The sequence below is a fragment of the Aricia agestis genome, chromosome 19 (assembly GCF_905147365.1).
Source record: "Aricia agestis chromosome 19, ilAriAges1.1, whole genome shotgun sequence".
Lineage (NCBI taxonomy): Eukaryota > Metazoa > Arthropoda > Insecta > Lepidoptera > Lycaenidae > Aricia > Aricia agestis.
In genome coordinates, this window is record NC_056424.1 from 2913951 (window position 1) to 3020306 (window position 106356).

The following is a 106356-nucleotide window of genomic DNA, read 5'->3' on the forward strand; positions in this document are numbered from 1 at the left end:
AAAGTTAAGGTTAAAGTTAGCCTTAACTATAACTTTAACCACGCCTCTGGTGCAACCCACCCTTAGACTGGGTTGCACCAGAGGCGAGGAGTTAAATATGGCGTCCAAACACCCCATATTCTCATACGACATCTGTCAATTTTTCCGGTTATAGTTAAGGTTAAAGTTAAAGTTAGTTGGTGCAACCCAGTCTTAATATTTAAATATTTGCCTTGCTATTTTACAACTATTAAACAACTAATATTTATGATAATACTGACATTTAGAACACCTCAAGCAAAATGTTATAATTTGATAACTATGCTAATTTGATTTTATTAGCATCAGAAGGTGATCTTTTATTGGAATGATTTTTTCTTCTTTAAAATAAGCAAAAATGATTCAAAGTCAAAAGATATCTATATATATAAAAATGGATTTTCAAATGTGTTAGTCGCGCTAAAACTCGAAAACGCCTGGACGGATTGGGCTGATTTTAGTCTTAAAATATTCGTAGAAGTCCAGGGAAGGTTTTAAAGTGACACGAAGTTCACCGGGACAGCTAGTAGCTTTATAAAAGTTAGTTGTAGTTATTTTGAATTAGTTACGTAAATCTTCAGTAACGATAATAAAAAATAAGGAGATCAACTCCAATGCTTATTATCTTCAAAATGTTGAATGCTCTTAAAATATATTACAATTATATTATGAGAAAGTCTCCTGAAATGTAAATATCACACTACTTTGAACACTTATTTGTACTACAAGTTGGACAGTTTTTGATTTGGTCATCTAACTGAGCAATCTGTTTCTGTAAATGCATTATCGTTGCATCCTTCTGCTTGAGTTGGACCTTCAGGGATGTTATCGAGTCCTCTAGGGCTCCATATACCGCCTGCACCTCAGGCTGGTAGCTAAACACCTGTGGGGGCTCGTCCAAACAAAAGAAATCCCGGACGACTGGGTGATTTGGTAACTTATTTAATACGGCATTAATAAAAATCTGTAGACCTCTCACTCTCTCCTCTAGGAACGCCGGCTCAAAATTATCCCTGAACCACCTCTTACCTGGCAGCGGGAGCATCATGTTCGGGAGCTCGTGTTTAATCCGGTTGTACAACCTGACAAAGTCTGTGTATCGTCTAAAAACTAGCCACGACTGGTCCCTCTTATCGTCTTCGACTTTGAGCTTATAAATTGTAAATCTGGCTCTCTCCTCCATAACTTCGTACCCTACGATAGGAATTTGTAATGACTCAAACTTTTTTATATCCGTGGCATGTAAATTTATGTCTATATTGCTGATGCTGTTGTGTGATGTGATCTCTCTGTAATTCTCGTTGAGATTTCCCATTGACTTATGGTGCCCTCTCGACTGGAGCGGTCTCCTCGATATTTCGGTTTCATTGTCCGACAAGTTGGCCGTGTATCTGGCCTTGTAGTATTTGTTGAATTTGGACAAAGTCTCGTTTATTCCGTTTGAATCGTCGCTCGAAGACGACACTTCGTTGTTCATGGCATCTCTTTCTCTTCTGTTTGCCTGCAACTTGACTGTATGTTTGGAATCTACGTTTTCTACTGTTGCCATTGTACTGCAATCTAAAAAAAAATAATTTATATTTAAGTACTGCGAGTTGTAACGTTTTACAAACAAAGCGTAATGCTTCGATAACGATGACGGCCAGTGAGTAGTGACTACAGACTAGTGACCATATTATGACGTCGTATGCAATGTGGTAAAGAATAGCAGACTACATGACTGTATAGCCGTACCTGAGAATAGCCTTGCGGTGGGATAATTAAATTATCCTTTTCATTCACATTCAATGCTGTGTTGTGAATAAATATTAGATTCATCTATTGTCACTTCGACCACATAAGTTACAACCTTGCAGTTTTTTTGCACTTTGTTCATTTTATACAATTGTTTAGTAGATATGTTCACATTTATAACTGACTATTATCATTTCTAAAGCTAAATTATAGTTAAATACAAAAATATTGCTACAATTATTTTCCAATACAAAAAACAAATTTTCATAGACAAATGACAATATTTGACAACTGACAAGGGACAAATCAGAAAAAATTTAATTAGTGGCTGCTTCCCCTTCTTCTTGTTAATTTCTACTTTAGCTATATAATTTGTTATTTGTATGACCTAGGAAAATTTCACGGAATAAATATTTTGGAAGAAGACAAAGAAGAATGTAAATAAAACCGCTTACTTGTTTTTATTTCTGAATATAGTTTCAGGAAAGTGTAATTTAACATTTTTTTTATAATTAAATTGACTAGATTTTATAATTAAATTTAATAATGTCGTTGTACAGTGATATAACAAAGAACACTAAAAACGAAAATGTCTGATGCGAATGAGATATCCACGATCGCGGCTATAAAATGCAAACAGCAAGCAGTTCGAGCAGTACGTTTTAATGTGGATGGGTCCTACTGCCTAACTTGCGGAGCAGACAAAAAAATTAAGCTTTGGAATCCTTACAATCAACTATTGTTAAAAACGTACGGTGGACATGCCAACGAAGTGTTGGATGCAGCCGGATCTTGCGACAACAGCCAAATTGTATCATGCAGCTCGGATAAGTCGGTGATTCTCTGGGACGTTACCACCGGTCAGCCCATCAGACGGTACAGGGGCCATGCCAGTACAGTCTCGTGCATAAAGTTCAATGAGGAATCAACAATGGCAGTTTCGGGCTCAGTGGACAATACTGTCGCTTTTTGGGATGTAGTCAGCAGGAGACAGGAGCCAGTGCAAGTTTTAAAAGACGCGAAAGATTCAATAACATCAATACAAGTTACAGATCACGAGGTTTTAACGTCGTCAGTAGATTGTCATATGCGCTTGTACGACTTGCGAGTGGGCAAAATGATTTCTGACTACATTGGGCACATTGTGACATTTGGTAGCCTGACACACGATGGTCAATGCTACGTCTTAAGCTGCGCAGACAATACCATAAGACTGTTCGACAAGGAATCTGGGGAGATACTCAATTCTTTTACAGGACATGAAAGCAAAGACTACTTATTAGAGAATGCAATCAATGAGACAGACAGTCATATTATTTCGGGTTCAGCTTCAGGGGAAGTTTTTTATTGGGACCTTGTGTCCAGTACATGTACTAGGAAATTAGTCCATACAAGACTCAAACCTGTCATATCCCTCAGTCATCATCCCACTGAAAATAAATTGTTAACGGCTTGTGAAGATGAAATAAAATTGTGGGGCATCTCTGAAAATACAGAATAAAATATATTACTTATAAAAATTTTAGTTATTTTTATTTTTAAGATCTTAACTGAATTACTTAACATAAAATGAAAGATTCTAGAGAACTAGTTTTGTCTGTTCATCAGTTTATTATTGAGCTGTATTGAGCTGTAAGCGTGAATCGGTCTTTCGAAAATCGGTTCACAAACAGCCACATAAAAAAAATATCCACAGTCGAACGTATAATCTCCTCCTTTTTGGAAGTCGGTTAAAAAAACTTAATATCGAACTTGTTTAAATTTATCTACGAACGAATAATTTACATCGGAAACCCAGATCTATTTAATATACTCATTTTTTAAACTGTGAAACCTACAAAAGTTTTGAAACACCTGAATAAAAAAAATCGCTTATCTGCCATTTTCAGGTTAAAACTTGCAACTCGAAATCAACTCAAAACGACGTAAAAACATAGAAAAACAATAAACCTTTTTGAACGTGGCGGGTGACACGGTAGCCGTGTCATCTACTTCTATGGCGTATGACACGGCTCACGGCTCACGCGTCACGAGAAAATTTTATGCCGCCACGACTGAAAGTCTTCAAAAAGGTGTGCCGCAAAGCCGCATTAAATCGGTTAAACTTGAAAATAGAGATACAAGTATTTATTTATCTGCTTTTACTAAAACGAGTAACGACGTTATAATTTCTTTCAATTATGCAACACATGCTCAATATACATATTTATATCATCTTAAAAAGCTATTGTATTTATATATAACTAGTATTGCGCACACACTTGGGCACTATGAAATTACTCCTGCTTAACTGGCCTGGTTTCATAGAAACCAGAGTGTTCTTGTAAATTGCGCACACACTTGGGCACTATAAAATTACTCTTGTGTAACTGGCCTTGTTTTATTGAAACCGGCCACCATTTTTATCTAAATGCATTCTAATCAAGTTACTAGTGCACAATTACTTCATCAATCTGATTAATTTGTAATCTGATTAACAACAGCTACAAAGTATTTTGTAATTCCGTAATCGCTAATCTAATAACTAATTACTTTTTGCCCAACTCTGAACTTTCTCGGGAAAGAACACTGGATACTTTTTATCCTGGAAAAGCCGCTTAACCGATTTAGATGGTTACATGGATACTTATTTGTGACGTTATCAGCGTAAAGGGCCGTGCCGGTGAAGCCAGTGAAGCGTGAATGTACCTTATTATTGGTATTGAGTTATTAGTATCCCCATAATCTACATCCTTAGATAAATGATTGGTCTCGCGCGCGCGCGCGTCGTAGCGCGAGCGCGAGACCAATCATTCATCAAAGTCTACATCATGGGCGTACCGAGGGGGGGGGGCAGCTGCCCCCCCCTGGATCGTGTTGACGTCCCTACTAAGTATATTATCTAGTACTTTCATCTATAAAAATTAAAAAATAATAAAACTAATTTTTGCCATTTGTTTACAATACAATATTTTTACAACTAAAAATTATTAATTTTTTATTCTTTATAAACACCTAGCTTATAAAAAATCTGATTGGCCCCCCCCTGGCCCAGAAACTGGGTAATTTGAACCCCCTGGCCCTGAACCTGGGTACGCCCATGGTCTACATCCTACCAGGTAAAAAACATGCGTGTAGGTCTGGTAAATATTTTAAAAAAAATGTTTAAACTCGAAAGTCGTAATTTTTTAAAAGGTGATACGGTATTGAGAAAATCGCATTCAAACTTCGACACCCAAAAAAAGTATGTTATTGTAGGAAGTTACATCTATAGATATCATGTTTTTTAACCGACTTCCAAAAAACGAGGAGGTTATATATTCGGCTGTGGATATTTTTATTTTTTTTATTTTTGTATGTTCGACTACTACTCCGCCGTTTGTGAACCGATTTTCAAAATTTTTGTTTTGTTATATTAGGTTTCACTCCAATTTGGTCCCATTTTCACAATAGTGGTGATCTGATGATGGGACCCATAAGTAATCGAGGGAACTCCTCAAAATTTATATGGAAACATGGTGATTTTGGTTTTATGAGAAACATCCTAAGCATATGCTACGCAAGATTTTGCACCAAGGTATACTATGGTTCCGAAGATACTAAGAGAACACCGGATTCCTTATAGATACAAGTTTGGGGGTTTAGGCGTTGTTTTAAGAACTGAAAGCATATGTTACTATGCAAATTACATTCATCATCATCATCATCACTACCATGTCAGGGTCACCAATGTCACAACTCACATGGTTGTATATGAATACAATATACACGCAACACCATAAAATATCATCAGTCATCACGTTATGTCCTTATTTATTTGATACATTTCAAAGTGATTTTAATACAAACAAAAAAAATATACTTAATGTTGTTTCAAAATACATAATATTTCAAGTACCACAAAATTGAACATAAGTAACAAATTCAACCTTTACTCCAGAGCGTAAGGCACACATTTGGGTTGGACTGAAGGAAACGGAGCACTATGGAAAAAAGCAAAAAAGCTCAGATAAACTTTTCTCAAAATCAACCCCTGTCGAAAGACAGGCCGAAATGTGACCGTATTGGATCCAATCTCTCAGCAAATGTCAAAAATCTATGATCAAGGAAGAAATGAATCATATATTACATTATCCAATATCATTGACTCAATGATCTCGGGTCCAATATATATGATAATCTAATATCCCCCTTAGTAAGGGGGATATTAGATTATCTATCCCCCTTAGTGAGAGATTGGATCCAATACGGTCATAGAAATAGGTGTTGCCAGTTATTTAATATAAAAAAGAGTTTTTAATTTATTGTTCGTTAATATGTTTCAAATAATGTAATGTAATTATTTTTCTAATTATATACTTGGATAATCTTGCTGAAATAACAAAAAACAAGCCATATTAAAAATGACGATGTCTTTTGACAAATCGAATTCTCTGAGATCTAGTAACCCTGACGTCAATACCTGTCAGCGTTAGCGCTCTCCATTGGCTATTGAAACCATATATGACGTAAATTGGATCAATGAAATATGATAATGTAATATACAGTTAAGATCAAATGATCATATATAAATGATAATGTAATACCCCCCTAATAAAGTTAAAAGAAGATACAAAATAATTAATTTCGTAGTTGTAACATTATTATTTTTTTATTATTTAATTATTTAAGTTAAGCCGTTAAGCCGTAAGTACCTTTTTTTTTATTGAGGGGAAATACGTTACGTATCCCCCACCCCCTCGGGGGAAGGGGCGGGGGTATGTGGGACTCCCTCTCGAGGTTTACCCACTAAAACCCCCCCATTCCTTTCATCACCATTCCAGTGGGACACGGGAACTCTACAAACTCCGCTTCCTCACTGCGCTAGCCTCGTCCGGCACATCTCCGTTTCGGCGGCTGATGTTCTGCCGCCGCCTTCCGTCACCGAGAGCTCCCCAGGCATCTAGGGAGCTTTCATCTCAGGGCCCTTGGTGCGAGCGGTGATCCCCCGATCAACCGCCCGCGGGCCTATTGGTCCACCTCCATGGCGGGCCGGGGCTGACTAACCCCGGAATACCGGTTCCAGGCTTCTGTGGCCGAGCCTTGTCGGAGGGAGCTCCTCTCCTGCTGCGCGTCGTAGCGGGGGGCGGCTTGGCTGTTAAACAGCCACCGCTCCCTAGGCCGTGCCCGCTCTCCTTGCCGAGTGCCTCGCAGAAGAAGCAGTTGGGTTGCTTCTCCTGGCACTCGGCGGCCTTGTGCCCTGGTTTCTCACAGTGGAAACAGTTCCGGCTGTGGTCCACCGCGCACTGGTCACCACACGACATGTCGTCGCCAGGTGGCCGGTGTCAAGGCATCGGTAACACCGCATAGGCCTCGCGGCCAGCAGTGGCACTTTCGCTGAGACCCAGCCCACTCGCAGCCGCCCTAAGCTGACTAGCTTTTTGGCGGCCGCGACGGGGACGCTAAGCCATACCGACCCGTCGCCCCACCTTCCAATCTTTATGGGGCCCTCCTGATGGAGTTGGACGGGCAACCTCCTTCCCTTGAGACCGCCTCGATGACGTCGGTGGTCGTCGCTGAGTCGACCATCCCAGCGATGCGCATCTCGACGCATTTCGCCGGGCGGCCGACTTTAACCTCCTCAGGGTCGAAAACTTCCCTCAACTTCTCAGCTAGGGCATCTGCCTTCTCTTGGGCACCCTCACCAGGGATGGTGAGGACGCGTGCGCCAGTCTGAGCCAGGCGAAAGCGGAGGTTGAGCTTATGTATGTTCAGCTCTGCCAGTCTGCTCGCCGTCACCGCGTTCTTCGCCTTTAGAAGGACGTCTTTGTATGAGACGCCCTTCTCCGCAGCGTTCGCTGCCAACGAAAGGGTGATGGCCGCAGTGGCGGGGGCGCGGAGCTTCGCCTTCTTCTTTCTTTTAGGGGCGGCTTTAGGTGAAGCAGTCGCCCTTTCTTCTTCCTCTTGCCCTTTGGGCCCACTGTGGTCCATTAGGGCTCCGTACGGGGGGAACTGGTGTTCGCTCCCCCTTGTGCCGCTTCCTGAGCGGCTATTGAGGGCCGCTTCTTCTTCTTATGGGCCTTTTTGGCCTTTGGCACCTTGGGCGCAGCAGGGGCCTGTTACGGGGCCGCTGCGGTGACTGGCTGCCGCGTTTTCTTCAGGGCCGGCTCCCCCTTGGCTTTTGGCCTCGGGGGTCCCCGCGGCGTCTCATCCGGTGGTGCCTCAACGCTCTCAGCGGCGGCCCGAGTAACACTCCGGGCTCTGTCAGCCGCGAGCGGAGGTCGAAGTCGTGGCTCCGGTAAGAGCCGACTCTCCAATCCGGCCAGCCGAGCGTTCAGCATGTTGCTGAAAGTCTCCACGTTAGAACAAGAGACCTCAGACAACAGCTGGCGCATATATGCACTCTTGTGGTCTCTCTCTTCTCTTGTCAAGATATATCTTGCTTGACCGGCTTTGACATCTGTCGACGTAGGCCCTCGACTTCTCTGCGCAAGGACTCTACTTCCTGTTGGAGCCGTGCATTTTGAGATTCGAGGGCTCTTATTTCGTCCATCGCTACGCGGTTCTTCATTTTGGCGACGGTTGCACGTATGTCGCCGACCGCCTCCCTGAGAAGACCCTGGAACGTCCCCTTCAGATTGCTGGACTTCGTTGCGACCATGGTGATCGTTGCCAACGAAGTCTCGACGCACTGAGCCAGAGCGTTGGAGGTCTGCTCCGGCTTGTCACTCTCCATGGGCGCAGGGCTTGCGTGGAGCGAAGAGCGCGTCTCTCGAGCAGTGCTGGCCGCCTCGACCACTCCCTTCTCCGCCTGGAGTCGAAGGGACTCCTCCTTCTGCCGATTATAATCGGCCTGCGCCTTCGCCAGACCGACGTACTGTCCAGTAAATGGCGGGCAGCCGCGTCCTCTCTTGGATTTCGGCATCGCTCCCTTACTAAGGGGCGGTGCCATGTCTTCGTCTGAGCGCCTCTTTCGGCGTGTCCTGTCCAAGAATGCGGGCAGGCCCTCGGAGTCCAGCGACATGCCGGACATGTCACTGGAGTCCGAGAGCCAGTCCTCGCTGTTTCGTCCGATGGAGTCGCGTCCGTGTTGGGAGACTCGACTTTGAAGGGAGTCTCGACCAATTGGGAAGTCTCGTCCGGTGCTTGGGGGCGGCATGATCATATCGCGAGTCAATAGGGCCCGTGGACGATTTTTGTCGCCCCTATCCTTCATTGTAGTTTGTTTTAGGACTACAGTTCAGTACTTTATTAGTTTCTCGAGTAGTAACTCGAGAACGGCTGAACTGCTTTGGCTTATTTTGGTCTTGAAACATTCGTAGGAGCCCAGGGAGGGTTTAATAATAATAATAATAAATTCTTTATTTGCACACACAAAAGAAAAGACAAAAATACATAAAAGAAAAAAAAAAAGAAAAGAAATAACAACAACAAAAAAGGTATAAAAAAAATTACAAAATTGTGCTATAAGCAGTTTCTTCCAGACAACCGAATGTAAATGGGTTTATGTAGGGAGATAGGTGATAAGAGGTTCATCGGGTCATTAGTTTGAAATAAAGTATTTTTGCATACTTTATTATTTTCGTAAAGTACAAACTACAAATTAAGTATAATACAATATAAATAAAGTACGGGTGGCAACCCTAATTGTAATTTGTATAAATGGCTGTTGCTAGTTGCTACTGCTAGTCGTCCAGGACATATACTAGTAATCTGTGGTCCAGGAGAAAAGACGAAGGAATTAAAAAATATCTGTCAAAATGCGTCATCGTCCCGCAGCCCGCGCTATGGGATAGATAATTTGCATTTATTTGATTTCGAATGCAAATTAAATATGAAGAAAATCGTATCAAAAACTGCGACTAAACCTAAAGGAAAAGCAATCGTTTACAAGTGTGAGTATTGCGTTAGAAAATTTTGCAGTTTAAATGCAATCGAATCACATCATCGCAATCAACACAATCTTCAGCCTTTTAGAGGAACTAAGCCATATAAAAAACCTAAAAAGGAAGTAAAAGGCAACGTCAATAAATTAGAAGTCAAGAAGACCATATTTAAAGCATCCGTGATACAATCTACGATGTCAACAAGGCGTGCCAGCTATGTACCAAACAGCGTTAATACAGTTACGCCTGCGAAGCAAACAGCGCCCACTAAAGCCCATAATACGCCTGCAAAGCACACAGCGTCCACCAAAGTGGAGTATGAATGCCCGAGGTGTTTCTTGTCTTTCAATTCACACTTGATTGCCGTACAGCACATTCAAAAGTTCCATTATGGTGACAAAAAAGTGTAAGTATATACATTTTTTGCTTAGCTAGAGTTAAAGAGTTAAACATTTTGTTGATCTGAAAGAAATTCTTACCCCCTGTTATAACCCCTAATTTCAATCTTTCGCATTTATAATGTTACTATGCGTGTACAAAATAGCTGTTTTATATTGAGAATTTTGTTACATTACAGTCCAAATAATGTTCAGCCAGAACGTAAGGAGTGGTGTTGGAAATGCAAAAAGAAAGTTGGGTCCTTACCTATACACGTTTGTGGCACAGATAAAGTAGAGGATCCAAATGTTATATACTGCTGTCTCGGATGCAACAAAAGATTGAGCAACTTAAGGTTGTTTTACTCACATGTAGTGTCCAGTCATGCCGTCAGCTTGGAGACCCTGTTCTTTCCTACAAATAAGGGTATGTATTTTTACATCATTTATTGAATAGTCATTTAAACAAATACTATTAACATAAAGAAAATATATCCGTGTATATTGTGTCATGTTAACTGAACTATTATATTACAGAGCTCTCCAGGTGGGTACAAGATGTGGAGTATAAAACTAATGCGAGGTATTCAGATTTTGTCAAAATTGATAATAAATGTTATGCACACTGTATGCAGGCGACCAAGAAAAACATGGCAATAATCAACATCTGCCCGTCTATAATTATGATACAAGAGTTCCCAAAAGGGTTACAAGTACATCACTACGGACATCATAAACAGCATACTTTCAAATATTACAAGCTTACAGACAAATTTAAGAAATACTCGATAACATCCTTCTTGAAAGTGTCCGACTCTTATTTTCAATTGAAAGATTTGAAAAGTGATGACAACGATCTCTATTTACAATTCAAACAACTCATGGAGAGTGTAGTTGTAGACGCCGCTAAGCTAAAATCAGAAGCTCTGACAGTATTGTTCGGAAAGGCTTTGGAAATGACGTCGTTGTTGACACAATATGATAATGATGATGATATGAGTGATGACAGCACAAAGCCAGAGAACCAGAGTATGACAGCTTCTGACATAGAGAAGGCTCTACAAGAACCGTCAATTCTTGATAACATGAGTATTGAACCACATATCAAAAAGATGAAAACAAATTCAGAAGCACCAGCACCAATGATACTCAACTCCTTCTCACTGGCTGACACAGCAGAGGATGCAACTAAAGAAAACAGCGCTACTGATAATATGGTAAAGTCAAATATTAAAGTTAAGGATTTATATTCACTACAGGAACCTAAATTATTAAACAAGAACAAAGAGACTCCAAAGGCCAAAATATTGGACTCGACACCTTCTTCTTTTAGTGAATCATTTGAGGTGTTTGTTGAGAAAAATTTCTCAGGAGGAGAGAAAGGAGGCGATCAACCGATAAGAAGATCTGTGCGTTCGACTAGACCAGCAAGAAATAGAATTGAAGAACACAAACCAACTTTACTTCAAAATGTTAATCCTGATACTCCTCAAAACAATAACAGCAAAAGCTTATTAAGACAATATGTTCGGCGGAATAACACACAGAACTCTCTTAAGCCAGATGTGCCTGTAAAACATGCCCCAACACCGATGGTAAAAATCCACAGTTTGCCTACGGTGGAAATTAAACAGAAGACAAATTCAGACACAGTAGACGTCTTGGAAAAGGTGAAAAGTTCAAGTAATGTATCAATAGGTGTTAACAAAACGCCAAAAACAAAAACAGATAATAAAAGTATACCAGATGATTCTAGACAACCTGTACTTGACAGGCCTAAACCTGTACTTGACAGGCCTAAACCTGTACTTGACAGGCCTAAACCTGTACTTGACAGGCCTAAAACTGTAGCAACATTAAAAAGAAGAAGAGAGATCAAACCAAAAAAAGACATTAAATATGAAGTGAAGGAACGGGAAGATGACTGCAACATTTTAATATTAAAGATTTAAGTTACTGTAATTTTTTTAAATGTTACTACATGAAATTTTAAATAAAGAACCATATTTATTTAAAGGCCTACTTGCGGAAGGTATTTGTTTATCAAAATATTATGATTTCTTTTTCATATTGTGAAGAATGAAAGAAAATGATATTTAACGTAACCCAGACTGATCTGTAGGCCACAAAAGCAAAACACTGGAGCCTTACTTGTTGTGTAAAAAAAATTGTTATAATCTGAAAATTTGATTTACTAAGATTGAAAAATGTAGTCAACAGTTTTTTCTAAGTTATTATACATATTTTAAAGGTAGGTTTCTGTTTTATCTGTTAATGATTAATAAACCCCAGGGGTTCCATACATGGTGTTGAAAATAATAATCTGTAAACAATAGTTTTAAGTTTGTGTGTTTGGTTTTGTATCAAAATTTTTCAATATTATTTTAGAAATATGCCTCATTTTATTGTTAGAGGCTTGATTTTTTAGCTATATAGATAATCATTCAATAGATAAGTTTTTGTTGTATGCACTAGTTATAAATTTTCTTGGCATGTTATTTTTAGGAAAGGCGAAGATACAATGATCCATTGTAGTAGGCAAAAAAAATGGCACGTTGCTTCGACTCTGCCCCAGCCCCCAGGGCCCAGTGTGAGTTGAGCCTAAATGCGAGACTGCAGACCGCACTTAGTGACACTACACTACGCTGCAGCGGACCGGCACATCGCAACAGTTCACATTCAATAGACTGACTTTAGTGTCGCGTGAATTAAATACTCAGTCGAGGTTTTGACTTAAAAAAATAATTTTATTTCAGACCAACAGAGTTCTTACTACTAATTTAACAATCGAAAGAATCCCTTAAACTAACTTAAGTCTACGTTTTTATATAACTAAAGTGCTGGTGATGTGTTTGTCAGCTGTTCCACTTAGGAAGAGCTGACAAAGCTGATCTGGGCAGGGCTGCCACTCTTAACTCGTGCGCTTAGCTCATACGAATTCATACCAAAAATATTTGGCCATGCAGTGTCGCGTCGCTCAGTTGCAGCGTAATGTCGCCTAATGCGGTCTCCCCTTTATTGTATAATCAGGATATAAACGGTGGGCTACTAAGACATTTTCTTCTTTTGTCACTGCATAGATAGTGCAGAACAGCCGCATCTGCAAGTTACATCAAGTATTGAATATTGTGTATTAATTTGTTTCCAATTCGAAAATCATGTTTAAGCCGAATGTAAAAATATATTGATATGAAGTTAGTTTATAAGATTGTAAAATAAATGATTTTTTAAGCCGCGTGAGTTATGATATTGTTTTTACAACAGCAATTAGACTGACAAGTGACTGCCGCACTCACCGCATGTTAGGGTGAACACCGTTATCCTTAAAACCATCAAATGAACCCGTCAATATGATCAAGTTTTTCTATGAAAACAATGCTGGGAACTCAAAAAAATCCGTCGTCATACCCATACAAACTGCCCGGATCGGCAATTCATTTATTTATTTATTTATTTAAATTGATACACCAACAACTTATTGCTACAAGATTACATTATTTCTTTACAGGTATACTTATTCTAAAACAAAAGTTAATTACAGGTGTACACAGCATTCACAATAATTAATATATTCTCCGTGCAGTTAACAGAAATACCTAATAAATATAATAGCAAGACACAATTTTAATGATTCACATTTACATTAAATACAAAATTACAATAATATCATTTACAATTACTTAATTAATTATAGTTTATTAAAAGTATTATTTTTACATGTCAACATAACAAAATTTAGTAAATGTCAATAGAATTTAGTTGCATAAAGTTATTAAATAATAAATATACATTAAAATTAAATATAATCACATCAATATGTCAATTACTCATAATATCATTATCTTTAATTAACAAATATAATTTTTTTTGAACCTATCTAGATTGTCATGGAAAATATCTATATCGTATGAAGCAAATTTATTGTAGGAGCCTGTTATTCGGTTTAGGGGGGAGTATTTTCCTAGGTTGGTTTTAGCAGGACTGGTTGAAAAAGTTTTTACGGGATTTCTGGGAAAGCATCTAGGTACGTATAGGTTGATCATATTTAATAGACTCGTTGAGTCAGTTATTGTTAACTATTTTGTGCAAGGTGCATAGGTCAGACACGAACCTGCGACACTCAAGGGAGTAGATATTAAAATGGGTAAGACGATTTTCGTAGCTTGCTCTTTAAGGGCACGTCTTATCTTTGAATGAAAGATAACGTGTAAACGAACGTTGCACCCTCTCGATTCTTTGAATGTGTGTTTTGTAATGGGGGTTCCAGACTACAGAAGCATATTCTAATGTACTGCGGGTTAGGGCATTGAATATAGTTATAATGCTGTTAGCCTTTCTGAAGTCTCTAGTGTTACGTTTAATGAAGCCAAGTAACGACCACGCTTTACTTATTATATGATCAAGATGCTCAATGAAAGATAATTTGCTATCTAGCATGACTCCCAGATCCCTGACGACTTTAACCTCTTGTAATTGCTGTCGTTGAATAAAGTAGCAGGTGTTTATGGGTTTTCTTTTGCGGCTAAATTTTATGTGAGCACATTTTAAGGCATTAAGGGACATTTTATTGTTGCTACACCATGCCTCGATAGAGTCGAGATCTCTCTGGAGCAAATCGCGGTCTTGAGGTGATTTAATAACCCTATATATTTTTAGATCGTCCGCAAACAGAGAGCATTTACTAAAGATGATTCTGGCGGTTATATCATTTATGAATAACGAAAACAGGATTGGGCCAAGATGCGAACCCTGAGGGACACCAGAAGAGGCGACAAACGGTTCTGAGCGATGGCCGTTGACTATTACAACCTGAACTCTATCCATGAGGTACGACCGGAACCACGAAAGCAGGGGATCTTGAATTCCATAAGCATATAGCTTGGAAATAAGTATTTTGTGATCAACTTTATCGAATGCACTGCTAAAGTCTGTGTATACTGCGTCTACTTGGTTTTGATTGTCCAGAAGCTTAGATTCGTCATAGATATAATTCAGAAGGTTTGTAACCGTGGAGCGACCGCGACAGAAACCATGCTGATCCTTGGATATATGAATTTGGCGTGGTGGGTTAGTACTGGACAGATCAGGCTTTCGAATAGCTTAGATCCCTGACACACCTGAGACAAACCTTGCAGGTTTATGGTACACTCTCAATTAGACATAAGTTATAATTTGTATTACTTAAATAAATAAATAAATAAATAAATAGAGAATGTGCTCAATATTGATATGGGTCGGTAATTGCTGACATTATTTTTTGAACCCTTTTTATATATGGGAAGTATATTTGCAGACTTCCAAGCGTCTGGAAAATACGATGTTTGTAATGACTTGTTAAATATAATTTTTAATGGTAGAGTTAAATTTTTATATGATTTTTTTATAAAAATAGGTGGTATCCCATCAGGTCCAGCGCCCTTACTATGATCAAGTGATTTAAGCGCCTTGGAAATATCAGTTTCAGATATTTGTATTGTAGAAAGGGAGCTCTGCGCCGATGTTTGCGCGTCAGTCGGTTGTGAGACAGTATTAGACGAAATCGGGGAATACAAAGTGGAAAATTGCTTGGCAAAGAGGTTACATACATCACTTCCAGATTTAGCCACAGAATTGTTCAGTACCATTTCTGAGGGTAAAGAAGATATGGAAGCACGTTTTTCTTTTATATATGACCAGAATTTCTTAGGGTCGCGGGTTATGGCATTTTCAGTTTCTGTTACATATTTTGAGTAACATAATTTTAGCAACGAGTCCACTCTATATTTTGCTAGCTTTAGTTCAAGTCTATCTCTTGGATTTTTATGGATTTTCAGCCGTTTCCTAATTTTTTCTTTTTCTGAGATTAGCCTATTTTGTGAACCATACCGGATATTTTTTATTTTTTGGTCGAGTCTTTGGCATACAAGTATCAATTATTTTGTTGATGATTGTATAAAATGTATTCACCATTTCGTTGACGTGTGTGCAATTCTCTAGTTCGCGACTCCAGTCTATTAAATGCAGCTTGTGATTGACTTCGTAATAGTCACCCTTCCTAAAGTTGTGTGAGGCGAATAATTTCTTATTTAATAACTGATATTCAGGTTCAACAGGGAGTTCGATATCTAATGAAGGATGGTGAGGATCTAGCCTACTAAGTAACTCAGTAGAGTTACTTACCTTGATATGAGGGAAATTTGTCAAAACAAGATCTAGTGTGCGACCATTATGGTTAGGTATACAATTAAACTGTGTAAGATTGTTTAGAGACATGAAGTCAACCAGTGAAAAGCCAAGGCTGTTGTTATAATTAATCGGAGATAAATGGTTTGTGTCATTACCGTCAGGTATCCATTTAATAAAACCCAAGTTAAAATCGCCTAGCACCATGACGTTCCCATTGTAGGATTGTAAATTACAACTAATGTTATCTAATAAAGTGTTCAGAGCATTAGGAGATATAGGAGGAGGTACGTAGAGTATACAAATCAATAAATACTTTTTACCTAACTTAACATTAATCCACAAGTCTTCGAAACCACTTTCGTAGTGTTCAACACGATAAGATTCAAGATCTTTGGATACAGCGAGCAAGACACCTCCCCCAGCCTTCGATGACGAGTCCGTCGTGTGGCGATCTCTTCTATATATATTATATTTATTAGAAAAAAGTTCGCTGTCGAGAATTGTCTGGTCAAGCCAAGTTTCAGTTGCAGCTATTAGTTCGTAATTGCATTGTAGAGTCGCTAGTCTAATATCTTATATCACTGAGTTTTGTCTTCATTCCTCGAAAATTTTGGTAAGTAATAAATGTTGACCATGATGATTTCAGATAAATAACATGTATGTCCGAGATAGGTGGCTTATTGAGAAATTAAATCTAGGGAATTTAAATATTGTTCAAGGAGTCGTAACACTTTATGTTTAGCAGGGGATTGATCGTCCCTTCTCACGTATATTCGACCGTTCCTTATCCAGACGTATTTGATGCCCTTTTCTTTCGCTATTTGTCGAGTCCGAGCATGGAGAGCCTTGTAATATGGAGCAAGATGTTCTGAGACATATACGTATGATTTAGTAGTGCCGTAGCCTAAGTGACTCGTGCTCAGTCTTTCATTAGCCTTGTTTTTGTTAAATTTTTGAACTGATGCTATTATTGAGTCTCTAACTTTGGTATTTCTTAATTTTACTATGATGGTGCGCGGTCTCTTTGTAGAGTCGTCAAGTTTCCTAACACGAGTGCAGGACAAGATGTCAGTTTCCATGATGGGTTGAGAGATAACACTACCGAGTTGATTTACGACGGTGTAGAGATTCTCTGATTTGGATTCTGGGACTCCGTGGATCTCTATGTTGCTTTCACGAGAGTGCTGCTCTATAGGTTAATCCTAGACGATAACGACTCAACAGTCTTCGAGAGGGTTGAATTTTCTTTTTTTAATTGTTTAATCTGTTGGTCTGACTCTTTTAGATTAGATTGAAGGCGGTCATATTCGGCATTGAGGTACTCTACTGATTCTTTGAGATTTTAATTTCTTAAGCTCGGATTTAATTACTTCGTATGGGTATGGCGACGGAGGGCAGGTCAAGACATGATTATTGGCTCTGTGTAAACTATACTTAAAAGTCCGACTTTCCCGTCGGTGAATGAAGAGAAATACGGGCATCCACTACTTACTTCCATCTTCCCATGGGCGTACCCCCCCCCCCCTGCATCATGTTGACGTCCCTATTTATTCTTTATAAACACCTAGCTTATGAAAAATCTGATTTGCCCCCCCCTGGCCCAGAACCTGGGTAATTTGCCCCCCCTGGCACCAAGACCTGGGTAATTTGCCCCCCCCCCCCCCCTGGCCCAGAACCTGGGTACGCCCATGATAACACCTACCGAGAACACTGTCTCGCCACTCAACTCAGTAGGTGTAATTAGGCCTTAAGGCCTTAAATTGGTATCAGCCATAAAGTTAATATACCTAGCGGAATAGAGCAACAATCTCGAGCTGTCAAACGAAACGGAAATTGGTTTTCATCTGTGTGCAAAATATGTGTACGTATAGGTACACTTACACAAGAATGATTGAACATGAATTCTATGAGATTAAATTGTCAACGTACGGCACGTGCCGATTGGACGTCAAAAAAAAAGAGTGCTGCTGTCATGTATCACACGTCTCTTTTTACCACGCAGTGTTACTGATAGTGACATCTCTCTTGCTCAGGCCTTTATTTCTCTATTCCGCTAGGTATATTAACCGATTCAATGCGGCACACCTTTTTGAAGACTTTCAGTCGTGGCGGCATACAATTTTCCCGTGACACGTGAGCCGTGTCATACGCCATAGGAGTAGATGACACGGCTACCGTGTCATCCGCCACGTTCAAAAAGCTTTATGGTTTTTTTTTTGGTTTTTACGCTTGTATAAACTTAATTTATTTAATTGAACCCAAACTATTGTTGTTGACAGAAGGCTACGTTGTTTTAAGTTGATTTCGAGTAGTTTTACTAAGTGTAAACCTGAAAATGGCAGGTAAGCGATTTTTTTATTCAGATGTTGCAAACCTTTTGTAGCTTTCAAAGTTAGAAAAATTAGTACCTACCTATATTAAATAGATCTGGGTTTCCAAAGTAAATTATACGTTCGTAGATAAATTTAAAGAAGTTCGTAGTTAATATTTTTTATCCGACTTCCAAAAAGAGGAGGTTATACGTTTGGCTGTGGATATTTTTTTGTGTGTCCAACGATTACTCCGCTGTTTGTGAACGGATTTTCAAAATTTTTCTTTGGTTGTATAGGGTATTTGTTCCGATTGATCCGGTTCCGAGTTGGTACCATGTTCACAAAAGTGGTGATCTGATGATGGGAACCATGAAGACTCCCAATATTACTTCTTTATTTTCTTAAAAGTTTATTATTAAAAAGCCCGGCTGCACATTATCCGAATTTATTATCAGAAAAGTCGGACGCTCATACATTTTGAATTTTTGACACGTCAGAATTCTGATAGTATGCGGGGTCCACAACAAAATGTATGAACAGAGTACGTTCCGGCGGGCGTCCGAATTTTAGTGATCAGAAATTTTGGATAATGTACGGTGGGCTAAAAAAGGAGACAGCACCTACTTTTTTCAATTCACAGAATATTCAGAGAGGAAGTCTATAAGCTTGTTTTACGTAGAAAATTTAGATGGTTTTGTTCGGAGCAGAACCTTCTAAAGTGTAATTTGAGGAAGATACAATCAATACATCTTCCCATGGGCGTACCCCCCCCCCCCCCCCCTGCATCATGTTGACGTCCCTACTAAGTATATTATCTAGTACTTTTATCTATAAAAAGAGTGAAATTATTATTTTTAACAAAAAATTGAAACCGACTTCCAAGGTAAAAACAATAATAATATGAACTAAAAAGTATTAAATAACTATTACTCTATAATAGTGCCTTTTTCAGAATTCGTCTTTTGGGACTGGTACCGACTTCAAAGTAATGAAGACTGTAGTATGTACAGAAATAGTTGAGATTTAGACGAATTCTGAAAAAGGCACTATTATAGAGTAATAGTTATTTAATACTTTTTAGTTCATATTATTATTGTTTTTACCTTGGAAGTCGGTTTAAATTTTTTGTTAAAAATAATAATTTCACTCTTTTTAGCTATCTACAAGATAAGGCTTTATGCGTAAATAACCACTACGAATGTTAACTATTCACATTATGTTACTGTAAGCGAAATTGTGGTAAATGCTTGCAGTTATCTAAGCGATACTGCAATTTAAAAACTTTTATCTTTAAAGGTTCAGGAGTTCTGTTCAGTGCCTTTGGACCAAGAGACACCTTCGAATGAACTTTCTCTTATTCGTAACATATGTTTAAGTTACTAGAAACAACATTTTAACCACTATGAGTCTTGATAAATTTCAAGGATTTCCCTGGATTGCTCATAGATCTCATCATCAGCTCACCACTTTCGTAATTATTATACAAAATCAAGATTATACCCTATACAACAACACAAGAATTTTGAAAATCGGTCCACAAACAGCGAAATAATCATCAATAACATTTGCTTTGATGCAAAATATCACGAAAAGCATCAATGATTGGGTCATAATGTGATGACCCATGGCATAATTATGATTTTGATGATGATGATTAAATAAATTGATGTGTTGGCTTATGCTTTCAGTTGTTTAAACAACGCCGAAATCCCTGAACCTGTATCTATAAGGATTCAAAAGTTCTGTTGGTTACCTTCGGATCCAGGGTATAACTTGATGCGAAGTCTTACTTTTTGATAGCATTTACCTCGAATGCTTCAGAAAAAATTGAAATCACTATATGTTTCCATACAAATTTCAAGGAGTCCCCTCGAAACTTTTTTGAACATGGTACCAAATTCGAGTTAAACCCTATACAACACAAAAAGAATTTTGAAAATCGGATCTCAAACGGCTGAGTTATCGTTAAACATACAAAAAAAAAACATACAGCCGAACGTATAACCTCCTCCTTTTTGGAAGTCGGTAAAAATTAAGAAAACGAATTTTTGCTATTTGTTTGCAATACAATATTTTACAACTAAAAATTATTAATTTTTTATTCTTTATAAACACCTAGCTTATGAAAAATCTGATTTTGAGAACTGAGAACCTGGGTAATTTGCCCCCCCTGGCACCAAGACCTGGGTAATTTGCCCCCCCCCCCCCCCCTGGCCCAGAACCTGGGTACGCCCATGATAACACCTACCGAGAACACTGTCTCGCCACTCAACTCAGTAGGTGTAATTAGGCCTTAAGGCCTTAAATTGGTATCAGCCATAAAGTTAATATACCTAGCGGAATAGAGCAACAATCTCGACCTGTCAAACGAAACGAAAATTATCTATCCGAATTTATTATCAAAAAAAGTCGGACGCTCATACATTTTGAATTTTGACACGTCAGAATTCTGATAGTATGCGGGGTCCACAACAAAATGTATGAACAGAGTACGTTCCGGCGGGCGTCCGAATTTTAGTGATCAGAAATTTTGGATAATGTACGGTGGGCTAAAAAAGGAGACAGCACCTACTTTTTTCAATTCACAGAATATTCAGAGAGGAAGCCTATAAGCTTGTTTTACGTAGAAAATTTAGATGGTTTTGTTCGGAGTGCACCTTTTAAAAAAGGTTGACGGCCCCTACGTTTTTTCAATTCACAGAATATTCAGAGGCGAAGCCTTGGCTTGTTCTACGTGGAAAATTAAGATGATTTTGTTCAGAGTAGAACCTTCTAAAGTGTAATTTGAGGGAGATACAATCGTTTTTCAAATGACACGGCTCCCGTGTCATACGCCACACGTTAAAAACGCGTATGACACGGCTCCCGTGTCATCCGCACTGAATCGGTCTTTATGGTATCAGCACGTATTATTATAGCGTATACACGTACACGTAATAATAATCGGCCAAGTGCGAGTCGGATTCGCGTACGAATGGTTCCGTAGAGCAAAATTAGGCCATAAATTGTTATTGTAGGAATAATAATTTTATTTTGTTTTTAGTACTTGTTATAGCGGCAACAAATATAATCTGTTAGAGTGCGAAAATTTCAAATCTCTAGCTAGTACCGTTCCACAGTGTGATAAAAACCTCGATTTTGTTTCACCGCGTTTTTCTTTCAAAATAGTATAGTTGATAGCTATATAAACATTAGAGTAAAACTCCGAGATCGATATTCTTTGTAGTTATTTTTTTAAAGAGTGTCAAAGTTGGCGTTTTTCCGGGTCAAAAATTTGCATAAAAATTAATTAAAAAAAAACTAATCAAGTAACATTAATTTTGTATATACCAATTGAACAAGCACTTAATACTTTACTTTTTCTCCGAATTTGGTTAACCTACTGTGATCAAGTAGGGAGATATTTATTTATTTAGTAATTTTAGTTTTTTATTTGTTATTTCGCGATTAGATCGAATTAGAAAAAGTTTTAAGCATGAAATGATAGTGTGAGTAATCCTTTATCAATGTTATCAAAAATCACACTCTAATAACCTCTGTGTCAGAAGTTATATCGTATTTAAATTTTTTTTAATAAAAATTCGGATTTTTTGTACCTAAGGTTGTCACTAAAGGTCTCTTGTTTGATTTATCCGGTTGATACGCAAATTCGCAATCGATATCCTATACAAAAAATATCAGGATCACGTTTAGGTAGGTCTAATAATAAAAAATCTAAAAGGTGAAAAAATATGACGTAAATTAATGATTTTATATGCTCAAACAGTATCTAATCAGTAATCACCTTCTGATGTAGTCGGGGAAAATAAAATATCAACTTTAGTGACAACCCTAGGTATAAAAAAATCCGAATTTTTATAAAAAAAAATTGAATTGGATATTACTTCTGACACAGAGGTTATTAGAGTGTGATTTTTGATAACATTGATAAAGGATTACTCACACTATCATTTCATGCTTAAAACTTTTTCTAATTCGATCTAATCGCGAAATAACAAATAAAAAACTAAAATTACTAAATAAATAAATATCTGCCTACTTGATCACAGTAGTTTAACCAAATTCGGAGAAAAAGTCAAGTATTAAGTGCTTGTTTAATTGGTATAAACAAAATTAATGTTACTTGATTAGTTTTTTTTCTATTAATTTTTATGCAAATTTTTTACCCGGAAAAACGCCAACTTTGACACTCTTTAAAAAAATAACTACAAAGAATATCGATCTCGGAGTTTTACTCTGTTTATATAGCTATCAACTATAGTATTTTGAAAGAAAAACGTTGTGAAACAAAATCGAGGTTTTTATCACACTGTGCGTTCTTGAGTTACAGCCTGGAGACAGACAGACGGGCAGACAACAAAGTCTTAGTAATAGGGTCCCGTTTTTACCCTTTGGGTACGGAACCCTAAAAACTACAATATTATAATTTATCGTGCGCATGAGGGAGAGAGACATGTTAGAAAGGCTTATTGCTGCAGGGATAGGTGTGCAAATTAAAAATGTATTTTTTAAATGTAATGTTTTTTTAATTTGAATAATTCACTATATAAACATGCACAAAAATTGCGGTAAAACGCCGCGGTGGCTTGTGAAAGCTCCCTTACTGACATTTGGACAGCTTGAAGGGAGGGATATGCGCAGCATCCTTACTTCTGCGCTAAGTAATTGTTTTTACATTATGCATGCCCCCAAAGGATTTCTATAGAAAATAAACAATGTTACAGATATAGAAAAGAAATCTGTCATTTTGTCCTTGAAATCTGGCAGTCTCTTCATTCTTTTGCTTTTCATTTATATTTCCATTATTTATATACAGACGACCCAATGTCGAAAATTGCTTATCACAAATCATGAAGAATCATCATCAAAGTCCACTTGCAGTTTGTTTGATTTGGCTTGATGGAAGACTCGGAACCAATCTGACATGGGGTGTATGGCTCTCTTCACGGCCCAGGTATGAAGAGTTTTAGCAATGTCATCACTCTTTAACTGTATCGTTATTTTCATCTTCTTATTCAATCTGAAAATAATAATGTTAAAGATTAAAAAATATGTCAATGCAAAAAACTATTTGATCGTGGTTTATACGTTTAGAAAATTAACTGCCGCAATCAGTCGAACATTAATAATTACTTCTTCTTCTTTTTTTAAAAATGGCCGACTTACTTAAATGTAATTAATTCAAAATTTTGACATAAGCCCCATACATTATCTGTCAAACTCTTCATTAAATTGAAGGTTAATCGTAATTAATTGTCTCTGAGTACGGCGGTAAGTTCAGGGGCGTGACGTGTCGCGTCGCTCCGTTGCAGCGTCGTGTCGCTTACGAGGGCTGCTATTTATGTATCCGGAATTAAAAAAAGAAACAAACATATATCATTTAATATGGTTTTATTGCTTTTCAAAATATTCGCCGCGATGATCGACACACTTTTGCATACGCTGGAACCAATTTTCATAGCACTTTTTCCATTCTGATTGAGGTATCTCCAAAACGTGCATTTTGAACGCATCAACAGCCTCTTCGCGGCTCGAAAAACGTTGACCACGTAATTTGTTCTTCGCGTATGGAAATAAAAAGAAATCGTTAGGTGCCAAATCAGGGCTGTACGGCGGATGATCAGTCAATTCGATCTTTTGACCCTCCAAAAACTGAGTTGTTTCAGCTGAGGTGTGACAGCTAGCATTGTCGTGATGTAATATGATTCTGCGTTGTCGGTTGTCCTTTCTTATTTCTTCAAAGACTTCTGGTAAACAAATGGTCGTATACCATTCAGAATTAACCGTTTTACGATTCTCTAATGGCACTGTAGCCACATGTCCATTAATTCCAAAAAAACAGGCGACCATTTGCTTCAAAGTACTTTTTGCACGAGTAACTTGTTGGTTTCGGCTCATCTTGGAACACCCACACCGTTGACTGTTGTTTAGTTTCGGGGTCATATGCATAGATCCAAGATTCATCACCTGTGTAGATATTATAAACGGCTTTTGACGTACCACGGTTGTATTTTTTTATCATTTTTTTGCACCAATCGACACGAGCCCGTTTTTGATCGATTGTCAAGTTGTGCGGAATCCAACGCGAACATATTTTTTTTACAGCCAAATGTTCGTGTAATATCTTATGTATGCTCGTCATACTTATGCCTAAGGACGCCTCTATCTCGCGATATGTAACATGACGATCACGCATTATTAGTTCCCGCACAGCATCTATATTTTGTGGGACAACAGCTGTTTTTGGGCGACCTTCTTTATTTTCATCCGTGAGCATAGACCGCCCACGATTAAACTCACTGTACCAGTGATAAACAGTGGTTTTTGATGGTGCTTCATCTCCAAAAGTTGCGGTGAGTTGAATAAAGCACTGTTGTTGATTTAGCCCACGCCGAAAATCGTAGTAAATCATTGCACGAAAATGTTCACGCGTTAAATCCATGGCAAATGAAGACACACAATTTTCAAAATGACGCCACAATGGAAAAATAATTGACAGCCACATGAAATAAAATGTATTCTTCAACCAAAGAGTTCTATTTTCAAATGTTGTAATTACTTTTTAAATATTGTTCTTGTAAGTGGCCAGTTCCGGATACATAAATAGCAGCCCTCGTAGTGCGATCTCTCCCACAGGGTTTGAATACACTAAGCGAGTACACGGGCGAGACAGTGATTTTGGCCAATTCGATTGACCGAGAGCACTGTCTCTGTGTAACAAGCGAATACCAATGCTGCGAGTGTCCATGGGCGACGGTTGTTGATTTCCATCATTTTTCCATCAGTTGAACCCGTTTGCTTGTTTGTCCCCTTAATTTATATTTAAAAAAAAAAACAAGGCATAAATCACTACCCACATGTCGGGATTGAAGAACTTTTTGTTGGCAGTGACGGCGAGTTTGGTGAGTTGCGGCGGGTCGGGGCCGAGCGCGGCCGCCGCGTACCGGTCCGCGGCAGCGCGACCAGTAAAGTCTATACCTGTAACAGATTAGGTTGGTTTTAGTACAGCTTGTAGATGTTATCAACTGGGTGCTATAGGTAAACGCTGAGAGGAGTTAAGGTGGTTTTTCGATCCCCGCGGCAAGTGACCGCAAGCGCCTAAATTAGGGAACATGCAAATATAATATTTATGAAAATTTTGCTATTAAAATGTTAAAAAAATATAAAAGAAGGGCCACTGCAAGGTTAATATTTTATAATTGTTTTTTTTTTCACAAAAATTACGAATTAAAAGTAACTTGACGGACGGAACAGATTTCACAACACCAATCAGCGTTCAGTGACGTCACATCTGCTATCCCCGCGATCCATTCAGCGGCAAAAACGATCAAAACGCTCAAAATGCCTCCTATTTTGAGCGTTTTGATCATTTTTAACGCTAAATAGAACGCGGGGCAGGACAGTAGTGACGGCCTACAGACTAGATCCGTTTTGGCGCCAAAATTTAAATTGTAAATTTTAAACCGCATTTTTTGCAGTAAATTTTAGTGTTTTAATTTTTTTATATACATACTTGTGGTCTATTGTACATGGAGTTCTTTAAAATAAACACAAAAATAAGAATATGGCATCTTCCCTATTCAAATAATATGCCATTTCATGAACACAATTAAATCCTTCTCCTAAGTCCTAGTTGATATTATATCAATCTTTTTAATCTTTATTGTTTTTAACTATTTCCCACGACCTCTGGCGAGAAGGATAAACTGAAGCTTATCAACCCTGCACTTTAGAAAATAATGTTACAATAAATAAATAAAACTACCTCCTTTAACAGTGCAAGGTCCATCATCAAATTCTGGAAGTTCGGCAAGATGGTCAGGCAATTCTGTGTTCCCACCGTTGATGATTCTTAGCAACGAGTACACATCTCTCCCGTTCAGACCAGCATCCTCAAATTTCTTATAGCCCAAACCTGAAATTTAAGCTATGACTTAAATGATGATAGCATGAACTATTAAGCAGCAAGCAATAGCTTGAACACCAAAACTTAATTTTTATTATTATTTCAGTAACAAAACACAAAACAAACAAGCTGCTAACAAAAATGATGCATCATACAATTTTCAGTTTGTCCAGTATTATTTTTAGCAAATTTACTGTGAATTCTATTATTACTGTCTCAGGTAGCTTATTCCATGTTTAAATAAAAAGTATATTAGGTACATCATTTTTTTAATAAATTCTAGATGATGCTATGGGCAAACCCAGGTAGGGGCAGGGGGGGCAGCTGGCCCTCTGCAGAAGATGAAATAGACGTCAATTTTCCTGGCTAGTGGAAATAAATGTGTTACCCACTCTGCAAAATGAAGTGTTGGAAACAAAATATCTTTTCAGTCAATTTTCATGATTTTTTGTTTCAATATACCAGATCTTCTCAAAACAGGTATGGCTACAATCCTGGATACGCCCATGAATGATGCGCACAGGTTTCATTGTACCAAAATTTGGCTATCACGGTACGGTAAAAACGGTACAGTAATCAATATCAAAAAATGTCCTATGTCTAGGGTATGTTATTCGAATATTCGAATACTCGTTTTATTCGAATATTCGACGATTTTATTACTCGAATATTCGCCAAATTATTTTTCGAATAATTCGAATATTAAAAATATTTTTTATTTTTGTTTAAAATGCTATCAAACATAAAATTAACATGGAATAAGAACATAATTAAGTTTATTTCAGAAAAATAATATTATTTATGAATATTCTACATCTTTAATAATATATATAAATCTGTTTTAGTCTAACTAATGAGTATACGACCATTCATCGTCGCCGTTGACCATGTTTTTAGTTCATTGTTGTTCATGTTCATTATGCCAGAAGGGTGTATATAAAACAAACTCGTTTTTTAAGAAGGTAATAAATGTAAGTGCAATATTGAGATTTTTAAAATATGTAGTTAAAATACAAAAGATATTTTTTTTTATACGCCTTTCTGGCTTGAAGTTTGCGATGTGATCTATTCGACAAGTTGATAAAAATTTGTTATTCAATAGCTTTACCACGGCAGTCCTCGACTGATAATTGAAACAGTTAGTACAGTATCAAAAAATGTCGATGGCTCCTTAATATCATGTTATTGGTGTTATCAAACTTCAAGTTACTAAATTCACCAGCTCTAGGATTGTTTCACCCTCCCCCAGGGCTTCGTTGCAATGTTTTTTCTTTGTTGTGGGGTTGGTTTTATACTAGTGGCCCTTTTTTATAATTTCGAGCCACATTGACACAGGTGAAACCAACTAGGAGAACTAGGTAAATGTGGATCGAAAATATCAAAAAGACGGGTAAGCTGGCTTAGTATTTATGAACAGATATCATAACGTCGAATATCATATTATTATTATTTAATCTCAACTGCTGCCTAGCAAGACTTAAGCATAATCACATGAGAAAAGTAAAAGGTGCAGAGATCGAAAACGGTTTACACTTTACAGCCTTTCTTTTATTGCCTAGCTGTAACCTTAAAATATACATTTTTAAAGTGTTTCACAATAAAAATTAACTATGTCATTTATGAAGATTTATGTTGATAAAAGTAAAAATAAGAATTGCTTACTTTATAGTATTAACAAAATAGGTTATACATGGCTGTACGAAGCTTTTTGTCACTTTTATTCAGAGTTTACAGCATTTTTCAATATTTTTTAATTATTCGAATAACATTCGAATTATTCGAAAAGTTTTGTAAAATATTCGAATTATTCGAATAGTAAATTTGTCGAATAATAACATTCCCTACCTATGTCCTTTCTCTTTCTTCAAATAATAATAATAATCTTTATTTGCAAAAATATGGTCATATAAGATGGTACAATTTTACAGTGTCTCACATATTTTGGTCGATTTTCTCGACATGCAAACATTAAAATATGAACATTGGTCAAGAGTTAGTAACATTAGTTCCATAATAATCATTACATGCATTGTCATAATCATTACACAATTATTAATTGAATTTATAAGTTAAGTCATATATCGTACAGTTAAACATGTCAATTCAAAGTATTTCCATACCAAATTTCATCTAAATTGGTTCAGCCACTTAAGCATACAGAGGTAACAAACAGTCAGACCACACTTTTACATTTAAAATATAAGGAAGTAAGGATTTGAAGGCAGAATTTTGCAAGCGAGACTGAATTACCTAGCAGACAAGGTTTCAGGGAGCTGGAATGTAGCGAGCTGACCAGCGCCACTGCCTCCCCGGGTGGATAGGCCACATACAGCACTGCCCCATCCTTGATCTCCGACACCATCTGTATGCTGATGTATATCAAGTCACCCATCTTGATGGATTGGACCTGTAAATTGTGTAGGAAAAATTAAGAAACCCAAATCTTTAATTTACTGGGCGGGTGATTGCAAGGGGTCATCCAGAAGATCACATGTAAAGGGGGAGGAGTAGTTTGGCGATGTTGTGTGACAAGGGGGTTTAGTTTTGTGAAATCACATCTCAAATGACGTACTTTATAGATGACGTAATGGGGACCCATTGAGAATTTAATTGAATAAAAAGTTATTTTATATAGGGTGGCATAATATTATATATTGGCTGTATGACATCTTTCACTCCAGCACTTTGCAAGAAACAATAATAAAATGGTTGTTCCCTGATCCCTCTCTTAACCCATCAAGCCCCAAGCGACCACATGCGGTTGCGAAACAATTTAATATCTATTATGTCTTGTTTCCCATGATCGAGGGATTAACATACCTCTGGACGCATATTCCGACTAGTTTTGGATGTTCTCAATGCATTTTCAACACGAGCCGGTAGCACCCGCACCAAAGTGTTGACCGGCTCATCTGATATTTGTTCTGATAGCTTAATAACATGCCACGTCCTGCGCTGCGTTACCACCACTGTAAAATGAAGTATATCATATTTGTTTGTGTAGAAATGAAGCTTAAAATAAATATAATAAATGTATTGTAACATTGTAATAATATATATTACAATGTTTTAATTGTTCACAATTTTTAAGCAAACGCCTGCACAAGGTACTAAGTCTTTACTTACAATGTTTGTATATTAATTACTTAGTTTGCAAATAAAATCTTTGAATCTATAAATATAATATGTGCTCAGAGATTCTCAAAATCTGTCTAATGTGTAATGATCATCTTTTGTCTTAAGACATAATCCTAAAGTAGTTAGGACTGGCATCAAAACTTTTACCTAATTAACACAAAGTATACTAACTTTTTAATCTCAATTTTGATACAATTTCAATGATTTCCTCATTGGGTAGATTTTTGGCATGCCTCGATAGGACCCTGGCGACACTTGCTGGGGTCATAGGCAACCGGGAGTTCCTGACAGCCCGGCTCACATCCCGCCACTGTACTCCGAACTCCGACAACACGAGCCTACAGCATACGCTCAGAGGTATCTTACTGATCAGAGTTTGAAGGTCGCTTATTCCTGAAAAATATCGTACTCGTCTTATTTAAACACGTTTTATGGGTAGAGAACTATAAATGCACAGAAAGTTTAGTTTAAAAGTGCAATGTTGTACTTACTATTTTTAGCCACGAATCGCGACATTTTAGCGTGATAGATTACCAAAATTCAGTATTTTATATAACTTAAATCGTGAATTAGAAATACTTCTGGCTAAAAACTGTATTTTCATAAAATTTAACACATTTCTTATAATAAAATAAAAGCACTGAAAACAACACCAACAACACGAAATTCGATTATTTTTCAAATTGACATTTGACCGTTACAAAATACACAGCTATATAGATTTTTTTAACTTGAACTCAAATGTGACATAGATCTTTATATACCAAAGTCCAAACACAAAAAAAGTCGCTGCAACTTTTTGTTTAGCTCATAGGATATGCGCGCACGGGCAACTTAGTTGCTCGGCGATTTATTTGTCTCTTGATGAAGTCTAGGAGCTAGTATGAAAGTGCGCGCACGTAGCGACGCAACTCTGGGCAACTTTTTCGTTGCCCAGAGCCCGCGACGCAACTGTCTCCTTCCCTATTGGTTTCTATGCAAGTGCGCGCACGGGCAACAAAAAAGTTGCCGATCGGCCAGTTGCCACTCGACTGCCGCTGCGTGAGTTTGTGTGTACTTGCAGCAATGAGTTTCTAAAATACTAGAGTAAATACTAGAGTACTTTCGACACTCATTCTAAAGTAACAAAAAATTTTTTTTGGGTATGCTCCCAATTTCATAAAACTAGTATAAAATTTTCCGAGAGTCAGCTGATCGCTCCATAGTGGATGCACCCAATATTCTATTTTTCGACGCTTTCTTCGGTTATTTATAGCGAGTGCAACGACCACAGCCGTCTCGACCAAATCCATGTTAATTATGTTTAAAGTGCGTTCACACTTAGACGCAACATACTCATTATGAGCATTACCATTGAGTTTTGAATCTAAAATTACCCCCTTGCCTCCTTGTTGACTGGAATTTGCATTCCATTATATTTTACCACCACAGGCGGAGGTAAGCGCATACGGGTAATTAGAACAGCTGTACTTTTATTAACTGAAAGATCTAATCCGTTTGCATCTAACCATATTTTTAGTCTTGCTAGACAGCGCGATAACCGAATAGAGGCTCTTTCAATGGATTGGTCTATGACATAAATTGCTAAGTCATCGGCGTATTGCAAAAGATATAATTCATCATCTACATACTCTATATCTGTTAACGTAAATGATTCCAAATCTGAAGTCTCGCCAATAACTGCTTTTAAGCCACTCTGACATTGGCAACTCACCGAGGCGGCCATTTTTAAAAGAAGAAGAAGAACTGCTTCCTCTAAATCTGATGTATAAATATTGTACAATCAGAAAGCGCGGGAACTCGCAAAGGGCGGACGCGGTATTTTTTCGGAAAATTTTAAAATTATTTTTATATCTATAATTAGTTAATTAAATAGTGTAGTTTTAGTTTTAATTTTCTTAGTTTTTGTATATATTAATTTTATTTGGTAAGTTTTTATTTATATATTTAGTTCATAAGAATATTATGGAGGAGCCCGACCCGGGGGGACCTGGTCCCCCCGTTGGTCATTATGTTACGATATCGAACGATTCGAGCATGGACACCGACACCTCATGCTCTGTTAATACCAGAAAACGTCCAGCGATTCCTAGGAAGCGTTGCAAAAAGTGCCAGAAAAAAATAAAAAAAGACCCGAAAAAGGCCAAGCCTGATATCAATTGCATGTGTCTTAGCGATACCGAAAACCACAATATTCCTAAACAAGACATTATCCTTGAAACTCAACCAAATGTGAATACAACTCAAAAATCCCAGGGCTTAGATTCACGGGTCGGTAGGATGCTGTATAAAGATACAGACTCCTCTCCGTATATTGTCCATATACAAAAGGTACCAAAGTCACCTAATGAAAACATAAACTTTCACCCTATAGTGTTTGGCCATTACTTGAAAACAAATAACATTAAAAATATTGTAGATGGTAGTATTAAGAAAATAGCCAGAAACCGATTATCTGTAGCCTTTTCTTCATATAGTGAAGCCAATAGTTTTATAAGTAACCCTCAATTCAATTCAGAACAATTTAAATCTTTTATTCCATCATTTCAGGTTAGTAGGATAGGATTAGTTAGAGGCATACCTGCTGATTGGTCCGATGATGATGTTATAAATAATATTACTTTACCAATTGGGTGTGGTGAAATACTAAAAATTAGGAGGTTAAAGAAAAAAACAATAGTGAATGGAACTGCTCAATTTATTAACACCGAATCTGTGGTAATAACATTTGACGGACAGACGCTACCAAAGAGAGTCTTCATGTGCTATAATGCACTTCCTGTAGACTTATATATATTCCCTACAATACAGTGCTTCAATTGCTGTAGATACGGACATGTGAAAAACCAATGTCGGTCAACACCTAGATGTTTTAGGTGTGGCCAAGGGCATGCTGGTGATAGTTGCTCAGTTGAAGAGGAGTCTATTTACTGTTGTATTTGCCACGGTTCGCACATTGCAACTGATAAAAAATGCCCAGAATTCCAACGCCAAAAATCAATTAAGGAGTCAATGGCTCACAATTGTCTATCCTACTCAGAAGCTTCTAAGTTACATCCTCCCATTTCAAAATTATATTCTGACGTGTTAATATCATCTACTTCTTCATCATCATCACCTGTAAATACACAAAAATCATTTTTCAACAACAATAATAATAAACAGAATTTGAATTTAATGCAACGGTCATATAAAAAAACTGTTTTCAAACAACCAAAATTGCCACAGAAACAACAAAATGGGTATGACAGACAAACACATAATAGCTTAATAAAAGATTATAATCCTCCATTAGGAGATAATGGATCTGCATATCCAGCTCCCGGTATCAACATGGATTCAATACAAGAAACAATTTTAGCATTAAACAAACTGATTACATCATTATCATCTTTATCACCGTCCAACGCTGCCATATTCACCACTGAATCACAAATTAATACCACTTCCAACAATGGACAACGTAGTCCAGTGGAATTGCCGCAGTGTGGTTAGTAAAAAACACGAAATTATTTTTTTAATTAATAAATACAAACCTATTGTTCTTTCCTTACAAGAGACATGGCTCAAGCCGGAATCACTTTTCAGGATTTCTGGCTACACTTGTCTCAGGGAAGACAGATCAGATGGGTATGGTGGTACAGCCATGCTCATCAAACACCATCAATCATTTCATCACATTCCTCTTCCATCACATCACTCTGATTTTTCAATCATTGCTGCATCTGTAAATAACATAAGTTTTGTTTCACTGTATATACCTCATCCTTCATATTACATCTTCTCTGAAATAAAAAGTATTATTAGCCAATTACCACAACCAGTAGTAATTCTAGGAGACTTCAATGCACAGCATCAGTCATGGGGGAGTCACAAAGACAATCAATGGGGTTACGAAGTTTTAGATTTAATAGATTATAATAAACTGTGTATTCTCAATTCCGGCCAACCTACTCGGCGCACTGCTCCTCATGAAGGTTGTAGTGCACCAGATTTGTCAATATGTTCACCAAATCTATCATCTGTTTTTCATTGGAATGTGTTACAGTCAAGTCATGGAAGTGATCACTTTCCTATAATTCTATCATTTCCAGGTAAAGATAAAAGTAAATCGAATCAGTCTGAATCAATAAAGTATCATATTAACAATAATTCTAACTGGGATAAATTTCAAACTTCACTCAGGAATCAGTTATCTTTTCTTCCTGAAATATCATCAGAAAATGAGTCACTATGTGCTGAGGCTTTGACTGCAGCATTTATAAAAGCTGCTGATGAATCATTTCCAAAAAAAAATACTTCACGTCATCATACACCATCTCCACCTTGGTGGGATCAAGAATGCACAGTTGCCATTAAGAATAGGAAAGAGATTGAAAAACAATATAATACAAATCCAAACATAGCCAACTATCAGCTATATCTTGATTGCGTTAAGGATACTAAGAAATTATTCAGGAAAAAGAAGTTACTTAGTTGGAGAAATTTTTGCTTATCATTAAATCCAGGTATTCATCCTACTATAGTATGGAAAAACATAAGACGGTATAGATCTGCATTCACTACCCCATCTCATCCTATATCTGACTCTTTAGCTTCTGAGTTTCTAGATAATTTAGCTCCTCCCACTATTTCTATTGAACCTCCTCCTCCTTTACAAAATGTAAATTTTGAAGACCTAAATTCGCTTTTTACAAAAGAAGAGTTAAAAGGGGTAGTACAAAACTTAAAAGATTCTTCTCCCGGATTAGATGGCATTCCATATTCTTTCTTTCAACATGCTGATGAGGAAATTTTACAATACTACCTCAAGTTAATAAACCAAATTTTAATAACTGGTAATTTACCCACTTCATGGAGAAAACAAAAAGTTATTCCAGTACCAAAACCCAACAAACCCCCATCTTTGGCTACATCATATCGCCCCATTGTTCTATCCTCTGTTTTATTAAAGATTGCGGAACATTTAGCGAAAAACAGACTAGAATGGTTTGTAGAAAAACATAACCTCCTTTCCAATACACAGTTTGGATTCCGCAAAGGTAGAGGTACCATAGATAATATTGCCATATTAACCACAGATATACGCACAGCATTCACAGAAAATAAATCTGTTGTTGCATCTTTTTTGGATATAAATTCTGCATATGATAATATTATTATAAGTATCCTAAAGGAAAAGTTAATTCAATTTGGTTTGCCTTTAATTTTAGTAAATTTCATTATTAATATTTTAATAGAAAGAATAATAATTTTAAATAACTCTTTGGAAACTAGAACTGTTCGAAAAGGCATTCCTCAGGGGTCAGTCTTAAGTCCACTACTTTACGATATATACACATCCGACTTAGAAAATTGTCTAGATTTAAGTATCATAAAATTACTTCAATATGCAGATGACAAGGCTATTTATGTAATCAATAGTTCGATAAATATTGCATGTAGAGATCTTATTAGCGCTCTGAAACAGTTAAAATCTTGGATGGACAAGCATGGCTTAGACTTGTCCATCAATAAAAGTTCCGTCGTCTTATTTACCCGTATGCGTATGCCTCCTCCTATTACTATTATTTATGATGGAGTGCCAATTCCCGTTAAAGACAAAGTCAAATTTTTAGGGCTATATTTAGATGGAAAATTAAATGGCAACGCACACATCGATTACATCTGTTCCAAATGTGAGCGGCTTCTAAATATGTTAAGGTGTTTATCTGGTGTCTGGTGGGGATCACATCCATTTACTATGAAATTAATTTATAATGCAATAATTAGGAGTGTCCTAGATTATGGCACTTTTCTTTTGGAGCCGTGTAGCGTAACTGGTTTACAAAAAATGGACAAAATACAAGCGAAAGCCTTGCGTATAATCTGCGGAGCTATGAGATCATCTCCAATAAACGCACTTCAGTTGGAATGTTGCGAACCTCCTCTTCAACTCCGTCGACAATATCTGGCGGATAAATATTTTGTTCGTTGTTATCAATTTAAAAATCATCCCTTAATTCCAAAACTTAGAACTTTATTTCAACTGTGTCATAGTAATAATAAATACTGGCATCATAAATCTCATCCCTTACTTCTTACTAGTTATCGTAAATTCTTAGTAATTGACGCCCCCACTTTTCGTTCTCAAACTTTTCCATTATTTGATTCAGTATATGAAGCTCTAACGCTTGTGCCAGATATTAGACTTGACATTGGCATTCAAAAAACAGATACATATTTTGCTAACAATATATTTAAGTACATCACGAATAACAATTGGCAGGGTTACCACCACATGTATACAGATGCATCTAAGGATACTACAGATAGTTGTGTTGGAGTTGGTGTCTACCATTTACAATATAATATTATACAAAAAGTAAAGTTTCCGCCTGAAACATCTGTTTTTACAGGAGAGTGTTACGGCCTTTTTAAGGCTGTTGAGTATATTTTACTTGGCAGGCTTAAAGAGACTCTAATATTCACAGATTCTTTAAGCTCTCTACAATCCCTGATTAAATTTCCTTTTAAATCAAAAAATTGTTATCCAATTATTGTCCAAGTTAGAAACCTTCTATATCAATGTAAACTTCAAGGCTTTTCAATAACATTTATATGGATACCGAGCCATTGCGGTATTGTTGGCAATGAAATTGCCGACAAATTGGCAAAAGAGGCTGTTTTCAGTGGTGATTTGTTCCCTTTTAATAATTATGCGCATGATTTGGCTGCTCTGGCACGGAGTTCCCTATTGAAATCTTGGAATAAGTCGTGGGCCTTGAGTAGTCAAACAAAAGCTATACAGTATCGTAAAATTCAACCAGAGATCCCTACTAAGCCCTGGTTTTCTAAAATATTCCTCTCTAAAAATATAACAACATCAATTATTCGGATGAGACTGGGTCATATGTGCATTCCAACGCATCTTAGGAAAATTGGCGTTAAAGATGATGATTTATGTGACTGTGGAGAAGTAGGTGACTTAAACCACATTATCCTATCGTGTTCCCTCCATGATCATTCCCAACTGTATAATAAACTGTCTTTAATCCCTATTCCATTTCCTACTTCTGTAAATATACTACTTGCTTCCAATGATAAATATGTATATAATTGTATATCTAATTACTTATCATTAAATAATATTAATATTTAGAATAAGTTATATGTCATTTAGTTTATTGTAGAATTTAATTATTTACCACACTGTTTTAATTAACTTTCTTCCAAATTCCGTTTCCTTTTATTCCTTCCGCCGTTCCTTACCTTTTTACCCTGTCTGTGGCACAATACGCATCCTTTGTGTCAAGTTGCCAAAATAGAAGAAAAAAAAAAAAAAAATATTGTACAAAGGTGGACTTATTACTGAGCCTTGGGGAAGCCCTTTATCTACAACCCGCAATTCCGTTAACGTTTCATTTTGCAAAGGCAGAGCAATAAATCTTTCGAGTAATATATTTATGATAAAATTACTTAATGTTATGGGAACACCTAATCAATGTAGCTTTTGTCGGAGTATATCTATTCTTACGTTATCATAATATGCTGCATTTACATCTAAAAAAGCCGCTAAAACAGATTTGTTTTCTGTAAAAGCGATACGAACATCTGTGGTAAGAAGTGCGATATTGCCTATAGTCCCTTTTCCTTTGCGGAATCCATATTGACTTTTTGATAGGAGGTTATTTTTTTCGATATACCATTCTAAACGATTCATAATAAGATGCTCTGAAATTTTTAGTAACACTGTTGATAGAACTATGGGACGATAGGAGGAAGCAGAAGAGGGAGATTTACCGGGTTTTAAAATGGGAATAACCTTCTGGGTTTTCCATGAATCTGGGATATTGCCTGTCAACACCATACAATTAACTAAATCCAAATCCAAATAACATACGATTTAAATATTTTATTGTAACTAACAAAACTAACACTACCACTAACACTACTAACTTAGTCTAAGAAAAATTGTTACTAACTTAATAACTAATACTTAAGGATGTGTTGTCCGAAATAAATGATTATTATTATTATTATTATTAAATAATAAATTGCAAATACCGAAAGGGCATAAAAACGATTGACGACTTTTGACGACCTGTCAAATAAAAGTTGTTGCAATTTTCATTAGACTGCCTCTCTCTTTTCATCTTGTTATAATTCCATAAAGGATTTTCTTCTCTCTCGCACTCTTTGTTGGTCTTTAGCATTATAGGTTTATGCGAAAACCGGGTTGGGTGGGAGTTCCTACTAATATCTTTTACAGGGAGTCGTTTTCTATCCTAATTCGGCTCCGGTGGAATGAAGTACTTTGTGAAATTAATAAAAAGCAATGTATATAAAGTAAATCATATATTGGTTTTCTTTAGACAAACAACAGAACACTAAAAAACTGACAAGGTGTCAAATATCAAAAACATAGGAAATAAACATCTTCTAAAATCTGAACGGCCAACACCATCTTACACTAAAGAGGTTTACCTCAACACCTTCTCTAGATGTGCTGGCCAAGACAGTTCGCCAGATGTTTAAACCGAGTCCTAGCAAGAGGCTTTGTAAAAATATCTGCCAGCTGCAGCTCAGTGCTGATCCTCTTCACAGTTATAGTTCCATTCGCCACTAGCTCTCGTACAAAAAAGTGCCGAATGCGTATGTGCTTTGTCCTTCTGTGAAACTCAGGGTTCTCAGCAAGACGTACAGCTGCCTCGTTGTCTACATACAGTACAGGTAGGCCTTCCGTCTTTACCAAACTACCAATAAGACGAGTTAGCCAAATGCTTTCTCTTGCTGCTTCACTGGCAGCGACTATCTCGGCTTCTGTGGTAGATATTGCAACGCTTTGTTGCCTCTGGCTGAGCCACGATACTGCTCCACCAGCATATAGGCATAGAACTCCAGAAGTGGATCTTCCTGTCGCAATATCTCCGCCGTGGTCGGCGTCACTATAACATTCTATGTTACCTCTTTTAAAATTCCTTTTATAAAGTATTCCCAAATCGGGTGCATACTGCAGATAGCGTAGAATGCGCTTCAACTTTACGCAGTCTGTTGGAGTGGGATTTACAAGTTTTCTGGAGACCACACTCACAGCGTATGCGATATCGGGTCTAGTGCCAACCATCAGATATGCGAGTGCACCAACCACTTGCCTGTAGTTCCTGATAAAAAAGTCGTCGTCCTTCTCTGGTTTCTGAACTACTTCTTCTTTAACAATCGGAGTGGATACCGGCCTGCATTCTTGCATTCCAAACCGTTTCAAAATTTTCTTAACATAAGCTGTCTGGTGGATTCTTATATCACCACCTTCTCTGGTTTCTATCTCTATTCCCAGGAAATACGAGATTGCCTTCGTTGTAATTTTGAACCTCTCTTTTAGTTTTTCAAGGAACTTCTCAATTACACATTCACTTGTACCAGCGACCAGCCCGTCATCGACATAGAGAGCCACTATCAGCTTTTCGTATCCAATGTCTCTTTTGAAGAGGCATGGATCTGCCTTTGTGGCTTTGAAGTCAGTGGACTTCAAAGCCACTTTCCTTGAAGAAATCCAGAATAGTCCTGTTCCAACAACGAGGAGCTTGCTTCAGACCGTATAAACTTTTCTTTAGCAGGCAGACTCGACCCGTCCCGTCATCATACCCTTCTGGCTGCTTCATATATATTTCTTCGTCTGATAGAGATCCGTAAAGAAAAGCTGTTGAAACATCGAACTGACTTAGTTTCATGCCTTCACTAGCTGCAATACTCAATACCGCTCGGACTGTTGCCATCTTGGCTACAGGGCTAAAAGTCTGGTCGTAGTCTTCTCCCTTTCTTTGTCGAAAGCCTTTTACTACTAGTCGAGCTTTGTACTTGTTGACTGTACCATCAGGGTTTTGCTTTACCTTATAAACCCATTTGCATGGAATAGCTTTCCGGTTCTTGGGTAACCTGTCTAGAATCCATGTCTTATTCTCTTTCAGGGATTCAATCTCGCTTTCCATAGCTTTAATCCACAACTCCTTATCAGGGCAGGCTATTGCTTCCTTGTACGTGTTAGGCTCTACATAGGAATCTGTACCGACATATGATACGAAATCATTGAATTTACCAGGGCGTCTGAGGAGAGAGCGGTCTCTTAAGCGCATCTCATGTCTTGCTAACTCCTCAATGATCTCCCCTTCATTTTCATCATTGACTCGTTCTTCATCTCTTTCCTCATTCTCCCCCCCTAATTCGATAGATTCATCTTCATCTGGCATCTCTGGAAGTACATTTTCTAATTCCACCTCATCACTGGCAACAGGGGCTTCAACAGCGTCTTGGCTTTCTTCCTGGGCTATGTCTCTGTGCCACTCAACCAGTACGTCCTCATTCACATCAGTATTAGAGGTAGATTTCCTTCTAACATATAAAGGAACTTCCAGGTCAGTCAAATCTTTCTCCACTTGTGAACCATCGGAGTCAATTTTTGATTCTATGGGTCTTTCATCGAATGTCACATCTCGAGATCGTACCAGAGAGTTTGATTCCTTGTTCCAAAGTCTGTACCCATCGTCGTTGTCATAGCCAATAAAGATGCACTTTTGTGCCTTCTTCTGCATTTTCTTCCTTTTTTGTTTGGGAATATGCACGTAGCACGTACAACCGACGATCCTCAAATGTTTAATTTGTGGTTTCTTACCAAACCACAGCTCGAATGGGGATTTATCTTCCACAGAAGTTGGGCCTGTTCTGTTCAAAATGTAAACCGCAGTCTTCACCAACTCAGCCCATAAAACTTGAGGAAGTTCTTCATGTGCATACATCATTGCTCTAACCATTTCCACGATTGTGCGGTTTTCCCTTTCACTAATGCCATTCTGTTCAGGCGTGTAAGGCATAACCAACCGTTGGTGTATTCCGTACTTGTCCAATTCTTTACGTACTTTTTCATTATCGAATTCGCCTCCGTTATCACTCAGAAATTCCTTAATTCGGTGACCTGCTGCCTTCGCATCTGCTAACATCAGACTTAGTAACTCAGGTACTTCCGATTTATTTTTCATGATGTACACGTAACGGTACTTGGAGAATTCGTCTTTGAATAATACGAAATACCGAGACTTCGAACAACTTGGTGGGAATGGACCACATACATCAGAGTGAATGCGTTCTCCTGGACTGACAGCTTTTTCTCGGACACCAAACTTCTTCCTATGTGTCTTTCCAAAAATGCATCCTTCGCATAGACTCCCACTGTCCTTTGCCTTTACATCAAGTTCTCGTTCTATTACTCGCTTCACATGGCGTTTGTCCTGATGACCCATACGTTCGTGGTAAAGCTGTAACGTGTCAATTGCATTCAACATCACCATTTTCTTGGGTTGAATCGGTTTACAGTTCAGTTTGTATAAACCGCCATGTTTTTGTCTACTTCCAGTCACGCACAATTCTCCTTTAATGCTAAATGAGCAAGTAGTGCCTTGTGACGTAAACAAACTTTCCGTGTTTACCTATATCATGTGCTGAGAGCACCGAAAAAAGATTCTTCGTGACTTTCGGAACTAGCCACACGTCATTCATTAAGAATGTTCTTTTCTTTGTCTGCATAAGAATCGAACCCTTTCCTAGCGCATCTACCACTTTCCCATCAGCAGTGGTTACCATGTGTGGTTCTTGGAAACGCTCGAAATCCTGGAACCAGTCACTTCTCATTGTAACGTGATGTGTGGCGCCATTGTCAACGTACCACTCATCCCGATCCGTGTTACAATCAATGACGTTGACCAGCACAGCCATCATGTTGGTCATTCCTGCTTCTCCGCGCCGTTCCTTTTTAGGACAGTCCTTCTTGAAGTGCCCTGCAACTTCACCACAACCATGACACTTAAACGCTTTGGGTTTTTTCTTTATAGACCTTCGCGTACGGTCAACAACCAAAGCTTCACCAGTGGATCTTGACACGCATCCAGTATCTTCCTTGGAGGTTGTCGTCAAGGCCCTTTCATGGGCACAAAGCTGACTGGTCAGATTGTCTATAGTTCTGTCCTTCTTTGACATCATTAACCAACTCGACTTGAAGGAAAAATATCCTTCCGGCAATGTATCCAAAATCTTGCATATAAGTAGTATTTCTGGCAGCTCCTTCCCATCATCAGCCTTAACTAGCTCTTGATTTAGATTATGCCACAAATTCTTCGCTTTGGATATATGAGTCGCAATGTCGTCTGAGATGTCCATCTTTAACTGAAATAGGCTCGTACAGGCGTGATACAGACGGTCATCATTCACGCCGTCATATAGCCGATGTAGTTCATCCCAGACATCACTTGGACTTGAAAACCTGATCACCTTATCTAATGCTTCATCGGAAATATTGTTCGTAATCAATAAAAGAGCCGTACTTTCTAGTTTCAAGTACTCTCCTAAATTCTTCTTGTATTCGGCCATTGCCGCTGCAGCAGTAGCATCGCCACTGTTGATTGCTGGCTTCTCTGGCTTACTAAATTTACGATTCACAATATCGATAAGCCCATCCATACCTCTCAGTAGTGCAGTCATCCTGTATCGCCACTGCACCCAGTTAGTGCCATCCGACTTTGAGATTTGCATTTTACTTAATTCCATAATGAATATTTTTAGTACTTCTTACGTTCTGGGCACATAACCTTTTACAGGGAGTCGTTTTCTATCCTAATTCGGCTCCGGTGGAATGAAGTACTTTGTGAAATTAATAAAAAGCAATGTATATAAAGTAAATCATATATTGGTTTTCTTTAGACAAACAACAGAACACTAAAAAACTGACAAGGTGTCAAATATCAAAAACATAGGAAATAAACATCTTCTAAAATCTGAACGGCCAACACCATCTTACACTAAAGAGGTTTACCTCAACAATATCTTCGGACAAACCCCTCGTATAATTTTGATTGAACTTCACGTAAGGTAAGTTCGTTTAATCAATAATTATACTTCGGGGGTTTGTCCTCGATATTAGTATACCTTTTTACACTGTAGATGTTTAGAGATCAAACAAGATATGTCATTTTATTTATGCTTTATTTTCACACATATTAATCAAAGAAAGATAAAAAAAATCTTATTTGTAAGTACATAATTTGTCTTAGGTGTCTGTCATAAATGACATAGCAAAATTATTTGAATCACCTTCAATAATAGGTCTATTATAGAAACGCGCAAAGGTAGTGGAGTTGCCTGTCCAACCTGCTGTTTGGCGTATAACATCTAAATTTACTCCTCGTTTAAATGCTAATGAAGTTGAAGCGTGACGACTGACGAGTAGGTACTGTGACTCGTGAGTCGTGAGTATAGTATTCGTTGCTGTGACTAGAGAAAAACGACACATCAACTCCACTGTCTTTTTTTTTTTTCATATAAAGGCACTTCGGCTATAACCATGGCCAGTGTCGAGTATAATATTATGGTGGGAAAACAATATTCTTTAATACAATTTTTTATATATTATCGTCAGGTCAGTCAGGTCCAAAGTCTAGTCAAAGTCTAAGTATAAAGTCAATACAGTCAAGAAGTCAAGTCGGTCGATTCAGTAAAGTGGTAGGACGCTTTACTGAAACTTTTGATGGAGTTTTGGAGGGAACACAAAAGAGCACGTTTCTGGTTACTACATCACTTTCCCACACTTGTGCACAATAACGAATATTTAATGGTTAATATCCTACCAATATTATACATTAAAAACCCAGATAACACAATTTTAGGAAAATAATATAAAAACACAACATCACTCTTTCACATTCTCCCAAAAACTCCCACTGTCTTTTAACCTATCCTTAATCCACCTACTTAATGTTTGACTTGACACAGGATTATATGGTTTCCTAAATGAAATAAAAACATTATTACAATTTCTGAAATTAGATGTTTTGTTTATATAAGCCAATAAAGTTTTGGCTGGACATATTTCAGATTTCTCTGGAAAATAAGGCAAATGTAAAATGGGTTGCATTCTTTTAGGATTAGAAGTTTTTATTAAATCAGTTATTTTTATTAGAATCTCTTTCTCGGTCATAATAATGTTATTTAAATATATTTTTGATAAAGTCTGCACCCTGTGTGCAGTTACTAAAGCTAGTAATGTTATGCATTTCTTTGTAAGTTTTTATAATGAAAATTTGTTCAAATTAAGTTAGTTCCAAAAATTCATAATAGATGGCGCCGTGCGTCTTCTACATCGCGCTGACGCTTGCTCAAAAATCTTTCTATAAGACGTGGTATCATCTTACACTTTTCAGTATCAATTTTTTCGATTGTTATATCTATTCTAGGGTATTAAATAAAAAATAGCTCTTATGTCCCTACTCCCTTCACTTGGTTTACGACAGTATATATTAAGTCTATGGTTTACTTAGCACAATAAAAAGTAATGAGCCAAATTACTATTAAGTTTGGATTTCGGAATATTTCCACAGACTTTTTACCGCGGAAAATCTGTATCGAAAGCTATATTTACTTAAATATACACGATCATGAAATATTCTTTCAAATTCATTGAATATGAATTTTTACTGTGTATTTATTTATTTGTAAGATCATCTTATTAGTTACCTATTACTTATTAGTTATTACTAATAACAGGTTGTTTACCTAATTAAAAATGTAGGGCGCAAACTATGCCAAAGCAATCATGTTCATGAGGTCTTCGAAATCCATGATGATAGTAATACCACAGACCAGAGTAGTAATCGACTGTACGACGTGAAAGTGGAGCTATGTATTGAATAATCTAAACAAATATATTTTCAGCAACTTTTCAACCATACGAGTACATGCAAAATAAAAATGGAAAATGGAGATGTATTTCATTATCAAAGAAATTTTACTTTGATTTTTATGATTAATATGTAATATAATAAATTTACTAAATGACGCCCGCAACTCCATTGTGCCATAACTCTTGCACAACGGAGTAACCGCGCGGGATTCGGGAACCGTACATTTTCCCGAGACAAAAAGTATCCTATGTCCAGTGGCGTAAATATAGGGCTGGCAAAATGCCACGGGCCCCCGACCCAAATGGACAAAAATTTTTAAGTACATAATATTGTTTATTATAAACGTGACGATTTTTTCTGATAGAGCCCCATCAATTTGCCACGGGTCCCGGATCTTATAGTTACGCCACTGTCTATGTCCTTTTTCGAGACTCTTAAGAATATATTATTTTGGAGTTATCCATGCCAAATTTCAGCAAAATCTGTTCAGCAGTTTAGGCGTTAAGAGGTAACAGACAGACACACTTTCGCACTTATAATATTATTAGTAAATTAGTAATATCAGTAATTAGTATATTAGTATGATAATATAAATGCGAAAGTGAATAGTAATAAATATTGAACCGACAATAATTTTATTTAAGTAAGTATATCGTTTTTTCAATTACAATATATTATTATACATAAAACAATGATATTAAAAATAACTTGCAAGTTGCACGTGATATTTTAGAAATATTCATGCGAGATTTAGATTTTAGCATGATTAATAATCGGCATTTTGATTTCGATACGTTTCCCAATTCCGTCTCAGAAACGAATAAAACGTTAATTCACGAATCCGAGATTGGGAATTTTTGCACCCTACAACACAACAGTACCTCGTACCGCCCATATTTTCCTTATTCAGAGCACTTTTTAACGTTTTCAACGTGTTTTCATTTTTAACTAGTAAACCGTATTTCACAGCTGATCGCACTCTGACACCCACGTGTTGCCTGAATCTGCCACTCGCCGCGCCACTAGAGATATCCAAGAGGCCTTTATCTGTGCCAAATATTGCCATAAAAATTGCTCCAGTAGTTCGTAATTTCTAATATTTCCCCCGTTTTTCCCACATTTTCCTGAGTTTCTGCGGTCGTATTAGTCTTAGCGTGATAATATATAGCCTATAGTCTTACTCGATAAATTAGCTATCTAACACTGAAATAAGTTTTTAAATCGGACCAGTAGTTCCTGAGATTAGCGCGTTTAAGCAAACATACTCTCAAGCAATATTAAGTATAGATTTTTTTCAATTATCGCTTGACAAACTTGAGTCTCGATCTAAAAGACTATGAAAAGTACCAATAACAGGGTCATTATAGGCTCATAAGTCATAACCATGGGACGATGTATGGTATAAAATGGTAGTGATGATGATGATGATGATAAATGTAATTTGCATAGTAGCATATGCTTTCCGTTCTTAAAACAACGCCGAAACTCCCAAACTTGTATCTATAAGGAATCAGGAGTTCTCTCAGCACCTTCCGAACCACGGTATACCAGGTATACCTCTGTGCAAAATCTTACTTGTTGGTAGCATATGCTTAGAATACTTTCACGAAACCGAAGTCACCACATGTTTCCATATAAATTTTGAGGAGTTCCCTCGATTACTTATGCATCCTTCATCAGATCACCACTTTTGTGAATAAGTATAATACCAAATTGGGATGATACCCTATATACCAAAGAAAAATTTTGAAAATCGATTAACAAACGGCGGAGTAATCGTTGAACATAAGAAAACGAACATAACACCTCCCCCATTTTGAAAGTCGGTTAAAATTTTAGCCTATGTGTTATTCTGATGTATAAGCTATATTATTGTAAAGATTCATTAAAATCCGTTCAGTAGTTTTTGCGTGAAAGAGTAACAAACATCCATACATCCAAACAAACTTTCGCCTTTATAATATTATAGTAGGATGATAGTAGGATTATATTAATTCCATGGTACGTATTCTATACACTTACATTACACAAGCATGATTGAACATGAATTCTATGAGATTAAATTGTCAACGTGCGGCACGTGCCGACTGGATGTCAAAAAAAGAGTGCTGCTATCATGTATCACACGTCTCTTTTTACTACGCAGTGTTACTGATAGTGACATCTCTCTTGCTCAGGCCTTTGTTTCTCTATTCCGCTAGGTATATTAACTTTATTCCATTATACAAGTACGCTGGAATTATGATACACCCCCCCCCCCCCCCCCCGTATCCTCGAGGACGCGCGAGCATTTCTTGTATAAAGGTTCAAGCATTTATGCACTTTAGTGTAATTATTTTAAAGTTTATTTTCAAGTGCGTTAATAAAATCCTCTCCACTGCGCTCCTTTCTGTCTGCGCCTACCCTTACTCGGATGTGCATTAAGGTAAATAAAATTGAACATGTTGTATTCATTCTATATTATTCATTATTATCGTTGAAAACTCTTCTTCAATTTTGTCTTTTTCACACACGTCTCGAAGATGCCTTTTCAATTTATTGTTGTCCTGCAAAATAAAAAACACCTCTATATTGATTTGTTGAACTACCATCCCTGAACGGAACATAATAATATTATTTTGTATGATGTATCCAACAAGAAACAAAAATTTCTTCATAAGAGTCTCAAAAATAACCTTAAAGCTATTCCCGCAGAGATGACACACGGCGGCTTTCCGTCGTGGTTTGTTATGGCCGTCTATGTGTCGCAGCAGCGCACCGCGCGTCGTGTACTTCGAGGGGCAGAGCGGGCAAGTGTGGTCCTCGCGGCCGCCGTGAACGCGCGCGGCATGCAGCGACAGCGCGCGACGACCGGGGCACGCGCGACCGCAGACAGCGCACTCTAGCCTGGTGAAAATACTTGCACTTGAGCATACGGGAGAAGAAATCTCCGCAGCGACTTTTTATACTAACCGTTTACTAGCGCAGCGACATTTCTGATTTTATATGTGCCCGAATGCGCGGCTTGGCGTCTACGCCACGAGATGACATAAGCAAACCGCACGTTCTGCCGCCGCATATAAATCCAGCCTTTTTTTTGGGTCGGGAAATGCCATTATGCATCCCCGGCAGTGCTGGGGAGGACAACCGGGGTATGTGGGACTCGCTGCGACCGATGCGATGGTTAGTGGCCGCAGCTCTACCCACTAAAACCCGACCATGTTCCTTTCTGCGCCGCTACTGACAGATCCACGGGAAATGTGGGGCCACCCCAGTATATAAATCCAGCCTAATGCTTACCCTCTTCCTTAGTAAAATTATTAAAATAACGGCTTATTTAAAGTTTTTTTTTTATATTGGAAATGTCATTTGACAGACAAGGACATAAATAGACGCCTCCGTGGTCCAGTGGTTTAGAGCGTGACTCTTGACTCGGAGGTAAACCCACGGGTTTACCGCGTTGGAAACATGTTATTTCCAAGTTTGGTTAGGAGTGTTAGGACAATGCAGGCTGATCACCTGATAGTCTGACAAGTAAGATGATCCATGCGTCGGATGGGCATGTACAAAGTCGGTTCTGGGCCTGATCTCTCGCCAGTCGTGTTGGTCTTCTGTCCCATTGGGTTATGAGAGTAAAGGATTAGAGAGTGCTCTGAGTGTACTGCGCACACACTTGGGCACTATAAAAATCAGTAAGAAGACATCCCTCCACTTGAGTGTTGAACGTCTGCAGTCTCGCCACAAGGTCAACCACAACGCCACAGGGTCCTTAGTGGTGAGAGTACTGACGCATCTTCCGATTTCTGTGATCTGATCTGATCTTCCGATCCGATGTGGTCTATCGGAGGTTCCGGGGGAGACTCCGGAACGAAGCGTGACAGTGTTAGTTTTAAAGAATATATATAAAATATGTATGTTAGTTTTAAAGAATATATATAAAATATGTATGTTAGTTTAAGGTATTTATAACATAATTGATATGTATGTTAGATTTAAGGTATTTGTTATATGGGCCTCTGATGCCCGAAATAAATGATTTGATTTGAAAATTACTTCTGCGCAACTGGCCTGGTTTCAATGAAACTGGCCACCTTCAGCTAAATTAGTGTGGGAGTATTATTACATAAGTAGTTTACTTAGATGGGTAACATATTCTTCTCAAACCCACATATTATTCTGATGGACGGCGGAGTTGCGGGTATGCGCGAGCAGACTCTTGCGCGAGGTGTAGCTCACGCCGCAGACCGTACAGTAGTGGCTCTCGGTTATCGCGGAGTGCTTCCGTTTGTGTCGCGTCAGCGTGTACGGGCTACTGAACACAGACGAACACTGGTCGCATGGGAACTTCTTCTTGATGTGCTTTCTGAAATTATTTTAATTGATTTATTTCAAAAAATCTTACTTAATAATTTTTAAAAGTTCACATCTTTTAGTTGGTAAACTTTTTGGATGTGACAATGCTTACATAAAATATAGTAGGTCCTGTAGGCAGTCACTCGTTTTGTCTTGACTCTTAAATCCGGCAATAAGGTTTCCGGTTTTGAGTGAACAAAGCCAGAAGGAAAAGAGATAGATATGTGCAGTAAAAAGAGAGAGAGAGAGAGACAGGCATACATCATATGCGTGCGGAGCGCTTGTCCAGCGTACCGCTCACCACACACGCCGCATGACATCAACCGCTGATGGCCGGCGGTCGAGTGCACGCGCCGTAAGTGCTGCTGCAAACCATTCGCATCCCTGAAATTATACGACTTAATTAATAAATACAAAATAAAAAACGAGTAACTATAATCCTCATTGTCATAAATGTTGAAGATGTTATAACAGACAATAACATCAACTTTAATGTGGTCATTTGTAGTGGTGAAGTAGTTTTATAAATCTATACTAATATTATAAAGCTCGAAAGTTTGTTTGTTTGAACGCGCTAATCTCTGGACCTATTGGTCCGATTTGAAAAATTATTTCAGTGCTAGATAGCTCATTTATCGATTGTAGACCATGTGACGGACCAAAGGCAATTTTTTGTGGGCTAATTTGTCTAATAAAAATTCTAATCTACGCAAGCAAAGCCGTGCGGAACGTCTAGTAATTTATACTTAAAGACATAGACTAAACTTTAACTTTAAAACATGCATACATACTTTAACAAATTTCCACAGAGATGGCAGGCAATCTTTTGTATTTCTTTTGCACCACATGGATGTGTTTTTGTAGATTTTGGTTTGAGGATCTCCTGGCACTTTGTACATTTGTACCGCTCCATATGACTTGTCGTGTGAGATCTTAATAATGCTTGAGTGGCAAATCTGAGCGTGCAAATTGGACATTGGAACTCTCCGTTAGACTAAAAAAAGATTTCATAGTGTTGTAGTAAATAGAAATATTAAACTTCTAGTCTTTGTAAGATCTTTCAAATTGGACATTGGAAGGCAAATCTGAGTGTGCAAATTGGACATTGGAACTCTCCGTTAGACTAAAAAAAGATTTCATAGTGTTATAGTAATATTAAACTGCTAGTCTCTGTAAGATCTTTCAAATTGGACATTGGAACTCTCCATTAGACTAAAAAAAGATTTCATAGTGTTGTATTGTAGTAGTAATATTAAACTGCTAGTCTTTGTAAGATCTTTCTCACTAAGGGGTTTAGTATTAATCTGTAAGAACTACCTCTTCATGTCTCATCATGTGAGCCTGGTGTGTATCCTTGAACAGGAAACTTAAGGCACAGTTGTAGCATTTAAACTCTGCCTCTATGTACTTTTTGTTACGTCTATTGGCTTCCAATTCTGATTTTTGTTGTTCTACACTGAGTACAATCTTTTTATAACATTTTTTGGGTTTCTTTGATTTTTTAATTTTGGTTTTGGATGTGTCTGTATCTGTATTGGTTACTTCTTCTATTTCCTTCTGGTAATTATCATAAACAGTCTTTTCAATTTCTGGAGTTTCATTGTATTGAGTATCATAATCATCTTCATTATTCATATCAAAGCTACCATAATCCTTATTTGGCACATTATCACTAGCATCATGGTCATCATCATCTAAATCATTTTGATACACTTCAGGGTTTGTTTGTTGAAAAGGATCATTGTTGGTCTTTTCTTCATTATGTATGACTTCATAGTCATTAATTAATTCTACAGCATTATCCTTCTCAAAATCATAGTTTTGATTAAAGTTATTTTGTTTTTCAAATTCATAATTTTTGTTGAAATCATTATTTATATCATTGAGATACTCATGGAAATCATTGTCTTCAAGTTTAACATATTTGTTATTGCTTCCATTATCATTAATATTATTGTCATTGTAATGATAGGATTTAAAATTTGGTTTTTGCATGTAGATATCACAGTCTTCAGAACATATTACATGGATATCTAAATCATTTCTTTGTAAGTAAAGCGTCCCTTTTTCACTGTGACATAAATGAACTTTAGTTATTGAATGTTACATGAAAGTCACATTTCACATTGGAAATTTAAATACCTGAATAGAACTGGGTACTCCAAACTCCTTTTGAAACATACAGTTTTGAATAAATGCAGCTTGTTGAGGATATGACAGCAAATGTAGCAGAGTTGTGAGTCGGGACACAGCTGAAACATTTTAGGGGACATTAAAAAAGTACTAATTTATTGGATTTGCACATAAATGTAGGTTTCATTTGTTTCTAAGATGTAATTTGTATCAATCACGCGTCCCCCAAATAAGGTTTTTGTTTAATTGATGAAAATAAAGTTATACTTACTGGTATCCCGACTACCTCTCTGTATTTCTCTCGGATTTCCTCGACTGTCTCATTGCTAACAGTACTGTGACAAATAAAACACAAATAAGAAGACATGTTATTTATAACAAGTTAAGTTTATTCTTTTTTGGTAATAAAAGAATTTAGGCGATGAACTTATTTGTTTACTTTTGCAAATCATGAATTTCTCGGTACCTACCGACCATAGATTTAAGGATATAAGTATAGTCATAGATTAAATGAATATGTCAATGATGTCAATGGGCGCTGCTGGTAAAGGAGAACTGTCAAAAATTACGTTTTTGTATGATAGAAGCGTTAGTTCCTTTTCTTGCAACGTTCATATAATGCCGGCTCTTGATATAGGCGAACGCGTTGGCCAACGCGTCTGCAGGCGCGTTGGCCCAATGTGTAGAACGGGCGTTCGCGCGTTGGCCGTAGGTATTTAGACGTTGGCCGACGCATCTGCGAGCTTGCCGCGCGGGTCGGAAATGTCGGCAAAAGATCAAAGGACATTTGTCGCAAGCTTCGCGCTCCATCCACACATAGGCCGCGCGATCAGTTTGCCCGGAGTTATAATTATGATAATTATTATAATATGTAATAATTTTTGTATGTAATAATTTAATAAATAATAAGTAGGTAATAAAATAATTACTTATATTATTTTAATATTATAAAATATTATGTAAAAGTGAGTTTATTTCTTTGTTTGTTACGTTTTCTCGCCTTTTATTTATTTATTTCCAGAATACTCTTTAAAAACTTTTTCTTGTCCACATTTACAAAGTAATTATAAGCTGTGAATAAATAAACAGCTGCAGCTGTTAGCGACTAAACATCCATTTTGAATCCGTCCGCACATTGGCGCGATCCAAAGCATACTGAACGACCTTCCTATGTGTGGATTACTCACAAACGCCGTTGCAAGCGCACTGCCAACGCGTCTGCAGACGCGTTGGCCAACGCGTTCGCCTATATCAAGAGCCGGCATAAAGCCTTGTCGAGCTGTAATAAAGTTTAGTAATATATTTTTATTGAATATTTAGAAGAAAAAGTAATCTAGGGGATTTCTAGGCCGAGACCATCTGGCAACACTGGTATGTATGTCACTTGTCAATAAAAAAATATTCCCTTGTGTCACCCGATTAACGAGTTGTACGAAAAAGCGAAAATATTTATTTCGATTTGCTCGCCAAGCCCATATTGCACGAATATTAGCAAAAATTCAGATTCCGAATAAAAGACAATAAAACATTGCCGTATACAAAATCTCGTGTTCGTATTGTGTCGTGTTCGGGGAAGCTATAAGTCATTGATCTATATATTTAACAAGCGGCTAAAATATTATATTACTAAAGTGTTCGCAGTGGAATGTTTACGTTGCTTATAATGAGGCTAGCGATGTTCGCCGTTTATACAGTTTCGCGAAACGAACTGTCCGTTTGGTGATTGTTTTCTAAAGTTCGGCCGGGCTGCGAACATTCGCGAGAGTTTTCTGCTGCTGCAATGTGCTGCTGAACGGGTTACGGGACTCGATCTCTGTGGATCTCTGGTTAGTACACCACGCTGGTAGACGTTTAATCCAATTATAGCTAATTTAGTATTAGGGCATTAGGTGTAGGTGTTTTATGTCGTTATAATATACATTCCATAGAGAAGCCATTGCTATTTATTCTACAACAATGCAAAAGATATAGAAAGTATCAGATCTTATTGGAAACACAATATTTGTATACTGTTTTTGTCTAATTCATGAAGATGTGTACCTTAAGTTTTGCTACTGGCTACCTAATTTGAATATTCATTAAGTTCTAAGCTGCAGCTTAAAATTTGCTTCATTCGCAGTAGCCTATAATAATAAAATGTTTATAATTATAATTAGCCTAACAGATGTTCAAGATAATAACTTTGCCTGATTTGTGTGTTGTCCAATTATAGTAAGAGCTATGTCCAAATACCATCAGTAGTTTTCAAGAGAATATTGTACTTACAAACATTCAGAGCTGAATGTTTGTATGTACAATATTGTAGATATATTAGAAGCTCTTCTCCACGCAGGCTGTAGACAGGCCTCTTTTTGAAGTTTGTGTGAAAGCCTCTCAGATGGCTTATTTTTTAAGACTAAAACATTTTCATGCCAACTTTCTTGAAAAAATAAGAAAAAATGTCAGGCACTGTATTTTCTTGTGGGTTATCAAGATAATATAAAAAGATAAACCTAGTATGATTAAAATCATATATTTAACAAAAGAGAGATAGTATTATAAGGATATCTATTGATTCATGTGTATTTCTATTGATTCATCAATATAACTAATCATTATTATATTTTAAAATAAAAGTAGTTGCATGTAAAAGGAATTTGAACCATAAAAATAAGGGATGAAGTGAGAGTCCAGTTATTCCCAAAGTGGTCCCAGGGGTTAGAGGGGTGGTGCTTCAGGAGTCCACCAAAATTTTGAAAGTGGTCTACAAAACAGGCATTTGAGAATCTCTAAGTTTGATTGTAGCTCTCTATGAATTATTCTAGAACATGCACTAAAGGTTATTGAATTCACAAGTTTTGAAGGCTATTGAATTAAACAATCAAATCTCTTTCAATAAAAGTAAACCAAAGTTATGATTACTTAGAAATATTATTTATGTTGGTTTTATACTCCATTTCAAATCATTTTTATTTATAAAGCTCTGTATATTCAGATAATGCTATCAATTTAAATGCCACAAATAACCACAATTAAGAAATACAATGGCACATTAATTTTGAGTTAAAATTTTTTTGCTAATTACATTTACACCAAACACTTAAAACAGAGTATGTAATATCAAAGTTCCAGGTGACGGTTCTCATTGTATTGACCTTGTGTCTAGAGCATGTTACTCCCAATATAGCTTTGAATCATAGAAATTATCTCCACAGTAATTGCACTAGATACCTCATACCAATTAGTGACTTTGAATTGGTTCTGTTTCAAGGGAAAGAATATTCTGTTCAGTTGTAAATTGTTTATAAAGCTTTAGATTTTACATAGAAGTAAATGTAAGTATTTTTCCTTGGCCAAATTTTGTCAAAATTAATGCTATGTTTTCCTGTACTGTTTAATATACACTAGCTATTTGACCAAGCTTTGCTCCGTATTCGATAAAACAAGAATAAAATGACATTATCTAAAAATGATTCCTAGCTAGATCGATTTCTCGCCCCCAAAACCTTCTATATACTAAATTTCATGAAAATCGTTGGAGCCAATTCCGAAATTCCAATTATATAATATATACAAGAATTGCTCGTTTAAAGATATAAGATATTAATTTAGAAATAAATATGCCTAAATGGCTTGTCACATAAACTAGTTCTGAGAGTGACACAGGGTAGAGATAATAGAGCTAAATGATATTGATCAAGGTGTTTTTTTAGATTGTCTGACTGCTAGGCAAAGGTACCTATTTTAGTACAGAATATAATATTATACATTTCAGTTTCTCAATCATTCAATTCACATATTATCTGATGTAAGCTAAATCCCACATCCAAATCCACCAGTTGAAGCTGTGATATTAGAGATAAGATAGTGTTTATAACGGCACATATTTTGATTGATTGTATCTATATACTTAGAAAGATTACACTGTGCAAAGTTATTTTCCCTCAGAAATGAAAGTAATCTGCACCCACGTCCCACAGACAGAAAGAAACTTTTGCATATCAGTATTAAGAGAATACGCTAACACTGTTTTTCCATACAAACATATTTCCCAATCAACTCCCTGTACAATGTGTAGACAAATGATTTTTTTTTTGGGATTATTGGGATCTGCTAAACTTTAAAGCTATGCCTCAACATTCGATTTTTTCTAAATCTATATCTGTACTAATATTATAATTCGGAAGAATTTGTTTGTTTGATCGCGCTAATCTCAGGAACTACTGGACCAATTTGAAAAATTCTTTCAGTGTTAGATAGCCCATTTATCGGGGAAGGCTTTAGGCTATATTTTATCACGCTAAGACTAATAGGAGCGAAGAAATAGAGGAAAATGTAGAAAAAACGGGGGAAATTATTTGAAAGGGCTTATCTCACGAACTACTGGAGCAATTTTTATGTTATTGGGCACAGATAAGAAGTAGGCCACGTAAAGGATCATATGCTATTTTTTGTGGACTAATTTGTCTGTGAAATTAGAAATATCTAATTTACGCCGTACGCGGGTGAAGCCGCGCGGAACGTTTACTAATAAATAAAAAATATGACCCTTCAAAAATCGCAAAAAATGAATACCCCGTACCCCGCCAATCCACCGACCATAAAACAAATTTGAAAGATCTTTAAGATAAAATAAATACGTAGAGGCAGAGTAGACAGAATTATAGAGTATACCGACTTAGAACTGAGGTTGAAATTTTTAAATTTGACGTATTATGACAAAAGTCGTCGCTAGGGTCGTTACCTACAAATTTAGTTGTTGTTTATATTTTGGCACATGCAAAGAAAACTGTCAGATTTCTATTTCAAAATCATCATTTTAAAAATAAATTATATCAGCCAGCGCGCCAGCCCTTAACTTATCCTGGCGAAACCCGAAAGAAATGACAGGTATTATTACACGTCCGTCTCTTAGCAGTCGTAGTACTGGTAGTTATGTCTATTGTGGTAGAGCATAGACTCACCCTTCCGGAAGATATTAAAAAAAAGAATAATTAGATAGGCTTTATTTTGAAGGAAGAAGGACTATGTTACCTCGATTTACTGTTATCTGTCTCTATCACAATACACGTGCCAGCACAGGGTGAAGCGTGACGGCAATAGTCTTCTTCTTCTTCATTCAAATTCTACTGCACCCGCGCTCCCTCTCCATCAAGCTGAAGCAACAGAACCGTTATATTACAAAAATTATCTAATGGTGATACCTTGAATTTGGGAAAGGAAAATCTAGGCCCGCGCGAAAAGCCACATGGCTGTGATCAACACCAGCTATTATTCTATGAACAACCTATGCTCTATGTCATGTTCAGGCCCGGATCTACGTTTTAAAAAAGGGGGAGTAGAATCCCAATTTGCCGCCTTCCAAGCAAAAATGTGCGTTTTCAATTGGTACCTACTTAAATAAAATTCTATGATTGCCCCGCGACAAGGGGCGCCTCCAAGTCTTTTAACAACAGATAGAATTCTGCGAAACAACGTTGACGGGGTAGCGCGGTGGGCCACCGGTGGCGCACGCGGCGGTGAAGAAAGCGGCAAAAGATTGGGAGGTGGCCTCCGGCTGCCCCCCAATTTTTGCCGCCCGGGGCAAGTGCACCCTCTCGCCCCCCCCCCTCCTAGATCCGGGCCTGCCTACCTAGCATACGCCAACGAGATATCTCACTCTACATGTTTTCTCGATGTTTGATGTTTCTTCATCTCTATTCACCCTAGCATGACAAACATTTTTTCTCGCGTAGATCTATCATCGAAATAACACATTTATATAGAGTTTGGTCGAGATAATGTCGAGATTTTGACATTATGAGACGAGTAACTACTCGTCTCATAATATCAAAATTTAATTATCTCGAGAGTGAGATATCTCGTTGGCGTATGCTAGGTAGGCAGGTCATGTTAGTGAACCTATTTTAGCAGTTTTCCGATATGCCAGTTTCACATAATATTGTGTCTAATTTGTGCACATGAAAAATAATTCCAAATAATATTGTGTGCGCGTTTGGTAAATATATAATTTATAGTTTTGAAGAGAAACCCTTTGAAAACATAATTATCTTTCCTCGGGAAAGGTTCTTTCAACGTCGGTACGTCGCGCCGGCTAATTTGTGCCGAAGCATTGTTCTGCCATGTTAGATTACCTACTTTCGAGTTTAGACCCAATTTCACCAACGACTGTTAAAGTTAATGCTCGAATTAGTATCACGTTACCTCTTTCGTGTTTCATATGAATGAAAGAGAAAACATGACATTTTAACAAGCTGTTAACACTAACAGACTTGGTGAAATTGGGCCTAAGTCTGTTCGCAGTATGCTATGTGTATGAAGAATCATTGTCAAACTTTCATACCTGCGGGCTGCGACACACTGCGTTCTAATCGCAATTTATAGGCTAGAACCTACGAATAATAAAAACTAAAGAAACGTAACTCCCATACTTCAACCGTTTTAAATTCGGCTCCTTTTCGAACACTAAAATATGACAATTCAGATTTTCGCCAAGGTCGTATCCCAGGTCGAATAACGTATCATAATATTGCGCGCCGGACGACAGCCTGCGCGGTTATTGTCATTGTCATTGTTATGAAACAGTAATTGTAAAATAAAAATGAAAAGTTGCTAAATGCTAACTTATTAGTATAAAATTATAATTAATATTAACTGTGAAAACAGGAGTAAAAATTATTGTTACGAAAATATTTCAAAAATGTCAGATGCATGAAACGGAACTTATGCCATTGATAGAGATTGACACTGTTGAATCGAAATCAAATCGATAAAAATTTTAAATCGCCGGCGCCACTCTGAAACGTCAGTACGAAATCGATGATTTCGATTGCAATTCCTTTACGAAGTGATTCGATATTTTTAAATTATCGATTAATTTTTTTAGGTAACTTCCCTACTATTGTCAATTATTATGTGTCACCCATATCATCATAAAACGCACAAACTATAGGGAAGACGTTTTGAGATTACAAAAATCTATGTGCTAAATTATTACAGAATTGAAATTAAAAACTTACGTAAATTTTGTAAGTTTATAACTCACAATTAATATAATATTTTAATAACCGTTAGCAGTTTTTTATTTTTGTTCATTTACTATATTAAAGGAAATACATATAATTATGTTTTTGTCGATTGAGCGTAATTTATTACATTATGTTTTTTTGTTTTGTAGTAAAAAAATCCGTAGCAAGAAATATGAGAATACCCATATCATCTTATAACGCATTTAGTACCTATAATGTCAGCCAGACCCTAAAATTTCGTTTATGATTAAATTGTTACATCTTGCATAACACTGTCCATGGCGACTTTGTAAAAATTTTGTAATTATATTTTATTTTTTGATTATTGCACTTTTAGAATAACATGTAAATTTAATAAGACAAACACAAAGAGACCAGCTTAATTTTATGCAAATACCCTAGCATCCAACTTAAATAAACCATCTTTTTTGGGTCGACAAAAATACAAGAAATTCACTTACATATGAAAGGTTATTTGTGGTTATTCCTGTATTAAAAGTCGTATCTGTATGACTTCTACACCATTTCACAGGGCATTTAGGCATTTTAACAACCAAAATATTGTAAAAAGCTACGTAAAAAGTAAGTAAACAAACCTATGTAAACAAATTGTAAAATGAGTTTGACAAAATTGTCATGTCAACCTGGTTGAATGTCACTCGAGTATACATACACGAAAAATGTGTACCGAACACATGCATAAATATGCATGTATTCGGGTCACATTTTGTAGCCTTTTGGTGCACTTTTTTTGACGGAGTTACTCTTAGTTTTTATTATTCGTAGGCTAGAACAGTCATTCTCAAAGTGTGCTCCGCTGAGCCCTGGGGCTGTAGGCCTTGTAGGGGCTCCGCGAGCGATACATGAATTGTTTTTTTTTGGAATGTCATCAGTCATCACACACCAGCATGGTGACAATTCATTCAAAGACAAAACAATCTTTTCGTTGGGGGGTTCGTCACCGTCACTTCTTTAAAGGGTTCCGCCGAAAAAGTTTGAGAAACACTAGGCTAGATAGTCGTACGTATACAGATCGATTGGAAATGCTGAAAGCTTATATTATTTAGATAAAATGTATGTACACTTAGTATTCACCTTGTTTTCGTATATATGAAACACGAAATTCGGCTGGCACTTGTTCGATTTCACGATAATGCGCGAAATGTTCAGACATTGAATATAAACCTAACTTTATCAGTGTCACGGAAAAATGGAATATTATGTATAATGTAGGTTATATCAACATCATGGTGTTTTCGGATACATTATGCGGGCAAATATATTGACAAAATATAATGGCGAGTAAGAAGATAGAGAGGAAAAAGTTCGTCTATTAGTCCCCAGCTCTCCATGCTCTTCACACTCTACGTAACGCAATGTTGGCGGCGACCCTAAAATTGAGTATTGCTTTATAAAAAATACTAAAAATACTAATATCCCTGTTCACTTTGGGCCACGATATATAGCCATAATTGCGAAGCTGTGCGGTGTGCCTAGATCTGTCATAAACGAATATGTCTCTCTACACGTTTTGTGATCGCCTGAATAATGTACATGGTACGATTGCATGGTTTCTGTAGCTGTGCAGTCGTAGTGGTGGACATCGTTAGTCGTTACCATCATAGGCTGCATAGAGCGTAAAATAATATATAAAATAACTACTAACTAACTGACCCGGCAAAACGTTGTTTTGCCATATAAATTATTTCTAGTATCAATGTAAAAATTAGATAAAAAACCTATTCTCAGGCATAACGAAATAAAAATAAAATCGGTTGAGCAGTTTTAGAGGAGTTCGCGCACAAACATTGTGACACGAGAATTTTATATTATATTAGATGTCCCGCGCGGCTTCGCCCGCGTAAATTAGGAATTTTACGGAAACCCGTACTTTTCCCATAAAAAATAGCTATGTAACGCCCTTCACGTGATCTACTCTATATCTGTGCCAAATATTGCCATAAAAATTGCTCCAGTAGTCCATGAGATAAACTCATTCTAATATTTCCCCCGTTTTTCCCACATTTTCCTGAGTTTCTTCGGTCGTATTAGTCTTAGCGTGATAATATATAGCCTGTATATCTAAAACTGAAAAAAGTTTTTAAATCGGACCGACCTCAGGACCAGGAGATTAGCGCGTTCAAGCAAACATACTCTTCAGGTTTATAATAATAAGTATAGATTTTTTAAATATCGCTTGACAAACTCGAGTCTTAATCTAAAAGACTATGAAAAGTACCAATAACAGGGTCATAATAGGCTCATAATTATGGGACGATGCATGGTATAATATGGTATTGATGATGATGATGATGATGAATGTAATTTGCATAGTAGCATAATATGCTTTCTGTTCTTAAAACAACGCCGAAACTCCCAAACTTATATCTATAAAGAATTAGGAGTTCTCTCAGCACCTTCCGAACCACGGTATACCAGGTATACCTCGGTGTAAAATCTTACTTGTTGGAAGCATATGCTTAGAATACTTCTCACGAAACCGAAGTCACCACATATTTCCCTATAAATTTTGAGGAGTTCCCTCGATTACTTATGGATCCTTCATCAGGTCACCACTTTTGTGAATATAATACCAAATTGAGATGATACCCTATATACCAAAAGAAAAATTTTGAAAATCGGTTAACATCGTAATCGTTAACATAAGAGTAATCGTTGAACATAAAAACGAACATAACTAGGGATTGCAATCCGGCGTCATTTTCAATCCGGATCGGATTTGACCGGATTGATGAAATTGAACTAAAAACTTCTTTCTTCTTTCTAATTCAAAAACAAGGCATATATGCATCACTTGTAGCTGATTAATGCAATATTTTCAAAGCGAGATAACCACTCTTTAATAAAAACTGTAGAGCATGGAATAATATTTAAATGTCCGTATGGTTGCTCAAGCACATTACGGCATTATCGCAACCTAGTCGGCCTAGCCTAGAAGAATGAGCAGTTTAATTGCACCCTCCCCACCACCATACGTAGCTGTAGTCAATGGCGAGTTAATATTTAACGATATACATCCATTTGTTGCTCACCATTTAAAAGCGTCACTTAGCAAATAACTTCTAATAGAGCTGCTGCGGTTCCGCAGTACCGCTAGTTTTTGATAATTTTTGTAGTCAATGAATATACATTTATGACGTATTTTCACTACTAACAACATCATCCCAGTCACGTTCAAAGGAATTTGAACGAAAAGTTCCTTTATACTTCGTCGAATAAATTTTTTTAGTTGATCGACTATTACTCAATAACTTTGAAGTCTTCTTAGCCGTCATAATTTTCCTTTTAAATTCAGCACATTTCCTACTCCCGTGATTTTTTCACATTTCTAGAAGCAACCGTTTAGCTGGTAGAAGAGGGGCTGGACTCTAGCTAACGAATTTTTCCACTTTAAAACTTCATATTGCACAAATGGATCCCTAAATCGGAAAATGATCTAAGAATTCTCGTAATATTTTTTAAAACCTCTCCAACGAACACCCCACACAGTGGGGTGGACGCGAAAAAAAAATCATCCCCGCTTCATGTGTATGGGAGGTACCATAAAAAAAAATATTTTTAAGATTTTATATACCATTTTGTTGGAATCATTAATATGTATATTCACTAGCTGTTGCCCGCGAATTCGTCCGCGTGGACTTCAGTTTATAGCGCGCGATGTCAACAAAATTGGTGTCAAAAGCTTTTATAAAAAACCCTGGTACCCCTTAAATCAATACAGCTGTGCAGTGTGCACACAATAAGTACTTAATTTTTTTATATTAAACTTTATATTTTATGCCAAATTTTAAAGCTTATTTAGCCCCCCAATTACACAACTTTACCCATAAACTATTTATCATTGATAGGTTTAGCCCCAATTTCACCAACGTCTGTTAGTGTTAACAGCTTGTTTAAATGTCCTGTCTTCTCTTTCATTCATATGAAAAACGAAACAGCTAACGTGATACTAATTCGAGCATTAACTTTAACAGTCGTTGGTGAAATTTGGTCTTAAGGTTACGTCACTGCCTGCACAGATAAAGTACCGAGTTATTTAATACCGTAGAATAGATATAACAATCGAAAAAATCGAGACTTAAATGTAAGATGATACCACCTCTTATAGAAAGACTTTTGAGCAAGCGTCAGCGCGATGTAGAAGACGCACGGCGCCATCTATTATGAATTTTTTGAACAAATTTACGACCCTTACAACCCTTTTTTCCAGTAAAAAAGTAGCCTATCAGGCTTCTCAGGCTTTAGACTATCTGTATACAAAATTTCATTACAATCGGTTCGGTAGTTTTGGTGTTTGGCGTGAAAGCGAGACTGACAGACAGACAGACAGACAGAGATACTTTCGCATTTATAATATTAGTATAGATTATGTGCACACTGCACAGCTGTTTTTGGGTATTTTGATTAAGGGCCGCGCTACACCGGAATGGCAGCGGCGAGGCGAGCACTTTCAGCGCTGCCATTCCGGTGTAGCGCGGCCCTAAGAGGGGTACCACTTACCAGGGTTTTAAAAAGTTTTTAAATTTGACACACATTTTGTTGACACCGCGCGCTATAAACTAAAGTCCACGCGGACGAAGTCGCGGGCAACAGCTAGTTATGAATAAAAACAATAATATATAATAAAGTAGGTATGATTAGTTCTGTTACAATAATGAAGTAAAAAATAAAACGCCATCTGTTTTCATATATTAGAATTAAAATGTTGATTGCATTGATATATTTTCTGGATGGAATATAGGCCAACACGGTATACTCGAACTCCTTAGAAATGCAGTAGGAGTTCTATAAGATAAGATAGATTGATTATTATTATACCAAGTGATAATATTATTAAACATAATATTCTAACGTATTAAAAACTATAAACAAAAACATAATAACTAATAAGTATGATTAGTTCTATGTTACAATGAAGTAAAAAATAAAACGCCATCTGTTGAATCGTATTAGAACTAAAATGTTCATTGCATCGATATATTTATGGATTTTTTATAATATTATACATAAAATATATTTAAGATTTTTGAAATATTATTTTAATACACATCCAAGACCCAGGAACATTGAAAACTTTTTGTTCCGCCTGCGGGACTCGAACCCAGGACCCCCCGGATGAGCGATTCTTGAGTTAGCAATCCGGGAAATAAATCGAATATTCGTCGACATTTTTTTTTTTAAATTAAATAAGGGGGCAAACGAGCAAACGGGTCACCTGATGGTAAGCAACTACCATCGCCCATGGACACTCGCAACATCAGAAGAGCTGCAGGTGCGTTGCCGGCCTTTTAAGAGGGAATACGCTCTTTTCTTGAAGGTTTGCAGGTCGTATCGGTCCGGAAATACTGCTGGTGACAGTTCATTCCAGAGTTTTACAGTGCGCGGCATAAAGTTACGCGAAAACCGCACTGTGGAAGACTGCCACTCATCAAGGTGATGAGGATGGTATGTTTTTCGCGTGGGACGATAGCGAAAAGTTGCAGGTGGTATGATTCCGAACAATTCCTCAGAGCACTCCCCGTGATACAACCGATAGAGGATGCAGAGTGAAGCTACATCTCGGCGTAATTCCAGGGGGTCCAAGCTGTTTGAAACACTATGGCAGTCAACAATTCGAGCAGCCCTTCGTTGGATACGATCCAGAGGGAGCAGTTGGTATTTTGGCGCCCCTGCCCAGAGATGAGAACAATATTCCATATGAGGCCGAACCTGCGCCTTGTAGAGTTGTAGGCGTTACAGTTGAGAGTGCGATTAAATAATCTCTTAGCATCAATCCGTCAATCGAATCCATTACGATGGCTTGGTCTTTCTTGGGGTACATTATTCTGGAAGTAACGTTGGCATAACTTACAGTGGGGGTACTCGACATCTTCTCCATCACAAATAAGGTGCTCCTGCAGGCAGGAGCACCCGCGATAATATTAGTTAGGTAGTTACGATAACTAGTAGGCGAGCCTTGCGTATGTCGGTGTGCGATAACGCGTGGACCGAGCGCGGTGGTCGCGACGTGATTAGTATAGATTATTAGTAGGATATTAGATGTTATAATAATCTCTTACAATGTTAAGTAACACATACGTTTCTCTTCCAGGTGCAATCATCCCATTCCTCTCCCTCCACATTCCATACCACCATTCCAGTGTAAACATTAAATATGACATTGTAATATTAATAATATTCGGAGGATATTGTTGAATTATTATAGAGTATTGCTATCCCTCTCCCCCATCTCCCGTCCTGCTCGTATGATGATTTGACGCGTCTGGCAGGATGAGTTCGTCCCCCGCTGTGGAGACGTCCACGCCGACGGCTGCGCCCTCATCCCCCGCGCTGCGGCCCCCCGACTACCACTTCCACACGTCCACGCCCAACTACCAGAAGGTATGTCATGTGTTAGGATACGTTTCCACCAGACATGTATTGCGAGGAATGTTTTCGCTCATTAACGTGTGCTTGCAATGACATCGCTCAGCGCAGCGATTCTATTGGATCTTAAAAACACATTCCTGGCAACACATCTCTGGTGGAAACTCAGCCTTATTCCAAACGTTCGAATAGTCTGATTGAGTTTTGTATGCAGCTGCTATGTAGCGGTAGGGTCTATCGTGTCGATAGTCGTGTCAAATTACAGCTGTCATATGTCACGAAATAGCTTCCACATGTCACGATATAGCTGTCACATGTCTGTCTAACAAGACATTTGACACGATATGTGAGTGTTGTCACATCTGACAAAATAGGAAAAAAAATTAGAAACGTATACCTTAGAAAATTTTGGCTTTGACTTTGACATAAAACTGAAGAGAATTGAGTGACCGTCTAATACCTTCGTCGGTCCATCAGTCACCATCAGTCAAACATAATTCATGATTGACGGAATTGACTGTCGCTTGCGTGAGCGTGTAATGGATGCCTAAGGCTACATAGCGCCATACCATACATGATACAACCCTCAAGGAGCCTGTAGGCTTAGCACGGCCACATTAGAAATGCTGACAGATTTTGCGGACAAACTGACATATTTCTTTTGCTAAACCATCACTTTGTCTACTGTAAGAACCTTTCTAAGGTGGCCACGCTAAGCCTGCTGATGCCTGTTGTCTCCAACTGCCTCCTTACGTTAAGGTGTTCCCTAGCGGCCATTATGGGTGCATTTCCTTCAAGATTTCACAAAATTTTTGTATCACTAATGTCCCTAGGTCGTAAGAACTTTCGTGAACCATAGGTTCGTTTGAAAACGTGTTTGTTTTACGAGATTCATGACCCTAAAAGATCTTTACACATAGCCGTACACATAGTTGTAGGAAGTTGGTGAAAACATTCATGATTCTCTCGGATTCGGAAACTTCACTGCGTGACATCGAAATGAATTCTCGTCGCGTATTATAGATTATATAGGTATTGACCAATGACAGCACGGTAAAGTCTCCGAATCCTAATGCAACTGAAATTGTGAATCAGCTTGTTTATTTTCGGAGCCTACTCTTACTGGTATCATGCCCGTTTTTACCAATCTTTTCCTAACGTTATGTGTCTCCTAGCAGCCATTAGGGGTATCGTTTAAATTGTCAACATATTTTATATTATATCATTTAAATCCGTAAGGCCTATTATAAGGCAAGCTTTTGAAAATTACTTGTTTGTCCCGAGAAATACAAGACCACTATGAGAATTTATTGTTAGGGGATGATTGATGGAAACGGACATACCATATTTGAACGTGTGTGGTCGGCTATATTACAACACACGTTTTTGCACATTGTTTTTTAGCAATACAATGTGTGACAAGAAACGATAGCTATAATCGATACCGGAAACTGGATATCATTATCCCATTGCTGAATAACCATTGTTTGTTTTGTTTTGTTTTGATTATACAGTGAAAAAACAGGAAATTCCTCAATTCGGTGTCAAATTTTGAAAAAACTAGTCCACAGAAATAAGAGGCATAGAATATATTGTCGCCGTAAAAAGTAGCGCATTCCCGTTGCATGCTGTACTCAAAGACTTCTATTTAAACATCAGTTTAAATAGAAGTCTTTGGCTGTACTGTGTACAGTGTACACGCCTGTTTTAAATTAATCAAAATCGTCTTAGCAGTTTAGAAGGTTATTCTTTACAAAAAGAGTCTGTTAGTATCTATTCTGTATCAATCTTTAAGATAGGACTAAACTGTTTTTGTGGTTGACTTTGTCTATTAAATGGTCTTAGACTTACTAAGTGAACTAACGCACTATACAAAGACAGGAACAGATTAGCTAGTCCACTCTTAATTTCGACTAATAAGGACGTATGAGGAAATACCAGTCTTTATTGAGGATATAGGATGATAGCGTTCCTCAAGTTTCCTACTAATTATAGTCTAAGCGGCGGTTGCGGGCTATGATTATAGTGCAAGCGCCGGCAGCCTCGGCCCTGTTATATTATTCACTAACATATTTGCAACAGCAATTATAACTGTATAATCGATTATTATTGATTGTGACAGAAGCAGCACCAGCCCTTGAACGTGGTGCTGTCGGCGACGGCGCCCTCCACACCCCCTACGTACGGTGAGTATCATCTGTATTCTGTGTTTTTCTCTTGTAGATGGGATCTAATGGTAAAGACATTCTAGGATGTCAGGGTTAAAATAATATCAAATGAAATGAAGACGCTTTCACTAAATGAGGTAGAGAAGGGTCTTTAGACAGAGAAGGTGCACTCTTTACGAAGATTTTAGACGTGGAAGTAATTTCGTCAGTGAAATTAATAAGTTTTAATATACAATAGCATACGAGGGCTGCTATTTATGTATCCGGAATTAAAAAAAGAAACAAACATATCATTTAATATGGTTTTATTGCTCTTCAAAATATTCGCCGCGATGATCGACACACTTTTGCATACGCTGGAACCAATTTTCATAGCACTTTTTCCATTCTGATTGAGGTATCTCCAAAACGTGCATTTTGAACGCATCAACAGCCTCTTCGCGGCTCGAAAAACGTTGACCACGTAATTTGTTCTTCGCGTATGGAAATAAAAAGAAATCGTTAGGTGGCAAATCAGGGCTGTACGGCGGATGACCAGTCAATTCGATCTTTTGACCCTCCAAAAACTGAGTTGTTTCAGCTGAGGTGTGACAGCTAGCATTGTCGTGATGTAATATGATTCTGCGTTGTCGGTTGTCCTTTCTTATTTCTTCAAAGACTTCTGGTAAACAAATGGTCGTATACCATTCAGAATTAACCGTTTTACGATTCTCTAATGGCACTGTAGCCACATGTCCATTAATTCCAAAAAAACCGGCGACAATTTGCTTCAAAGTACTTTTTGCACGAGTACGAGGGCTGCTATTTATGTATGCGGAATTAAAAAAAGAAACAAACATATATCATTTAATATGGTTTTATTGCTTTTCAAAATATTCGCCGCGATGATCGACACACTTTTGCATACGCTGGAACCAATTTTCATAGCACTTTTTCCATTCTGATTGAGGTATCTCCAAAACGTGCATTTTGAACGCATCAACAGCCTCTTCGCGGCTCGAAAAACGTTGACCACGTAATTTGTTCTTCGCGTATGGAAATAAAAAGAAATCGTTAGGTGCCAAATCAGGGCTGTACGGCGGATGACCAGTCAATTCGATCTTTTGACCCTCCAAAAACTGAGTTGTTTCAGCTGAGGTGTGACAGCTAGCATTGTCGTGATGTAATATGATTCTGCGTTGTCGGTTGTCCTTTCTTATTTCTTCAAAGACTTCTGGTAAACAAATGGTCGTATACCATTCAGAATTAACCGTTTTACGATTCTCTAATGGCACTGTAGCCACATGTCCATTAATTCCAAAAAAACAGGCGACCATTTGCCTCAAAGTACTTTTTGCACGAGTAACTTTTGTTGGTTTCGACTCATCTTGGAACACCCACACCGTTGACTGTTGTTTAGTTTCGGGGTCATATGCATAGATCCAAGATTCATCACCTGTGTAGATATTATAAACGGCTTTTGACGTACCACGGTTGTATTTTTTTATCATTTTTTTGCACCAATCGACACGAGCCCGTTTTTGATCGATTGTCAAGTTGTGCGGAATCCAACGCGAACATATTTTTTTTACAGCCAAATGTTCGTGTAATATCTTATGTATGCTCGTCATACTTATGCCTAAGGACGCCTCTAACTCGCGATATGTAACATGACGATCACGCATTATTAGTTCCCGCACAGCATCTATATTTTGTGGGACAACAGCTGTTTTTGGGCGACCTTCTTTATTTTCATCCGTGAGCATAGACCGCCCACGATTAAACTCACTGTACCAGTGATAAACAGTGGTTTTTGATGGTGCTTCATCTCCAAAAGTTGCGGTGAGTTGAATAAAGCACTGTTGTTGATTTAGCCCACGCCGAAAATCGTAGTAAATCATTGCACGAAAATGTTCACGCGTTAAATCCATGGCAAATGAAGACACGCAATTTTCAAAATGACGCCACAATGGAAAAATAATTGACAGTCACATGAAACAAAATGTATTCTTCAACCAAAGAGTTCTATTTTCAAATGTTGTAATTACTTTTTAAATATTGTTCTTGTAAGTGGCCAGTTCCGGATACATAAATAGCAGCCCTCGTATTATGGACCAAGAAATAGGTAGCAGCGTACTACATCTAAATTTATATACCTTGTAAGTTGTAGGTACATAGATAACATATTTTGCCCTCTGTCCTTGTAAAGAGGACCATAACTGAAGAGCCCCTCAAATCTCAACAGCGGAACAAGAAAGTTTCGAGAGCCGCTCTGAATTTTATGAATTTTTATTGTAATATTCTGATTTTGTTTCCATGTACCAGAAAATTTTGCATAAGGTAGGAATAAAGAATAGAAACACTGACATGTTGTAGGAACAAACTAACAGATCTCCTTTGTCAGTATGACAATATCAAACTATTGCTGTTAATACAGCTGGTGTGTTCCAAAATATAACCCAGTATACTGGTCAGTGCTATCGACGCCATACTGTTGATTCGTTCCGAACTTCCCTTTACGCCAGTGCATTGACGTGTATTGACGTTATTGGGATGTTCCTTAAAACGTCACACTTGTCTTACCATTGCAATATGGCGTCGAATACATTATACATGACGTCTTGCTTGAGCACTGACCGGTATACTGGTTTATATTATGTCAAATTAGTATATAAATATCAAATTAGTACGAATTACCACAGGTCGACAAGGCTTTCTATGAACGTGAGCGGAGGCGCTGCACAAGGAGAACTGTCATAAAATTACGCTTTTGTATGATGGCAGCGTTAGTTCCTTTTTTCGCCACGTTCATGTAAAGTCTTGTCGATCTGTAGACATGAATTGCAAGCATAGTGACCATTTTGCAATTTTAAGAAAATGAATCTTGTGATACATTATTATGATTCTACAAAGCGACCGTTTTAGCCCCGCAGTTGGTAACGCTGATAATGCCCATTCATAACGAGGGCGGGTTGTAGGGTTATCGTTTACAAGTTACAAGACACTCGTATTGTAAGAAAACACAAGACACGTGCCAAGCTATGATTATTATAACTTGGTACATGTGTTTGAGGCTTAACTGTTTAGCCATTAGGTAAATACTTCGTACTAATAATTATAATTTTTTTTTAAGTGTCTATGGACATTAGGAACAGGGTTGAAAATCTAGTGTTGAATGCATTACTCGAATATGTATTTCATCATAGACAATCCATAATGAGGTTTTCGACATTTCTTATGCCGCTAGCGGCTAGACATAGAGCAAATGAGTGTTTTCACTTTTCGATATATCTTTTGGCGCTTGATAGCAGACTCACCCCATAAGAAACGTTGCCTGGTGGACTCGTGTTTTAGAAAACTAAATAATCCGACACCTTCCTACCTAGTACCTACCACCTGTCACCGGCGGAGCTATGTAGCTGTAATTTGTTTCTTTTCAATAAGATATATAACTAAACAGTAAACATACAGTTTTGTTCGACGTTTGAGAGAAGTCGTCATCGTCATCGTCGAAGTCGACGTTTGAGAGAGAAGAAGAAGAGAGAAGAGTGTGTGTCAACATGTCGACTCTACTCTGAGTTCTGACTTTGCGTAATATTTTCTATTTTCGTCTCACACCGTACATGCCACAAACTGAAAAATCCTCCTTGTACAGAACCCTTTATGCGCAAGTTCGACTGTAACTCGACCCGATTTTATATTCGTGATATAATGTTGCTTGTTTCGATGTTTTTGCTGTAAACTGAGCCTGAAACCTAAAACGGTGAATGGTGGCCTTATTCGAGGCTCTTTGTTAAAATCATTCATTACAAAAGCTTTCATACAATTCGTTTTAATTAGAATTTAAATTGATAGTGTTAGTAGAATAGAACTAAACGACTAGATATTATGAAAGCATAATGCTAGTGAGACAAGCAAATAAGTATTTAGTCTCTTGTTTTGTTTCTAGCTCTATTACGAGTAATTAGGTAAAAGAAGAGAAAGAGATGAATTAATTAAGCTAAAGTCCGCACTCAGATAGATCTAAACATTACAGATTACTTACGTCATACGTGATTATGTCAATATTGTTAATTAGTAATTCTTCGCCAAAATTCGCTTTTCAGTCGGGAAGCGTACATTTTTTCGGGATAAACGGGACCCCTATATCTTTTCACGGGGCTCAAACTATCTTCATACCAAACTTCAGCAATCGGTTCAGCGGTTTCGCCGTGAAGAGGTAACAGATAGACAGACACTTTCGCACTTATAATATTAGTATGGGATATATGTAATACATTTTGACAAAAAAATTATTGTAGACAGACATATTCTTTCAATTAGTATTGTTACTTGTTATGTTTATCAACCTTGAGAATTATTGTGTCAGTGATACAAATATTTGGGTCACAAAAAGATTCCTCGCCCCCGGGTGGGCTCGAACCACCAACCTTTCGGTTAACAGCCGAACGCGCTAGCCAATTGCGCCACGGAGGCGGTGCTAGAGTCCGTGAAAATACCATAATCGTGACTCCGTGTGATAAGTGATAACTGATTGTCCACGAAGATACATTTGAATGTGATTTGAATAGATGTTTATATGCATATTGTGTAAATAATGTTATTACAATAATGATATTAATGACGTCGTTATTATAATCTGTGACGTAAAGACAGAGCTCCATAGCCAGTGGCAGACATAAAGGATACGTCATTATTGAATAATATTGCATATTAGGGCTTTCCGTTTGTATATCAAGAAATATACTTGCAGTGGAGCAATGATAGGCAAAGTCAGAAGTTTGATAGTCTTCAGTTAGAGCCAGTCTACACGGCGCGTTGCGTCAGCGTTGCGTTGACGCAGCTTTACGCATAGCCGGCCACACGGGCGCTGCGTCATCGCAGCGTTATTACGAAGCAGTCTTAACGTCAACACCCCCTCCCGCATCATCTCGGGGACTGCTGTCCGTCATGTGTGCGTTGCGCGCTGCTGTCACGAGTCACAACGCAGCGCGCCGTGTGAACACCTTGGTTATTTGTATGTAAAACAACGCGACGGCAGCGCTGCGTCGACGCAACATTGAGGCAACGCGCTGTTTGGCTCTCACTAAACACTGCACTGTAGAATAGAGCGAAGAGTTTTAACATGAGATGCAAAAATTCTTAAATTTTTTCTCGAAAGTCAATAAAAAATTTAAATTTTTTAATAAGTACTAGACTGTACAATACAGACTGTCATGTCAGTATCCTCCTTTAGACCTGCTTGCGCCAATCCGAGTTAACACTGTGTTAAAATAATATGTATTTTCATTCATAAGCCCAGATTTAACTTTAAGGGAGTGAGCACACTGAGACGGGCCGTGCCGGGGCTCAGCGCCCCACGCAAAATTCCGCCTCCATACAATTGGTATGGAAGCGGATGTGCGTATCGCACACTGTGTCGGGGTGCGATTTTTGCTCGGCGGATTTCCGTCAATGCGACACGGCCCGACAAGACACGCTGCGCCCCGGCAAGACCCGCTGGTAGTGATGAAAAAAATTGGCGCCCCTTTTGTTTGCCTTCAGCGCCTCTTTCTATCTGGCGCCCTGGGCGGTCGCCCAGCGTCGCCCTCCCTAACGCCGCTACTGGTTGCAGCAGACGACGTGTCGTCGCGACACGTCATTTCTATGCATTTCTATGAATGTGCCGCGGGTGTTTCATAGAAATACATGGAAATACATACAAACCAGTAGTGTCGCGACGACACGTCGTCTGCGGTTGCTTCATGTCGTCCGCTGCCAACCAGCACCTTAACTCTGCTTTAAGGCTGGCGTAAGCGGCCCTTCTCTCTCCCACTCTCTCTTCAAGTCTCATATGTAATAGGCCCTATATCCAACCTAGGCTATAACAATATTGTTAAAAATTCCAGGAGAGCCGACATTGACGCCGCCGCCGCGGTCCCCGGGCGCTCCGCTCGCGACCCCGGCCTCCGGCGACAGCAGGGCGCATCCCCCGGACGGCACTTCCTCTGACAAGGTACCGACCGACAAATGTATATCTTACTAATATTATTTATAAAACTGAAGAGTTTGTTTGTTTGAACGCGTTAATCTCAGGAACTGGTCCAATTTCTAAAATTCTTTCAGTATTAGATGGCCCATTTATCGAAAAAGACTATAGAATATATCTTAATATATATATTTCTTGTGTGCGTGTGTATGTGACTGAACTCCTCCTAAACGACTGGACCAATTTTGATGAAATTTTTTGTGTGTGTTCGTGGAGATTCGAGAATGGTTTAGATTTACAGTTTGGTCTACTGGAAAATGTTTTTTCAATTAATTTCTTATTTATAAGGAGTTGTTGATTTTGGAATGTTTTACATTAGATCCGGATGGACGTTGCCATGGTGACATAATTATTTAGTCACTGCAATAATAATATGGGCGAAATACTTTATATGGCAAAACAACGTTTGCCGGAACAGCTAGTATTATGTATATTATCACTCAAAGTTATTAAGCGAAGAAACAGGAAAATGTGGAAAAAACCGGGAAAATTATTTGAAAGTGTTTACCTCACGAACTACGGGTGAATTTTTAAGTTATTTGGCATATTATGTAGAGTAGAGTTGGAGTATGTAGAGGAACATGTGCTATTCTTTTCGGGAAAATGTACGGTTTCCGTAAAATAAATTGGAAATCTAGTGCTTATTTCATTATTTCATTACATTTAACTAACGTAAGTAACTCGTACGATCGATCTCACGGTGCGTGCTGCTAGCTACACCTAAGTGTTTTTTTTATGAAACAAACGAGCAAGCGGGTCACCTGATGGAAAGCAACTTCCGTCGCCCATGGACACTCGCAGCATCAGAAGAGCTGCAGGTACGTTGCCGGCCTTTTAAAAGGGAATAGGGTAATAGGTGAGGGTAGGGAAGGAAATAGTGGAGGGTAGGGAAGGAAATAGGAGAGGGAAGGGGAAGGGAAAAGGGTAGGGGATTGGGCCACCGTAAGTGATGAGGCCAGGCCATTTAGCCGAAACTTTTTCGTTTTCACTTCGTTATAGAATCGCCGCTCAAAATATATGGAGTTGACATAAGATGAGTCGAACGTCAACGTCATATTAACGCACGCTTTAAATGTCAATTCCATACATTTTCATCGGCGATTGTATAACGAAGCGAAAACGAAAATATTTTGGCTCACCCTCCAGATCGCATGTCAGCTCGCACTGTGTAACCTAGGCGTTATAGACAGTAGCTCCAATGTATTTTACAACTAATAGAACCTTTAAGTCTGCGTCAGCACAGAGCGTCATTCTCTCAAACTTCATGCTAAAATAACTCCAAACTCCCAACTAGAATGTGATAATTTTTAGTGTACAGGCGGGCTAGGCGGTGTCGTTTGTACGAAGTTCATGGGCACAAGTGGCACAACTCCCAACATAAACGGCCATCGCTATTCGCAGAGTTCATGGTTACGCGGTTAAATAGATTTGTAGAATGACGCTGAAAGTTGTTTTATATTTGTCGAAACATTATGTTGGACGCTTAGCTCATTACGAAATGCCGGAACGCACCTGCAGCCTAATGTTGCCCATGGGCGACGGTAGTTGCTTTTAATCAGGTGACCCGTTTGCTTGTTAGTCCCCTTATTTTACATAAAAAAATGTTAAAATCGATTTAGTGGTTTAACAAACAGGTGTAAGGGTGTTGTCCGTAGCTCCGAAGCATGGGCATATTCCTAGGTCTACTTTTTGTTTTGACGTATTTGAGAGTATTCTTAGTGTTTTTCCTTATCGTATTTTCTCTTTCTGTTTAATAAAGAAGTAACTTTAATTTTTAAGCTACTGCATAAGAGCCTTTATCGCGCCGACCTAATTAAGAAATTCCGTAACGAAAAAACCTAACACCGACCGGCAGAGCCTGACTTCGACACGGTGTTTGTCTGCGTGCGACTAGAAATATGCGAATTATAATTGCATATAAGTTGATAAAAAGCTATACAATATCTTTACCGCGGCAGTCCCCGAGTGCCACACGTTTTCTGTACCAATATCGTTTTATCGGTAAATGTCAGTCGCATCCAGGTCAGTACGAAGTGCCAGCCCCACCTACTCACAGTGGAAGAACACCGCCGCTTTTATTAATAAAACCGCCTTAAGTACTACGGCTTCTATTGTGCAGGAACTGCGATGCTTAACCTTTATATTGTACTAATGTTTTACTTTATTTGATGGATACAAATAAAGTTCAAGGTCATATTGTGAGTCTTCGTTACCAGGGGAGATATATATATATATATATAGCGTGTCAGTGTAGACAACGTTATCCTTGAAACCATCAAATGGGCCCGTCAAAATGAACAACTTTTTCTATGAAAACAATGCTGGGAACTAAAAAAAAATGCTGTCGTCATACCCATACAAATTGCTCGGATCGACAATTTGTATGGGTATGAAGACGGATTTTTTGAGTTCCCAGCATTGTTCTCATAGAAAAAGTTGTTCGTTTTGACGGGCTAGTTTGATGGTTTCAAGCATAACGGTGTTTACACTAACATCTTGTATAATGTCTTCTATATGTTATTATTTTGTCTTTATAGTTAATAGCTAGGCTTAAATAGTCGCAGGGAAAGAGAGCCAATGAAATCGGTAGATGCAGATCACAGAGAAATTCCGCCATTGACCGAGCTCTTCTTGTCCCTTTCATAGGCTCTGCGCATCATCTCATTTCTACAGGAGCGCGATAGGGGCGTGACTTTGTGCCAGTAAAAGAGACAAGTAACGCTAAGTCCATGGCCAAATTTCTGTCAACGTCTCCTTACTCATAGCTGTATGCTATCAGCTTTACCTGGGTAAAACATAAGGTTTTTTTAGAGTTGACTCCAAAAATATTGTTATCGCGAGTTTTTTTTGGGTTTACTCTAAAAGAAAAAAACGTCATCTTTACTTTTAATAATGAAGAATATAGTCGCAATCTTCATTCTTTATAATTTATATTTATGTATGTGCTTTGAAACAATAACAACAATATAATATATAAAATGTTAGGTATAATTGTACCCGCATACCAAGACATGGCAGTCTTCACGCTATCGATTCGTCCCTGGGAACTATCACATACGCATACATTATGTTAATTATATATTTTGCTAAACGACGACTAATGGGTAGATTAATAGCTGTTTTTCAGTTATCATAACCTCCTCGAGTCGTCAGTAGTTTAGATATACTTACTGCAAATATGTTACAGAAATGTTCTGTTTTATTATTAGTCGTGAAATTTTGTTGTTTTAAAAACCATCAATTTGTGTAGAGCAGCCTAAGATCTAATTGAAGAGTCAAAATGGCAGTAATGTAAATTAAGAAAAGCAGGGGTACTAAAACGGAACCTTGTGGCACTCCGGCTTAAATGACCGCGATTATGGTTAAACATACAGTTTTGCGAAAAAGGGTACGAAATCATACATTTTCTAATCTTTAATGATAATTTACTTATCGACAACTTATTTAAAATAATGTCAATTCGCTGAAAAAAACCTTGAGCTTATCTTTACACAGCTGCACAGGCAAAGGCTTGTGTCTGTAAATATGATACTGAGTTGACGAGGCCTTGCAGAAAATCGGTTTGAAATATCGCTTGCGTTTTGTTTCGCCGAGGAAGAAGGCTCAGGAGGATTCCATAGACATTTTTGACACGTATCTTCTCTATGTATTTACTGTATTATATTGTATCAGCTACAAACTTGCATCTTTAAATGGTATGCTTAGTCCTTTTCTGATACTTTACCAATGTGGTTTGACGGACATGAATAAAATATTGAATAACTGGAATATAATATGTATCCACAATTTGTATCTATTATTTATAAGAGGCGCAGTGACTATTGTGATCTCTACCAGCTGGTAGAACAATGTGTTATTTGTTTTTAATTTATCATGTCACGAAGCCTCGTCTTGTAACCTAATTTGGCGGGGTTGGCCATCGCCTCCGTGGCGCAATTGGCTAGCGCGTTCGGCTGTTAACCGAAAGGTTGGTGGTTCGAGCCCACCCGGGGGCGGATCCTTTTGATAAGTAAGGTTTCACCAGTCATATTTTGTTTAAGTAGAATACTTTACAAAGTTCTTAAATAATCATTACGATAAGTTTCTGGTTTCACCAGTAATATTTTGTTTAAGTAGAATACTTTACAATCTTCTTTAATAACCATTACATGAGCAACTTTTAATGGCTTTGAATCACACGTTATTCTTGTACCTGTCTCCACTTTAAGTTTATTGAAACATTTTAGCTCTATCAACCTTTTAAGTTCATAGGGTATTATACTACAGATTTCATTTTGTAAATATCAATCAACCTGTGAATAACCCTTTATAAAGCGTATAACTTTGAAAGATTTTGTATAAACTTGGGAGGAAGGAAACTTGAGAGAAGCATAATTATTATCTGTATAAAGTTATAAACTAGTTTATGTGTTTATGTGTGATATTTAGACAAAAGTATTTTTTAGGGGACACCCGGGTTTGAACCGGGGACCTCTCGATCTGCAGTCGAATGCTCTACCACTGAGCTATATCCCCACACGACTGGGCTGTTAAAATTTACATAATGTAGCTAGTCGATAGTTAACCTACGCAAAGCCTACAGCCTACGCAGGTGTTTGCCTCAACAAAATACTCTTATCTGAGCTTGAACGAATTTCACAGTTGGATTTCAGTTTTGTTAATGAGCTTATCAATGCGTTGGATTATATTTAACAACATTAATCATCTTTTTCCGGTGACTGAAATGAAAAGTAAGTAATTACAAAAATAATTTTCGATCGCAGATTTTAAGAGTGGGGCTTCAGAAGCGGGCCAGTCCAGTAGCTCTACCATGAGTTTAAAGCTATAGTTTTTATCGATACTCGATACCGACTACGTCAATTTTTAGTATGGCAAATTTAACAGCGCCTCTAGCGGTTACTTGCGGAACTAAAATCGCCATACTAAATATTTACGTAGTCGATATCGAGTATCGTAAATGCTATAGTTTTAAACTCATGGTAGAGCTACTGTACTAGATTAACACTGTTTCAATGTAAATTGTATACACTCACCAGTCACCATGTAGGGCGTAGGCCATCCAATCGCCGTACTTAAGAAAGTATGCACTTTTCAATCCAGTGCAGGCGCTTACTCTATTAATGTAGTTTACATTGACCTGAGAAGTTTATTATTTTCATGACTGTTCATGTTATTTCCAAGTTTGGCTAGGACAATGCAGGCTAATCACCTAATTGTCTGACAAGTAAGATGATCCATGCGTCGGTTTAGCATGAAAAAAGTCGGTCCTGCGCCTGATCTCTCGCCAGTCGTGTCGGTCGTCCGTCCCACTGGGTTGTGAGAGTAAAGTAATAGTGCACTTGTGTACTGCACACAAACTTGGACACTATACAATTACTCCTCCGTAACTGGCCTAGTTTCAATAAAATCGGCCATCATTACAGAAACCCGTGTGGGAGGTTTTTTTTTATGAAATAACGAGCAAACGGTTCACCTGATGGAAAGCAACCGTCCCCCATCATGGACACTCGCAGCATCAGAAGAGCTGAAGGTGCGTTGCCGGCCTTTTAAGAGGGAATAGGGTAATAGGGGAGGGTAGGGAAGGGAATTGGGCATCCAGTAAACTCACTCACTCGGCGTGAAACAGCGCTTGCGCTTTCTGTGAGAACGTGGTATTTCTCCGGTCGAACCGGCCCATTCGTGCCGAAGCATGGCTCTCTCATTTTACTGCACTTATGAGTTCATCACTATGATGTCTATAATTCCAGTCGTCGGAGACGGCGGTGGGCGTGTCCCGGACGCCGAGCGCGGCGCTCTCCCGCAAGGAGAGCTACAAGGCGCAGCGCCAGCACTACCGCAAGGAGAAGAAGCGCGCCGCCACCGCGCTGCTGCACTCCATAGAGGACCCCAGCGTCGTCGTGCTCGCCGACTGGCTCAAGGTGAGCCCTATTATGATACTAATAAGTTTCAAAATAGGACATGACGATTGACGATTGTTGTTAAGCACTCCCAAGACGGTAATTCAGCATTACATGCGTTACGTGCTGTAATGCACGCATGATCGTTTATTGTAGTGAATGATGCGAATGACATGCAAACTACGTCATACGTGATGTACATTGATTGACAAGTTCTTTAATTTTTCGTCCTGCAATACGTGCGTTCGCGATCGGCATCTCATGCAACAATTAATACTGTCACGTAAATGTATGTAATGCTGAATTACCGTCTAGGGAGTGCTTAAATCACTGCAAAACTGGGTGACACTACGCTGCCGCGGAGCTACGTTACACTTCACGTTCCATAGTACTGTCATTTTGTGTCGCTGAATATTTCGTGACGTCTGGCGTCGCGTCGCTTCGTGCAGTGTAGTTACGGCTAGTGCGGTTTCACCTTTAATCCGGGCTATATGGCACAAGTCACAGAAGTGGACCTTAGATTTTTTTGGGTTTTATTGTTCTTGAGTAATGACATGGCTGTGGCTAGAGACTTACATTATATTATTAATAATCATTGTTGTACTTGCAGGTTCGTGGTTCGCTCAAGTCGTGGACTAAGCTATGGTGCGTGCTGAAGCCTGGATTACTCCTCCTGTACAAGAGTCCTAAAGCTAAGGTCAGTATAACAACATCAGCAGGCACTAGAGTCTCGAAGGAAATTAATAGGTTGACAGCTTAACAACAAAATACGTGCCCTCTTCAAAATGGCTTTATGTTTACTGTAAAGTGTAATGATAATATTTGACTAGATGTTGCTATTGAAATTACTGCGCAAGCAATTCCTTTGTTCGACAATTTGCTATACCCGATAAGTTGCTTATGCCGTTTGAAAACTCCAAAGGGGCCAACTTCCACTTGAAGAGGAAAAAGTTTTTTTTTTCATTCAAAATTAATTTTATCTTATTTTTTTATATATATTTGACAGAGGAGCCACTGGGTGGGCACTGTGCTGCTGACGAGCTGCCAGGTGATCGAGCGGCCGAGCAAGAAGGACGGATTCTGCTTCAAGCTGTACCACCCGCTCGAGCAGAGCATCTGGGCGCCACGCGGACCTCACAACGAGACCATCGGTATGTGGCAGTCACTGACTTGTGCTGCGGAGTTCGCCCCGAAATTGGCATCCTCTTGTACTGAGATGACATGCCTAATGCAAGTACCTTCTAGTACTGAGCTGGTATGTCACGGGGCATACCAGCTCAGTAGCTCTACCATGAGTTAAAAGCTATAGTATTTATCGATACTCGATACCGACTACGTACATATTTAGTTCCGCAAGTAACCGCTAGAGGCGCTGTAAAATTTCCCATACTAAATATTTACGTAGTTGGTATCGAGTATCGATAAATACTATAGCTTTAAACTCATGGTAGAGTTACAGTATTACCTCATTCAGAGGGCAATAGTATGGCCTTTGGCATCTTCTTCTTCTCCTCCCCTCTTCTTCTTCTTCTTTAAATCTCTATCGAGATGTACCTCACTACTGAAGCCCGCTTATATCTGTCCTAGTGACGAATATCTGGCATATAACATTCTTATTAGGTACACAAAACATCTGATCGTTATTTAGTATGTGAGTGAGACAACAATCTAATATATAAAATTCTCTTGTCACGGTGTGCGTGGTTGAACTCCTCTGGAACGGCTCGGTCGAGATTTTCGTAAATCTTAGCGAGCATATCGGCTAGAGTTGAGAATCAGACAACATCTACTTTTTATATTGATAAGTGCATTTGTTGAATAAATATAATAGTAAATTATTACAACTCGAGACTGAAGGCGACCATTGTTTGTGCGATGGGATAGCGATGGACGTTGCCATGGTAAAATACTTATTTAGTCACTTGGCGAAATACTTTATATTATGGCAAAACAACGTTTTCCGGGACAACTAGTATAATATAATAATAATAACAATATATCCCGCAGGCGCGGTAGTGCAGCCGCTGCCGACGGCGCACCTGATATTCCGCGCGCCGTCGCAGGCGGCCGGCCACTGCTGGCTCGACGGCCTCGAACTAGCACTCAAATGTAGCAATGCTATGCTCAGGTAAGCTCGTGTTATGTAGTAACCAGCATATTTTGTTACAGTGGAAAATATACTAAAAGTTTTTGGTATGAATAGTCTGCGCAACGTTTTGAAATCAGATAAACGAGATGAATGACGAATTTGTGTCATATTCCTATTTTTATATTACGCGGGCAATAACTGTTAATAAGATCCTATTTCTACAGGATTACATTATATATTTCATTATATTGCCGTGTATGTATGTGTCATTTATATGTCAGATGTTCGCGGTCGCGGCCCGAGGCGGCGGTGGAGACGGATGCGCCGACGCAGACCAACATCTCACACGAGGAGCTAGAGAGACACTTCAACGAGCACGGTGAGTTTATAATATATCAGTGGCAGTAGCGTACCGCACCTTTACCCAGTATAAATTTTGTTTGGGAGCCCTTACGCCTCTAGTACTCTGCGAAACAGGAATAGAGCGAGATGCAATATGACGCATTGTCGTGTGGCGTATGAGACAGTAAATCGGTTCGCCCCTGTTTCGCAGTTCGCAGCATCGGTGGAGTAGAGGCGTTAGAGCTTAGGAAGACTTTATTATATTTCTCAAAACGGATAAAATTTACGTTAGGGACCCCGTAAAATTGATACGTCAGTGTGTTATTCATTCATTCAGTGGGCTATTCTCGGTTCGATATGTCAGGGGGCTATTCTTATGACTCGAATGTCGCTTCAGCGCAGGTTGACTCGCTCTCGCGCACACATACTGTCTTACGCGCGAGTGTGATAGCGTGCAATCGATGCGACGTTCGAAGTATAAGGGCCTAACGATTGTATCTCCGATATTCGTTTGAATGTAAGGCTGTTCCACATTATTGTTTGTGCGCGAGCGGGACAGCATTACAGTTGATTCGAGATCAAAGGTATGAAAATTGGCTGTGGCCCACGGGATGCCTGAGTACTTCGGTCTTGTATGATCTGTTGAATGTTGAAGTTTGAGACTTCAACTTAAGCAACAACATGCCTGAAGTCTTGTGTTGTTGTGTGACTAAAGTTTCATAATTCGTAAGTAATTGTATTATTGTATAGCTTACTGCTGCGCAATGTGCAAACATAAAGCGAGTTTTGCCTTGTGGTTAACAAAAAACACTATTTCCGCTTAACAACAGTCTGTATAACATAAATATATACATGACTGAAGTTTTATGTTGTTAGACCAAACATAAAACTTAAAGATTTAAAACAGTTTTTTCATTTTAAAAACATAAATGCAGCAATAAAATTATGAACCTGAAATACAGCAATAAAATTATGTGACTCATATCAGTCACTGGTTCATAATTTTATAATATTAGTTTCTTAAACTAAGGGCCTGTTTGACCTGTTTCACCACTTCCTGATAAGGCCATCCACCAATTAACTTGACAGATCAAGTATGGAGAATCTGTCAAAAAAGTTGTGAATAGCCTATAAAACAGAAACAGGCCCTAAATATTTTTAATTTATAAAATTTAATTTCTTGCTTGAATGGTTTTGACGTCGTAAGAATAGCTTTATAACAAGCGCTGTTCGTGAACTACAGGTACCTACGATTACTAATATGTTTCGACGTCGTAAGAATAGCTTTATAACAAGCGCTGTTCGTGAACTACAGGTACCTATGATTACTAATATGTTTCGACGTCGTAAGAATAGCTTTATAACAAGCGCTGTTCGTGAACTACAGGTACCTACGATTACTAATATGTTTTTTCTTCCTACCCTCACCCTTTGCACCGTATGCTAATTGTTTAACGCTATTATTTAAAGTAGCAAAGCCAGATACTATCACTGTACCACTACCGCTCTTCTCTGTGCTAGACTGCTCCCCTGGTAGTACTAAGTCGTTCGGCAAAAAGATATCTTGCGATAAAGATGATGAAAGAATGTGTAAAAGCCTAGCGGCCAGTCCCTTCAAAGTTGACTTCAACAAACACATTATGCGATGCTTCGAGCTGCCCAAACTCGGTCTAAGCGACAAGAAAGACAAAGAGAAGGAAGTAGAAGTAACCGAGGTTAGAGAGTTTTCTAAACGTCGTAGCTCCACCCCATCCGTTAAGTCGAAGAATAAGCAGAAGAAAATGAGGGATTCCGGCGTCAAATCCGATTCCGAGAGCGAGTTATCGAATTTAAACGAAATGAATCAGAAGAAGGAGGAGTCGGAAGTCATTTTCAGTTCTCCCGCAAATTTTATTATAACGAAAACGGCGCCATCTATCGAGAGATTCGACGAAAGTATTGACAAGGACGATAAAGATGAGAAGGACGAGAAAGCGCCATCTGTCGACAGCACCACGACTACGGACGACGATGACGCTGAGTTTCGGTTCGTATTTGAGACTCCTTGATGTTTATTCCATTTATTGCTTAAAGATATAAGGAAAGAAATAAAAAAGGATATAGAACGCTATGTGGGCCTAAGCAAGCTGATACATACCTAGGGTACACGGGAAAACGTTTTTATTCATACAATGTGTGGCGGTACCCACAATTCGCCTAACATTCCTGCATCGCGCTATCGAAGTTTTCTGAGCGCGTCGGTATATATACGACAGCTGAAATGTATCACGTGGGCTTCGGCCTGACCGGGCATAACACCTCGCTCGGTCGGAAGATCTTCCTTTAGCGTCGCCACGCTTATTCCCACATTAGTGACCCTCGACAGAACACGCCTCCTTCATCATCACTCCCCGCCTCTCCGCATCGCGCCAGCCAGCATCGCCTCATCGGTTACCTCGTCCACTAGCCGCAATGTACCGCGGCCTGGGCGACTCCGCATCGGCTCATCGGGCTTTCTTACTACACCGACCGGTCAGCAAGCAGAGCACAACATCTCTCCTGGTCAGCAAGTGAAATGTATCTCGTGGGCTTCGGCCTGACCGGGCATAACACCTCGCTCGGTCGGAAGATCTTCCTTTGGCCGCCACACATTATCCCACAAATATTTAGATAAAGGCGTAAATGTGCCAAAGTCCTGTGTGTGCGAGAAAAATACGCGCAAAAGTTTAGTCGAGCTGCTACAAATCCGTACAGTGTTTATAAAGAATAAAAAAATAATAATTTTTAGTTGTAAAAATATTCTATTGCAAACAAATGGCAAAAATTCGTTTTCTAACCGTCCTTCTTACGTCACTCAAACACAGGAGCACAGCAGCCTTCAGCGAAAAATACTCTCTCATAAACTACGACAAACTGCCGTCCGTGAGTTTTGAGGCGGTCAAAACTGAGCGGCGAGACGGTAGATTCTCCTCGCAGAATGTCTACCTCGCCGGGAAGATCGTGAGGAGTGGTACGTCGTGTGGTGCTAGAGAGGCTATAAGCGTATCTAGATTTATTGTCTATCAGCAGGCATAGCATGTAAAGGTCTACTCTTACGGTAAACTAGACATAGTGAATGATTAACAAATCGTCGTTGTACCTGTGACACCCTGTATGTGTTTTTAGTAAAATTTTCAGGGGTAGACAACGAACTATTTTATTGAATGATTGATGGATTTATCGATAAATTAAAGGTCTTAGTTCATACATAATAAGATTTGCCACCATACTGCATTTTTGATTTATTGATAAGTCCAACTATCATTAAATAAAATAGTTTATTGTTTACCTCTGAAAATTTGACTAAAAACAAATACAGGATTTGGCAGGCGCAACGACGTAATGTAATATGTCAGTTTGTCCGCAAGAACTGTCAGCGTTTCCATTCTGTCGTATTTCTATTGTGACCGCGCGCGTGCTAAGCCCGCTGATATGCGCCGAAATTCCTTTATTGCGCTTAGGCCGTGTATTTTTCCACAACTAAAACCACATAAGATAGGTATAACTACTAAAACTATTCTATGTTGTTATACCGAGAACGGATGGCCAGTGAAGCTGAGTTTCAGAAAAGGGTTGGGTCGTGCCCCACTGGGCCACATTGAGTTAGGCGTACTTGTACCAAAACTGTATCGTTTGTATATTGCGAAAGAGGAGGTATGTTTTAAAATCGGACTAGCAATGACCGGATTAGTGCAGCTGGGACCGAAGACAATATGTTTTAATATTTAAATATATTTTGTAAACAATAAAAAAAAAGAATAATGCATATTTCCTAATGCTAAGTACTTTTTGATAATACACCTGTAAACAAGTATATTTGTTGAGTGTAAATGTTGCATATTGTGCGAGAGTGAAAATTTTTATTTTTTGCTAGCTAGTAACAGAGTTTATTGTGTGCATTATGTAGCTTTGCTAATTTTTGCTAGTGTTTTATGTGTTTTATAATGTCATTATTTCAATACATGTTGAAGACAAATGTGGAAGACAAATAAAAAACCTGAGATCCGATTTCATTGTTTGAGGGGTATAAAAATATTTTTCATACTAATAGATCATTAAATGTTATCTATTGTTTACTTAGTTCGTTAATTTTATGCGGAGAATATTTATTTAAGCTATTTAAAATTACAAGAATAGCTTCCAAAGTAATTTTTTATTATTTTCAAGAATATTTTCAATGGTAACAATTAAATTTAAATTTAAAAAATATCGGCCAAGTGCAAGTCGAACTCGCGCACGAAGGGTTCCGTAGCACAGAGCAAAAATAGGCAGAAAATTGTGTTTTTTGTTTGAGAGCCCCCTTAAATATTTATATTATTATAATTTTATTATTAATTATTTAAGAACAGACCTAATTGAATTGTTTAATTGATTTTGTGAGAATTTCAATAAGTGCCTATACCTGTTGTCATTATTGATTACAAGCAAAAAAGGCCAAAAACATCACGTTTGTTGTATGGGAGCCCCCCTTTAATATTTAATTTATTTTATTTTTAGTATTTGTTGTTATAGCGGCAACAGAAATACATAACCTGTGAAAATTTCAACTCTCTAGCTATTACGGTTCTTGAGTTACAGCCTGGAGACAGACAGACAGACGGACAGACATCGAAGTCTCAGTAATAGGGTCCCGGTTTTACCCTTTGGGTACGGAACCCTAAAAATACTATCATTGAAAATTAAATAGATTTTAACTTTCAGTAATAGTATTAGAAAGAGAATATTCGAGTGTAAGTGTGGACAGCGACTGATTAGTGCAAGTTCTTTATTTTCTCCTAATCGCTAATTATTTGCACTAATCAGTAATCACCTGCACTCTCACTAATCAAAGTGAATACAGGCCTTAAAGACAAATGGTATGATAATCTAAGATTTTGTGAGGGGGAGGAGACAAAACACGTTCTAAGGTAGGGGGCGGGGCTTTTGGGCAAAACACGTCACTCCCCCGCCCCCTCTTCCGGTCAGGCATGGCCTTGAAATTTTAGAGGTGGAGCCTACGAATAATAAAAACTAAGGAAAAGCAACTCCGTCAAAAACATGCTCCACAATACTTGTCAAAAAAGTGTACCTTAGGTACACATTTAAATACATCTGCAATATTTAGGTGACCTTAAGCGGTACTAGGCTGACGTCACATGACAGATCAAAAGGTACCAAATTTAAAAGGTATAGTATAGGAGTTATGATTCCTTAGTTTTTATTATTCGTAGGGTGGAGCCCAACTTCTTTGATAGATCATAAAGAGATATAGGCACTACCTATGTGTCGAAATAAAATACACACTATCTAAGTTTTGGGGTTTCATGTAACGTGTTTCCAATGACCCCCACCCTCCACCGCGCTTAGGCGCCTGCTTCTAGTCAAATAACTCTCGAAAATACCTCACGCACCGAACGACCTCTTATCTGCTGATTAGCGTCTAAGTAACATCAACACAAAACACTCATTACTGATTACACATTATTATTATCGCACATTTATCAGTAGTATAACGCGCGCGGCCTGCGACGGTTGTGTATGTACAGTGTAATATACAGGGTGTAACAAAAATAAGTGATAATACTTTAGGGTTTGTACGTATTCCTTGTAAAGAGTTGACTGTGAAAGTAGCAGCGCTGAAAGACCAAAATTTTTTTTCACTTTTGTATGAGGAAACTCGTGACGCTCGGGCCCTTGCCCATACAAAAATGAAACAAAAAAATCGTCTTTCAGCGCTGCTACTTCCACAGTGAACTCTCTACAAGGAACACGTACACACCCTAAAGTATTATCACTTATTTTTGTTACACCCTGTATACGGTGACTTACCGTGAAAATATGTGTGGATTGAGAGTTTAAACCGTTTATATGTCAAGTTTACAGTAAACTTAAGTGAAGTTGTGTGCAGTGATAGTAAAATTTGTGATTTTGTCGCTTTGTTATAAATGAACTAGGGAAACTAAATGCTTGGTTAGCTTATCAAATATAGTAAATAAGGAAAAGGGGTTTCGTTGTTTTAGAGTTGAGACCACAACATAATATTGTATGTTTGAAATAAAATTAAAGTTGTGGTTATTTTATTAGGTTCGACGACTAATATTTATATAATTATGTATTAAGTCTAAGATTATAAATTCAGAAGAAACGCTAGTGCCTAAATATAATTTATAAAAAACCTGCTCTTCAGTAAAATGTTATTGAAATCGTCTCAAATATCCTTGATATTCTGAGGTTATATTTAAGTAGAGATTAGCTTATGTAATGTTTGTTGTGTATATCAGTGGTAGTAAGGAAAGCTGTGATTATATTATTTAACTACCGCTAATCCCTACATTTAATTATTATTATGCTGAGTACTCACATGCGGTTTTGTTCGATAGTTTTACTCCAAATCGAGTAATAATTACTGTGTGGACCGCAAAACTGACAGCTCGAAGGCTCGCAACGAGCCGCGCGAAGGCTCGATGCGAGCCGGCTTGATGGAATTAAATATATTGATTTAGAATAAAACTATCGAGCGATGCTGAATGCTCGTTAAACGTTATTGCTCGATCGAGCAAAACCGTATGTGAGTACTTAGCATTAGATAATGGCATAATATCTAAAGACTAAAAAATTATAGACTGATTTGATACCAAATAAACAGGTTTATTGTTTGTTTATGCAAGCTTTTAGTTTTGGCATATTATGACACATTATTTATCAATGAGTCATATATTAATATTTGCACATGCATATATTAACTTTGATGTAATGAATAATTCGATAACTTTATTTAACACTAGATGACGCCCGCAATTCCGTTGCACCAACATTCGTTAATCGCGCGGGAATTGTACACTTTCCGGGATAAAAGTATCCTATGTCCTTTCACGGGACTCAGAAAAATAGGTCCAGTGGTTTGGGCGAGAAGAGGTAACAGACAGACACACTTTCGCATTAGTAATGTGTGTTTACAAAGCGATAATTTTTTATGAACGACGCACGCTTCAAACTAAATTCAACCGTCGTCCATATGTCTTAAAGTTTAAATTATTACAATTCCAAAAAAGCACTTCAATAATTTTACGGCCGCACGTCGCCGCTGGAACAGGGTGAAGTGAAGTATGAGTGGAGTTGAACTGTTCAACATTTTTTGTTGATTGTAATAATTTTAATAGTCCATTTTTTAATTTTTCCAAAGTTTAATGTATAAAGTGTGGAGTAATTATTTTTACTTGTAATATTATGTTGTTCTAATATGTTTAATTTTATAGTTAACTAAAATATACGTACATACATTGAATATAAATGCTTAGAACACACAACGCTCGCTAAAGTCGGCTTGAAAAATTGTTCGCATCTTTGCCGTGCTATAACTGATATCCAATCTCCACATCTAACTGGATCTCGAGGAAACCTAAAAAATATATATTCCTCAATAAAATAAATAATAATTAATAGCGACTCCACCAAATGGAACAGAAACACAGTGTATAACCCGAACATTCAAGTGGGCATGATAAACTACGACAAGTACCTTTAGTATGAGTATTCGCAATTGAGATGGTTTATACCTCGTGTTGATTTATTTACAACTTAATTTTAAAACTGTTTTTTGTTGATTTCTTAACGAAATATTAATATTTATAATACAATTGTATGAAATATATTAGGATAAAATTAATACTTACCGGAAATATGAAATTCCATCCTTTTTTTGCGTTTTAAACGTATGATTTTTACAATTGTTGAACGAGCACTGGGACATGTTTCCCAGCGAGCGTTCGAGCACTACTAAATCGAAACTCCACCAGAATGTTGCGTTTGGTGCTCTTTTAGTGAGGTCGTTTTTTGCCGCGGACTGTGTATCTTGTATATTAGTGATCGAAGGTTAATACAGTCAAAAACCTGGGTGTAATTTTTGACAACCAGCTTTCCTGGAAACCGCAAATCAATGCAGTCAGTAGCAAGCTATTTCGAGCAAGTGGATCTCTTTTAAGGGATGTTTCTCTTTGTAGCTTCTTTTGTTTGGTCTTTGCGTCGATCAGACAATCACTTTTAGGGTCCCCGCAGACTTACAATTTAAAGTTGGCCGACTATCGTACAAACCACAGAAATAGATCAAGATAGAAGCGCCATACGCTCGTGTTCATACAAATTAGAGCGACATGGCTCTTCTAACTTGATCTATTTCTGTGGTTTGTACGATAGTCGGCCAACTTTAAATTGTAAGTCTGCGGTGACACTTACCTTTTGTTATAGACTAGATAACGCCCGCAACTCCGTTCCGCTCGGGAACTGTACATTTTTCCAGAATAAAAAGTATCCCATGCCCTTTCCCGGGACTTGTAGTATGTAGTATGTACCCATACCAAATTTCAACAAAATCGGTTTAGAGGCTTGGGGGGGAAGAGGTAATAGACAGACAGACTTTCGCATTTATAATATCAGTATGGATTTTCTATGAACACACGATTTCTAACGTGCCTAAAGCACTTAATATATAGGTACGTGTACAAATGTGTAAACAATATTTTTGCTGTCTTGTAACATTTTGTCACCTACGTGCGACCTTTTAGACGGTGGCATGGTGACGCTGAACGCCTCCGTGGTCCAGTGGTTTAGAGCGTCGCCCTTGACTCGAAGGTCGTGGATTCGATTGGGGCAATACGTTATTTACAAGTTTGGTTGGGACAATGCAGGCTGATCACCTGATTGTCTGAATAGAGAGTGCTCTTGTGTACTGCGCACACACCTGGGCACTATAAAATGACTCCTGCGTAACTGGCCTGGTTTCAATGAAATCGGCCACCATCTCCGAAACCGGTGTGGGGAGTTATGGTGACGCTGTGATGACGGTGCACTTTTCTTAATCACCACTCATTAATCTTACCGGCGAATTTATAAACAACACAATTAAGTACAATATTTTTTACGAACGTTTTTGTTAACCTTTATTTGTGTCGGTTAAACGACTTATTCTGTTTTAACCTTCTACGTAAAAAAGGGTGTGTTATTTATAATTATCTATACTATTATTATAAAGCGGAAGAGTTTGTTAGTTTGTTTGTTTGTTTGAACGCGCTAATCTCAGGAACTACTGGTCCGATTTGAATAATTCTTTCAGTGTTAGATAGTCCATTTATCGAGGAAGGCTATGGGCTATATTTTATCACGCTAAGACTAATAAGAGCGAAGAAGTAGAGGAAAGTGTGGAAAAAACGGGGGGAATTTATTTTAAAGGGCTTATTTGAACGCGCTAATCTCAGGAACTACTGGTCCGATTTGAAAAATTCTTTCAATGTTAGATAGCCCATTTATTGAGGAAGGCTATAGGCTATATTTTATCACGCCATGTCTAATAGGAGCGAAGAAATAGAGGAAAGTGTGAAAAAAACGGGGGAAATTATTTGAAAGGGCTTATTTGAACGCGCTAATCTCAGGAACTACTGGTCCAATTTGAAAAATTCTTTAAGTGTTAGATAGCCCATTTATCGACAAAGGCTATAGGCTATATTTTATCACGATAAAACTAATAGAAGCGAAGAAATAGAGGAAAGTGTAGAAAAATCTGGGGAAAATTATTTGAATGGGCTTATTTGAACGCGCTAATCTCAGGAACTACTGGCCCAATTTAAAAAATTCTTTCAGTGTTAGATAGTCCATTTATTGAGGAAGGCTATATGCTATATTTTATCACGCTAAGACTAATAAGAGCGAAGAAATAGAGAAAAGTGTGGAAAAAACGGGGGAAATTATTTGAAAGAGCTTATCTTACGAACTAGTGGAGCAATGTTTCTGTTATTTGGCACAGATAAGAAGTAGACCACGTGAAGAATCGTAGGCTATTTTTTGTGGACTAATTTGTCTGTGAAATATCTCATTTACGCGGGCGAAGCCGCGCGGTACGTTATATTTCGCGTGGTCACGACGTCACGCGTAAACGGCTGGACCCATTTTGCTGAAATTTGGTATAAAGATACTTTGAGTCCCGAAAAAGAACATAGGATACATTTTGTCCCGGAAAAATGTACGGTTACTGCACAATATACTTTTGTGATTTGCGCGTAACCTATTGAATCTATTTTGATGGAATTTGTCCCGGAAAATGTACAGTTCCCGTACAATAAACTTTTATGATTATCACCCAAACCAGGGCTTCCCAAACTGATTTGTACTGTGACGCCCTTGGGACTTTGCCATTTCTTTACGACGCCTCTCAACCCAGCCCCCAAGAATACTTTCTAATTTTGGAACTAGCCTACCCAACACTGTTTATCATAAAACACTATTTGGACATTTATATTTTTATTAGGAAATAATGACCAAATCAAAACACAAGCATAAGCCAGCAAGGCTGGCTAAAGTGAAGGATGCGCTTGCTTTTCTGAGCATAGCTTCTGAAACCGGGGATATAGACTGCCCGGGATGTATGAAAGACATAATGGGCGAGGCGTTTACTCGATTTGGTTGTGTTGACATGCGACGCCCTTGGGACAATGTTGAACAGTTAGGGAAGCCCTGGCCTAACTATTTAATCTATTTTGATGAAATTTGGCATGGTGATTAGAGATACTAATTTTAATCTGGGACAAGGAATGTCTTTGTCCCGGAAAAATGTGCGGTTCCCACACAATATACTTTTCTGATTTGCGCGTAAATGATTCGAGCGATGTACGGGAACAACTATAAAGTATAAACTAAAGTCCACGCGGACGAAGTCGCGGGCAACAGCTAGTTTATCATAACTATATATTTTATTAATATGTGTTGGGAATTATTGAAACTTTTGCATTGTTTATATTTTAGGAAAAACAGTAAACCGCTTTAAAAATACATTTCCCAGCAATAAAAGTTATCCTACGTCCTCTGTGGTCTACTCCAGACTATATTATGGGTATAACAAATTTCATCTTTTTAATCAGCGAAGATATAACCACTGTTTAGTATATTATATAATATTATATTCAAGTATTGTGTAATAATGTGATAGAGCCAGAAAATTTTCAAATTCAAAATTCAAATTCTTTATTAAGCATACAATAACATACAGTATAAAAGCTAGGTAGCGTACATCACGTCGTCTTATCCCATACTAATTAAAAACTTGTGTTATGGCAATCAGACAACGGATGCACGCCGAACAATTCTATCCTAATATAATATATTATTTACACATTAAAAACTTAGTAAAGTCTCGTTCGGGAGCCTCTAATTAATGGAACCTCCGATAAACTACACCGGCGGGCCAGAACTCCTCCACCTCGAAGATGGATAAAACTTGAGTAGGCACTCTCACCACAAAGGAACTGAAATTCACTTTGTGGCGAGAGTGCAGACGCTCCACCCTCAAGGTGTAGGTGGTCTTCTCGCGGATGTAGTTTACGACGTCTTCGACCGTCATGGACCAGTGCAGGCGATTTTGATGCAAAGATTCTTAAAGTGATATTTTTTTAAAAGTTGCAATGCACACAAGTCTCTTCCCATCGCGATAAGATAGCGACGGTGATGATACCGTGTCAACACGCCCGCTATATGTATATTGTGTGTATTATTTTAGCGTTACATACTACACTGATATACACCGCAAATATGTGGTTTAGACTTAGGGTGCTTAGGGTGAAGCCAAACGAGCGTAATTTGTGAGTTGTGAGTCGCACAATTTAGGCGGGCAGAAATTCTGCTGCATTCAGTTTCATTTTCGTGGGAGAGCCATGCTTCGGCATGAATGGGTCGGCTCGACCGGAGAAATACCACGTTCTCACAGAAAATCGGCGTGAAACAGCGCTAGCGCTGTTTCACGCCGAGTGAGTGAGTTTACCGGAGGCCCAATCCCCTACCCTATTCCCTTCCCTACCCTCCCCAATTCCCTTCCCATCCCTACCCTCCCCTATTACCCTATTCCTTCTTAAAAGGCCGGCAACGCACCTGCAGCTCTTCTGATGCTGCGAGTTTCCATGGGCGACGGAAGTTGCTTTCCATCAGGGGAACCGTTTGCTCGTTTGCCCCCTTATTTCATAAAAAAATTTTACAAAAGTCCTGTTTGACTCACACGAGCGTAATTTTGTGAGTCATGATTTGTATGAAAAGATATTTACGCGACCGAAATTCTGCGACTCACAACTCACAAATTACGCTCGTTTGGCTGTTAGGCGAAAAGTTGGGAAAAATAACAAATTGTTTTTGTGAGTGACTTACCCAAAAAGTGACAATATGTTGCCCGGGTTTTCAAAATAAAATATTTTAAAAAGTATGAAGTTCCAGAAACTATAGATATCCAGCATTTAAAAGTTTTGAACGTGAAATATTTATTATACAACTTTAGGTAAGTACTCCATAAAAATAAAATGTGCTGTAAGACAATAAGTGATAATATCTTTAGAAACAGTATTGTGACAATTGTGTAAATATAAACATTAAAAAATCTCAGATACTAATCTAATCAGAAGGAAACAATCTCTAGAATATGATACACGTTCATTTATCAAACGCATGAAGCGAAACAACGACCGAAACACGGGTTCCGTTTAACCCAGTTCTCAGCAACGGAACCCAAAAATGGACATGCTGCTGAACAAGATGGAGCAAGAAGACATCATGATATCAGCCAAGATGAAGGAGAAGAATAGAAGGAGATCGAGCATCTTCTCTCTGCTGAAGAGGCAGAAGAAACTGACGCGGCAAATGTCGGAGCCAGCAGAGTATGTTCTAGACAGGAAGTTTTCTGTCGACTCTGTGCTGCATCGACTGAATAATAACAGCGTTAACATAGATTGTATACATGACGATAAAGGTAATTATTTTAAGGTTGATTTAAACGATAGTCTTGTCTATGTTACATATTCGGTGTCTTGGCAACGTATGCAAGGATATCGATGAAATTTTGTGCTCTGGGGATTTAAGACAAAACAAATCGTTTTGTCTTAAGCACCCCGAGCTGGTAGGGGTTATCCCCTGAAAACAAAATATTTTTTGTTTACTTTTACTTTTTCTTTTCTTAAACTCTGTGGTACTGACGTAGAATAGTTTGGTGGGAATTAGTTAACTTAGACAGGTTTTTAGGAGCTAAGTATACTAATTAGGTCTTATGTCTGTTACCTGGTGATAATATAAATCACATTAATGATTATGGTAAAGATGTTATCAGTTGATGTGGAACGATGTTGGGTTTTTTTATTACATTACTTATAATATAGTTCTAATCAAAAACAGATTTTGTTAATAATATAGTAGAACTAAACTGATATTTTTTTTAAATCCAAAGCAGATCTGCTTCATATCACATAAGCAGAAAAGGACATAAAATATTAAAACACCATATAAGTAATGACCCGAGCATTGGCTTATAACCCTGACAACGTTCGCGCTTACGTCATATTCAGGTAAAGGTAGTTATAGAACAGCAAGGCTTTTTTGGCGCGTGGCCGAAATCAGGCCGTCACATTTTAGATGTCACTTGATAAGCTACCTTATCAATTTGCGTGTATCCGAAATGACTAACGCTGGCACTTTGATTGATAGTCGCTTCACATCCAACTCAGAGTAATAAAATAACATAAAACATAAAGAGAGCGCTAAATGTTTGTCGTTTCTTTTGATATTTGAAGGAAAAGTTTCACTATTACATGCTGAAAATACGACTTTATTGCATTATTGAAAAACCTTCTAAATTGGTAGAGATATTAATTTTGGACTCCAAAACTGGACAACTTTAGAAGGAAACACCAAAGATAATATACAAAATATCTTTCTTCGTTTACTTTAATGGGTATTTGGTTTCATATTTTGTGAAACAAACGGTTTGTCTATTTTAAATTACTTTCATGCTTTTATCCTCCTTCCGTGGTTTTTACACTCCCATGAATCATTGGCCAAAACATCCGTGTAGTTCTACACTCTATACAGTTTAAAAACTTAAAAGTTAGTTCTTGTCTCGATGGCGTAGGGTTCATATTAAAACTCAGAGATAAATTTACTCTACGGTAGAGATGAACACTGTCATCGTAAAGGTCAGCACATTGTTTACTGGTAAATAGTAATATGTGGTTATTGCAAAGTGGTTTGCTACTTAGTACTTACTCAATAAACCTAGTTACAGCGTAGCTATTATGGTAATAGGGCTTAAAGATCTAAGTTTTTCTATGGAAAATGATAGGAGATGAAGTATGACATGATATCATGATTTAAGAAAAATAATGATATTTCGCATGAAAAAAATTATACAAGAAAATCCAAACGTAAAGAACATCGCAACATTAAAAAGAAAAACATAAAAGTAACTCTAGTAAACATAATACATCCATACTAATATTATAAATGCGAAAGTATCTCTGTCTGTCTGTCTGTCTGTCTGTCTGTCTGTCTGTCTGTCTGTCTTGCTTTCACGCCAAAACTACTGAACCGATTGCAATGAAATTTTGTATACAGTTATTCTAGAGTCTGAGAAAGGACATAGGCTACATTTTGATGTGGGAAAATATCTTATTTCCATGAAAATTTCGATGAAAATGAATTCGCATTGCGCGTGGCCAGCGCTCATCCCGGGGGTCCTGGGTTCGAGTCCCGCAGGCGGAACAAAAAGTTTTCAATTTTCCTGGGTCTTGGATGTGTATTAAAATAAAATTTCAAAAATCTTAAATATATTTTATGTATAATATTATAAAAAATCCAGAAATATATCAATGGAATGAACATTTTAGTTCTAATACGATTCAACAGATGGCGTTTTATTTTTTACTTTATTGTAACATAGAACTAATCATACTTATTAGTTAGTATGTTTTTGTTTATAGTTTTTAATACGTTAGAATATGATGTTTAATAATATTATAATCCATACTAATATTATAAATGCGAAAGTATCTCTGTCTGTCTGTCTGTCTGTCTGTCTGTCTGTCTGTCTGTCTGTCTTGCTTTCACGCCAAAACTACTGAACCGATTGCAATGAAATTTTGTATACAGTTATTCTAGAGTCTGAGAAAGGACATAGGCTACATTTTGATGTGGGAAAATATCTTATTTCCATGAAAATTTCGATGAAAATGAATTCGCATTGCGCGTGGCCAGCGCTCATCCCGGGGGTCCTGGGTTCGAGTCCCGCAGGCGGAACAAAAAGTTTTCAATTTTCCTGGGTCTTGGATGTGTATTAAAATAAAATTTCAAAAATCTTAAACATATTTTATGTATAATATTATAAAAAATCCAGAAATATATAGATGGAATGAACATTTTAGTTCTAATACGATTCAACAGATGGCGTTTTATTTTTTACTTTATTGTAACATAGAACTAATCATACTTATTAGTTAGTATGTTTTTGTTTATAGTTTTTAATACGTTAGAATATGATGTTTAATAATATTATAATAATATTATATATATACTAGCTGTTGCCCGCGACTTCGTCCGCGTGGACTTTAGTTTATAGCGCGCGGTGTCAACAAAATTTGTGTCAAATTTAAAAACTTTTTAAAACCCTGGTAAGTGGTACCCCTCTTAGGGCCGCGCTACACCGGAATGGCAGCGCTGAAAGTGCTCGCCTCGCCGCTGCCATTCCGGTGTAGCGCGGCCCTTAATTAATCAAAATACCCAAAAACAGCTGTGCAGTGTGCACATAATCTATACTAATATTATAAATGCGAAAGTATCTCTGTCTGTATGTCAGTCTCGCTTTCACGCCAAACGCCAAAACTACCGAACCGATTGTAATGAAATTTTGTATACAGATAGTCTAAAGCCTGAGAAAGGACATAGGCTACTTTTTTACTGGAAAAAAGGGTTGTAAGGGTCGTAAATTTGTTCAAAAAATTCATAATAGATGGCGCCGTGCGTCTTCTACATCGCGCTGACGCTTGCTCAAAAGTCTTTCTATAAGAGGTGGTATCATCTTACATTTAAGTCTCGATTTTTTTCGATTGTTATATCTATTCTACGGTATTAAATAACTCAATACTTTATCTGTGCAGGCAGTGACGTAACCTTAAGACCAAATTTCACCAACGACTGTTAAAGTTAATGATCGAATTAGTATCACGTTAGCTGTTTCGTTTTTCATATGAATGAAAGAGAAGACAGGACATTTTAACAAGCTGTTAACACTAACAGACGTTGGTGAAATTGGGGCTAAACCTATCAATGATAAATAGTTTATGGGTAAAGTTGTGTAATTGGGGGGCTAAATATGCTTTGAAATTTGGCATAAAATATAAAGTTTAATATAAAAAATAAAGTACTTATTGTGTGCACACTACACAGCTGTATTGATTTAAGGGGTACCAGGGTTTTTTTATAAAAGCTTTTGACACCAATTTTGTTGACATCGCGCGCTATAAACTGAAGTCCACGCGGACGAAGTCGCGGGAAACAGCTAGTATTATTATACTTAGAAAGTGTGTCTAAAGACAGTATTTTTGTTTAAAAAAAAGAACCCTAGCACTCGTTACATTTATTTCAGTCCTTCCCCCGAAACTACAAATGAATGTGTTGGAAAAGTCACAATCACAATAAATCCCCCTGTGAAAACAGAACTCTGGGGCCCAATTCTCGTCTCTAGAATACCGGTACGATTTTTAGGACAGCCTGAGAATTAAACCGAAATTCGAGGTATTAGAATTTGGCCTCTTACAATAATTTCTTTGACAGTAACAAAATACATATAAGAATTAAAATTAGAAACTTTTGAAAACGCTACCAACTTAAGTGTTGTAGCAATTTTACGTTGTGCTAGTTGAATATTATGCCTAGCTTAATTAGCTTCGGTCAGAATAATGACTGTCGAATTATAATTCTATCTCTATTCTCTACTAGCTGAAAAACAAAGACAGAGTATAATGTCATTTTTCTGACCGAAGTCGTAGTTTGTATGATAGTAAATCGTGTACAGCTAGTACATAACTAGGCTATGTAAGCTAGAAGTATCGCCAGTGGCGTAGCTAACCCCGCACCGTCCCGTAGAGCTGGCAGGGGCGGCGTCGGACTCCGACAGCGAGGGCTCCCGCGGCATCGTGGAGGTCCCCGCCGACCCTGACACGAGGAAGCGGGAGGTGCTGGAGAGAATCGACAGCACATACGTGGAGGACCCTGACCATGAGATTGGCGTGGTGAGTCTTTTATATCTAAGGTTTGTTCCCATAGGGAAAGGTTTTTTGAAATAGTCTATGTTTAATTTAAATCTAAAACACTAGTATACCACGTTAAAGTCAGTAGTGATACGTAGTAATTATACACTTAGGCTCTCACCACTTTCAGATAAAGTGCCTAACACGTGAACAAAATATATTATAATAGATTTTATTATCGACTCCGATCGACGAGTCGGACTCGCGCACGAAGGGTTCCGTACCATTATAGAGAAAAATTATGCCAAAATATGTATTTTTGTATAGGATTTTAATTTTTAATTTTATTTTAAAATTATTATTAAATATTAAAGTACACATATAATTAAGGACTATGCGAAAAAATCTAATAACTAATTGTCATTATTGATATAGAGCAAAATAGGCCAAAAAAATCACGTTTGTTGTATGAGAGCCCCCCTTAAATATTAATTTTATTTTGATTTTAGTATTTGTTGTTAAAGCGGCAACAGATATACATAATCTGTGAAATTTTCAACTCTCTAGTTATTACCGTTCTTGAGTTACAGCCTGGAGACAGACAGACGGACTGACAACGAAGTCTTAGTAATAGGGTCCCGTTTTTACTCTTTGGGTACGGAACTTTAAAAAGCGACATACAAAGGATATTGGCGAAAAGCTCATAGACAATTAAAATTACTTTATTAAAAAAAAAAAATTGACATTCCCAACTCCAGGCCGGCGAGCTTGTGGAGGAGGTGGCGGAGGAGAACAAGTCGCTGCTGTGGTTCCTGCTGAAGCAGGTGCGGCCCGGCATGGACCTCAGCAAGGTGGTGCTGCCCACCTTCATCCTCGAGCCGCGCTCCTTCCTCGACAAGCTGTCCGACAACTACTACCACGCGGATCTGCTGGCACAGTGAGTATACACTATACACGTTGACACCAACTCCGGGCCGGCGAGCTGGTGGAGGAGGTGGCGGAGGAGAACAAGTCGCTGCTGTGGTTCCTGCTGAAGTAGGTGCGGCCCGGCATGGACCTCAGCAAGGTGGTGCTGCCCACCTTCATCCTCGAGCCGCGCTCCTTCCTCGACAAGCTGTCCGACAACTACTACCACGCGGATCTGCTGGCACAGTGAGTATACACTATACACGTTGACACCAACTCCGGGCCGGCGAGCTGGTGGAGAATGTGGCGGAGGAGAACAAGTCGCTGCTGTGGTTCCTGCTGAAGTAGGTGCGGCCCGGCATGGACCTCAGCAAGGTGGTGCTGCCCACCTTCATTCACCTTAGCTGTATTGTATGATTTTGGCGAATAGCAAAACTGTTGATATTTGCGTGGAAATAAATGAAACTTCTCTTGAAAATGCAACGACGTATATTTTACCCATGCACAGAGGCGCCAGAGCAGGAAAAAGGGAAGTGTCAGCGGTGACATTGACAATTAAGAAAGCGGCAAATATGTAAAACTACAGACTATACGTGGCGTTCCAATTAACATTCTAACAAAAAATACAGAGATGTTAAATGACTCATAAAAATACTTACATCACTCTATGTACTTAGAGATTAGGCCCATGTCTCACCGGGATGCCATGGTGACGTGGCCAGCGATATTTGCTAGTTTTGACGAGATTTGATTAGCTACTGATACGTTACATTCTCAATATACTGTAAAATTATACAGGCTGTAACAAAAATAAGTATAATAAGGGTGTATACGTGTTCCTTGTAGAGAGTTCACTGTAAAAGTAGCAGCTCTGAAAGACCAACATTTTTTTTCACTTTTGTATGTAATGGGGAAACTCGTGACGCTCGGGCACTTGCCCATACAAAAGTGAAAAAAAATTTTTGTCTTTCAGAACTGCTACTTTCACAGTGAACTCTCTACAAGGAACACGTACACACCCTAAAGTATTATGACTTATTTTTGTTACACACTGTATAGGAACTCACCCTAAACTAACGTTAATTCCAGGGCGCAAGCGATGGAGGACCCTTACCAGAGGTTCAAGGGGGTGCTGCGGTGGTACCTGTCGGGGCTGTACCGCAAGCCCAAGGGCCTCAAGAAGCCCTACAACCCGGTGCTCGGCGAGACCTTCCGCTGCTGCTGGCGGCATCCCGATAACGAGACGTATACATACTATGTTGCTGAGCAGGTCAGTTGACCACAAATTAAAGAGTTTATTTACAATTAATTCCTTTTTAAAATTTTTGCTACAGGAGGTACATTAGTTCATATTATACTTGCATCAACAAACGACCTTCTAATAATAAAGTCTTGTATGAGTTGGCAAACTATTTTTTTGACACACATTTTTTTTAACCACAAAAGCATACTGTGTTTTTATATAGAATGCTTTGTTGGTTATATTATATTTTAAAGCTTTAACTGTTTCTATTCTATAGTCTCAAATAATAAGTGAGTAAAAAAGGGGATCGAATTACACTATGAATACGTCAGTGGTCAATTTCGATGATTCTTCGATTTCGTTCTTAACTCGAGCGGTTTATAGTTGTAAATTGTAATACGCATACCAACATTGTGTCACCAGGTATCCCATCATCCACCAGTGTCGGCGTTCTACGTGTCTAACAGGAAAGACGGCTTCGTCATAGAGGGCAGCCTGCTCGCCCGCTCCAAGTTCTACGGTATTAGCAATGTCACTTGTCAGAATATAAATCAGGCGAGCTTGGGTTACTAATTAAAGTATTACATATCGTTGATCGTTTAAAAAATAAACGGTCGCGAATGACTATCTTAAGAAATACAATGAGAAAGTATAGCATAAGGTCAGCATTAAGTTTTGTGTCTAGTCTCACAAATTTAACTATATAAACTAGGCAACTCGACGTCCGCCATCCTGGAGGGGTGCGCGCGCGTGCACCTGCTGCGCTGGGGCGAGAGCTACGTCACGACGGCGCCGTACGCGCACTGCAAGGGCATCGTCATCGGCACTCTTAGCATGGAGCTGGGCGGCAAGGTACCATACGAGTTGACAATGACCCTTATGTAGTTGCCATAAAACTGCTGACGGAGGTAATATAACTCTGAATACACTGTTATAATGAACAAGGTGACCATAATTGACCAAAACATCCTACTACCTACTACTCTTCAGACGCAGGGCGTTTACCTATAACTGTAATATAAACTCGTCTTAAAAAAGAAAGAAGTGTTGGAAACCCCATGAATAGTATTGCCAGACTTTCACAAAGATTTCAACTCTTAAATATGTTGAGGCATGAAATAATATAGGTTGCTATATTATTTCATGCCTCAAATATTACTTTCCTGTTTACAGGTCCACATCATATGCCAAGAAACGGGTTACCACGCTGAAGTTGAGTTTAAACTCAGGGTGAGTGTAGCTTATGTAATAACTATGTAAAAAACGTAAAACATGATAGATTAACAATGTGACTATATTGGTCCGGTCTCCGGTCGTAAAACACGTAGAGTGTAGACATTCGTTCTCGCCCATCAAGTCATAACATGTTTCTATTGCCACAAAATATTATTGCGATTACTTTCCTATCTCGTAGTAACGCATTTAAAGGAGACAGATAGTAAAGGGTCAAATAACATTAGTTAATTTATTCAGACATTTTGCTACATCCAGAGTTATCTAGTACTTAACACAAAGTTGCAGTATCTATATTCTATACTAATACTAGCTGTCCCGGCAACCGTTTCTTTGCCATATAAAGTATTTCGCCCGTATTATTTTATTGAAGTGACTAAATAAGTATGTCACCATGGCAACGTCCATCGCTATCCCGTCGCACAAACAATGGTCGCCGTCAGTCTCGAGTTGTAATAATTTACTATTATTTATTCAACAAATACACTTATCAATGTAAAAAGTACCCAGTAGCCGATTCTCAGACCCACTGAATATGAATATAAAATTTGGTTAAAATCATTGTGACAAAGAATATAATCTATACTATAACGCGCTAATCTCAGGAACTACTGGTCCGATTTGAAAAAAAATTCAGTGTTAGAGAGTCCATTTATCGAGGAGGCTATAGGCTATATTATATTATCACGCTAAGACCTTTAGAAGTGAAGAAACGGAGGAAAATGTGGAAAAAACCGGGAAAATTATTTAAAAATGCTTATCTCATGCACTGCGGGATGAATTTTTAAGTTATTTGGCACAGATATAGAGTAGACCACGTGAAGGGACATAGGCTATTTTTTGCGGGAAAATGTACTGCTACCGTAAAATTCCTAATTTACGCAGGTGAATCCGCACGAAACGTCTAGTATTATTATAGCAATTTACTGTTTGTTTTCAGTCGTTCCTCGGCGGCGCGGACCAGACGAACGCGATATCGGGTCGCATCAAGCGCGGCAAGGAGACCGTCGCCACCGTCGACGGCTACTGGGACGGCAAGATCGACATCAAGGACAAGAAGTCTGGGGTGAGCTTTGCTCCTTTATTATGTTATCTTTAATATTATTTAAAATGTTACTCTATCCGCCGTACTCAGAGACATTTAATTACGATTAAATCAATTTAATGAAAAGTTTGACAAATAATGTATGGGGCTTATGTCAAAATATAGAATTAATTACATTTAAGTAATTAATATTCCACTCTGAGTGCGGCAGTATGTGTAATATGCGCGTAAGCAGACTGAAATAAAGTAATTTTTTAAATAAAAATGCTCTAGTAATAAAAAATTGCATAGCGTGGAGCGAAAGCGCCGCCATTTTGAAAAAGTTTTGCTGCGTATTCATGCTCTATACACAGTTAAACCCGACTTTTTTCTTAGATTACATAATGTTCTACCTGGTTCTCTTTTACGTGTGTTCTTCCTCCACCAAGAAGATACTTCATTTCGTTTGTTTACATGACTAAGGGCCTGTTTCACCACTTCCTGATAAAGTGCCGAATAGGCTATCCACAACTTTTTTAACAGATTCTCCATACTTCATCTGTCAAGCTATGTCTATGACACTCTCTTACGAATCTTGTTATTTCTCAGGAGGAGACCAATCTACTGGACGTGGGTAAGCTGAAGGAGCAGCGGCTGCCGCGGTATCTGGTGCGGCTCGACCGCCAGCACGAGTTCGAGTCCCAGCGACTCTGGCTCAAGGTCTCCGAGGCTATCTACAGCGAGGATCAGGTAAAGACAATGAGCAGGGTGCATAGACAATGTAGAGTTTGGTGGTGACAAAGACAATTATAGAGACTGCAAGGTGATGGATTCAACATGAGTTTGAGTCCCAGTGACTCTGGTTCAAGGTCTCCGAAGCCATCTACAGCAAGGATCAGGTAAAGATAATGAGCAGGGCGCATAGACAATATAGAGTTAGATGGCGACATAGACAATTATAGAGACTGCAAGGTGATGGATTCAACACGAGTTTGAGTCCCAGTGGCTCTGGTTCAAGGTCTCCGAGGCCATCTACAGCGAGGATCAGGTATAGACAATGAGCAGGGCGCATAGACAATGTAGAGTTAGGTGGTGACATAGACAATAGAGAAACAAGGTGATAGATTCACCACGAGTTCGGTTCCCAGCGCTTTGGCTCAAGGTCTCCGAGGCCATCTACAGCGAGGACCAGGTATAGACAATGAGCAGTTAGTTAGGTCATAAGTCATAACATTTTTAATGAACAGTGTGAGGTGAGAAATCTTGTGCCATAGACAATATAGAGCCAGGTGATAAAGTCGCGTAGAAAATGTAGAAAGAAGAGATGCCAGTTGTCAGAATGGTGGCAGAGACAATCGCCTAGACTCTAGATTGTCTATGGCACGATATTGTCAATTTTTTGCAACTTTTATAAGACACAACGCGACAACGATGCGACGCGACACGTTAAAGTGGGAGTTGGAGAGCCATGCTTCGGCACGAATGGGCCGGCTCGACCGGAGAAATACTACGTTCTCTCAGAAAACCGGCGTGAAACAGCGCTTGCGCTGTGTTTCGCCGAGTGAGTGAGTTTACCGGAGGCCCAATCCCCTTCCCTTTCCTCCCCTATTCCCTTCCCTTCCCATCCCTACCCTACCCTATTACCCTATTCCCTCTTAAAAGGCCGGCAACGCACCTGCAGCTCTTCTGATGCTGCGAGTGTCCATGGGCGACGGAAGTTGCTTTCCATCAGGTGACCCGTTTGCTCGTTTGCCCCCTTATTTCATAAAAAAAAACAAAAAAAAAGTTAAATATTTTTTGTATGAAATCGTATGAGGTATAAAGCCGCACTACGCGACACAAAAATCAGATCTATGAAACGTGAAGTGTCGCGTCTCTCCGCTGTCGCGTAGTGTCGCTTTAGTGCGGTCTCACTCTAGGCGTAAATTACTCTGTTGATCAGGTGATCGCGACAGAGCAGAAGACGATAATAGAGGAGGCGCAGCGCGTGCGCGCGCGCAATCTTGTCACCGCCTGGGTGCCGCGACACTTCCACCGCGACAGCCTGCTAATCCCGCCTGAAGGTATGTTTAATGTCTTACTTTACTTATTACTTACTTACTGATGTTGCTGAAAATATAATGCTGTTTTTTTTTATATTTCGATGAGGTGCATTTTTTATCTGCCTATGCAAGTTGTAGCTTTATTTTTAACATCGTTTAGATCTTATCAATTTTTTCGTTTTGATTTGGGATCTTTTTATATTATGTTACATAGTTAATGAAGTGACGTTTAACAACAACATTTTTATTATTTTGCAGGCATCGCGGATCAGTGTTGGAGATACAACCACTCCAATACCAGGTATGTATCTGATTTTTTACCGTAAATTCAATTAATTAAGCTGCTTTTAACAGTCAAAAAATGCAGAAGAGGTTCTTAAGTTCTTAAATCAATAATTTTGTTTTTTTTTTACCCAACAAAACTTTTGAGCGAAAAAGTCAATTTCTTTATTTGTTTGTTATCAAGTGGTAGATTGATAGCATTAATGAATAATAATCGTGTCCTTGAAAATTGGAACACCGCAACAATGTGGCTCTTAAATATAATATCATTTTATTTCCAGGCCATGGCAGCCCGACGAGTTGATAGAATACGAGGAGGACTTCGTGATAACGTCCGCGGTGGCGGGCCTCGCCCCCGGCCTGGCGCTCGCCGCCGGCCTGCCGCCCGGCCTGCCGCGCTCCGCCCCCCGCTTGCGAGACCGCTCCGACACAGACAGCCACGACGACCTGGCGCGACGATCTAAGACATCCACGTGAGTTAATCAATCAATAGTATTGATCCGATCCCAAGAAGTCATTCGTAGGGTTAGGTACAGTATGTTAAGTACAGTAAGGAGGTACGTAAGTAGTATGATATAGATTTTATTATTATTATTATTAAAGGCATATGAAAATAAAAAGTAATTAACCTACTAACAAATAGCAATGCAACCCTTCTGTATCCGACAGCACCTTAGAGTTTTAGTAATCTAAAAAAGACTAATTTAAATTGAGAATGATTTATCATCGTTATAGCCGATAACGATGATAAATATTTCGCTAAAACGATCTTGTTGCCTGAATGAGAGGAGCATTGATGCCCTTTTGCAAGGTCTACTCTATAGTTTTAAATAATCCAAATAGCTCTAAACATAAACTCACGTTTATAACCCTACGTATGTCAAGTCTAACTTAATATTTTATTGAGACAACTATTGTCTAGCATACGTATGTCAAGTCTAACTTAATATTTTATTGAGACAACTATTGTCTAGCATCATGGTTCAAACTCGGTTAAATTTCCCTGAATAGAACCTCTTTAAAGTTTACCCTTTCGTCCCCAGGCGCACGCTCAAACAGTCCCTCTACTGCATCGAGGCGACGCTCCGCGAGCAGACCGCGGCGCTCGAGCGGCTGACCGCGACCGTCGAACTGCAGAGACTCCGCCCCCCGACCGCCGCCCCCCAGCCCTCCCACTCGTGGGACCTCACAGTGGGCTTCGTGCTCGCCATGCTGCTCCAAGCCCTGCTCGGCTGGTTCCTCAAAGACTGAACGGTGTAAAGTTGTTTTGTAATTTGATACTTTCAGTACATCGACCAAATAGCTTAGTCGGTTTCTTGTCTGTGAATCTACGAGACTGTGAAGACAGGTGTTAGATCGCGACGTATAAAAATGGTGATTGGAAATTGAACTTTATTTCTTTATTTGCTACACAAGAAGATAATATGTAATTCATTGCATGCAGATAAGATTCTAAGCCCGGGCGCGCACTAGCGGTAAGGTCGCGGCGGCCATCGAATGTATGGTGTGGCCGCTGGTCGCGTTGCGGCCAGGTGCGCGTCGTCTATGGCAGTTTCATACTAAAGTATATATCTCGATGGCCGCTAGTGCGCGCCCGGGCTTAGAAAACGAATGCGACGCTGCCGCCACTCTTGTGACAAGACATATTCTCGTGAGGTACATAAAGTTTAATTTAGGATAGCTATTAAAAATGCATCGCCGCGTCTTGTTTCTGTATGAACTGACGCCAACTAAAGTGATTAGTATAATACTGTTCAGACCTATTTGAAATAAGAGGTAAATGGATCCGATCATTTGAATTCAAGATTTACGGTGGCATTCTACGACTGAGAGGAGTGCTATGGTCAGGCGGAAGTCCAATGTAGTTATTTGAGAAGCATTTGTTGCGCTTCTTCGATAGCGCGACCAGGAACTTTGATAGCGCGATTTTATTCAATTAGATCTGAACAGAGTATACTTTCAATGGAAATGGTACACTTGTCTTAGGACTTAGTCCCTGTCTTTATACAAGATGTTAGTGTAAACACCGTTA

At 38.3% G+C, this 106356-nt stretch overlaps 6 protein-coding genes and 3 non-coding genes across 13 annotated transcripts; 4 read left to right on the forward strand and 5 right to left on the reverse strand.

The window, feature by feature from the left end:
- Window positions 1–501: 501 nt before the first annotated feature.
- Window positions 502–1988, reverse strand: LOC121736633 (sorting nexin-16). Its single transcript, XM_042127963.1, has 2 exons — window positions 1753–1988; window positions 502–1578 (listed from the first exon to the last, which is right to left on the reverse strand). Exon 2 carries the CDS (start codon window positions 1565–1567, stop codon window positions 719–721), a length of 849 nt encoding a protein of 282 aa, XP_041983897.1. The 5' UTR covers window positions 1568–1578; window positions 1753–1988; the 3' UTR covers window positions 502–718.
- A 247-nt stretch (window positions 1989–2235) lies between these two features.
- On the forward strand, window positions 2236–3253 carry LOC121736631 (WD repeat domain-containing protein 83). Its single transcript, XM_042127961.1, has one exon. It carries the CDS (start codon window positions 2342–2344, stop codon window positions 3251–3253), a length of 912 nt encoding a protein of 303 aa, XP_041983895.1. The 5' UTR covers window positions 2236–2341.
- A 6208-nt stretch (window positions 3254–9461) lies between these two features.
- LOC121736617 lies at window positions 9462–11925 on the forward strand. Of its 3 annotated transcripts, XM_042127941.1 has the most exons (5): window positions 9462–9605; window positions 9680–10002; window positions 10174–10400; window positions 10511–11747; window positions 11790–11925. In XM_042127941.1, the coding sequence occupies exons 2-5, from the start codon at window positions 9791–9793 to the stop codon at window positions 11923–11925; spliced, it is 1812 nt and encodes a 603-aa protein (XP_041983875.1). In that variant the 5' UTR covers window positions 9462–9605; window positions 9680–9790. The 3 variants fall into 3 exon arrangements, with proteins under 3 accessions (XP_041983875.1, XP_041983874.1, XP_041983873.1); XM_042127940.1 differs by having other exon boundaries at window positions 9462–10002; window positions 10511–11768; window positions 11811–11925; XM_042127939.1 differs by having other exon boundaries at window positions 9462–10002.
- Window positions 11926–22960: 11035 nt separating this feature from the next.
- On the reverse strand, window positions 22961–30176 carry LOC121736630. Of its 2 annotated transcripts, none has more exons than XM_042127958.1 (7): window positions 29986–30176; window positions 29666–29887; window positions 29177–29325; window positions 28607–28763; window positions 26216–26365; window positions 25308–25428; window positions 22961–23470 (listed from the first exon to the last, which is right to left on the reverse strand). In XM_042127958.1, exons 1-7 carry the CDS (start codon window positions 30008–30010, stop codon window positions 23299–23301), a joined length of 996 nt encoding a protein of 331 aa, XP_041983892.1. In that variant the 5' UTR covers window positions 30011–30176; the 3' UTR covers window positions 22961–23298. The 2 variants fall into 2 exon arrangements, with proteins under 2 accessions (XP_041983892.1, XP_041983894.1); XM_042127960.1 differs by having other exon boundaries at window positions 29666–29907.
- A 16455-nt stretch (window positions 30177–46631) lies between these two features.
- LOC121736622 (zinc finger and BTB domain-containing protein 41-like) lies at window positions 46632–51116 on the reverse strand. The gene is made up of 8 exons (XM_042127947.1): window positions 50933–51116; window positions 50671–50780; window positions 49846–50599; window positions 49320–49522; window positions 48790–48912; window positions 48344–48538; window positions 46872–47082; window positions 46632–46742 (listed from the first exon to the last, which is right to left on the reverse strand). The coding sequence occupies exons 1-8, from the start codon at window positions 51026–51028 to the stop codon at window positions 46647–46649; spliced, it is 1788 nt and encodes a 595-aa protein (XP_041983881.1). The 5' UTR covers window positions 51029–51116; the 3' UTR covers window positions 46632–46646.
- Window positions 51117–52065: 949 nt separating this feature from the next.
- LOC121736871 (oxysterol-binding protein-related protein 8) lies at window positions 52066–105826 on the forward strand. Of its 2 annotated transcripts, XM_042128338.1 has the most exons (23): window positions 52066–52487; window positions 63781–64070; window positions 66178–66241; window positions 72091–72197; window positions 77978–78148; window positions 78738–78824; window positions 79134–79278; window positions 80135–80255; window positions 80498–80595; window positions 82032–82584; window positions 83402–83547; window positions 97491–97636; window positions 98353–98531; window positions 99590–99770; window positions 100167–100263; window positions 100456–100595; window positions 100917–100973; window positions 101917–102042; window positions 102610–102750; window positions 103943–104063; window positions 104301–104343; window positions 104606–104797; window positions 105368–105826. In XM_042128338.1, the coding sequence occupies exons 2-23, from the start codon at window positions 63960–63962 to the stop codon at window positions 105573–105575; spliced, it is 3234 nt and encodes a 1077-aa protein (XP_041984272.1). In that variant the 5' UTR covers window positions 52066–52487; window positions 63781–63959; the 3' UTR covers window positions 105576–105826. The 2 variants fall into 2 exon arrangements, with proteins under 2 accessions (XP_041984272.1, XP_041984273.1); XM_042128339.1 differs by lacking the exons at window positions 82032–82584; window positions 83402–83547.
- On the reverse strand, window positions 70605–70678 carry Trnan-guu. Its single transcript has one exon. It is a non-coding gene; the product is annotated as a tRNA-Asn (tRNA).
- Trnan-guu lies at window positions 76152–76225 on the forward strand. The gene has a single exon. It is a non-coding gene; the product is annotated as a tRNA-Asn (tRNA).
- Window positions 76674–76745, reverse strand: Trnac-gca. The gene has a single exon. It is a non-coding gene; the product is annotated as a tRNA-Cys (tRNA).
- Window positions 105827–106356: the final 530 nt, after the last annotated feature.

Bases quoted from the DNA above. Each gene is read 5' to 3' on its own strand.
- LOC121736622 (XM_042127947.1), bottom strand. From the start codon at position 51,028: ATGTCTTCTTATTTGTGTTTTATTTGTCACAGTACTGTTAGCAATGAG. The intron at 49,523-49,845 runs GTAGTTCTTACA...ATCTTTTTTTAG, and splicing joins ACATGATGAGACATGAAGAG to TCTAACGGAGAGTTCCAATG. The intron at 48,913-49,319 runs GTATGTATGCAT...GTATAATTTCAG, and splicing joins CTCTGTGGAAATTTGTTAAA to GGATGCGAATGGTTTGCAGC.
- LOC121736630 (XM_042127958.1), bottom strand. From the start codon at position 30,010: ATGTCGCGATTCGTGGCTAAAAATA. The intron at 29,326-29,665 runs GTTAGTATACTT...TTCATTTTACAG, and splicing joins ATCAAAATTGAGATTAAAAA to TGGTGGTAACGCAGCGCAGG. The intron at 28,764-29,176 runs GTATGTTAATCC...CACAATTTACAG, and splicing joins GTCGGAATATGCGTCCAGAG to GTCCAATCCATCAAGATGGG.
- LOC121736617 (XM_042127940.1), top strand. From the start codon at position 9,545: ATGAAGAAAATCGTATCAAAAACTGCGACTAAACCTAAAGGAAAAGCA. The intron at 10,003-10,173 runs GTAAGTATATAC...GTTACATTACAG, and splicing joins CATTATGGTGACAAAAAAGT to TCCAAATAATGTTCAGCCAG. The intron at 10,401-10,510 runs GTATGTATTTTT...ATTATATTACAG, and splicing joins GTTCTTTCCTACAAATAAGG to AGCTCTCCAGGTGGGTACAA.
- LOC121736871 (XM_042128338.1), top strand. From the start codon at position 63,960: ATGAGTTCGTCCCCCGCTGTGGAGACGTCCACGCCGACGGCTGCGCCC. The intron at 82,585-83,401 runs GTTCGTATTTGA...ACTCAAACACAG, and splicing joins GACGATGACGCTGAGTTTCG to GAGCACAGCAGCCTTCAGCG. The intron at 100,264-100,455 runs GTATTAGCAATG...TATATAAACTAG, and splicing joins CGCCCGCTCCAAGTTCTACG to GCAACTCGACGTCCGCCATC.
- LOC121736631 (XM_042127961.1), top strand. From the start codon at position 2,342: ATGTCTGATGCGAATGAGATATCCACGATCGCGGCTATAAAATGCAAA.
- LOC121736633 (XM_042127963.1), bottom strand. From the start codon at position 1,567: ATGGCAACAGTAGAAAACGTAGATTCCAAACATACAGTCAAGTTGCAG.